This window comes from Lissotriton helveticus, chromosome 7, assembly GCF_964261635.1.
Source record: "Lissotriton helveticus chromosome 7, aLisHel1.1, whole genome shotgun sequence".
NCBI lineage: Eukaryota > Metazoa > Chordata > Amphibia > Caudata > Salamandridae > Lissotriton > Lissotriton helveticus.
Window position 1 is genome coordinate 1,309,222,817 of NC_136068.1, and position 144,179 is coordinate 1,309,366,995.

The following is a 144,179-nucleotide window of genomic DNA, read 5'->3' on the forward strand; positions in this document are numbered from 1 at the left end:
TTGCCTGATGGTGCTACTCTTATTCAGTATATTGACAATTTACTAGTCGCTGCAGATACTGAGGAGATTTGTAAAAAAACACGTTGTCGTTGTTGCGCCATTTGTCTGATTTGCGTCACAAAGTGTCTCTTTCAAAATTGAAATATTGTCGACAAGAAGTGACCTACTTAGGTCATCTCTTATCGAAGGAGGGAAGAAGATTGACCCCAGAAAGAATTCAGGCAATTGCAAAATTGAGTGTGCCAAAGACACAGAGAGAAGTGCGTGCTTTCTTGGGTATTACATCATATTGCAGACAATGGATACCAAATTTTTCTCTGCGGCCAAACCGCTAGTGGCATTGACCTGTAAAGATACGCCAAATCCCCTTCCGTGGTCTGAAGATTGTCAGACAAGTTTTTCTGAATTGCGTGATGCATTATGTTCGGCTCCTGTGTTGGGTACCCCCGACTACAGTAAGTCCTTTACACTGTATGTCCATGAGAAAGAAGGATGTGCATTGTCAGTGCTGACACAGTCTTTTGGGGACAAGCAACGTCCATGCGCGTATTTTTCGTCGACTTTGGATCCGGTAGCTAGAGCGTTGCCGAGTTGTTTGAGAGCCACAGCGGCAGCAGCTGTTTCTATTCGGCAGTCTGCTGGTTTAGTGATGAATAATACATTGATTGTAACGGTTCCACATGCAGTGGATACTTTGTTAAACAGGACCAAGACACAGCACTTAACTAGTGCTCGATTGTCAGGTTACGAGTTGACACTTTTAGCGAGCCATGTGCATATAAAGAGATGCAACACGTTGAATCCAGCTACGTTGTTGCCGATTGTAGCAGAGACAGATGTTTCTGAACAGCATGATTGTTTTCTCAGGACAGAAGAAGAAACGAAAGGGAGAGTAGATCTTAAGGACACTCCTCTTGTGAAGTGTGATGGTACCTTATGGGTGGATGGTTCATGCTTCAAGCTTCCGAATGGTGATACGACTGCGGCATATGCTGTTACGACTTTGCATACGATTGTTGAAGCTGCACGTATCCCACATAATTCAGCTCAAGCAGCAGAGTTGATTGCACTTACCAGAGCGTGTGTGTTGTCGAAAGGAATGAAATTAACCATATATACTGACAGCCAGTATGCGTTTGGTGTGGCTCATAGTTTTGGACGATTGTGAAAAGAGCGTGGGTTCCTGACTTTGCATGGAGCCAAGATTCAGCATGGTCAGTTGGTGAATGAGCTTCTCGAGTCACTTACCTTGCCATTACAAGTTGCGATTGTGAAATGTAGTGCACACAAGAAGGTTACTGATGATGTTGGTCGTGGCAATGCGTTTGCTGATGAAGTCGCAAAAGAAACAGCAAGGGATGTGATGAGTCGAATGTATGTTGCAGGCCCTGCAAGATGGGTTGGTGACGTTGGAATGTGTGAAGATACGATAGAGAGTGTGAAGTCTATTCAAGCTGAAGCTACAGAGAAAGAGTTGCGTGTGTGGAGAGAGACTACGGGTAAATTGGATGCAAATGGTTGTTGGGTTGAATTGTCAGAACATCAGCGATGGTTGTTACCCGATGCGTATGTGCTCGCAGTGGTTACAATGGCCCATGGAATGGCTCATATCAGTGTCAAAGTGATTTGTAAGTTGTTGGCTCCGGTATGGCAAAATGCTGGAATTCCTAAGTGTGCAGAGAATGTGGTCAAGAATTGCATGGTATGTCTGAAATACAATCCTGGTAGGGGAACCCCAACTCCAGCTGGTCATTTCGCGCCTCCAACGTATCCGTTCAAGGTTTTGCAGCTAGATTTCATCCACATGGAAAGGTGCAATAATTTGAAATACGTACTCGTTGTTGTTTGTGCCTTTTCAAGATGGGTAGAAGCATACCCCCTGAAAGATAACACTGCCTTATCCACAGCTAAAGCCCTTGTCAAAGAATTTTTCCCTAGGTTTGGTTTGCCGAGAATGGTCTTGAGTGATAATGGGAGTGAATTAGTGGGTCGAGTGATGAAGAAAGTATGTGAGGGGCTAGGAATCCAGCACAAATTCCACGCTGCAAATCACCCCCAATCAGCTGGACTAGTAGAATGCTACAATGGCACTCTAAAACTTAAACTGGCCAAGATACAAGCAAGCTCTGACCTAAAATGGCCCGATGCCTTACCACTAGCACTCCTATCGACAAGAATGACTGTGCATTCACGAGTGGGACTTAGTCCCTATGAAATTGTGCTCGGTCGCCCGGCCAACATATGGGGAGTGCCAAGGCCGACAAAATTCAGCGAGATTGAACACCCTGTACTGCTCGATTACTTGTATGATTTGACGGCTAAATTGCGTGTTTTACACCAACAGGTTCACGATACTCTGCCTCAGACATCTGAAGATCCAGGTCACATCATCGATCCTGGATCATGGGTCCTAGTTAAAAACTTCCAGCGGACAAAGAATGATCAGCCCCGTTGGACCGGCCCCTACCTAGTCCTGTTATCAACGAGATCCGCAGTGCGAGTCCAAGGAAAGAAGAACTGGATCCACGGCGCACACTGCAAGAGGGTCCCTTTGCCTCTGCCATACAACCGGTGGGTCCAGGAGGGTATTGCTGACTCTGAGACTGAGACTGTGCCTCGTTTTCTGCCTTTCAGCGATGCACGTGTAAAAGGAACAAGCTCTGAACGTGAAAGTGACAATCTTTTGCAAGAAGCTGTGCCACCGTAAATTTGATTGGACACTACTGAGCCTGCACTTTTGTTCCAAGACCAGACATTACCTGGAAAAAGCCGTTATAATCTGAGGTCGAGAACTATGGACAAATAAACTCCTTTTCTTTGCTATTTTTGAAAGTGAAAGTGCAGCTTTCTCATCTGAGAAACTTTTTTATTTTTGTTTTTCGAACCACCATCCGGGTTCAGCTGTAGGGTCGCGGGCGACAAGTCTTTGGAGTGCAAGCCGAAGACACAAGGTCGACGGTTCTGGTTGGTTCTTAGGCGTTTCCCTTGGACTGACAGGCACATTCCTTAGCACGGAACACCCTACCTCCGCGAGCAGCAAGGTTAGAGGATGGAGTTTCTCGAGATGGAGAGACATGCCAGAGAGATGAACTTTAAAACCAAAATGTGTATGATAATGGCTAGAAAACGTTTTCTGATATTATGCATTTTCATGTTGCTTTGTGTAATGATGTTTTTAATAGGATATGTTTTATTTTATTTTCGAGTGACATTTGCACCCACTGCACAGCCCATACCTCCTTCTACTGTTTCCTCGCATTGTTTTCACCCTCTACCTGAACATGAGTCCGTTAGAAGATTAGAGTTCGTCAATAACTCATTCGTTCAGCTTTTACACCAACACCAACTAGTAGTGAACACGACTAACTGTTGGGTGTGTGGTCTTATGCCTCATACTACTGATAAAGGTATCCCTTATCTGGTCCTGCCGTTCAGCTACAATGGTTCTGTGTGGGCATACAGAACAATGTTCATCTATGCTCGTGAAGTCCATCCCCTACGTTCTGTAAAAGATAATCCGAAGAATAGTGCTCTAGTTAAGGATATAGTAGATATGATTAGAGGAGCTACTTCCTATGAGACTATCCCGAGAGAAGAGACACTAGCATATATTGGATGGAACGTAACCGGATATGGAGTTAGTCAGAGTGAGAACCAGCGAGCAAAAAGAACCTCCCCGATTTGGGTCGTACCCCATCAGGGCCATCTATGTCTGCAAGGAAATGGCAAGAATCCGAGAGCTCAGCTAGGGAAGAGTATCTGTAATGAGACATACGTCTTTGCGTCCCAGACTTCCCCATCGTTCATAGCAGCTAAGGGTACCTATTTCATCTGCTACGATAAAGCATACACATGGTTGCCCCCTGATTTCTCGGGCACATGTTTTGTTTCGTTCCTGTTGCCTCCCACCTACACAGCTGTGGCAGATTACCACAAGACAAGGGTAGTTAGAGGTGTCTTCAGTAAGGAAGACACTGCGGGACAAGAATTGGGAGATTTCTTGAAGGGTTTTCTGCCGTTTTGGGGACCTATGGTGAACAGCAGGAACATAAGGCAATTGACAAGGGTGGTCGAGTCCACCGTAGTTGAAACTGCCAGTGCCCTTAGTAACTTGACTGCTGAGCTCCAGTCGGATCGTCTTATGACTCTTCAGAACAGGGTTGCGTTAGACGTCATACTTGAAGACAGAGGTGGGGTATGTAAAGTGATCCAATCAAGCTGCTGTGTTTTCATTCCAGATAACGCTCCGACAGTGTACCAGGCCATTTCCAAACTGCATAAGATCTCTGAATCCATTCATGTGGATAAAGGAGATTGGTCTTTGATGGGATGGTTCTGGAACTGTTATCTGCCTGGGGATGGAAGATTCTAATGATCATTGGGATGATCTTAGCCATTCTTTTCCTGTTCTGTCTTTGTGTACAGTGTGCTCCTACTATATGTGGCCTCTGTGCTACATCGTGTGTAAGGAAACCTGTATCGAGGGACGAGCTAAGTAATAGGATGATGCTACAGCAACATCTCAATGATTTTATGAATATAGACCTGGACTCAGATTAGCGTGAGTGTAGGTTAATTGCCTATGTAAGGGCAAAAGGAGGGTCTGTGGTACTGAAAATTCTGGACCCGCGTCATGAACATCGTCGTATCATGACGATTTTGGTATCAGCAGACCGAGAATGACAAGTATACTATATACAAGCATTTTCGTCATATTTGTGTGACGAGATCACCCTGAAATCAGAGATTCCGTCCTGAACCCTCGGGTTCCATTTTGTGCATGGCAGCCATTTTGTGGTTGCCCTCACATAGGCCGATGACTAAGGCCAAAACGAGTCTTAAGGACACGTACACCTTTGCTGACTTTTGTGTGACCTGCGCAAGCTGACTCCACTGCCCGAAGCCAAACCTGTTCGGCCAGTTCCTTTCCCAGTGGCCGCTCGAGATTAGGATCAAGGCACAGCATACCATAAAACCCTTCATTGCATACAACTATGCCTAATCTTACACACACCTGTCTCTGTTCTTTACTTTATGGCCTGCTTTACGAGGAGGAGGTGCCCGTTTTTATTAGGGATCCGTCCGATATCTGATGAGAAGTGTTGGGCCTTGCCGTGTAATTGATTGTGGGCTGGACAAACTGCAATGTGGGATTGTCATCATGACTCTGCTTTTTCTTTGTCGTGAAAATATGTGAATGGTCAACTGTAAAATAAGGAATGTTTGCCTGAAGCATAATATTTTGTATAAAAAGGGTTGACTAGCTTTGTAAGGTTGAGCAGTCTCCTGAGAATATACACCGTGTTGTACTTCTAGGATACCTGTTACTGGCTGCAGCCAATAAATTCGATCTTTGACTTCACCAAGAAGACTCTGTGTTTCTGTAGTCTGAGGCAGGAGAACTCAAAGTCTTTGGGTGTGTTCCCTGGCACCGCTGGGTTCTTAAAAACCCAGTACTTCATGTCCCTGAGTGATGTGGTGGTGTCCCCGAGTGATGTGGTGGTGTTCCTGAGTGATGTGGTGGTGTCCCTGAGTGATGTGGTGGTGTCCCCGAGTGATGTGGTGGTGTCCCAGAGTGATGTGGTAGTGTCCCTAAGTGATGTGGTGGTGTCCCTGAGTGATGTGGTGGTGTCCCTGAGTGATGTGGTGGTGTGCCCGAGTGATGTGGTGGTGTCCCTGAGTGAAGTATCCTCCTAATAGACCTGTAAACAAAACCCGTGTTATGTATATAACATTGATTAACAAAGCATGGGATGTGTTATGAAGAGAGACTAGTAGGCACAGATCAATACTGCAATGGTTTTCTTAGCCAAGAATGGAAGTATGTCTGCGAGATGAAGAGAGGGTGGTAAATTGGATGAGGAAGATGAATGAATAGGAGGCAGGAACAGTAAGCGTGGGAGAGGCGAGGGAGAGAGGAAAGAGGAGAAGGGGGCCGAGATCCAAGATCAGCGAGGGAGGAGGTTGGAGATAGGCTAAAATTCATAGGAGCAAAAGCATCAAGTAACAGAAGTGAGCCTGTATGGAAGAGAAGAGCCAGGGCAAACAATATGAAACAACAAGATTGAAATCGAGAGAGAGGGGAAGAAACAGAGGTAAGGAGAGAGAGAGCTGGATGAAGAACAGACCATGAAAACAACTAAATAAAGGCTCACGAGAGCGAGGCCAGCAAGTTCGGGAGCGCATTCCTTTGAAGTCTGATGGGGGGGCGGGGAAGCGGGGGAGCGGCTTCCTTTGAAGTCTGATGCCGAGGCACAGACAAATGGTGGTGCGCGATGTGCACGCGGGGGAGCGGCAGCCTTTGAAGTCTGATGCCGAGGCACAGACAAATGGTGGTACGCGATGTGCACGCGGGAGGGCGGGGGAGCGGCAGCCTTTGAAGTCTGATGCCGAGGCACAGACAAATGGTGGTGCGCGATGTGCACGCGGGGGTGCGGGGGTGCGGCAACATTTGAAGTCTGATGCAGAGGCACAGACAAATGGTGGTGTGTTATGTGGCTGGCGATAGTGTGCACACGCATAGATCATATGAACTGTATGCGATCCGCAGCCATTTTGGTGGACTTTTCTTTTCCGCTTACTATAATCTCGCCGGAGCAATACGCAAGCGTATTGGCTCAGGCGAGACCTAAAAACAACGCTGAAGCAAAGACAAGACTGGGTGTGAAGCGCCGGAAATTCCACAGTAGGGAAGATGGGGACACTGGACAACTCGTTGCCACTCAAAAGAAGTGGGACACAGCTACATTGTCAATAACTTTATTGCATCTGATCTACTCCGACTCCTGGCAGCAACTGACGATTCCCCTGCATTCCACATTCCGGGCAGGACCCACACAAGCTCCCACCCCTACCAACATTCCAGATCCCAAAAGCGAGTTCACAGGAGGAGGAGTGGCATGGGCACTACTTAGTGCGCATGAGGGTTTGGCCGGTGGTCTTGGGTCGGCCAAACCTTCATGAGCACTTAGCATTTCTCCACCCAGCTGTGTTGCACAGCCGGGCGGAGAACTGTCCCATGGCTCCTAGGCACTGCCTAAGCCACCAAACAGGCTGCTCAGACCAATCACAACGCTGCTGTCATGCTTGTGACAGCAGCATTGTGATTGACTTAGAGGAGCCTGGGAGCTTCCTGCTTTCGGGAATCAGGAGGAAGAAAAGACTGAGGAGAGGCGGCAGCCATAACCAGGTAAGTGTTTTTTTTTCTTCAACTAGACGTGATAGCCCTTTGGGGAGTGGGCATAGGAGGAAGCCTGTTTGGTAGGGCTGAAGGTATCACTTGTGCAGCAACAGCAAGTGCAGTTGCATAGAGGCCCAGGTGCATGAGGGGCCAAATAAACCTCAATTATGGCCCTGTCCACCCTTGGGGCATTGAACAAGATTGAGGCCCATGCTTTTATCAAAGAACAGAGGAGATCACCTGCTTTACAAGGCAGTAGCTGTCATTAGTGGAGCAGGCAAAGTGTCAAAGGGCCCAGGGGTGTGAGTGGCCAAATGTATCACAATCATTACTGTTTAACTTTCCGAAAGAGGCATAGGGCCTTTCTAGCACTGGAGCAGAGGAAATTGTTGCTGCAAAATGGGGTCAACAGTACAAGTTAAAAAAAAGTTCTAAAAGGGACACAGAGTCTGTTTCAGGATTAGAGAGATGGCCAGACATGGTGGTGCAGGGATGAACGAGGAAGAGGACATAGCCTGCTACTCAGGGCTGCACCTATCATTAGTGCAGCAGGTGCCCAGAGGCATAAGAGGCTCATAACAATCTAATTGTGTGGGCTAGTGTTTGTGTTCAATTTCTGTTTATGTTTGACAAATTAGCTCTTCTTAAATTCTCACATTTAGTGCAGATATGAGATACAAAAAAGTATCCCTGAAATTATCTCATAATTCCTGCCTCCTGTTCTTAGCCCTGCCACTCCGAATTCCCCTAGCCTAGCTTAAGGTTTTAGACGGGGGCCCAACTCCAAAATATTTTGCTTTAGGAGGCTCGATGCGAAAACTTTTGAAGACCTCCATTCAAAATGGATGAATAACCGATCGGCTTTAATGCATACCTGGATTTACCAATACTGTGGATGTCAGTAAATCTAGAATACCACAGTATTTCGTATGTTGCCTTGAGTGGCTCCTTAGAAATTGGACACACTGGGTGACATTGTGAAGTGTCTGAGTGGGGAAACACTGACATCTAGCATCTATGATAGTTCCTAATTTGGCCAGTAGCTCTGAAATAACCCAAATATAGAGTGTTCTCGTGAATCTTTTTTTCAGCTAAGGCGGGATTGGAATCTGAAATAATTCAGGCTAGGAGTGAGAAATAGTAAATTCTGCACAAGGTTCAATTTTTCCCAAGCTGCTTTACCCTTTTGTTTAGTAAAGAGCCACTCGGGGGAGGCTATTGGTGTCTGTCTTTCAAAGAAGTGAAGCCCTGAGCAGCCAGTGGCTGGTAGATTGTATCACATGTCCTTGCACTGTCAAAGAGAGCTTCAATTAAAAGCACGGATGCTGAGTGCTTAGTGGAAGGCTGGGCTTGCACAAGTGGCTAGTGGTGCAGGTGCCACACAGGCACACCAGCAGAGAGTGCAGTTATGCCTGGACCTTGATGGCGCTCCATCCCCTCTCCTTGTCCGTGTCAGATTCTTCCCCTGTTCTCTCCTACTCATGCGGAGCATGTGCTTCTCTTGTACTATCCTGCTCCCAGGACCCTGAGCTGCTGCCCGCATCCCTGGGACCTTTGCTTCTCCCTAGCGCCTGTGATGGCTGTTGTGGTTCTAGTTGTTATATACTGCATTCCTTTCCTATTGGTTGCTAGGTACGCGCACATCAGGGAATGTCAAGCATGTATAAAACTGACCTCAGAGACCAATACTGGTGACACACCGTGACTCTGCGCAGTCACCGCACCTCGCACAAGCTCTTTCACTTGTTGAATAAAATTCTTATATTCATTCCTTTCTTCTGGAATTTCTTCATATTCATTTCACTACAAATGGCGACGAGGACGGGACGAAAATAGATTAACGAGCTTGTGGATGAGTCGTTTTCCAGCAGCGTGTTCATTTCTTCAAGGCAAGTGATGAGATTCATTCTTTTTCAAGAGTAAATATTTTTGATCTAATTCATTCTTCGTTATTTTTGGGCATGCTGTAAAGCGGAATAGAGTTCTTCCGGCGTGAGGCAGTGTTCGACGAAAGGACATCTCGTGGAAACATTCGCACTCGCCAAGCCGATACAAGATTATTTTCAGGCAAGTTCAGAGCGCTTTTCATTCCAACAGAAATTTCATCTGTTTGATGGTACTTTTTCTTTCAACTTCTGTGTTCGCAGCGTTTGAGGTATTTGAGGTGAGGTGACGCGCGTCTAAGCTTCAGTCACAGTTGACGGTTATGTCAGTGCAACTGTCACCTGTCAACCGCCTCAGCTGTGCGGCAACCAGTGTCTCCGCTCACATGTCATTGCGTCTGTGACGTAGGCAACGCGACGCCATTTTGTGTGCCGAATTCGCATTGAAATGCACAGTCTCACCGTGACGCTTACTGGAACATCAAGGTACTGTCAGAGAATCGCATTTTTTTTGTTCTCTTTGGAATATAGCGAAGTCAATATTCAGTTTCACTTGATGCCACAGAAATTAAGAGTTCATTGTTTGAGAGTAAAACGATTAATGGTCGTTTCCAGTAAGATAAAACTCCTGTGTCAAATTCGTTGCTTCCCACATGAAATTGTAGGTCGCTTTCATTCATTTGTAAAGTCGCGATTGTGATTTTTTTTAAGCATGGGCGGATTTTGCGGATTCGCAATCCGCGAATTTGCGGATTGCGGAAATCCGCAAAATCCCCGAACTCTCGCGAATTTTGCGGATTTTTTGGGGGGTTTGTGTTCGCACGGGTTTCTGCAAGTTCGCGAGGGTTTTGTACAATTTCGCAAATTGCGAACTTACTTGTCGGGTCGCCAGTTTTGCGAACTTGTTGTTTCTACGTGCCCAGCCTGTTTGCAAGGCTTTCTTCATCACTGCCACCCTCTGTCACCACTAGCACTCTCTTTGTTCACCCATGCCACCCACTGGCTCACCCATGTCACCCTCTGTGTCATCATCACCGCACCCTCTGGTTCACCAGTGTACATTATTGGGGCAAAGCAAAGCACTGCCATCCTCTGTCAACACTGGCACTCTGGTACACCCATGCCACCCTCTGGCTGGCACACCCATGCCACCCTCGGTGTCATCACAGCACCCTCTGATTGACCAGTGAGTGTACATTATTGTGGCAAAGCAAAGCACACCTGCTAAGTGCTTTAAGTTTTGCAAACAACAACACCTGCCCTGCCCCAACTGACATTAATGAAGGCTGGCACCTGCTTGTCTGCTCCCTTTCCTTTTTGTTGCAATGTAATTTTTTTTTAACAGGATGCAATGGCATACTTTTAACTATTCTGTGACTGTCAGAGCAGGGTCACACAATAGTTGCAAGTAGGCAACCGGATTCTGGAGGGCCCCTTCAGGAAGCACTACAGGGAAATGGTTACAAATGATGAGCTCGAACTTTTGCACCTGCTCGTTGGTTTTGCTTTTGCAAAACTCGTTTTTCGGTAATTTCGCCCTATTCGCGAGGCGCGGCGTAGTGCGAAATCGACCGTGGAAGCCGCGAACTCGTGCGAGTTACCCCAAGGTTGAGTACGGGCGCCGCCATTTTGCTTGCGTGACGTATTTCCGTTTCCGCCCGCTATGTGTAATCTCGCGAAATGAGCGCCTAGCGAATGCAAGTTCGCACGAGTTCGCGAGAGAAATCGCGTGCGAACTTACTTACGCGCACGTGATCGGGCCGCCATCTTGTTTTTCATTCATTCCTATGTGTCTGGGTATGGTGTTTCTATCCTCTTTATATCTCTGCCATCCTTTGCTTGTTTTAATATTTTTTTGATCTATTTAACTTATTTTCTATCCCTCTAGTTTTCTAGGTCTATATTTTTGTGTTTTAGGCTACTTTTGTTTACTTTTCAACTACTTTTTTAAACTTTTATTTTCTTCTTCCCTAATCTTATTCTTTTTCATTTTGTCTCCTTGCTGCTAACACCTGCCCAGACCATGGTGAAGACAGCTGTGAAGCTGCCCAAGACGGCCCCCGCAGCCCGTGCCCGGCTCCCGTGTGGCCGTTTGAGGGCGGAAATGGTGGTGCCCAGGGAGATCTTCAGCCCTGAGGAGGTGGGCGCACTCGTTTTCTATGTACAGCGCCGCCTCCCCAGGACCATCGCGGCAGGCGGCAGGATCGCTGGAGGCTCCACCAACCGCCAGGAGCGACGGAAGCGGTGGGAGCAGGTGTGCCGGGCCCTGTTTCACATCTCGGGGGTCCAGCGCACCTACAACCAGGTGACCCACCGCTGGACCGATATCCTGGACCGGGAGCGCGACCTGCTCGACCTGCTGGGAGTGGAGGTCCCCGGGCTTGGTGAGTAGTATTAGCAATTTTTTCATCACTCACTACTCTGTTTTTTCTCCTGCTCTGTGTGTTATATTGCAAATGTTTGCTTTAACTTTTTTACAAAGAGCAATAATGCTGCCGATTACATTGATAGGAGAGGTAAATTAATATTTCAAAATCTTCTGTGCATTTCAGGTGAACTGCTCTCCTTCTCTGTGGCGGTGCCACTCCTTATTTGTTTTCTATTTTGTGTTCATTTAATTGGGCTGAGTAATGTATGAGTGTACTTTACAGAACTGCGTAATGCTAGACACAAAGGGGCAGATTTACAAGCCCCTTGCGCCACGTTTACGCTGCCTTACGTGGCGCATCCCTGCGACTCATTTACAACGTGATGCATCTAAGGAGATGCGCCACGTTAAGGCCTGTGCCTGCGCCACAATGGGTGCGTTCCCACGCAGGGGGGTGGGGGGGTGGGTGACGGTCAGGCAGCTGTGCGCCTCGCAAAAGTGCCTGCGTGAAATCTACAAGATTTAACGCAGGCACTTCCGCGACGCTGCTACGTCAATTCTTTATGCCTGCTTGCTTGAAGCAGGCGTAAGGACTGATGCGGTATGTTGAGTATTGGGCAACCCTGAGCATTGCTAGAGTTGCATCGCGCCTGCGACGCGACTCTAGAGATGCGCCCCTCTTTCGTCACGAGATGCGTCACGCATCTGCCTACCCTTGCGCCAGGGTTTGCCGCATTGTAATTGCAGCGCATCTGCCGTGACGCAAGGTTAGTTTTGCGTTACGCATTTGTTCTGGTGCACCTCTGAGTAGAGGCTCAGGTGCAGTTCTTCCTTTGTAGCCCTCTTTTTGGCTGAAATAGTTGGTTCTTGTTCTTTCTAAATGTTTGATTTGGTTGACAAGGACATCGACAAGCAGCAATCATCAATGTTTTCTGATCTTTCTTTCATGTTGTACGTTAGGTCTGCCCAGGGGCAAGCGGACGGAAAAAGAGGATGCTGTGGCTCCAAAGGAGGAGGATGCAGGCCAGGGCGGCGAGTGCTCCTTTGCTGGCCCCAGTAAGTTTTCATTTAAATATAGAGGACCTATTGTTGTCCAAGCGTTCCTAATTTAATTTTTTTGAAATAGTGTTTAGATAGGAGCAAAATCCATAATACTACTGTTGCAGGGACAATTCTCCACAAACCGAACTATGGACACCAAAAACCAGAGTAATAATATTTCAGAGTGGCGTGTTTGGCACACTGTATAAACCTGGTAGTGTCAGCGGCACGGACTCCTCCTTGCAAAAATTGCAAAACCTTTCGCTCAGTCACTCGAGTCTGGAGGACCAAAAACCACAGAGTCTATTCAAGTTTAAAAGCTTTATTAAAAGTAAAAGTAAACACATACATTAAAATAAAGTTAGCTGGAAATGGAAAAGTGCTTGGTGCTGAGTTGATGAGTAATGGAACACATTTCTTGTGGTCGAGCCGAGCTTTCACCTGGTTTGAAGTTGATGTTGCTCTTGTCCTTAGAAGTCCAGCTTCTGTCTGTTCAGAGAAAAATGGTGTGTGTTAAAATTAAGCAAGCATTCATCAATTCATCAAAAAAGTGCAGCAAGACAACAGCCTTCCCTGGAAGGAGGGACATTTTTACTTTAGACTAGAGTAGACAGTCAATTACTTTTTATGTTGTTTTCACATTCTTCATTCCTAGACCAAATACTAGTGAGTGGTGTAATCTAACATTCTTAAATCTACTTTGTAGGTGGAACATCTGGTGGTGGGGCCAGCTCGGATGTGGTAATAGTGATCGACTCCGAGTCCGAGGACCACTCTGGGGAGGAGGCGGCGCAAGAGGACCAAGAACAGACTGTGAGGAAGCAGACAGTGGTGGTGGCGGGTACAGGTAAGCTGGATCATGGTACTATCTGACTCTTAGATAGCATATGATGTGTATCTACAGAGAGTAGACGGTCACTGGATGAACTACGAACATACTATGAAATGTTTCCAGGGGGGGGGTGCAACATCATCACCATCTCCTGAGTTCTACTCCTGACATGATTGATAGTGTGGTTTGTGGCCAATGTGAATGTGATGAAGCACTTGCTAAAAAAAGAAAGACAGACACACAGAAATAAAAGTGAATAAGGACTAATATTAAAGTTAATGAATCATTGACTCATTTTCAGAACTCGCTGTCAGGGAAGCAGAGCTCGTCCTCAAACTCTGCAAATTGAGTCGGTAGTACTTCTGGTAACTGAGGAGAACTTTCCTCAGGTAGGTCGGTGTCCTCTTCTTCCTGCGTGCACTCTCGTACTTTGTAATCTGGTGGTATGAAGTGCTGGTTCCTCTTTATCATGGTGAGCCGCTCCACATTTGCGGGCAAGAGGCGGGACCTTTTGCAAGTCACAATGCCACCAGCAGAACTAAAAACACGTTCTGAAGACACGCTTGCGAGTGGGCAAGACAAGTAATTGATAGCCAGGTTGGTGAGCTCTCGCCATATGTTTCTTTTCCCATGCCAATACGCCAATGGGCCCTCAGGAATATTGACCGCTGTTGAGTCATCCAGATAGGCCTGCACCATTGAAAGAATGTCCTCCCGGATTCCTGTACTTTGCACTTCTGTGTCCTTTCTGGGACAAGGAAACCCTAGCTCACTTAGCCAATCCGCTTCAGACATATCGCCTGGGCCTGGTGCAGATGATACGGCCAGAATAAATAATGTTAAAATTAAAGAAAACAGTTGTATCATGCATGCACCCATAACTAAGCCTGGTAGTTTTCAATTCATGTGCAGAATTGTAATTTTTACAATTTCGCGAGTGCGAGATTGTTGCTGCGCGGGACGCGAGCAGTGCGAACACAGGCAAATTTTTTTTTTTTAAATCCGATTTTCGGGTAATCCGCGGGAGTTCGAGGCCCCCTGGGCATAATGAAAGCAATCAGAGCAGACTGGGTGGGCCTAGGGCACAAAGCACACTGCCTGACTTCAAAATGGCCGATTGACCCCATCTACATGGCCAGGACCTGCAGGACCATGCCTCAAAATGGCCTCCCACACATAGCCAGCCCCCAAACCCACCCCAAAAAGTCGAAAAACACACACAAAAATCACCACAAACAAACAACATCAACTTATCAACTTACTTGTAAATCAAATTTCGAATCAAAAAGTAATCCAAAAGGCCTCAAAGCCAAATCTCCAGCAGCATCCACAAAAAGTAATCCTTCCCAGTCAAGATCGAATTCAAAGTGGCCAGGAAATGGACTAAGCAATGGGAGGAGCTTGCTGGACAGGAAGAGGAAGTTGGAGACTGGGTCACTTCCTTCACCCCTCCCCAATTGTAATTTTTGTAATTTCGCGAGTGCGAGATTGTTGCTGCCCGCGCCGTGGCCCGCGAGCAGTGCGAACACAAGCAAAAAATCCGCAGCGCGCGGATTTGCGTATTTTGGCCACATCCGCGAGAGTTCGCGCATTGCGGATTTACCAAAAATCCAAAAAATCCGCGAGCGGAACGGATTTTGCGCCCATGCTTAATTTTTTTTTCTGGAAACTGAAAGAAAATTATAAAGTAAACAATCTATTGACATAGACATGAGAGTTGTTCTCAATTAGAGATTCTCATAGGAAGAACAGCTGAATCCAGAAGTATTTTGTGGTACTTTGAAACACGTTTCACTTCACGATCAGATGTGCATGCAGGTTATGTTAATTAGTTTCTTTCACTAAATATTCATTTTTATTCACTACATTGTTCATTGTATTTTTGAAAAGATATGTTTAAGTAAAAGCCATGTTGAATTAGCATTTAGGTCTGTCAGCAGCAAGTTAAGTTGAACAAGGGTCGCATTTCCAGCGCTTAGCAGAACAGAAGGTAAACTATTATATTTGTTTAGCATAGAAGTTGAAAACGGACGTGAACTCCTTATTATGAGTGAATTACGCTTCTTTTCTTATTAAACTGTCACATTCAAAGTGTATCTTTCTTCGTGTCAATTCGAAGTGAGAACATTTCAACTTTAAGGAACTGTTCAAGTACCGTTGGTACAGTATTATATATAGAGTGTTTCTATTCTATTTAATTCCAATTAATAGTCAAAATCCGGCATCACAATTGATATCAGAATTAAAAGAGAGTCAGGGGAAGAAAATCAAGTCATGTCCAGTGAAAGTATTTTCAATGCTCCAGCTCATTTTCTCGAAGTTCCAGGTAAACCGGTGATGAAATGGAAGATATGGTACAAGGCTTTCGAAAATTATTTGGTTGCGATTAATGGCAAGAAATATTACGCTGAACGAAAAAAAACTATTCTTTTTGGACTTTTAGGAGTTGCTGGCCATGAAATGTTTGAAAGCCTACCAGAATATGAACCTGTTCCGGGACAGTTTATTCCCCTTGATGAATTTCAGGAGGCTGTGAAAAGATTAGAAAAGCAATTTGATGAGGAAGAGAACATTATGGTGGGCAGACATCGTTTCGCGTTGAGGAAACAATTAGAGTCAGAAAATGTAGAAGAGTATATTGGTAGTTTAAGGGTGTTAGCCACTAAATGCGATTTTGGCGACATGGCAGATATGTACATCCGCGACCAATTTGTATTTCACTGTTTTGAGCGTAAAATTCAGGAGCGATTACTTGCCTGTAAAAAACCTACATTGTCTGAGGTGGTAGATATTGCCAAGGGCATCGAACATTCACTTGAAGGCAGAAAAGAATTGGCTAAAGTAAATGAAGCTTCATGTTCTAATGTTTCTTACGTAAACGACAGAAGGCGGAAAGAATTCAGTACTAACAAATCTTTCAGTTCTAACTATAATTCAAATTCTTCCCCTATTGTATGTTTTAGATGTGGTTCTCTTAACCATAAAGCCGATTGCGTAAGTTGTCCAGCAAGTAAGAAAAGATGTACAAGCTGCCAAAAGGTAGGACATTTTGCAAGCGTGTGTGGGAAATTCGACCAAAAATACAACGGTAGAACAAACATTAATGTGGTAGATGATTTTAAGGAGAATATGTCTTCCAACATTGTTCTAGCTCTATATGATGGCGACAGTCACACTAAGGGTCCAATAGGAGTTGCTAAGGTAGGCGAAGTTGAGCTCAACATCATGGCAGATTCGGGTTCGCCCTTTACAATAATTTCTGACAGCAAATATTTGAAGTATTGGCCTAATGTGGAGTTATTTCCATCAGACATTAATCCTACAGCATTCGGGGAATTTAAGATTAATATGTTCGGTTATTTTGAAGATATTCTGAGCATAAAAGGAAGAAGTATCATAACCAAAATTTATGTGGCAGTAAGGGGTAGAAACATAGTGGGGTGGAGAGATCTTGCCAAACTTAAGATAATCCTTAAAACCCGGGTCAGATGATCCCATTGTGTTAGATGATGGTTTCATTTCTCTTGTTTCTCCTCCATCAGAAACCAGTAACGAATTATCTACCATTTAAGTAAGTATGGAAAAAGATCTAACATCAGATATGGAGTAGGATATGTTTCATGCAGAGAATAAGTATGCATACCCACATAGTAGATGTCAGTGTTCATAGGTTATACCGTGCTGAGAATTAGTACAGCATTTCAGAAGTTCATAAAGAAAGTGATATCAAATGACAGTTTAATAAATAAATACATTTATAAATGTATAGTATTTAATGATGACTTTGTCCATCAGTCTAATGTATTCATTTCGAACATAGATGGTTCTATGCAAAGTGCTAAAATAGATTATTGTTGGAGAGGAAGACAACAGTTCATGGGATGCTTCCGTTTGAAAACATCTTGCACGTGACCCAAGAATTGAATGTTCCTAAGGGTGGCTATGCTGTAGACAAGATCTTCCTATGCTCATGTTTCCCCACCGAAGATACAGTGCTTGTCTAGAGAACTCTCCATTATATTCTCCATAATCCAAGAACTTATTGGAAGAATTAAAAGTTCCTCACGGACGTAATTTTACTGGTTGTGGCATCTAAGTCACCAGTTAAAGACATTATACGTGAAAGAAGCGTCATCATTTGTTTATATAATAGGGATGGATATTACTGTAATTTTGCCTCTAATATGTTGAATTAGTTTTCCTCAAATAGGTTGGGGGACACAACAAAAACCAGGCAGTTTTTAGTGATAACAGAGTTTTATTGTTCACACTTTTAGGAATGACCTCACTTATTAAGCTCAGCTGAATATAATCTGGTTTTTCTTATAATAACATCTTCCTTGTTACTCCTTAATCATTATGTTTCCCTGATGTGCTTAGAGGGGCGGAAGGAGCTTACAATTTTCATCATATATCCAATTTAACCATTGCATTTAAAGAGTATGAATTTATTTATTTATTTCTCCCATAAAAGGGAGATGTTGTGGTTCTAGTTGTTATATACTGCATTCCTTTCCTATTGGTTGCTAGGCACACGCACATCAGGGAATGTCAAGCATGTATAAAACTGACGTCAGAGACCAATACTGGTGACACACCGTGACTCTGCGCAGTCACCGCTCCTCGCACAAGCTCTTTCACTTGTTGAATAAAATTCTTATATTCATTCCTTTCTTCTGGAATTTCTTCATATTCATTTCACTACAATGGCTCTTACCCCTTTGTCCCTTTGAACCCTGTGAAGTGCAAAGACTCTGCCCACACTTGATTCTGCAGCGCCCATTTCTGATTATTGACACCACCACCCCCCCCCCCCCCACACACACACACACACACACATCCTCTGTACACCCACCTCCCCCAAACTGTCAGTCACGTAGTGAAAAGGTACTCACAAGCTTCAGTAACCTACCACACAGGTAAGAAATGGCTTGCAGCAGTACACGCATCACATCAAGGGGGGAATAAACATGCACATCTACCACCAGTGAGCTGCCTGCCAACGCCTGTGCGTCACATAGGCCTGCAACCACCTGCAGTATGCAAAAGAAAAATGATTGCTGTTGCCAATGCTTGCTTTAGGATTTTCTCGGTCATGAGGGAATCCGTTGCAGACAAGTAGAGGAGGAAGTTGGGGTGACCTAGGTGAGTAATTGAGGTGGGAGTAGAGAAAGACGGTTCTATGTATAACTGGCAGTGCACATTGAAGATTAGTTGAAAGAAAGAAGAGGATTGAGGGAAAAGTTTCAAATGATTAAAGGGCATTTGATATCGAGTCTCCCGCGGGAGCCCAGGAGAGCTCGTCTGTCAATCTCGCGCTATCCCTTTCAGGTTCTGTCGGTGGCTGGCTCTGACATCTGAAGACCGGGCCCTCTTGAACCCTTCATTCAAGGCTCTTGGGCAGAGGGCCTGAACGAGAGTTGGAAGAGAAGGCGCTGCACGGAGCGGGGGTGGCGGGAGAAGTCTGATCTAAGGGTCACGTGCTCTGTGGAGCAGACAGGGCTTTATTTCCATAGATCACTGCGATATCAAGAGACAGGAAGGTTTAAGAAGGGCGCCGCCTGTCAGCAGCCGGAAAGGATACACGACAGCTGCATAATGTCATTGTCAGTTGCGATTTCTGCCTTTCACACCTGCGTGACATTTAAAAAGGCGCCAGAAAAGAAAAACATACTCTTTCTTTTCGCACATAGACCAATAGAAGGAAAAAACACTTCTGAGATATAACTACTTCAAAGTGGATTAAAATATTCTCGCTTTAACCTCGCAGCATGGCTAACATTCGCTGATCCCCGGAGAGGAAGTATCAATTCACCAATACTTCGAAGATGCCTTGGTCTTCAGGCGAGACCATGCAACAGACATAGCCGGTTTACCTCCCAGTATCACTGCGTGATTCGGACTGGGGGCATTAGTATACTATGACCATTAGCCAGGAGAGAAGGTCTACACCTCACTCGGGCTAGTGTTGATTTGACATTTGCCCCTGATGAAGAAATGGAAACCTTTTCTGCAGATATTTAAGAAGAAAGCGGCGAGGAACGTCGGGTGCTCCATGGATGAGGAAGAATTAAGCAAGGCAAAAAAATATTACACCTATGTATGTGAGAAAATGTACTAATCAAAGGGGGGTCGGGGGGAATCGAATGTGTGCCTTTGAGCTTACCAGCAATCGATAGCTCAGTCTCGTAGTGCTGGAGTGTTAACAACTTTTCCCCAATTCATTCAATTAAGGTTAAATGACACTGCAAAATATTAAGACAGTTAAAATAGTGAGCTAGAAGGAGGGTTGCATTAAAAGATTACTTCGATTATTCCATATTATTTGAGTTTCATCCACATAGTTTGAAAACACAAACTCATAGGAACTATTAGGGTAGCTAAAGTATACAGCTACCATACACATTGTTCTGGGACTTGTTAGAACATAGTCCTTCTAAATTGTCTCAGATAAGGAGAAAGGCTATTTTTTTGACTTGTGCGTGCATACTTATGTTCTGGTATATGAAGACTCCAGCAGCAGCCATGATAACTAGGTGGCGAAGGGGAGGCTGGATGTTGAATGTGGAATGCAGCATGTATTGAACCTAGCAAAAGGGTTTATTTTTTGGTCAGTTTAAGGCACGTTTTAGAATCCACTTCTCTAACTCTAACCTTTTTGATCATCTGCACAAGAAATTAAATGACTGGATCTCCCATCATCCATCTGCACATGAAGTGACATCTCTGGGGTTTCCTCCAGCCACCTACAGAGGAAGAGACATCACTGGATTTCCCATTATCCATCTGCACAGGAACTGACATTACTGGTTTTCCTGTCAAAAACTGTCTTTATTTAATGGAGGCTGCAGCGCGGACACCTGTGCCTGGCCGCAGCCAGTTTCAGGACCCCTAGTCATTCTCCCACCCATCACACTCCCTGTTGCTACTCTATCACAAACCGCCACGCCTAAACCCCAGTCGCATCTCTTTGCACTGCTGCTCATACTGAAGGTATGTTCTCCTGTACCACCTGCTATTTCATATGCACCCTCCCTCACCCACCTCACACTCCCAACATACCTCACACACTCAACACACACAATCACATAGATCCAACCACCACTTCACTACAACCTTCTTTGTCCTACACATTCCTCAAAACTTGCTCCCTAACTAAATACAACCGTACCTGCTCTTCCAGACCAAAATATGTCTGCACCAGTCATCGCTGTGGTAATCCCCCCAGATACAAGATCGCAAGACAATACAGGACAAACAGACCCATAAGAGAAATCACCATCACCTTCAAAGAATCCATTCAATGCTCCACCACCTTGGAAAGCACCATCAGCAACGTGGAATACTTGACCATTAAACTCCTCATCACCACCAGCTACACCATAAGTCGCACTCTCTTCTACCATCATCCCTGACCACATGCCAACTTTGGCAGCACCATTGTGGACTTCATTGCCCCTCAAGCTCGCCACCCGGAAACACCACCAACTGATCCGCGCCACCAAGAAAAATACATACAAGGACCGGCTGGACAACAACGCACACAACTGCAAGGAACTCTTCAACATCGTGAAAGAGCTCTCCAACCCCAACGCCGGAAACAATGACATCACCCCGTCGCAAGACCTCTGCAACTCCCTCGCGTCCTACTTCCACAACAAGATCGCGGACATACACAACAGCTTCAGCAACCAACCAACGCAAGCCACAACCGCAACAACGCCACCCACCACCACCCTCCGCACCTGGACTCCGATCAGCACCGAAGACACCATCCGCACAATGAACTCCATCCATTCCGGATCTCCGACTGACCCCTGCCCTCACCACGTCTTCAACAAGGCCGACGCTGTCATCGCACCCCACCTGCGGGACATCATCAACACCTCCTTCGACACCGCCACCTTCCCGGAGAGCTGGAAGCACGCCGAACTCAGCGCTCTTCTCAAGAAACCCACAGCAGACCCCACCGACCTCAAGAACTACCGTCCCATCTCGCTCCTCCCGTTCCCGGCTAAAGTCATCGAGAAGACCGTCAACAAACAGCTGGCCGCCTTCCTCGAGACGAATGGATCCCTCGACCCCTCACAGTCTGGCTTCCGAGCGAACCACAGCACCGAGACCGCCCTCATCGCTGCCACCGATGACATACGAACTCTGATGGACAACGGAGAAACAGCGGCCCTCATCCTCCTGGACCTCTCCGCGGCTTTCGACACTGTCTGCCACCGCACCCTAGTACAGCGCCTCGGCAACATCGGAATCCAGGACAAGGCACTGGAATGGATCACCTCCTTCCTCGACGGAAGAACACAGAGAGTCCGCCTACCACCGTACAAGTCAGAGGCCACCAAAGTCATCTGCGGCGTCCCTCAAGGATCCTCACTGAGCCCCACCCTCTTCAACGTCTACATGAGCCCCCTCGCGGCCATCGCACGCCAACACAACCTCAACATAATCTTCTACGCCGACGACACCCAGCTGATCCTCTCCCTGACCAACGACCCCGCCACCGCCAGAGCCAACCTGCACGAAGGGATGAGAGAGGTAGCCGAATGGATGACGACCAGCCGCCTGAAACTGAACTCGGACAAGACGGAGGTCCTCATCCTGGGCTCCTCGCCCTCCGCCTGGGACGACTCCTGGTGGCCCCCCGCCCTGGGCACCGCACCCAAACCGACGGACCACGCACGCAACCTGGGCTTCATCCTGGACTCCTCCCTCTCCATGACCAGACAAGTAAACGCCGTCTCCTCGTCTTGCTTCAACATCCTGCGCATGCTACGTAAGATCTTCCGGTGGATCCCCACCGAGACGAGGAAGACGGTCACCCAGGCCCTCGTCACCAGCCGACTGGACTACGGCAACGCCCTCTACGCCGGAACCACCGCCAAGCTCCAGAAGAGACTCCAGCGGATCCAGAACGCCTCGGCCAGACTCATCCTCGACATCCCCAGACGCAGCCACATCTCCGGACACCTGAGAGATCTGCATTGGCTCCCGGTCAACAAGAGAATCACCTTCCGTCTCCTCACCCACGCGCACAAAGCCCTACACGACCAAGGCCCGAGCTACCTCAACAACCGGATCAACTTCTACACTCCCAAGCGCCTCCTCAGATCAACCAGCCACGCCCTCGCCGCCGTCCCCCGCATCCGAAGAGCGACAACAGGAGGAAGGTCCTTCTCCTACCTGGCCGCCAAGACCTGGAACTCACTCCCAACCGACCTGCGCCTGACCCAAGACCACCTCTCCTTCAGGAAGAAGCTCAAGACCTGGCTGTTCGAGCAGTAACGGCACCCCCCCCCCAACCCAGCGCCTTGAGACCCTACGGGTGAGTAGTGCGCTCTATAAATGACCTGATTGATTGATTGATTTGACCCTCAATTCCAACTCCTTCATCCTCAACAGCGACCTTAATTACCACCTGGAGGAACTCACCGATCCCAATATGACTAACCTTCTCAAAGGACTGCCCAACCTCAGGCTCAACCACTGAGTTGAAGGCACCACATATGTGGCCAGATACCTACTAGACCTCATCTTCACCAGATTCAGCAACATCATAGTAGACATACTTGCGCCAATCATCTAGTCCGACCACATTGTCATCAGCTTCAGCATACCCATCCCCCACCACCACAGAAACACCATCACCAAATCTTCACAACAGGACTGGAACAAGACTTTAGAAGTACATTAGTCTTCCAACTCCTAAACCACCAGCCTCGACACAACAACAACCTCTAAAACTTTTAACTAGCAGTGTGGGTCATTCGATGTCGCACTAGCGTGTCTTCGAGTTATGCTATGTTCGACCTATGCTCAACTTTTCGCAACACCACTGCTGAGAAGTCACAGAAAATACATTAGACAATCCAACAAATGTAAACGATCACATAATATTTCATCAATATAGCTCAATTTTCGATCATGTTGGAATAAATTACAACAAGCTACAATATTGAAGTATGTTCATTGTTAGACCTGGCACCTTGGCGGGGGTCTCCCTTCCACTTTTCTGTTACTGTGCCTCATGTGTTTTGCTGGTGTTAGCTGCTCAGAGCGCTGTGCCACTGCCAATCAGTGCCACAGTGCAAGTGCTCCCTGTATAAAATGTATATGTGATTGGATTCCATGATTGGCTTATTTGGTTAACTATCAGACCCCAGTAAAGTGCACGAGGAGTGCCCAGGGCTTGGAAATCCAAATGCTGCTAGTGGGCTTGCAGCACTGGTTGTGCCACCCACAGAAGCAGCCTTGTAAAATGTGTCTAAGGTCTGCCATTGCAGAACCTGCGTGCAGTCTGGTACTGTCATGCTGACTGGGCAAGTGCACCCACTTGCCAGTCCCTAAACCTTCCCTTTACTTCATGTGAGTCACCCCTATGGTAGGCCCAAGGGCAGGGTGAATTGTAAGTATAAGGTAGGACAAGCCCTGATGTGTGTCGCATATCCTAATAGTGAATTACAGCCATTTTCGTTTTTTCACTATTGCAGGGCTACCTGTTGTCATAGGCCAGAATGGGCTGTAGAATTGTTACATTCTATAATCCTAACAGACTCAGGGAACATGGTAGAAGTTTGAGTTTAGTATGCCTGAACTCAGAATAATAAAATACATCTTTTAGAAAGTTTATTTTAAGATTCTGTGTTTGCAAATACCACTTTTAGAAAGTAGGCATTTGCTTGTCTAACCATTTCAGCCCGCCTCTGCTAGGATGTGTATCTGCTGTCTGGGTTCTGTGAGTGACAGGGCTGGGTAATTCCAGAGGGTAAGGCTAGGTAGCCTGGTGGTGAATAGAGAGATTGACATCCAGATGGGTGGGAGGAGTGCACCTGGACTCTGAATAGGACTGTGTTCTTCCACCACAATGCTGACTCCACCCCCTGTGGAGTGTCTGATGTCTCTAGCCTGCTCCCTGAATGAGAAGTCAGAGTCATGTCAAGAGAGTGCTCTAGAACTGGTTTTGGCTGGGCACAGGCCCCTCTACCCCAGAGGAACAAAGGAATTAGGGGTATAAGTATTGGGACCCTGCTCCCTAGGAAATTAGATCCTGCTTTGACAAGAAGAAACCTCTGTCCAACGAGAAGGAACTGGGAAAGCTGTAAGGAGGAGTACTGTCCCTGACCTGGGGGATTGGCCTCCAGTGGTTGCCTTGCTGCTGAAGGAGAGGAGAAAGACTCAAAATACTTTATTTCCAACTTGTGCTTAAAGATCACCAAGGGCTTGTGAGTGAGCTTGCCCCCTGAACGAAGTCCCAGGACCAGTGGACTTCATCCGCCTCGCAATCTGCTGCTGGAAATGCTGTTTTCAGTATTTGCCGAGGCCGGGAGCTGTGTACGCCTCATACAACCAAATCGTGTCCAGCAATGCACCGTACCCCGCCTGTCCGCCTCAATCAACGCGACCAACAAACCGTAGATCGCACCGTGGCTAGCCGACCTCGCCGCGTACAAACGCTTTGCCTCATCGAGCCATCCTGGTTGGTACGACCCGCACACGACCGCCGAAGTTCCAAGCTGCCAATCGCATCTGAAAGGGGAGTACGCTCCGTACGTCCGCCTCACACCGCAGCCAAGACTGAACGCCGCGGCTCTCGCAGTACTTCTCATACGCCGCACCGAACAGCAACCGCACCGCACAAACCATCGTCCCCTCAAGCAACACGACCCTGGGCCCCCAACGAGCCGTAGCTCGCACCGTGAGAGAAGAACATCGCCGCATGCAACGCTTTGTTTTCACCGCATCGTCCGTGACGAACTCTTCAATCCAAGGTACTGTGTACGATTCGCCCTGCCTATTTGTACGCCTTGGACCGGAGCATCCGCAGCGCTTGTGAGACTCTTTTTGTAGGTATTTTCATCACCGTAAGGGCCAAACCAAGGAATACGAATCGCACAGAACTTTTAAGATACGCCTTAAACAAGAACTTCTTATTGCTAAACAGTATTGTGGTCATTTTTGTCGTAATGTAGTCTTGTGCTAAGTCTCTATATAAAAGTAACTATTTTTAATATAAATCTAGTGTGGTGTTCATTTGTGGTGTGTCACTTGGTTACTGTATGAGTTCACAAATGCTTAACCTATTTATGACCAAAGATTTTTATAAATTTGAAACTGTATTCGACAATGTTAGTCCAGTTGTTTTAAGAAAACTTTACCTCCAATGGAGACATGGCTCTTTACCGATCACAGCACTTACGAGTAAATGGCGTGTACCCACTTTGAAAAATTGCCCTGCTTGTACATCTGAGCTCGAAAACGAATTACAGATTGTGTTTTTTTGCCCTGCTTATCAGTTAGCCCGAAAGAAGTGGATTACTCCTATTTGTAAGAACTTGAAGAACAGGCGCTGTTTTCAAGCTTTTAGAATACTCAAAACTGATCCCTCTCCTCTAATTGTTTTTGCTGTATGCAAATTTTTAGCAGCCATGTGGAACATTAGAAGGAAAGCTGAGAATGCCACTGGAAATAGGATTCAGTGATAAATGGGTCGAGCATTTGGGTATATTGATTCATAGCCCCTGAGGTCAAGGGATTTTAAACGACTATATGTTTAACCATGTACACGGTTATGCTTTTTACTCTGATGATTTAACTCCACAAGACGAAATTATTAACTTTTTAATGGTTTTCTGTCTATTGTTTTAAATTGTAATTATTGATTAATTGTGAACTCTTTTATGACAACACTGTCGAAATAAAGATGATAATTAATGCTTAACCTATAACGTCTCTGAAATAAGTCTGGTCTGCTCGCGCCAAGCTACCTAGAGGCTGAGCAGGGGTTATTTCCAGAGGGTAATCCCCTTATCCTGTTAAGAGGAGAGGGTCCCTGCTTGTCACAAGTACCTACCTGTGCCAACCAGAGACCCCCAAATCTAACATTGGTGGTCAGCGGTGAGGATTCTGAATTTGCATTTGTGATTCATGTACAGTGATTGGTGAACACTACGTAGTGAAGTCAGACCATAACGCAACCACGTACGTTTGATTCTGGGTTTGCTAAGAAATCTCCATTTGTTTTGAAAGCCATGCCTGGTTCAGTCATTGTATAAAGGGCAGCATCTGGAGTCTCTGAAATTGAAGAAGTAGATTGGGAAGAGGAGAGACTAACAGCTACACCAAGGCCCAGCTGAGGGGCTTCTGCAAAAAGTTCAAAGTTCCCCTGGCTGGTTGTAGAAAGAAGCCAGACTACCACAAGGCGCTGAGGGCCTGGATGGAGTCAAGGAAAGACCCTGAGGATGTGATAGAAATTGAGTAGGCAGAAAGCATCAATGGTTTTGGCAGAGTCCTGTCGCCAGAGGAGATGGCAGACAGGAAGGAAACCCAAGCACATGAAATGGAGATGGCAACACTTAAATTGAATGGGCAACTGGAGCTGGAAAGCAAAAAGCTGTCTCTGGAAGAGAGAAGAATCCAAATGGAGCATGAAATGAAGTTGAGGTGTGATGTATTTACAATGGGTACTGTATCGATCCCCTTATTTCTGACCCTTGTCTGGTTAATAATTAACTAGCAGCCATTCAACGGCACAAAAACCCGTTATCTGATTAGCCATACAACGGCACAGAAGCCCGTTATCTGATTAGGTCATAGCGCATGCCATCTCATTAGGCAAGCACTATTTCTCCAGCCCCCTAATAGGCATACGGAGTTCTCAAAACAAATCAAACCTACAGCGACCTGGGAAATCCCCGCAGCCATTGTTTTGATTTAGCCGAGAACTTCAGTAAAGAATGTGCGAACGACCAGTTCTTATGACATCCTTATTGACGTATTTATGTCCATCCTTACGTCAATCTCGGCACCTTTCAGGTATAAATAATACCGACATTGCCTTAAGCAAACACACGGTGGTGGTGACAAGATTGGAGCAGCGAGACTTGCCGAGGAGCCCAGCTGACAGCGAAGCCCACAGACGCTGCCCCTCCCTTCCGACGCGCTGAGAGAGAGACGCTGCCTTTTCTCCTGCCGAGAAATCCAGCCTCCGGCGTTTCCAGCCGCCCTCGCAGGCAGCTGGGATATCAAGCCCTGAGATAGAGATACCAGCCCTCCAGCCTTCTAAATCCCAGGTACAGAACTGAATATCCCCTTGCAGAGAATTCTTGAAGCAGACCCTTGGCAAAGCAAACTTAACTTAAACTGCTACTTATCTACTCCCTCCCTCGTATTAGGCTTAGGTCAGGTACACTGGGGTAGGCGTAGTTAGAAGCACCAGTTGAGTACGATTAGTCAATGTATATATGTATGTATCTATTTTATCCATTTTAAAGTATCATATGGCTAAGAAACCATATCAATGCTTTTACAGTATTATTTTATAATTCTGCTTTTACTGTATGCACTGTACTTAACCTTAAGTATTGCAATAATAGCGATTAATTTCTCTTGTATGAGAAAAGAGACTGATCAATAAATAACACCTTTTTATTGAACACGCCCGTCTCTTCCTTTTCTCTACAATCTGGTGAAACTAAGAATGCACGTACTGACTGAGTAAAATAAGTTGTCTTTTGTTTTCACACGACTCTAGAGATATACTCTTGATTAGGGGAGAGCAAAGTTGTCATGTTCTATGGTTGTCAGAAACTAAATCCCTTCTTGTCTATCCAGGGAGGTTAAACTCCTCCTTGTCTATTCGAGAAAGTTTCTAGTGAACTCTGAGCTAGCTGGCAAACACATAACTTTAAGTCTAATATCGTCAGTAGAAGACCTAGTTAACCTCAGCCCTACGTCTATACTATTGAAGGTATTATTCCAATGCGCAGAGCCTATTGGGATAATAGGAACTACACTACATGGCGCCCAACTGTTTGGATAGGCGATAAATCTAACGTAAGACATTAGAGTAACTCAGTCGTGCTTTTTCAATCAGACCCCTTTTTCCCATAATACTCCAAAGACGTCTGGAGTGGGTGAAAGGTTATATCCGCCAAACTTCGTAGGAGGAGACTCCTATGTATGGTTCTTGGTTTATTCAACGTTGAAGGATACACTGTTCCAAAATATTGTGCATCTAATCTTTGTTTCCGTAGAAACCTGATCTGCAAATAAACAAAATAACCTTCCTGTCAGTAAAATGTCAGACAGTGAAGAAGGAAGGGAGACAGCTAGAGTAGCAGCTGAACTCCTAGCAGCTGACAATAGTCTCCTACTGCAAGACCCGGACGCAATACTAATCCCGGTCAACATAAGAAAAACTATAACTTTAAAACTTATAGAAAATGGGCTGACACCGAGAGGTGGTACAGTCATATTCGTAATTGAGGCACACGAATATCGGCAGACAGAGGTATTCTATTCATGGATAAACTTTCCAGCAGCAAACGCTGTAACAAAGGACTTCCACTATTACAAAAGAGAGGAACCTCCGAATGAGTACACTCCTTTCGAGGAGGTGGAAATACCACTCAAATACCAAGAGCACCTGCTCTTGTTTAATGGCGCCCTAAAACATAATAATCACATCACCAGGCTCGGTCCACTAGGTAGACCAGGAGCAACGTGGCCGGTCCTAGCCGGATACACACCACATCCAGACATTGAAGAAATGCCTGCACCAGATCTTTTAGCACAGCTAAAACAACTAATTAAAATACATAGACAATTAGTCCAATATGTAATGCGGACTTCAACAGTCCAACCAGCAATTAAAATTCCACAGCTGACCCCTCATCAGGGGAACACAAATAAAATTACACCACAGAACATACAGTCCTGTCTAGGTAAAGTACCCGCAAAACGGGAACAAATTCCATTCTGGTTAGCACAAAAAATCACTCAAATAGAGGCGGTGTTTCCGGATACCACCTCTGTTGAGAAACACAGGATTCTGACTATCTGTCTTCCAATGGGAATCGCACCACATGTGGAGGACTGTGACACTTGGGGTACAGTCTTTGCTTCTATTTACACAAAAACACATGGTGTTCCATCCATGTCAGTAATACCAGAAGTGCTAAAACAAATTCAAAATGAATACGGTCCAGAACCTGCTTTAACTCTTGGTATGAAATTACTAAAAGACTTCAAGCAGGTCTCGGCAATATTATTAGCCAATATAAAGGGAGAAGCAGCAAATGTGGCGATCCGCCAGAGGTTGAAAGAGACAAATATAGCAGACCAACCATTTGAAATTGCCAGAATCATAGAAAAATCTTATGAGGAACTAGGAAGAGATAGTTTGGGTGAAATACCGGTGAAACCCCAACTAATTGAAAGTCCTGAAAAGGTATTTATTAAAAATAATCTAAACACTCAAAAAAAGAGCTGGGATGGAAATAAACAATCCAATCCTAAAGAAAAAAGATTCCAGTCCAGAGGAAGGTCTCCTCGGCGGAGAGAAAGATCTCCGGACCAAGGACGCAAGTCTCCCCAGAGGGAGCCCTCTGTGAAAAAATACAACCTTAGAAATAGGGATAATATAAGAAAACCTGATAGATATCAAGATATTGATACATGTCCCTCTCAATCTTTTCAGACTTCCTCGCAGAAATCGGAATGAAGAGGACGATCAGAACACAGGGAAGAGCACGTCAAGTCCAAAGACAAGGAACCTGCTCATCAAAATAAAAAATTACAATTTCCAAAGAAGAAGGTAGCCAGTATCAAAGTAATCAAACATGCCGAGAATACTGAGGACACAGCTGAAAAACGGAGAATGGGCTCAGACAATGCTAGACAGCGCAGCAGAAGTGAGCATAGCTCGCAAGATCCTTATGAATCATCTGGAGACAGTGGACACGAATGAATACATTCAGGTGGAAACTGCAGATACCAGAGTTAGCAAACCTCATAAAATATATGAAATAACATTGCGTATAGAGGGGGATAAGACTAGGAAAATAAGGGGTCTATTTTGGGATAATCTCTCCAAGGGCTATGACATCCTTCTAGCTGAAAAAGACTGGCCACCAGAGTTTGTCAGGGAGTGCCCTCATGGCGAAGAAATAATTATGCCTGCCTTCTCAAATCATATTCCAATACATAAAAAATATACACTTGCAAGAAAGTGGGCAGTAGCCCAAGCTCCTGCATTATATAAAAACCATGTGGGATGGGATGAGGACTCTCCTCCTCACAAAATCCAGTTAAAATCACAACCTACTGCACAAAGGCAGTACCCAATTAAGCAAGAAGCTAAAAAAACAGGTAAAAGAGATCCTAGATCAACTTGAATACCAGGGGGTGATTGAAACTTGCACCTCACAAATGAACAATCCTTTGTTTCCTGTCTCCAAACCAGATAATTCATATCGTCTTGTTTTGGACTACAGACACTTGAACTCATGTTGCAAAACGTTTGCAGTGCAAAACTCACACAGTGCAGCACTAATGAATAACATAGTGCGCAAAAAATACAAAACAACATTACACATCTCTAATGGATTCTTTTGTCAAAATATAGCACCAGAGAGCAGATATTTGACCGCGTTCTCCATAAATGGCGCGCAAAAAAATGTCTGTTGTTTGCCCCAGGGGTTCAAGAACAGCCCAGGATTATTCTCAGCGAGAGTAACAGAGCTATTACAAATATATGATGATGAAGCATTATCTTATGTTGATGACATCTATCTAACAGATGATGACTTGGATACTCACTTGAAAAGAGTGAACACCATAATACTTGGGTTCGCAGCAGAGGGTTACAAATTCAACTTTAAAAAGTCAAGAATTGCCCATCTAACTGTCCTGTTTTTAGGATATGAATTATCAAGTGAAGGCAAAAGCCTGGCTGACAATTTCCTAGAGAAATGTGCTGTAATCCAAGCACCTAGAACACTAAAAAACTTACAATCAATTCTAGGTTTCCTAAATTTCGGAAGAACTTACATTATAAATTATGCAGAGAGAGTTAAACCTCTCTATGATCTAATAAAACCAGATTTAAAAAAAATCAATTGGACTCAAAAACACACAGAAATTTTGAGATCTTTACAAACAGGCATGTTAGTTAAAACAAAACTACAAACTCGCGACAACACACGCAATCTTGTGATTCGAGTCATCCCAGGAAGATGCGGATTCACATACCTGACCTCTAATGAGGGAGAAAAGGTACCAATAGCATACAAATCACACTTGTACACAGAAGCTGAAAAAACGTTCAGCATTAAGGAAAACATTGTTCATGCAGTTCAAACAGCTGTAGCAAAAGAAAAATACCAAGCTGACGGTAGACGTATTACAGTCAGAACAGCAGAATCAGCTTTTGAGGCATTAACAACCCCATGTAATTTACCGACTACGTCACTGAATCCAGAATGGATACAATGGGTAAATTCTATTGCTACAGACAAAGTGAAATACTATTTTGATCCAGAAATGAGAGAATTAAAACATCTAGAATATGAGAGAGAATGCCCTCTGCCAATCGACATTCTGCCTTTACGACAGTACGCCTGTGTAATCTATACAGACGGACATGCTCAACCCTCAGAATGGGGAGAGCAAGCATACAACGCCACATGCGAAATTATAAAAGACGTGTTGCGCGGAGGTAAACTGAGACCTCTATTTACGAAAACACACTCAGTGGAAAATAATTCAGAACAACAAACTGAAATTATAGCGTTAAAAATGGTGCTAGATAATGCCGATCGCGAATTCCCGACACTTATAGTGTGCGATTCGTATTACTGCGTCAAAACATACAATAACGATTTACAGAAATGGATTCAAAATGGTTACAAAGATGACACAGGTGCCACAATAAAGCAGAAAGCGCTTTGGGAACAAGTAGTTTTTTTACAGAAAGAACTACCAAAAACTCACGTGATACACTCACTGAGTCATCAGCGTGATGGCGTTCACGTTGCAGGAAATTCATTGGCTGAGACAGCCACAGCGGCAGCAACTAAATCGGCTTCCGTAGCTAGAAAAAAGCGTTCAGTAAAATACATTGACGGTGAAACAGTGCTGGCGGTAAAAACGTCATCAAAAGGCGACTGCTCAGCACTACCGATCAACTATCCACTCAATTATACATACATAATCGATGCAAACTCCGTTCCTTTTGCTCGAATCCCTGGAGTGGGGGATAGAGTAATTCCAAACATGAACAGGAGAGGCTTGTTAATAGCAGACGCACATATGGGTGAGGGTCTTAGACACCTTAAGCTTAAAGATTCTCTGGAAGAATTACAATCAGTGTACTGGTGGCCAGGCATGAGCCTGCATCATCACACCTTTGTAAAAAACTGCCCGGACTGCAACAGAGATCGCAGTGGCGACCGAGACGGTGTACTACCATGGCGTTTCGCTCCAGACTGGATCAACAATAAAAAATAAAACCCAGTATGAACAACGCGTCAAATTAACATGTAAAGGCTATTTTTCACTTATAATGTAGACCACAGCTCTCGGCTGACGTCTGAACTGGTATACAAAGATTTGCGAGTCTATAATGGCATATACGCTAGGAGCATGCTACGTCCTGACCGATATCTTTCCTTTAGCTCTCGAGCTTATGGGGGGTACCTGGCCGGAATGAGCATTGCATTGCGGGACTCTTCTCACTTCCTTCCTGAGGGAAACGGGATGGTGTAAAGAAAAAACCAAGACATAAAGTAATCTATAACAGCAAAGGTATTAGGTTCGGGAGCTGGGTGGGTCAAACATCTAATAAGTGTCCAACGTAGTCTAAACAATCTGCCAAGAAATTCTCTGAAAGGACTCAGTCCGTACGAACTATTGTTTGGGACTAGAATGTTAATCCAGGACTTAGATAGTCAAACTTCAGTGGTTAAAGGAAAATGCTTTGATATCAAAGATCGCTTGGCTATTTTACAGGACTTAAATGAAACAAGAAGAGACCTGAGCAACATAAAGTTGAAACAACAGCCAACAACCACTGAAGAGAAACCACCTGTCCCAGCAAGGCCTGTCTGGATTCCAAAAATCGGGGATCTGGTCAGAGAGAAGATCGCGGTAAAGAAGGAATTTGGGCCTTCTTACAGAAAAGCAGTTCCTGTCTTGTCTGTCAACGGGACAAGATCAGTAGTACTACCGCCCCTTGCTGGTAAAAAGGAGAACCGAGTTGTATCCATCGACCTGGTTAAACCACAATCATGTGGCCGATAACAAGTAGTAGGCCAAGTGGACTCCCAAGAAGTAGCAGAACACCAAAGTTTGCTACAAACACAGAGGTTCAAACTGAAAGACTAATCACATTTGAAAAATCTACAGTGAATCAACAAGGACTATGCAACAAAGCAATAGAACTTGAACCTCTTAAAACCCAAATCAAAACTTTTCATCAAGAAACACCAACCTACAATGAAGTAACAAAAGACTATGCTGATGAAACAAAACAAATTCCAAAAGCAAAAAGTAATCCAGAAGCAATTGGAACAATTGACAGAACGGCATCCGGCTACTTCATCAACTTCGATGATTTTTCTGAAGATCCAAGTGAACCAGAAGTACAGCCATCAACAAAAACTTTTAAAGACAAAGCAAAGGAACTTTCTCATCAACTCAAAGAAACCTATCTGATTTCTCCATGGACTGAAATTTGGGTGGCATTAGGTGCATTTGTCCTCATACTTTGGCTCATCATGGTACTATGCTTGGGACATTTCATTGAGGGAAAATATGCTAAAATGGACACAGCAAGCCAGAAAATCAACTTGGTCCTTAAACCACACACATCTTCACACGTCGAGAAAAGAGAACTTTCTACAGTGAACTTCACAGCCAATCCTATACCAGGCGGTGTAGCATGGGACAATACTGATTATGAAATCTATGGCCCGGTTGAAATCCTGAAGTATCCACACCAATTTAAGATCTCGTTAAGTGACTTTGTAAAACCAAGCACATTTGCTGATGATTGGGACTTTGAAAGTATTAATGATATGATGTCTGACCTAGTAATGTCTGCTAAATTTACAGAACATGATTATTTGCAGGGTTCGTCTAATTATGATCAGATGTTTTGCTACAACCACTATGGTAACCATTATCTACATAAATCTGCACAACCTAGAAATATTTTAAATTATAACCAATGGGAACATTGTGCTACTCCACCAAAAGGTAGTTCAAAAACACTTTATGATAAATATTCATATTTTTCAGGGTTTAACACAAGTAATGCAGAAACATTCTATTTCAAATTGTCAAATAGGACAGGTATGAAAACCATGCTTATAAACACAAAATTGATATATTCAGACTCGTTTTTTGAAAAAATGAATACATTTGGTTTTGATTTCTGGAACAATAACATTGAAACGAAAATGATCTGGGGCACAAAAGATTGGCAAGTACAAGGTATAGAATCATTGTTTAGAGCCTGCATGATCCCAGAACAAATTATATTTTTGAATGACACAATTCAACAGACTACCTGTCTTGGCCTAGCCAAAATCAAAGACTTAAATAAACCGTCTATTCCAAAGCCAACAACGGACAGTAATAGCACTACGGATGTTGAGATAGACGTAAACCTTATTTTAAACCAAAACAGAACACATCCTGATTGGAAACAATGGTTGATCTGGCCCACAGACACGAATAACTGTCAAGACAGATTCCTGAACATCCTGTGGATGTTTGGAGCCATTGAAGGCAGAGCTTTCCCACACTGTAAGTAGTTACAATCCCTGGATGTTGTCTTTGGGAGTATCTAGGGTCTGGCCTGGTCAATTTGAACCCCTGTAGTGATGTCTTTCTGACATAAACCAATGATTTTTTCAAAAAATTGAATTTAAATAACAGGTAAAAATAAATATACCTAACATATCTAAATAAGATTGATTTGTTGCTTAAATTGTGGAGCAAACAAAACAAGGTGGGCTGGTATTCTCTCTTTTTCTAAGGGATTGGTAGATACAGCGGGTGTGTAGCGGAGCTGGAATTGTAAAGGAGGGGTGAGTGCCGAAGCGTGAGAACTGTCTCGCGAAAAGGCCGCGCACCCATTGGTTGAGATTAGTTGAAACCGTGCACTTCATTGGTCGCACGAAAATAAAAGACGCACTTGGATTTGAAGTGATTTTGTAAACAAAGTCACTCGCAGAAATCGGATGAGGCATTCGTATAGACCTGCGACTAGACCTGATCCAAGACTGTTAGGGTTTGAGAACGATCAGTGGAAAGGTCATAAAACCGACATTATGTACGGAAATAAGAGAAAATTGTCCCTTGTAAATAAAGTGAAGAATTATTTCAAAAAAGACAAACCGATTAAAACTAGAGAAGGTGTTGTCATTCCGCCACCGAATACTCCCGCATCTTTCATGATGTTTGATAAAGGGTACCACTCGTGTGTATGGTTGGAAAACTGGGCGGAATACACAAAGGATGATGGAATTTTGGCTTTTCAGTTAGAAGGTACATTTAATGGCAGGATTCTATTTAATTTGAGAACCCGAATGAATGATTTACATCCCAGACCTAGATTAACGCAGTACGAAGCACTAGAGGAATGGGAGATAGAGGCTTTTGAGAGAGACAAGCCCCGCATGGATAAAGGTTTAACAAAATGGTATCCGAAACTAAAACAAGAAACCCGAGATAAAAAGATGAAACAGTGGAGACAGAATATGATTGTAGAAGGACTGTTTCCAATGATGCCAATGGGTGGTCCTCCGGCGGGGGAGAAGAAGACAGAAAAGTGCAAACATTGGGTGCCTATTGGGGAGTCGGATGATGAATTATTAGATGACATGCTTATGAGAAGTCTGCCTCCTTAAAATGACGGACCCAGACCCTCTAGTGTAGGGGATAATTCTCGAAGACCTCCTCCCCAGGATGAGGCCAGATCTGTAAGTATAGGAGAGGGTTGTCAAATACCTCCCTATAACGAGGGTTTAGGCCCCATGGGTACTCGAGATGTCGGTCAGAGAACACCATTTAGTGGGGAGTCAAGATACTCAAGAGAAAGAGACTTCTGCTTTAGACCTCCCTACGAAGGTGAGGCAAGACCCTCAATTTCAGGGATTCCGTTCTCAAGGCCTCCGTGTGAGGAAGAACCAAGATCGCTAGGCACAGGAAGTTTGTTCCCAAAACCTAATTATGGTGAAGGACCAAGTGAGACGCATCCCACTGCCCCGAGTTATGCTCCAACTTTGACCCCGCAGGTATTACATGAAAAATCCTTAGACAGGTTATTGGAGGAAAAGGAGCGAGAGGCCCTAGCTAAACAGAGAGCCAAGATAATTCAGAAAATCTCCCAGTTAAATACAAGCCCTGAAGCATTGACAATCCCGGTAACAATTGGACCAGTGGTTCCGTTGTATGGGGACCGACAAGGGAGTCCAAAAACTCCAGTTATTACCCCAGTTATAGCACAGCCGAGACCGGAGCCCTTAATAGTGGATGACCAGACAAGTGAATGCGAGTCTGAGGTCTCGCTAATGGATCTGCCCATTAGGGATACAGGGAAAAGATTACAGAAAATGCATAATCCTTTCAATACGAGAGAGATTCAAATGAATCGACTTGGGGTACCAAGAGTGTCACATTAGTGACTCCTGAAGAAATTGAAAGATGGAGTCGCGAATTAGAAAAACAAGCTCCTCAGACGAAACCTTTAGATATCTACAAACTGAGAGTAGAAATAGAAGAACTGATGGCAGGAAACGTAGGTTTAGATAGATTAAATACCTATTCTGAAGAAGAGCTGTTGTTTATAGTCAAGAGTCTTACTCGGAATGCCAGAGTGCTCCATGAGAAACTAACAGACACTGCAGCTAGTATGGGAATAGATATTTCAAAATCAAAACCATTGCAAAAACCGTACAGAGCAGATTTCTCAGACAAAGATTTGGAATACCTGAATGTGTCAGGAAAAAAGGCACAGGTCAAAGAATTATTGACAGTGCTGAAAAAATGGGGAGATGTAGAAAGATCGAAAGCCAGATGGGCCAAGAAGAAAGATGAGGCTAGATCCAAACAGACGACTCCTGAGTTCGTTCTAAAGGAAGCTGACAAACCAGAGCAGTTATACCCTATGCGCGAAGTGCCAGGTGGAAAATATCTGCACGTTCCCTGGTCCAGACAGGATATTGTGTCCTTTACCAATGACTTTCCAAAATTACGAGAAAAGCCTGTGGATTGGTACAGGCAGGTGGAAAGGTTTGTAAAAGTGCAAAAATGCCTATGGAAAGACCTGGATGGTTTTTTCGATATAGTGGTTCCTGTGGATTTATGGACCGAATGTAAGGTTGGCATTGGTTGGCCTAGTGAGAAATACCCGAGGGACTCTAACACGGGAGCTCCTTCCAATGAGGTAATGAAAAAATACGAACAGGTAATATTACACCTGAAGGGAAAGGTGCCTGCAAAGGAAACTGATTGGACCAAGATAGATAGGACCACGCAGGAAAGGGATGAGACTGTGCATTCCTTTTATGAAAGACTGTTACAGGTGTTTAAAACCTACAGTGGTATAGATAACATCGAGATGAAGGACATGACCCACTTCATTTACAGGTTTGTAAACGGTTTAAGACCCGAAATTTGCCAGTGGATAAAAGACAATAAAATTTGTTGGCAGTCTAGGAAAATAGATGAGGTTTTACGATACGCAAAATATTGCGAAGATGAGATGGCAGACAAGCGAAAGGCGCTGAAAGAGAAAGTTATGTGGGCACAGGTGAAGTTGGCAGAACAACAGGAAAAGCAATTGAATAAAATGAATAAGAATACCCAAAATCAAGGCTCTGGGGGTGGAGGGAAGCCCAAAGTAAAAATGAGCAGAGAAGAAGCTAAAAAGAAATTTCCCTGCCACCAGTGCGGAGAAATTGGGCACTGGAGAGACGAGTGTCCATATTTACAGCATGATAATACCCAAACCCCTGATTTAACTCCACAGACGCAGAATGAAAAACGAAGAAAGACCCAGCATCAGGTAAAGGCAAGTCAATTGCCCCGAGCGCCAAAACCAAATTATAAGGGAAAATCACTGCAGGGTGATGACATAGAGATCTGGGGAGGCAATGAGAATAGAAATGCAGCAACTTCGCAGTTTCTGTTGAGTGATACTTTTCTCTGTGACGACCAATACTGACGGGGCCTGAGAGGGGAGGACGAGGAGTGCGTGCTTGGTGCCTCCTTACCGGTAGACCAGTCAGGACCATACATTGAAGGAAAGGTTGATGGAAATGATGTCACCTTTCTATTGGACACTGGGGCTACCCGTTCTACTGTGAGAACAGCGGACGTTCCAAACCTACCCCTCTCGGGAGAAGCAATCCAAGTAGTGGGTGTGTCTAATCAATTGATTAGTACCCCAGTTACTGAGCCCATGGAGATCACAATAGGGAATTTCAAAGAAATGCATAGATTTGTAGTTTGTGATACCAGTCCAGTGAACTTACTGGGACTTGATTTGTTGTGCAAAATGAACTGTACCATCTTTTGCACACCAAAGGGTGTTGAAATTCAAACCCCAGACGAGGATGGCATATACAAATTAATGTTAATTAGACCAGACTCAGAAATTAAACAATTGACTATACAAGACTTACCCGAAGAACTCCAAAAGACAGTGAAACTGTAGACCCAATAAAAATAGCTATGAGAGAAAATGCAGTTTACCCCAATACCAAGCCCTACAAAATGAGTGCAGAAGTGAGAGCAGGAGTTGCCATTGAAATAAAAAGATTGCTAGAAGCAAACATTATACAAGAAGTGATGAGTAGTACGTGTAACTCACCCATAATTGGAATCAAGAAACCTAGTGGCAAGTACAGGGTAGTGCAGGACCTAAGAAAGGTAAACAAGATTGTTGTTCCATGTTGCCCTATTGTTCCAAACCCAGCAGTAATCCTGTATCAAATTCCCTGGGATGCTGAGTGGTTCACCGTGATAGACCTTTGTCACGCTTTCTTTTTGATCCCATTGCATCCAGACAGCAAATTTATTTTCTCATTTGCTTTCGACAGGCACGTGTTCGTTTGGAATCGCGTCCCTCAAGGGTACACGGAAAGTCTCTCTATCTTTAATAAGATTCTGAAAAAGTGCCTTGAATCTTTAGTCTTACCTGGAAAATCTGTTTTGGTGCAATATATAGACGACCTCTTGGTGGCGTCTAAGAGTCAGAGAGATTGTGTTGTTGACACCATTGCCTTACTGAATCTGTGGTAAATAAATAAATAATACCCTATTTTTGACTAGACTTATAGCATAACAGATAGCTCAATAAATAAGAGTCAAGATTCGAGGTAGTAGGAGTTTCTGCAGGTTTATTACAGCATAAGGACAGGATCAGGACAACCTGCATAGGAACAGAATGACAGGGCCCAGCAGGACAACTGGGGCCCAACAGGGGAAAAGAGGCCCAGCAGCTGCTGGGGCTTGGTCTGGGATGAGCGCGCTAACATTCAATAACAAAACACAGGCATATATACATAGCGCGAACACATAGTATTACATTGCAGTAGGCGTAGCAGTGGGTGGAGCAGAAGGCGTGACGCGTAGCAGTCGCGAAAGATAACAGTGAAAAGAGGTGTAACTGGGAGTATACATAGACATGTGATGCAAACGTAACAGAATATGTCATGAATGGGCGGAAACATAGGAGGGGGCTACCTAAGGAGCCGGGACCTCTAACATAATGGTGCGCGAAAACTGGCAATGACGTGTTACTAGGAGAAGCTGGGGGCTACGAACTCTGTGCTAGGAGCAGAGACTAGAGTCTGGAGGGTCGGAGCGACATGTACCTAAACCCTATCTGGTATCTGATGTTTAGGGAACATGTTGATATGAACTAGAAGTCATGAGGGGAGAGGCTAACTTGACTCTAAGACTGGACCATGCATTATTCTACATGTAGTGCGTGATGAAGAATACTAAATGACCATTAAATACAGTATTTCTCTAACATGGAGACGAGAAGGCTAGACAATGACGGAAACTATTGATACAGTTCAGTAGCTTAGGAATGCAGAAGAGGAGGACTGAACTGATAACTGGAACTATAACATACTTTTGGCAGACTCAGAGGCAGAGCCAAGCTGCACCGGGCACTGCAAGGCAGGAAGTAAGTGAAGGGTCGAGGATACAGGTGGGGGCTGTATCACTCCTCAGCGAGGCTTTCAGGAGACAGGAGCTGAATCTGTGGTCCGGGCCCTTTTGAGGCCTGGAAACGGGGACTTTATAATGGAATAACGTGCACACTATGAAACGTGGCAACATAACTTTGCCTAGGCCTGATATTCGTAGTATTCACGAGGACTGGAAAATGACATACTAGAGGTGGACACAACTGTAATTGCGTCATTAATCAGACATGGGGAATAACATATGCATATTGGTCATGCACACATAACATATGATGGATGAGGCGTAGGGACACAGAACATGGCAAAATTTACTTTTCCACATTCCCTCCTTGTCACTACGTTTCCATCAGGAAACATCAATTTTCATGATACCGTCTATCATTTCATACAGTACCATTTGCTCGTCTCGAATTGTCTTGGAACGGGATTTAGAACGGGGCTTGGGACTAGGAATACAAGAGGTAGCACACATGCCGCAAATCGCAGAGCCACATTGTATACAGAGGCAGCAGCTAAATATGATCGCTACTGCAATACCTAGAAAGGACAGGACTTTCCATCCCCATGCGGAAATTATATTCCAGAACCAACCGGACCATGTCCAGGTGCCTGGATCTTGATGTAACAGATGGGCAATTTTATGGAGTCTGGTTATAGCTGAATAAACAGACGGCGCGTTATTTGGAATGAAAATGCAGCAACTAGATCCGATGACTCTACAGGCCCCGCCCCTATCGGCCAGTATGACGTCAAGGACGAGACGATTTTGCAAAACGACAAATCTCATAGCAGATTGTTCTTCGGTTAGGTTACCTAGAGCAGAGGCAGTCTCATTAACTACAGCTTCAAGGGTTCTTGTTAACCTACGGATCAGTTTACTATTCTGGACAGGTCCTACAAAGAAGAAGAAACCTTTATTGAAATCTGTATACTGTTCTAGTGTAGTTTCAGTATAATCGACAATTGGGGACTCCCTTCTATGTCTAATGTGTACTAGATGTGTGTTTCTGTGATAATCAGATGGGGCTAGGAAAACAGGTGGCAGTAGGAAAGCAATGTAACAGGTTCCCTCCCAATCGAGGGGCAGACGGACATATGCAGTTTGACCACAAATAAAATAAGAATGACGTGAAGCTTTGAAAATAGATTTCCCACTGTCACTATACTTGATAACAGTAGTACATTCACTATGACCTATGTGTACAGAACCATAATTACGGACACATAATTCGCCTTTGACTGGTAGTACTGAAATAGCAGGTAAGTCTGGAGTAGTATCAGACTGAACATTCAGGACCATGAAATTCGACGAATAATTACCTAAATTATAAACTTCATTTTCTAGATCTAAACCTGTTCTGTGGGGGAAACCTTGCTTGTCTGGAAAACATGTACTGTTAAGAAAAGACATATCTGTTGAGGATGACGTTAACGTGGACCATGCTCCACACGAACCATTATGTGAGAATGGATAAGGAAACAGTGGCAGAACTCCCTTCGGTGTCTGGAAAGGGGGGAGTCGACCACACACCCAACAATTAGTGGCATTGCTGGTCTGGTGTGAATAATGTAACATACGGATAAATGTGTTGTTGCGCATAGCGAGGCGGTATGAATATTCGTGAGGAGGCAGATCACTAAACGTGTGCTCTACTGTAGCATTAGTAGACATATTTACATGAGGAACTGGTAAATACAGGAAAAATGCGTAGCTGGTGCAGGAAATCATTATGCTGAGAAACAATATGAAACTTAGAAAAACGATACATTGAAGTGAACTTCGACTGACTCTCTCACTATGGGGGTCTATTTTATACATGTCAGAAACAATCTAACCGTTTCACCTAGGGGAGGACTTATACAATCAAACTGACTGACTTATTTTACTAGACCTTAATTTGAGCTTATACTCCTGTTGCGGAGTTTTCTCTAACAAGGGAGGGGTTGTAATAATGTCTTGTGCGGGACAGTCCTTTAAAACAATGTTCTGGCAATCTTTCGAATCCTGGAAATCCTTGGAAATGTTCTTGGAGACTGATTTCAATCCATTGAAAAGTTTTACATGAGAAAGGTGGACCCACCCCTTCCTGCCTTCCAACTTGACGGCAGTACGGGTGGTCAAGAGGACCTGACGTGGCTCCTTCCAACGTGGTTCCAGCGGACTTGATCTGTCGAAATTTCTGACCATCACAAGGGAGCCTGGAACGATCTCGTGCGGTGCCACCTCGGTATTGTCTGGAAATGCGGCGGCAACCTGTGAACGACATGAGTTGAGGGCAGACATCAAGGAAGCTAGGTAATCTGTCAGCATATTACATGAAACATCGGTAATACTTCGGGGTCTAGGAGTACCCCACATGTTAGGGGGGCGGCCGAATACGACCTCATACGGGGACAGACCTGATCTGGAATGTGCGACCATACGCATATAAAACAAAGCGACTGGCAGAGCTACTAGCCAGTCTACACCTTTGTCTTTACAGACTTTTGCAATACGGATTTTCAGGGTCTGATTATGTCTCTCTACGAGACCAGCTGCTTCAGGATGGCGTACACAATGAAACTTCCACTGGTACCCTAACAACAGGGAAACGTGTTTCATGAGTTCAGATGAAAATGGCTGGCCGTTATCAGAATATACGACTCTAGGGAGTCCATATCTAGGGAAAAATTCACGAACCAACTGCTTGGCAGTGGTCGCGGCTGTGTAATCTGGGACTGGATATGCTTCTGTCCACCTGGACAAAGCGCATACAACTACAAGGACATACTTGAAACCTCGACATCGCTCCATTTGAATATAATCCATCTGGAGGACCTCAAAAGGGTGGTCAGGGGGCTGGAAACCACCTTGTTCCACCGGGACACTTTTACCTGGATTAAACTGACAACATATCATACAGGTACGGACTTTCTGCTTGGCTGCAGCTCGTAAATGCTTGTTGAACCAAATGTTCTGGATACTGTCTAACATAGCTTTTTCTCCTAAATGTGCTGGACTATGTGCGGTATTGATAATGACTTGAACCATAGAATCGGGGAGAAACCATGTGGCTCTACCCTTCGTTAACCATCCTTGATCTGTCTGGACCCCTCCTTGTTCGGACCATTTCTTGATTTCATCGGGAGTAGCATGTAACTGTATATCTATGACATCTTGTGTAGGGTCCTTAACTGTCATGCATGTAATCGGATCTGGAGTATGTGTCATGTTTACTGGAATGTCTGGAGTCTGTGCTGTAAGCTTGGCTGTGCGGTCTGCTAAATCATTACCCTGGGAAATAATGTCAGTGACTTTCGTATGTGCTTTGCATTTCATGATAGCAATAGATGTCGGTAAATGTATGGCATCTAACAGGGCTTGAATAAGGAGACCATGCTGAATCTTGGTTCCATGAGAAGTCATGAAACCTCTCTCCTGCCAGAGCACTCCGAAGTCGTGTACAACTCCGAATGCGTAACGTGAATCTGTGTAAACATTAACCTTCAGGTTCTTGGCATGTATACAGGCTTGTGTCAGAGCGACTAGCTCTGCTGCTTGAGCGGACAGGGTGTCAATACGGTGTGTCTCAATAACTTCAGTGTCAGTAGTCACTGCATACGCGGCGACTAGTTCTCCTGTACTAGTTCTCATACATGAACCATCCACATAAAGTGTCAGGTCAGGATCTGGTAACGGAATGTCTGTCAGGTCTTGTCTTGGCTTTGTCGTAATGTTAACTACTTCCACACAGTCATGTGGGTCTGGAATTGAATTAACTGATGGTAACAGTGTAGCAGGATTCAGAACGTTGCAGCGTCTAATTTCTATGTGTGGCTGAAACAGTGTCAATTCATAACCTGTTAAACGTGCAATTGTCAAGTGCTGAGTTTGTGTTCGGTTTAAAAGAACTTCTACTGAATGTGGAACTTGTACGGTCAGGGAATGCCCTAAAACTATGGAATCACTTTGTCTGATAGCTAGTGCTGTGGCTGCAACTGACTTGAGGCACGCAGGCAACGCCTGGGCGACTGGATCTAGTGTGCTCGAAAAATAAGCACAGGGCTTGTATTGTCCTGCTTGATCTTGTGTGAGAACAGACAATGCTGTACCTTCGCGTTCAGTAACAAAAAGTGTAAAAGGCTTACTGTAGTTCGGTGTAGCTAGAACTGGAGCTTGACATAGGGCTTTCTTTAACTCGTTAAAACTAAGTGTATGTTCAGATGTCCAAGGGAGGACAGTCGATACGGCTGCCTCCTGTGTCGTTAACTGTATCAGTGGCTTGGCTAGAAATGCATACTGGGGAATCCATTGTCTACAATAAGAAGTAAGGCCGATAAAGGCACGTACCTCCTTCTGGGTTCTGGGCTGGGGAAGACTCGCTATTAACTGGATACGGTCGGGTGTCAACTGCCTACCCCTCTTGGACAGCAAGTGTCCTAAGTATACCACTTGCTGGACACAGAATTGAAGCTTCGAAGGTGACACTTTGTGCCCCATCTCGGCTAGAAAATACAGAACTGTAAGTGATGCTCGCTCACAGGCACGTTCAGAACGGGCTGTGATCAGTAGATCATCGACATACTGGAGCAGGGCAGTGTCAGTTGGCATGTGAATGTTGTCTAGTTGTCTCTTAAGTGCTTGACTATAAATACTAGGACTTTCTGTGAAACCTTGAGGAGCGCGTGTAAACATATAGCTCCTTCCATTTAAACAGAATCCGAAAAGAAACTGACTGTCTGGATGAATTGGAACACTGAAAAATGCATTCTTGAGGTCTATGACAGTGAAAAACATGGCTTCGGAATCAATGGCTGTTAACAGGGAAGAGATGTCTGGAACAACTGGGTACTGAGGAATAATACATTTATTAAGCTCTCGTAAATCAATTACTAATCGATATACTGGGGGTGCATTCGGATCAGTACGTTTCATGACTGGAATGATCGGAGAATTACATACATTGGAGTCAGTTTCTACAACTACTCCTTGAGCCATGAGCTCGTCAATAATTTTGGATAAGGCTGCTACAGCCTCAGGTGGCAATCTGTACTGTCTGATTCGGGGTAACACTACACCTGGCTTGAGAGTCACACGATGGGGTGTGATTTGCATGTAACCTACATCAGTTGGACCTTGCGCCCATAAGTGCTGCGGAACATTAGACAATCTGGAATCAAAATCTCGTAATACATAGTGACCCTTAAAGTCACGTAGGAACAGACGTATTCCCTCTGGGGAACAGCATATAACTGCACCTAACTCTTTCAGTGTCTTAATACCTAATAGATTTTCTGGACATGACTTAGTAAGTAACAGATCAGTAGTACGGGACAATGGACCTACATCTAGAGTAACTGGCTTAGATATTTCATTAACGATGGGTTTTCCTGAAAATCCAAGGGAAACATTTCTTGAGCCTGAGAGCGGAGCCCCTGGAACTTCGGCGTGACTAATTGTGGTCCTACTTGCCCCTGTATCGATCAAAAACTTTCTGTCTTTCCCTAATACTTGACTGTGAACATAGGGACCTTCTTGATCTACAGGTATCTCGATGAGAGGCAAGCCTACCTCCCTCTCTAGGCTGTTTCATGAATATGGCTGGTACTCTGGATACTCGGACTGTGCATACTGGTACAACTGTGACGTAACGTGCTGTGTTGCAGCAATAGGCTGTGGTACTGTAACTGTCTGTTGTGCATTCTGTGGCTGAGGAATCTGTGAAACTTGTTCTTGTCTAGGCGGACGTGGTCTTTCTTTAGTCTTACCAGTAGCTATGTTGTGTTTCAGAACTGCACACTCGTTTATAAAATGACCTGGCTGTTTACAATAATTGCAGTTCCCTCTAACGGGAGCTGCAGGATGACTGGCTTGATTCGGACCCCTCTTCTGACTGTCTTGAGGAACAGATTGTGCAACTAGCACTTTCATTTTCGTGTCTTTCATACGTTTTCTCTCGTGTTCTTGCTCTTCTCTGATTCTATTCTGGTGGTACTGAAGCATCTGGAGCATCTGGGACGGAGTATTTGCTTGCCAGGTGCTTTCGACTTTCAAAACTCGATTTTTAATTTGTGGGCTTGAATTCTCGACTAATTTGGTGACGAAAAGATGAGGGTATGACTCACTACTTGTCTTGAGACCACTGTTAATACTGAAACATTTTTCAAATCTAGAATAAAAATCACTAATATCTTCATCCTGTTTCTGTTTACAGGCTGAGATTGCATCCCAGTCTTCTTTTCTCGTTGTCAATAATCTGGGTAAAACTTGAATCAATAATTCTGGTAATTCTTTACATTTATCTCCAAGACCGGTACCTGGTACTCGTGCCTTGTCTTCAGCTTCTAGAGCTGCCCAATCGATCTTTTTCTCTCCCACCTCCCATTCTTTTTCCTTTAACTTTTCATACACCCCTGCGGGTAACAGGACCTTTAACATTTTAATGATATCTGGGTAAGTGTATTCTCCCATACGGAGCATGTCTTTTAATTCTCTATGGAACCCTGCTGGATCTTTGTCATGATAGGGAATTAATTTCTTCATTTCAAGAAGTTCCATCTTTGATATTGGAGTGTATACAAACACTCGTTGCATTACGCCACCCGCCCCTTGGACTGGGTGGACTTCTCGTAACGGATTCTGTCTGTCTATGTAGAATGGTTTACTTTCTGGGGGTGAGACATGAACAAAATGCGGGTTCAGGAACGTTCTATACTTGTGGCGCTGTTCTAGAATGACACTAATTAAATCAGTACCTAGACCTCTCCATCTATACTGGAGTAACTCGTTCAGGATATCATGTAACGGACCTGGATCAGAGTGTTGACCCTCATACAGAGTAATGAGGTGCTGGATCATATACATACCCCCCAGTCGTTGCTCGGCTGGGGGCAGTTTCAGAAACATTTGTGCCACTATTTCGTCTGGAAAAGTGGTAGAATCAGTAATCCATCGGACTGCTGATCGGGCTAGTTCTTGTTCATGCATAGTACTTAATTCACTGTAACCGACTCGTGATTTCAGAATGTGGTCGGTAGCTTGAAATACTTGTTCTAGAGAACCTTGTTCTGGTGCTAGATGAAAAATAGACTTGGGTTCTAGACGTAAATGGCGATCTGGAAATCTAGATTTTCCTACATACGCTATTCTGGCGGGATTCTCGTCTTCCTCTTCAGGATCAGAGATACTTTCTTTCTCACTTACTTGTGCTGCTTTACGCTGTTCGTGTAACCTTACTATTTCTTTACGGATTTTCTTGTACATACTCTCCATGGCACTGACGGTCTTGTGCTTACCCTCGGCTATATTATCACTCCACCTTGTCAGGATTCTCATTTCGGCGGGATCTTTAGACGGGTAATCTTGTTCTCTTATTAGACAATTGATCAGGAACTTTAATATCATGAGCTGAATCTCGGCTTTCCTTTGAGACATAATCTCGCCAATACTTTCTGGATCATCCCCTGTACGGATGAAACGATATATTCTGTCTAGATCTTCTTTCATATTCGGCAAGGTGACTAGATACTCGGTCACTCTCCTTACACGTAAGGAATATAAAACCATAGTATATTCGCCTGGAACTGGATCATAGACACATTCGTTAAGGGCTTGCCTGATTTCTGTGACAGACTTATTACTTTTAGGAGTACGCTGTGATGCTTGAGCATGTAATTCGAGTGCTGATAAACGCTTGTGTGGCGGCGGGGTTTGAGGAGTAGCTCCTCCTGCGGCCCCTAAACTGGAGTCGTCTACTGAGGCTCTACGTCCTGGCAGAGTGGGAAGTGGAACTATAGGCGGGACCGGGGGTACCGTAACAGGTACTCCGGTGTCTGGAGGAACATGAATTACCTGGTTTACAGGGACTGGCGGAGCGCGAACAGGATTGGCATATTCGGGGACTGTGTCGTCCAAATAGGACGAAATAAAAATATCAGCTGCGGTCGGTTTGTGACGTAGCTTGGTCGGAACTAATGGTGGCGGGAAATTACTGGATGCCTCTGGGGTCGCTTTTGGTACACCTTCGGCAAGAAGAGGATACATACCCTTAATAAGGGCATGCCTCTGTCTGTCTGACTGTTCGGCTTTGACTTGTTCACCTATCTCGATTAATTCTCTTTCTTGGGCTCGTTCTTGGGATTCTCTACTTAATTCTGACTTTCTGACTTCCTTTTCCGTTCTTCTATGCGCTTCTTTACGCCATAACTCGATGGCATCTTTCTGTGACTGTCTGGCTTTCTTTTTCCATAATGCTTCTTCTACTCGCATGATACATTCGGCATCCCATGTACCCGATACGGGCCATCTATACTTTTCTTCTAACTGTTTGGTATACTCTACCCATAAATCTAGATACAATATGGCGCTTATGCCATGTTTCTGATACATAAAGTGACCTGGACTGTCCCTAGGCGGGACAGGAACCGCTTCCTCTAACAGACCCTTTCTAGTTTTTAACTGACGTAACTTGGAAAATATAGGCATGACTGAACTGTAATCTGGACACAATACAATACACAATAAAAAACACGAAATCACATCGCACTCATACCACAACAGTAAATTACATGAAGAACATTATAAATAACAGTTCGAACAGAATATTACCTGGAATACTGAGAACAGAAATAGAACAGATTTTCTCGAGAACGGAACAGACTAGAGTTACTGGATGCACTGCTGTAACAGTACGGAACATACCGGTCCCAAAAAAAAAAGGACGCATCAGGACCCGTATCCACCTAGGTGAACACTTCGTTTGTGAGTCTGGGCACCACCAACCCACGGACCAGGAGTCAATTTAGATTGGTCCTGTCTAGATACTACCCCAGCAATGGTACTCACCGGGCAGCACGGAACGGAAGGCCTCGGACTGGACTGGACTGCTACGACGACGGACGACGGACTTCAGTTACAGGTGGGCCTCCGGATACCTCGGACCTTGGACTCTCGGCTTGGGCTCTGGTCGGGACTCGCCGCGTTCCTCCACCGTCTCGTTCGGATGCTGGACCGCCTCCTCCGTCTCCTCCGTGGGCCTGAGGGATACTTGAGCAGAAATATCTGCCACTGCGCAGAAGAGTTCCGTCACGACTGCAGAGGGTCAGGGGGTCGGCGTGGCTTCACCGACGCGTGGGGAAAGGGCAAGTCCCTGTTCGGGCGCCATTATGTGGTAAATAAATAAATAATACCCTATTTTTGACTAGACTTATAGCATAACAGATAGCTCAATAAATAAGAGTCAAGATTCGAGGTAGTAGGAGTTTCTGCAGGTTTATTACAGCATAAGGACAGGATCAGGACAACCTGCATAGGAACAGAATGACAGGGCCCAGCAGGACAACTGGGGCCCAACAGGGGAAAAGAGGCCCAGCAGCTGCTGGGGCTTGGTCTGGGATGAGCGCGCTAACATTCAATAACAAAACACAGGCATATATACATAGCGCGAACACATAGTATTACATTGCAGTAGGCGTAGCAGTGGGTGGAGCAGAAGGCGTGACGCGTAGCAGTCGCGAAAGATAACAGTGAAAAGAGGTGTAACTGGGAGTATACATAGACATGTGATGCAAACGTAACAGAATATGTCATGAATGGGCGGAAACATAGGAGGGGGCTACCTAAGGAGCCGGGACCTCTAACATAATGGTGCGCGAAAACTGGCAATGACGTGTTACTAGGAGAAGCTGGGGGCTACGAACTCTGTGCTAGGAGCAGAGACTAGAGTCTGGAGGGTCGGAGCGACATGTACCTAAACCCTATCTGGTATCTGATGTTTAGGGAACATGTTGATATGAACTAGAAGTCATGAGGGGAGAGGCTAACTTGACTCTAAGACTGGACCATGCATTATTCTACATGTAGTGCGTGATGAAGAATACTAAATGACCATTAAATACAGTATTTCTCTAACATGGAGACGAGAAGGCTAGACAATGACGGAAACTATTGATACAGTTCAGTAGCTTAGGAATGCAGAAGAGGAGGACTGAACTGATAACTGGAACTATAACATACTTTTGGCAGACTCAGAGGCAGAGCCAAGCTGCACCGGGCACTGCAAGGCAGGAAGTAAGTGAAGGGTCGAGGATACAGGTGGGGGCTGTATCACTCCTCAGCGAGGCTTTCAGGAGACAGGAGCTGAATCTGTGGTCCGGGCCCTTTTGAGGCCTGGAAACGGGGACTTTATAATGGAATAACGTGCACACTATGAAACGTGGCAACATAACTTTGCCTAGGCCTGATATTCGTAGTATTCACGAGGACTGGAAAATGACATACTAGAGGTGGACACAACTGTAATTGCGTCATTAATCAGACATGGGGAATAACATATGCATATTGGTCATGCACACATAACATATGATGGATGAGGCGTAGGGACACAGAACATGGCAAAATTTACTTTTCCACAAATCACCTAGGTGAAAAAGGACATAAAGTATCCCCTGACAAATTGCAGTTCTGTACAAAGTCAGTAAAATATCTGGGACACCAGATAGAAAAAGGCATCAGAAAAGTCACTTCTGAGAGAGTCAGAATAATTCGGAACATGCAGTTACCCCGTACTCAGAAAGAAGTCAGAATGTTCCTTGGAGTTGTAGGTTATTGCAGGCAATGGATTGTGGGATTTGCAGTCCTAGCAAAGCCTTTGATAAAAATGACCAAGAAAGGAGCAAAGGACCCAGTGGAATGGGATGATGAAAGCTTGACGGCATTTACTAAATTACGAGAATGTCTGTGTACAGCCCCGGCTCTAGGAATGCCTGATTATTCCAAGGAGTTTGCCCTGTTCTGTGACACACGAGATAATTGTGCACTGTCAGTCTTAACTCAGGAGAATGGTTTGACTAGACGTCCAGTGGCATATTTTTCTGCCACTTTGGATCCAGTGGCTGCTGGATTACCTGGATGTCTGAAAGCAGTAGCTACAACTTGCACAAGTCTAGAACAGAGTGAATCCATTGTTATGGGACATCCTGTAACTGTGTATGTTCCACATGCAGTTGTAATTTTACTGACCAGAACTAAGACCCAGTATCTCACCCCTAGTCGGCTGACTAAATACGAGAGGATTCTCGTGGGTGCTGCAAATGTAGTCATTACTCGATGCAATATCCTGAATCCAGCTACCCTGCTCCCTGACTCAATGATTGCAGAAGCCAAGGGAGAGGACGAGCATGACTGCATTGACCTGACAGAATTCAGCACTAAACCACGCCCAGACATTAAGGAAATGCCTTTGCCTGTAGAAGATGAGGAGCTGTTCGTGGATGGCTCATGTATGAGACACGAACTTGTAGGCCTAAGTGCTGCTTATGCTGTAGTCTCTGTAGACGGCATTAAAGAAGCATCCTATTTATTTGGAGTGAAGTCTGCACAAGTAGCCGAATTGATTGCACTAACAAGAGCCTGTAAAATTGGGAAAAACAAAAGAATAACAGTATATACTGACAGACAGTACTGTTATGGGGTTGTGCATGACTTCGGCCAATTGTGGCTACAAAGGGAGTTTCTGACTTCTTCAGGTACTCCCATCTGAAATGGGAAGGTTGTACAAGATTTACTGGAGGCAATCCAATTACCAAAAGAATTGGCAGTGGTCAAATGTGCTGCTCATAAATCTGGCATTGACCATGTAACTTTGGGAAATCGATTTGCTGATGAAGTGGCCCAACATTGTGCCAAAAATTGCATGTCTGTAAATATCAAACTGGGGGGACCTGGAAACAGCTGCCAACTTATGGTGTTTGAGGAGGTGCCTACCTGGGAAGAGTTGAGAGATTGGCAGCATGCTGTGCCATCAAAAGAAAAGGAAAAATGGAGGAAACTTGGTTGTCGACAGAGAAGTGAGGATGGTGTCATTGTGGGCCCAAATGGTATGCCTGTGTTGCCTAGACATCTGCTTGCTTCAATGGCCAGGTTGATACATGGAAATTCACACATTGGTAGGGACGCCATGGTACTGGTTTTCAAACAAACATGGTACAATCCGAAGTTCAGGAAGGTAGCAGAGTCACTCTGCCAGAGGTGCTTGACATGTCAGCAGTTCAATGCTGGGAAAAGAACGGTAGTCGAATTGGGAAAAATTGGAAAATCAGGAGGTCCCTTTGTAAGAGTACAGATTGACTTCATCACACTGCCTCGTTGTGAGGGAATGAGATATGTCCTTGTCATTGTCTGCCTGTTTTCAAAATGGGTGGAAGCCTACCCTGCTAAAAAGAATGACGCCATAACTGTGGCCAAATTGTTACTACGAGAATTAATACCTAGGTTCGGGGTTCCAGTCACAATTGAATCAGATAGAGGCGGACATTTTCAGAATGAGATAATCGATCAGCTCTGTAAAGCATTCAAGATCACACAAGTGCTGCACGGTGCATATCGTCCAGAGGCTTCTGGAGTGGTGGGGCAAATAAATGGCACTATAAAATCGAGATTAGGAAAGATGTGTGAATCTACAGGCATGAACTGGATAAATGCCTTGCCTCTTGTTCTGATGGGACTCAGAAGTATTCCAGACCGAAAAACAGGTCTGAGCCCTCATGAAATCCTGATGGGAAGAGTATTGAGACAGGCATGGGTACCAGGATACAAACTGTTAAGCATTTCTGATGATTTGGTACTTGAGTACTGCAAGCAACTGGGTGACCAAGTGCGTTCTATCTCTCGCCAGATTGGGGAAGATGCCGTCGCCATTCCAACAACTCCAGTCCACAAATTGGTTCCTGGCGACTGGGTTGTACTCAAGAAACATACTCGTTCAAGTTGCCTTGCACCGAAGTGGGGAAAACAACGCCAAGTGATACTGGTGACCACGACAGCGGTGAAGTGTGCCGGCGTTCCAAAGTGGATCCATGCCAGCCATACACAGAAGGTGATTCCAGACGAGAAGAAGACTGACGCTGAAGGTTGCCCAGCTGAGGGGTCTCCAGACGATGGTCCTGAAGTAGCTGATGACGAACAACCAAGCACCAGTCGAGATGAGTGGATACCCATAATCGACCTGACTGACGACCCCATCAGAACAAGAAGTCAAACCTATACAGACAGAGAGTGGGATAGAGAGGAAGAGACAGGCACAGGCGAAGACAATCAGATAATCGAAATCCATGTTAAATCTGAAGACGAAGAAGGTCAGACAGGGACAGAACAAGTAATCGACACACCTCCACAAACTCCTGAGGTTGAAAAGGGACAGACAAGAACTGGTGTAAAAGTTCGAGCAGAAGAAAATCAAGGGATCGAAGTGCTTGAACAGGATCAGATAGAACTAGAAGAACGTGTTCAGGACCCAGAAATAGAAACACCCGAAAGCCAAAACCAGAATACACCTGAACAAGGCCAGCTTAGTAACCAGGCAGAAGAAATAGAAGCAAGACCTGGGAGTAGTCAGACAGGAAGGGAAGAAACAGAAGCAGAAGTGCCACAAACAAACGAGAATAAAAGAACATTAGAAGAAAACCAAACAACAGTGCCAGCTAAAAGACTCAAGAAAAAGAAACATATCGAACCAAGATATGAAAAACTTGAGGAAAGAAGGAAAAGTTCTCGTATAGCAGAGCAGGCTGGAGAAAGCTTCAAAAGAAGAAGTAATCGAATAAAAAGACTGAACGGAAAATACCAAGATCCTGAATGGACTTATCTGATATTGGAGGAGTTTGAGGATCTTGATATAACTGACGAAAGTGACGAAGAACAGATTGCTGATCAGTCTGCTGAAGAAGGCGAACCAACCTGAAGTTGCTCAGTGTAAGCTACCTCTGCAAAGTTACAAAGAGGGGTTGAAAACTTCTTCTGATCGAAAATGTCTGATTCAAGTGTGAATGGAAGGCCTAGACGCAGTTGTTGTAAAACATGCTGCAAAGTATGTATATGTAGTATAGCCCTAGTGTTAATCATTTGGTTACGACTAACAGTTTTTATTCCTTATATGGTGAGCAAAAATACTAATATTGACCCTACACAGACTGTGACCACTGACACTGAAGAACTGACAACACGAAGTGTAGAAAGACGTGAAAAAGCACTTAGACAAACCAAATCGGACTTAGAAGCACCAGTTGAGGAAGGACTACATTATCACGGAATTAAGAACCAGACTCATTTAAATGTATTCGCAAACTTGTTAGTGCGTTATGTAGAAACAATGGAAATAGAAGACTGCTATGTCTGCATGAAGCTACCTACTTCTGTAGCTGAAGGCGTGACTTATCATCACCTACCCCTGACTTATGGAATTTCCTGTAGTATTTTAGCTAGCTTATTCTACAAAAGAGGACCGTTACAGTACTACTATTCTAACTCTGACGTGATCTTTTCTGAACTTCCTATACGTGGAAACCTGAATCCTGTACATACTAAAAGTGACGTTAAGTTATATGGGAGAATACTTTCTGACTATAGGTACCATAGACTTAAATGACGCACACAGAGATAACTTGACCTGTTCATTACATGAACAAGAGAAAATGTTTCTAAACATGGCAGAGAAAAGAAGGGAGAGTTTCCAAAGAAAAGCAAATGATAAAAGACAGAAAACTCCTAAATGGGCTGAAAACATGGAAAGCACCTCAGAGGGCGGGAGTGGCCCTGCTTTGTTGCTGGATTTCGAGAAAAGGGGGAAACTCTGTCTTCACAGTGAAAAGACTAGTTATTATAATAACATTTTCATTGGTTCCAGTCAATGTGAACACAATTACAAGGTAATTGGAGGTTGGGGTTTCAAAAATGGGTCAGAACCTGTGTTTCCCGGAATTTATTATATATGTGGAAACAAGGCTTATTTCAAATTGCCGGATCACTGGTATGGAAGCTGCTACTTTGGCATTGTCTTCCCGAAAATATACCATGTGAATGAAATTGCTGGAAGCAATGAAAACACTAATGGCTTAGTGCGTAGTAAAAGAGAAAGCTTAGGTGAAATAATGGGTAGTATTTTTAGTGCACTGATACCTGGAGTGGGAGTGGTTCTGAACACACACAGAATTTGCAAATTGTCCACAATAGTGGATGTGTTGTCTACTGACACAGCTCATGGATTTCTGCTGGTCAATACCGAAATGGTTGCGATCAGATCAATGGTTTTACAGAACAGACTTGCTCTTGACACCTTATTAGCAAAAGAGGGCGGAGTCTGCCGGATGTTGAAAGTGCAACATTGTTGCACTTACATACCGGACAAAAGTGTGCAAATCCAAAAGTATGTAAGGAACATTACAAATTTGGAAAAAGAACTCAAACCACTGGAGGTTGATAGTGCCTGGAAGAGACTTACTGATGGTCTCTCCGCTGTAGCTCATTGGTTTGCTAATTTAGGTAAAGGTTTTTTGTTTAAGGTACAGATGCCAATTGGAGTGATAGGTTTCATCATATTCCTTATATTTGTCTGTTGCAAATGTCGCAAACACCAAAGGAAGTACACTGTGAATAAGAAAGGTGTGAAACAGAGTGTGGATGAGCTTGAATTGGAAGAAATGAATAATCAAATTTACAAAAGGGTGAAAATGTTTCACCCTAACAAAGATGTGAAAGAGAAAGTGAATCGGCTGTTGGAAGAGATCGAAATGCACAAAGTGTGAGAAAAGTTGGCATCTGGTTCCATTAGTTGTGATGATAGTAAATATCATCAAAGAGGGGATTGATGAAGCAAGATTTCACATATTACGTGACTTGCTTGAATTCATGAACCTCGAATAACTTATAATAATGTAACTCAACCTGTACGTTTTACTAATTTCCCTTATTTTTTATGTGCGTGTATCTTAGTGACGCTTGCCTATGTGTTTACTAATTCGAATAACCCTTGTTCCTAAAATGGCCGCCGCTTGGAGGGTTTTCTTCTGCGCATGCGTTAGTCACACTCACGTGACGTGACGTAGTCGCAGTTCTGGTGGGAATCTGTGCACATGCGTACTTGCTTCTAAAATGGATGTCTGTGTCATAACGTGGTGAAGCTTGTGCAGATGCTTTCGTGTTCTCGTCTGTTGCACTAATTATAATGCCATAGTATATTTTTCAATTTAAGGAGTATAAGTAGCTATTTATGGTATATAATGAATTCATTTATTTCTATGTTTTAATTTGTTTTCGCTTACTTTTCATGTACCGCGGTATTGAGGGTCTGATGCAATGCTCAAGACTCCATATTGAGATGATGTTCTGCGCAGACAGAATTCTGCCGGTGGCATTGACCAAGTGCCAACTGAAGGTCCCTGTCAAGACGTGCCTGGGAAGATGCACCTTCACCCAGCCGGAGAAACTAAATTGTACTACATTAGCAACAAATGTTATTTTCCATTGTATTCTGTCAAATCTATCGTGAGAACCCCAAACCTGCTAGGCGGTCTCAGAAAATGTAAATTTAGGCTTGTAGAAGTTTGTTCTGATTGGTGTGCTAACCTATCCTACTTGGGGACCAATCGAAATTGGGGAATCTGACACTTGCAACATTTGGGGGGTGGTACACTGACCCGAAAACAGTATAACTAGCCTAGGTTTAGCTAGAGAAATTGTCCGACTTGTCCGAATAGCTGACCTGTCACTGACCCAACGCACTCAATAGGTGATTGAATACAGAGCGCTGCGGAGCACTCTGTCGGAATTTGACCATAGACTCAAAGGTTTTACTAAACCTTAAGTGCTGGTGGAGCACTTTGCTGGGGAGTTCGCTAACCCAATCGGGGTTCTGACTGATAGCTGCAGAGAGGGTGGAGCGCAGGCGTTGCTTCCAAACTGCGGGTGCTGGTCGTTCCTTGGTGGTCCTGTCCTGATCCTAATCTGGTTTTCCTGTCCTGTCCTGGGTGTCCATTCTGCACCTGCTGTCCCATTGATGACTGTCCTCCTTGGGGTATTTCCTGTCCTTGACTGATCCGTGGACAGGGTTGGTCTTCACACCATTCTAGGTAAATATAATAGTGCTGAGAACTTTATACTGCACCTTCTATTTTTCTGTCTTTGCTTTAATAAAGACATACCTTTGCGCATAATTGATTTTCCATGCTTTTGCAACGCTACTGAATGAAAGTTCACATGTTATTGCTGTTATTTCTAGCATGTTCCTATGTTACCCTTCCTTTATGCACCTTTCTCCATATTGTTTATGCTGATCGAAGTAAAGTTGCTAGAAATTAGCGTGTTCCATTTTTGCATAGGATTTGTCAAACTTTATTCAACCGTTGTAGTGTTTCCCCGTAATAGAATTTCTAGTACGTGCATACAATTTGCCCTTTTTAGTTATCCATTCTCGAGTTCCATTCCTGAATTCTGATTAGCATATTCCCTGTTCTTATCTCCCATTAGTCTCATAAATGGTTGCCCTGATTTACTTTTTGTATGGTTATGTGATATTTGTTATCTTGATCATTGATTGTCTCTTGGTCGTGAACTGTTTGCTCTCAGAATGTGAAATTCAGATAAAGCTTTTAAAACTTCCTAGTAGTCTGTGGTTATTTGATGAATACAAAGAAATAAAATCGGTATTTGTATTTTGCCTGCCTTTCTTTTACAGCTAGCTCCCTGATCCATTGTGGTCATAGGTACCCGTAACGGTGGATTGGTAAGTCGGGTACACTAGAAATAAAATAGGAAGGAATCAGGGTTACTGGTAGTAGTGTTGTAAGGTCACCTGATTAATGTATATGGTGAATTGAAGTTTATGGGCCCGAAACGTATATGATAAAATTGTTGGTTGGGTGACCTGCGATCTCTATCAGTAATTTTCTGGTAGCAGAGGTGATGGTTAGGGACTAGTTAAAGTTAGGTAGGACTAGTTAAGATAGATAGGTTGGATGCTGCTAAATTTTATTGCTGCTAAAAAGGTAAACATTTTTGTGAATTGATCACTCACGTGAAATGCTTTGCTTTGAAAAATTATGAAATGTTTTAAACTGTTTTTCTTATTGATATACTGATATATGTATTAACCCACTTGTGAGTAAAGTGTTTTATGTTTGTTGGGAATCCCCGGGGAATTGAATAGCGAGTGGTGAAGAGAATCCACTGCGCTTTAAGGTCACTTACTCTAGGAAAATTGGTGCAGGTTAGGCAGAACTGGAAGCACTAATTAGGGTTTTCTGAATGAATAGTTGAATAAATGATAGCAACGAGTTCGCTGGCAAAACTTCTATTGTGATATAACCTAGTAAGGGTCGCACCGGAAGGAGTAGCAGGTTCATCGGAGCTTGGGTGATAGCAAAGGGGTTCGCTGGTGAAACTTTAGGCTCTGTATATATCCCGAAAAGAAGTGGATGAGTCAAAGAAGTAGCAGGTTCCCTAATGCTTGAGTGAAGGGTAGGCAGAAGAAATCTATCCGTAGTGTGTGAAAAGTAAATGGAAGTAGTTTACTTGCAGTGAAACAAATCTTTACTGTCTAGACACTTGAGTACAGTGGCGAATGTGTTTATGTTGTTAAATAACTAAAGCACTTGCACTTTAAAAAGAGAAATCAAGTTTCCGTTACCTTGTGAAGGAGGGAGTCAGTTGCGAAGCTGCTCTGACGTCACTCTGTGCCGCGCTGGGATTGGTAGATACAGCGGGTGTGTAGCGGAGCTGGAATTGTAAAGGAGGGGTGAGTGCCGAAGCGTGAGAACTGTCTCGCGAAAAGGCCGCGCACCCATTGGTTGAGATTAGTTGAAACCGTGCACTTCATTGGTCGCACGAAAATAAAAGACGCACTTGGATTTGAAGTGATTTTGTAAACAAAGTCACTCGCAGAAATCGTATGAGGCATTCGTATAGACCTGCGACTAGACCTGATCCAAGACTGTTAGGGTTTGAGAACGATCAGTGGAAAGGTCATAAAACCGACATTATGTACGGAAATAAGAGAAAATTGTCCCTTGTAAATAAAGTGAAGAATTATTTAAAAAAAGACAAACCGATTAAAACTAGAGAAGGTTATGTCATTCCGCCACCGAATACTCCCGCATCTTTCATGATGTTTGATAAAGGGTACCACTCGTGTGTATGGTTGGAAAACTGGGCGGAATACACAAAGGATGATGGAATTTTGGCTTTTCCGTTAGAAGGTACATTTAATGGCAGGATTCTATTTAATTTCAGAACCCGAATGAATGATTTACATCCCAGACCTAGATTAACGCAGTACGAAGCACTAGAGGAATGGGAGATAGAGGCTTTTGAGAGAGACAAGCCCCGCATGGATAAAGGTTTAACAAAAATGGTATCCGAAACTAAAACAAGAAAGCCGAGATAAAAAGATGAAACAGTGGAGACAGAATATGATTGTAGAAGGACTGTTTCCAATGATGCCAATGGGTGGTCCTCCGGCGGGGGAGAAGAAGACAGAAAAGTGCAAACATTGGGTGCCTATTGGGGAGTCGGATGATGAATTATTAGATGACATGTTTATGAGAAGTCTGCCTCCTTATAATGACGGACCCAGACCCTCTAGTGTAGGGGATAATTCTCGAAGACCTCCTCCCCAGGATGAGGCCAGATCTGTAAGTATAGGAGAGGGTTGTCAAATACCTCCCTATAACGAGGGTTTAGGCCCCATGGGTGCTCGAGATGTCGGTCAGAGAACACCATTTAGTGGGGAGTCAAGATACTCAAGAGAAAGAGACTTCTGCTTTAGACCTCCCTACGAAGGTGAGGCAAGACCCTCAATTTCAGGGATTCCGTTCTCAAGGCCTCCGTGTGAGGAAGAACCAAGATCCCTAGGCACAGGAAGTTTGTTCCCAAAACCTAATTATGGTGAAGGACCAAGTGAGACGCATCCCACTGCCCCGAGTTATGCTCCAACTTTGACCCCGCAGGTATTACATGAAAAATCCTTAGACAGGTTATTGGAGGAAAAGGAGCGAGAGGCCCTAGCTAAACAGAGAGCCGAGATAATTCAGAAAATCTCCCAGTTAAATACAAGCCCTGAAGCATTGACAATCCCGGTAACAATTGGACCAGTGGTTCCGTTGTATGGGGACCGACAAGGGAGTCCAAAAACTCCAGTTATTACCCCAGTTATAGCACAGCCGAGACCGGAGCCCTTAATAGTGGATGACCAGACAAGTGAATGCGAGTCTGAGGTCTCGCTAATGGATCTGCCCATTAGGGATACAGGGAAAAGATTACAGAAAATGCATAATCCTTTCAATACGAGAGAGATTCAAATGGAATCGACTTCGAGTACCAAGAGTGTCACATTAGTGACTCCTGAAGAAATTGAAAGATGGAGTCGCGAATTAGAAAAACAAGCTTCTCAGACGAAACCTTTAGATATCTACAAACTGAGAGTAGAAATAGAAGAACTGATGGCAGGAAACGTAGGTTTAGATAGATTAAATACCTATTCTGAAGAAGAGCTGTTGTTTATAGTCAAGAGTCTTACTCGGAATGCCAGAGTGCTCCATGAGAAACTAACAGACACTGCAGCTAGTATGGGAATAGATATTTCAAAATCAAAACCATTGCAAAAACCGTACAGAGCAGATTTCTCAGACAAAGATTTGGAATACCTGAATGTGTCAGGAAAAAAGGCACAGGTCAAAGAATTATTGACAGTGCTGAAAAAATGGGGAGATGTAGAAAGATGGAAAGCCAGATGGGCCAAGAAGAAAGATGAGGCTAGATCCAAACAGACGACTCCTGAGTTCGTTCTAAAGGAAGCTGACAAACCAGAGCAGTTATACCCTATGCGCGAAGTGCCAGGTGGAAAATATGTGCATGTTCCCTGGTCCAGACAGGATATTGTGTCCTTTACCAATGACTTTCCAAAATTACGAGAAAAGCCTGTGGATTGGTACAGGCAGGTGGAAAGGTTTGTAAAAGTGCAAAAATGCCTATGGAAAGACCTGGATGGTTTTTTCGATATAGTGGTTCCTGTGGATTTATGGACCGAAGGTAAGGTTGCCATTGGTTGGCCTAGTGAGGAATACCCGAGGGACTCTAACACGGGAGCTCCTTCCAATGAGGTAATGAAAAAATACGAACAGGTAATATTACACCTGAAGGGAAAGGTGCCTGCAAAGGAAACTGATTGGACCAAGATAGATAGGACCACGCAGGAAAGGGATGAGACTGTGCATTCCTTTTATGAAAGACAGGTGTTTAAAACCTACAGTGGTATAGATAACATCGAGATGAAGGACATGACCCACTTCATTTACAGGTTTGTAAACGGTTTAAGACCCGAAATTTGCCAGTGGATAAAAGACAATAAAATTTGTTGGCAGTCTAGGAAAATAGATGAGGTTTTACGATACGCAAAATATTGCGAAGATGAGATGGCAGACAAGCGAAAGGCGCTGAAAGAGAAAGTTATGTGGGCACAGGTGAAGTTGGCAGAACAACAGGAAAAGCAATTGAATAAAATGAATAAGAATACCCAAAATTAAGGCTCTGGGGGTGAAGGGAAGCCCAAAGTAAAAATGAGCAGAGAAGAAGCTAAAAAGAAATTTCCCTGCCACCAGTGCGGAGAAATTGGGCACTGGAGAGACGAGTGTCCATATTTACAGCATGATAATACCCAAACCCCTGATTTAACTCCACAGACGCAGAATGAAAAACAAAGAAAGACCCAGCATCAGGTAAAGGCAAGTCAATTGCCCCGAGCGCCAAAACCAAATTATAAGGGAAAATCACCGCAGGGTGATGACATAGAGATCTGGGGAGGCAATGAGAATAAAAATGCAGCAACTTCGCAGTTTCTGTTGAGTGATACTTTTCTCTGTGACGACCAATACTGACGGGGCCTGAGAGGGGAGGATGAGGAGTGCGTGCTTGGCGCCTCCTTACCGGTAGACCAGTCAGGACCATACATTGAAGGAAAGGTTGATGGAAATGATGTCACCTTTCTATTGGACACTGGGGCTACCCGTTCTACTGTGAGAACAGCGGACGTTCCAAACCTACCCCTCTCGGGAGAAGCAATCCAAGCAGTGGGTGTGTCTAATCAATTGATTAGTACCCCAGTTACTGAGCCCATGGAGATCACAATAGGGAATTTCAAAGAAATGCATAGATTTGTAGTTTGTGATACCAGTCCAGTGAACTTACTGGGACGTGATTTGTTGTGCAAAATGAACTGTACCATCTTTTGCACACCAAAGGGCGTCGAAATTCAAACCCCAGACGAGGATGGCATATACAAATTAATGTTAATTAGACCAGACTCAGAAATTAAACAATTGACTATACAAGACTTACCCGAAGAACTCCAAAAGACAGTGAAACCAGAAGTATGGGACTTTACTGGAAAGGATGTAGGATTAATGGCAAATGTAGACCCAATAAAAATAGCTATGAGAGAAAATGCAGTTTACCCCAATACCAAGCCCTACAAAATGAGTGCAGAAGTGAGAGCAGGAGTTGCCATTGAAATAAAAAGATTGCTAGAAGCAAACATTATACAAGAAGTGATGAGTAGTCCGTGTAACTCACCCATAATTGGAATCAAGAAACCTAGTGGCAAGTACAGGGTAGTGCAGGACCTAAGAAAGGTAAACAAGATTGTTGTTCCATGTTGCCCTATTGTTCCAAACCCAGCAGTAATCCTGTATCAAATTCCCTGGGATGCTAAGTGGTTCACCGTGATAGACCTTTGTCACGCTTTCTTTTCGATCCCATTGCATCCAGACAGCAAATTTATTTTCTCATTTGCTTTCGACAGGCACGTGTTCGTTTGGAATCGCGTCCCTCAAGGGTACACGGAAAGTCCCTCTATCTTTAATAAGATTCTGAAAAAGTGCCTTGAATCTTTAGTCTTACCTGGAAAATCTGTTTTGGTGCAATATATAGACGACCTCTTGGTGGCGTCTAAGAGTCAGAGAGATTGTGTTGTTGACACCATTGCCTTACTGAATCACCTAGGTGAAAAAGGACATAAAGTATCCCCTGACAAATTGCAGTTCTGTACAAAGTCAGTAAAATATCTGGGACACCAGATAGAAAAAGGCATCAGAAAAGTCACTTCTGAGAGAGTCAGAATAATTCGGAACATGCAGTTACCCCGTACTCAGAAAGAAGTCAGAATGTTCCTTGGAGTTGTAGGTTATTGCAGGCAATGGATTGTGGGATTTGCAGTCCTAGCAAAGCCTTTGATAAAAATGACCCAGAAAGGAGCAAAGGACCCAGTGGAATGGGATGATGAAAGCTTGACGGCATTTACTAAATTACGAGAATGTCTGTGTACAGCCCCGGCTCTAGGAATGCCTGATTATTCCAAGGAGTTTGCCCTGTTCTGTGACACACGAGATAATTGTGCACTGTCAGTCTTAACTCAGGAGAATGGTTTGACTAGACGTCCAGTGGCATATTTTTCTGCCACTTTGGATCCAGTGGCTGCTGGATTACCTGGATGTCTGAAAGCAGTAGCTACAACTTGCACAAGTCTAGAACAGAGTGAATCCATTGTTATGGGACATCCTGTAACTGTGTATGTTCCACATGCAGTTGTAATTTTACTGACCAGAACTAAGACCCAGTATCTCACCCCTAGTCGGCTGACTAAATACGAGAGGATTCTCGTGGGTGCTGCAAATGTAGTCATTACTCGATGCAATATCCTGAATCCAGCTACCCTGCTCCCTGACTCAATGATTGCAGAAGCCAAGGGAGAGGACGAGCATGACTGCATTGACCTGACAGAATTCAGCACTAAACCACGCCCAGACATTAAGGAAATGCCTTTGCCTGTAGAAGATGAGGAGCTGTTCGTGGATGGCTCATGTATGAGACACGAACTTGTAGGCCTAAGTGCTGCTTATGCTGTAGTCTCTGTGGACGGCATTAAAGAAGCATCCTATTTATTTGGAGTGAAATCTGCACAAGTAGCCGAATTGATTGCACTAACAAGAGCCTGTAAAATTGGGAAAAACAAAAGAATAACAGTATATACTGACAGACAGTACTGTTATGGGGTTGTGCATGACTTCGGCCGATTGTGGCTACAAAGGGAGTTTCTGACTTCTTCAGGCACTCCCATCTGAAATGGGAAGGTTGTACAAGATTTACTGGAGGCAATCCAATTACCAAAAGAATTGGCAGTGGTCAAATGTGCTGCTCATAAATCTGGCATTGACCATGTAACTTTGGGAAATCGATTTGCTGATGAAGTGGCCCAACATTGTGCCAAAAATTGCATGTCTGTAAATATCAAACTGGGGGGACCTGGAAACAGCTGCCAACTTATGGTGTTTGAGGAGGTGCCTACCTGGGAAGAGTTGAGAGATTGGCAGCATGCTGTGCCATCAAAAGAAAAGGAAAAATGGAGGAAACTTGGTTGTCGACAGAGAAGTGAGGATGGTGTCATTGTGGGCCCAAATGGTATGCCTGTGTTGCCTAGACATCTGCTTGCTTCAATGGCCAGGTTGATACATGGAAATTCACACATTGGTAGGGACGCCATGGTACTGGTTTTCAAACAAACATGGTACAATCCGAAGTTCAGGAAGGTAGTAGAGTCACTCTGCCAGAGGTGCTTGACATGTCAGCAGTTCAATGCTGGGAAAAGAACGGTAGTCGAATTGGGAAAAATTGGAAAATCAGGAGGTCCCTTTGTAAGAGTACAGATTGACTTCATCACACTGCCTCGTTGTGAGGGAATGAGATATGTCCTTGTCATTGTCTGCCTGTTTTCAAAATGGGTGGAAGCCTACCCTGCTAAAAAGAATGACGCCATAACTGTGGCCAAATTGTTACTACGAGAATTAATACCTAGGTTCGGGGTTCCAGTCACAATTGAATCAGATAGAGGCGGACATTTTCAGAATGAGATAATCGATCAGCTCTGTAAAGCATTCAAGATCACACAAGTGCTGCACTGTGCATATCGGCCAGAGGCTTCTGGAGTGGTGGGGCAAATAAATGGCACTATAAAATCGAGATTAGGAAAGATGTGTGAATCTACAGGCATGAACTGGATAAATGCCTTGCCTCTTGTTCTGATGGGACTCAGAAGTATTCCAGACCGAAAAACAGGTCTGAGCCCTCATGAAATCCTGATGGGAAGGGTATTGAGACAGGCATGGGTACCAGGATACAAACTGTTAAGCATTTCTGATGATTTGGTACTTGAGTACTGCAAGCAACTGGGTGACCAAGTGCGTTCTATCTCTCGCCAGATTGGGGAAGATGCCGTCGCCATTCCAACAACTCCAGTCCACAAATTGGTTCCTGGCGACTGGGTTGTACTCAAGAAACATACTCGTTCAAGTTGCCTTGCACCGAAGTGGGGAAAACAACGCCAAGTGATACTGGTGACCACGACAGCGGTGAAGTGTGCCGGCGTTCCAAAGTGGATCCATGCCAGCCATACACAGAAGGTGATTCCAGACGAGAAGAAGACTGACGCTGAAGGTTGCCCAGCTGAGGGGTCTCCAGACGATGGTCCTGAAGTAGCTGATGACGAACAACCAAGCACCAGTCGAGATGAGTGGATACCCATAATCGACCTGACTGACGACCCCATCAGAACAAGAAGTCAAACCTATACAGACAGAGAGTGGGATAGAGAGGAAGAGACAGGCACAGGCGAAGACAATCAGATTATCGAAATCCATGTTAAATCTGAAGACGAAGAAGGTCAGACAGGGACAGAACAAGTAATCGACACACCTCCACAAACTCCTGAGGTTGAAAAGGGACAGACAAGAACTGGTGTAAAAGTTCGAGCAGAAGAAAATCAAGGGATCGAAGTGTTTGAACAGGATCAGATAGAACTAGAAGAACGTGTTCAGGACCCAGAAATAGAAACACCCGAAAGCCAAAACCAGAATACACCTGAACAAGGCCAGCTTAGTAACCAGGCACAAGAAATAGAAGCAAGACCTGGGAGTAGTCAGACAGGAAGGGAAGAAACAGAAGCAGAAGTGCCACAAACAAACGAGAATAAAAGAACATTAGAAGAAAACCAAACAACAGTGCCAGCTAAAAGACTCAAGAAAAAGAAACATATCGAACCAAGATATGAAAAACTTGAGGAAAGAAGGAAAAGTTCTCGTATAGCAGAGCAGGCTGGAGAAAGCTCCAAAAGAAGAAGTAATCGAATAAAAAGACTGAATGAAAAATACCAAGATCCTGAATGGACTTATCTGATATTGGAGGAGTTTGAGGATCTTGATATAACTGACGAAAGTGACGAAGAACAGATTGCTGATCAGTCTGCTGAAGAAGGCGAACCAACCTGAAGTTGCTCAGTGTAAGCTACCTGTGCAAAGTTACAAAGAGGGGTTGAAAACTTCTTCTGATTGAAAATGTCTGATTCAAGTGTGAATGGAAGGCCTAGACGCAGTTGTTGTAAAACATGCTGCAAAGTATGTATATGTAGTATAGCCCTAGTGTTAATCATTTGGTTACCACTAACAGTTTTTATTCCTTATATGGTGAGCAAAAATACTAATATTGACCCTACACAGACTGTGACCACTGACACTGAAGAACTGACAACACGAAGTGTAGAAAGACGTGAAAAAGCACTTAGACAAACCAAATCGGACTTAGAAGCACCAGTTGAGGAAGGACTACATTATCACGGAATTAAGAACCAGACTCATTTAAATGTATTCGCAAACTTGTTAGTGCGTTATGTAGAAACAATGGAAATAGAAGACTGCTATGTCTGCATGAAGCTACCTACTTCTGTAGCTGAAGGCGTGACTTATCATCAGCTACCCCTGACTTATGGAATTTCCTGTAGTATTTTAGCTAGCTTATTCTACAAAAGAGGACCGTTACAGTACTACTATTCTAACTCTGACGTGATCTTTTCTGAACTTCCTATACGTGGAAACCTGAATCCTGTACAAACTAAAAGTGACGTTAAGTTATATGGGAGAATACTTTCTGACTATAGGTACCATAGACTTAAATGACGCACACAGAGATAACTTGACCTGTTCATTACATGAACAAGAGAAAATGTTTCTAAACATGGCAGAGAAAAGAAGGGAGAGTTTCCAAAGAAAAGCAAATGATAAAAGACAGAAAACTCCTAAATGGGCTGAAAACATGGAAAGCACCTCAGAGGGCGGGAGTGGCCCTGCTTTGTTGCTGGATTTCGAGAAAAGGGGGAAACTCTGTCTTCACCGTGAAAAGACTAGTTATTATAATAACATTTTCATTGGTTCCAGTCAATGTGAACACAATTACAAGGTAATTGGAGGTTGGGGTTTCAAAAATGGGTGAGAACCTGTGTTTCCCGGAATTTATTATATATGTGGAAACAAGGCTTATTTCAAATTGCCGGATCACTGGTATGGAAGCTGTTACTTTGGCATTGTCTTCCCGAAAATATACCATGTGAATGAAATTGCTGGAAGCAATGAAAACACTAATGGCTTAGTGCGTAGTAAAAGAGAAAGCTTAGGTGAAATAATGGGTAGTATTTTTAGTGCACTGATACCTGGAGTGGGAGTGGTTCTGAACACACACAGAATTTGCAAATTGTCCACAATAGTGGATGTGTTGTCTACTGACACAGCTCATGGATTTCTGCTGGTCAATACCGAAATGGTTGCGATCAGATCAATGGTTTTACAGAACAGACTTGTTCTTGACACCTTATTAGCAAAAGAGGGCGGAGTCTGCCGGATGTTGAAAGCGCAACATTGTTGCACTTACATACCGGACAAAAGTGTGCAAATCCAAAAGTATGTAAGGAACATTACAAATTTGGAAAAAGAACTCAAACCACTGGAGGTTGATAGTGCCTGGAAGAGACTTACTGATGGTCTCTCCGCTGTAGCTCATTGGTTTGCTAATTTAGGTAAAGGTTTTTTGTTTAAGGTACAGATGCCAATTGGAGTGATAGGTTTCATCATATTCCTTATATTTGTCTGTTGCAAATGTCGCAAACACCAAAGGAAGTACACTGTGAATAAGAAAGGTGTGAAACAGAGTGTGGATGAGCTTGAATTGGAAGAAATGAATAATCAAATTTACAAAAGGGTGAAAATGTTTCACCCTAACAAAGATGTGAAAGAGAAAGTGAATCGGCTGTTGGAAGAGATCGAAATGCACAAAGTGTGAGAAAAGTTGGCATCTGGTTCCATTAGTTGTGATGATAGTAAATATCATCAAAGAGGGGATTGATGAAGCAAGATTTCACATATTACGTGACTTGCTTGAATTCATGAACCTCGAATAACTTATAATAATGTAACTCAACCTGTACGTTTTACTAATTTCCCTTATTTTTTATGTGCGTGTATCTTAGTGACGCTTGCCTATGTGTTTACTAATTCGAATAACCCTTGTTCCTAAAATGGCCGCCGCTTGGAGGGTTTTCTTCTGCGCATGCGTTAGTCACACTCACGTGACGTGACGTAGTCGCAGTTCTGGTGGGAATCTGTGCACATGCGTACTTGCTTCTAAAATGGATGTCTGTGTCATAACGTGGTGAAGCTTGTGCAGATGCTTTCGTGTTCTCGTCTGTTGCACTAATTATAATGCCATAGTATATTTTTCAATTTAAGGAGTATAAAGTAGCTATTCATGGTATATAATGAATTCATTTATTTCTATGTTTTAATTTGTTTTCACTTACTTTTCATGTACCGCGGTATTGAGGGTCTGATGCAATGCTCAAGACTCCATATTGAGATGATGTTCTGCGCAGACAGAATTCTGCCGGTGGCATTGACCAAGTGCCAACTGAAGGTCCCTGTCAAGACGTGCCTGGGAAGATGCACCTTCACCCAGCCGGAGAAACTAAATTGTACTACATTAGCAACAAATGTTATTTTCCATTGTATTCTGTCAAATCTATCGTGAGAACCCCAAACCTGCTAGGCGGTCTCAGAAAATGTTAATTCAGGCTTGTAGAAGTTTGTTCTGATTGGTGTGCTAACCTATCCTACTTGGGGACCAATCGAAATTGGGGAATCTGACACTTGCAACATTTGGGGGGTGGTACACTGACCCGAAAACAGTATAACTAGCCTAGGTTTAGCTAGAGAAATTGTCCGACTTGTCCGAATAGCTGGCCTGTCACTGACCCAACGCACTCAATAGGTGATTGAATACAGAGCGCTGCGGAGCACTCTGTCGGAATTTGACCATAGACTCAAAGGTTTTACTAAACCTTAAGTGCTGGTGGAGCACTTTGCTGGGGAGTTCGCTAACCCAATCGGGGTTCTGACTGATAGCTGCAGAGAGGGTGGAGCGCAGGCGTTGCTTCCAAACTGCGGGTGCTGGTCGTTCCTTGGTGGTCCTGTCCTGATCCTAATCTGGTTTTCCTGTCCTGTCCTGGGTGTCCATTCTGCACCTGCTGTCCCATTGATGACTGTCCTCCTTGGGGTATTTCCTGTCCTTGACTGATCCGTGGACAGGGTTGGTCTTCACACCATTCTAGGTAAATATAATAGTGCTGAGAACTTTATACTGCACCTTCTATTTTTCTGTCTTTGCTTTAATAAAGACATACCTTTGCGCATAATTGATTTTCCATGCTTTTGCAACGCTACTGAATGAAAGTTCACATGTTATTGCTGTTATTTCTAGCATGTTCCTATGTTACCCTTCCTTTATGCACCTTTCTCCATATTGTTTATGCTGATCGAAGTAAAGTTGCTAGAAATTAGCGTGTTCCATTTTTGCATAGGATTTGTCAAACTTTATTCAACCGTTGTAGTGTTTCCCCGTAATAGAATTTCTAGTACGTGCATACAATTTGCCCTTTTTAGTTATCCATTCTCGAGTTCCATTCCTGAATTCTGATTAGCATATTCCCTGTTCTTATCTCCCATTAGTCTCATAAATGGTTGCCCTGATTTACTTTTTGTATGGTTATGTGATATTTGTTATCTTGATCATTGATTGTCTCTTGGTCGTGAACTGTTTGCTCTCAGAATGTGAAATTTAGATAAAGCTTTTAAAACTCCCCAGTAGTCTGTGGTTATTTGATGAATACAAAGAAATAAAATCGGTATTTGTATTTTGCCTGCCTTTCTTTTACAGCTAGCTCCCTGATCCATTGTGGTCATAGGTACCCGTAACGGTGGATTGGTAAGTCGGGTACACTAGAAATAAAATAGGAAGGAATCAGGGTTACTGGTAGTAGTGTTGTAAGGTCACCTGATTAATGTATATGGTGAATTGAAGTTTATGGGCCCGAAACGTATATGATAAAATTGTTGGTTGGGTGACCTGCGATCTCTATCAGTAATTTTCTGGTAGCAGAGGTGATGGTTAGGGACTAGTTAAAGTTAGGTAGGACTAGTTAAGATAGATAGGTTGGATGCTGCTAAATTTTATTGCTGCTAAAAAGGTAAACATTTTTGTGAATTGATCACTCACGTGAAATGCTTTGCTTTGAAAAATTATGAAATGTTTCAAACTGTTTTTCTTATTGATATACTGATATATGTATTAACCCACTTGTGAGTAAAGTGTTTTATGTTTGTTGGGAATCCCCGGGGAATTGAATAGCGAGTGGTGAAGAGAATCCACTGCGCTTTAAGGTCACTTACTCTAGGAAAATTGGTGCAGGTTAGGCAGAACTGGAAGCACTAATTAGGGTTTTCTGAATGAATAGTTGAATAAATGATAGCAACGAGTTCGCTGGCAAAACGTCTATTGTGATATAACCTAGTAAGGGTCGCACCGGAAGGAGTAGCAAGTTCATCGGAGCTTGGGTGATAGCAAAGGGGTTCGCTGGTGAAACTTTAGGCTCTGTATATATCCCGAAAAGAAGTGGATGAGTCAAAGAAGTAGCAGGTTCCCTAATGCTTGAGTGAAGGGTAGGCAGAAGAAATCTATCCGTAGTGTGTGAAAAGTAAATGGAAGTAGTTTACTTGCAGTGAAACAAATCTTTACTGTCTAGACACTTGAGTACAGTGGCGAATGTGTTTATGTTGTTAAATAACTAAAGCACTTGCACTTTAAAAAGAGAAATCAAGTTTCCGTTACCTTGTGAAGGAGGGAGTCAGTTGCGTAGCTGCTCTGACGTCACTCTGTGCCGCGCTGGGATTGGTAGATACAGCGGGTGTGTAGCGGAGCTGGAATTGTAAAGGAGGGGTGAGTGCCGAAGCGTGAGAACTGTCTCGCGAAAAGGCCGCGCACCCATTGGTTGAGATTAGTTGAAACCGTGCACTTCATTGGTCGCACGAAAATAAAAGACGCACTTGGATTTGACGTGATTTTGTAAACAAAGTCACTCGCAGAAATCGTATGAGGCATTCGTATAGACCTGCGACTAGACCTGATCCAAGACTGTTAGGGTTTGAGAACGATCAGTGGAAAGGTCATAAAACCGACATTATGTACGGAAATAAGAGAAAATTGTCCCTTGTAAATAAAGTGAAGAATTATTTCAAAAAAGACAAACCGATTAAAACTAGAGAAGGTGTTGTCATTCCGCCACCGAATACTCCCGCATCTTTCATGATGTTTGATAAAGGGTACCACTCGTGTGTATGGTTGGAAAACTGGGCGGAATACACAAAGGATGATGGAATTTTGGCTTTTCCGTTAGAAGGTACATTTAATGGCAGGATTCTATTTAATTTCAGAACCCGAATGAATGATTTACATCCCAGACCTAGATTAACGCAGTACGAAGCACTAGAGGAATGGGAGATAGAGGCTTTTGAGAGAGACAAGCCCCGCATGGATAAAGGTTTAACAAAAATGGTATCCGAAACTAAAACAAGAAAGCCGAGATAAAAAGATGAAACAGTGGAGACAGAATATGATTGTAGAAGGACTGTTTCCAATGATGCCAATGGGTGGTCCTCCGGCGGGGGAGAAGAAGACAGAAAAGTGCAAACATTGGGTGCCTATTGGGGAGTCGGATGATGAATTATTAGATGACATGTTTATGAGAAGTCTGCCTCCTTATAATGACGGACCCAGACCCTCTAGTGTAGGGGATAATTCTCGAAGACCTCCTCCCCAGGATGAGGCCAGATCTGTAAGTATAGGAGAGGGTTGTCAAATACCTCCCTATAACGAGGGTTTAGGCCCCATGGGTGCTCGAGATGTCGGTCAGAGAACACCATTTAGTGGGGAGTCAAGATACTCAAGAGAAAGAGACTTCTGCTTTAGACCTCCCTACGAAGGTGAGGCAAGACCCTCAATTTCAGGGATTCCGTTCTCAAGGCCTCCGTGTGAGGAAGAACCAAGATCCCTAGGCACAGGAAGTTTGTTCCCAAAACCTAATTATGGTGAAGGACCAAGTGAGACGCATCCCACTGCCCCGAGTTATGCTCCAACTTTGACCCCGCAGGTATTACATGAAAAATCCTTAGACAGGTTATTGGAGGAAAAGGAGCGAGAGGCCCTAGCTAAACAGAGAGCCGAGATAATTCAGAAAATCTCCCAGTTAAATACAAGCCCTGAAGCATTGACAATCCCGGTAACAATTGGACCAGTGGTTCCGTTGTATGGGGACCGACAAGGGAGTCCAAAAACTCCAGTTATTACCCCAGTTATAGCACAGCCGAGACCGGAGCCCTTAATAGTGGATGACCAGACAAGTGAATGCGAGTCTGAGGTCTCGCTAATGGATCTGCCCATTAGGGATACAGGGAAAAGATTACAGAAAAGGCATAATCCTTTCAATACGAGAGAGATTCAAATGGAATCGACTTCGAGTACCAAGAGTGTCACATTAGTGACTCCTGAAGAAATTGAAAGATGGAGTCGCGAATTAGAAAAACAAGCTTCTCAGACGAAACCTTTAGATATCTACAAACTGAGAGTAGAAATAGAAGAACTGATGGCAGGAAACGTAGGTTTAGATAGATTAAATACCTATTCTGAAGAAGAGCTGTTGTTTATAGTCAAGAGTCTTACTCGGAATGCCAGAGTGCTCCATGAGAAACTAACAGACACTGCAGCTAGTATGGGAATAGATATTTCAAAATCAAAACCATTGCAAAAACCGTACAGAGCAGATTTCTCAGACAAAGATTTGGAATACCTGAATGTGTCAGGAAAAAAGGCACAGGTCAAAGAATTATTGACAGTGCTGAAAAAATGGGGAGATGTAGAAAGATGGAAAGCCAGATGGGCCAAGAAGAAAGATGAGGCTAGATCCAAACAGACGACTCCTGAGTTCGTTCTAAAGGAAGCTGACAAACCAGAGCAGTTATACCCTATGCGCGAAGTGCCAGGTGGAAAATATGTGCACGTTCCCTGGTCCAGACAGGATATTGTGTCCTTTACCAATGACTTTCCAAAGTTACGAGAAAAGCCTGTGGATTGGTACAGGCAGGTGGAAAGGTTTGTAAAAGTGCAAAAATGCCTATGGAAAGACCTGGATGGTTTTTTCGATATAGTGGTTCCTGTGGATTTATGGACCGAAGGTAAGGTTGCCATTGGTTGGCCTAGTGAGGAATACCCGAGGGACTCTAACACGGGAGCTCCTTCCAATGAGGTAATGAAAAAATACGAACAGGTAATATTACACCTGAAGGGAAAGGTGCCTGCAAAGGAAACTGATTGGACCAAGATAGATAGGACCACACAGGAAAGGGATGAGACTGTGCATTCCTTTTATGAAAGACTGTTACAGGTGTTTAAAACCTACAGTGGTATAGATAACATCGAGATGAAGGACATGACCCACTTCATTTACAGGTTTGTAAACGGTTTAAGACCCGAAATTTGCCAGTGGATAAAAGACAATAAAATTTGTTGGCAGTCTAGGAAAATAGATGAGGTTTTACGATACGCAAAATATTGCGAAGATGAGATGGCAGACAAGCGAAAGGCGCTGAAAGAGAAAGTTATGTGGGCACAGGTGAAGTTGGCAGAACAACAGGAAAAGCAATTGAATAAAATGAATAAGAATACCCAAAATTAAGGCTCTGGGGGTGGAGGGAAGCCCAAAGTAAAAATGAGCAGAGAAGAAGCTAAAAAGAAATTTCCCTGCCACCAGTGCGGAGAAATTGGGCACTGGAGAGACGAGTGTCCATATTTACAGCATGATAATACCCAAACCCCTGATTTAACTCCACAGACGCAGAATGAAAAACAAAGAAAGACCCAGCATCAGGTAAAGGCAAGTCAATTGCCCCGATCGCCAAAACCAAATTATAAGGGAAAATCACCGCAGGGTGATGACATAGAGATCTGGGGAGGCAATGAGAATAAAAATGCAGCAACTTCGCAGTTTCTGTTGAGTGATACTTTTCTCTGTGACGACCAATACTGACGGGGCCTGAGAGGGGAGGATGAGGAGTGCGTGCTTGGTGCCTCCTTACCGGTAGACCAGTCAGGACCATACATTGAAGGAAAGGTTGATGGAAATGATGTCACCTTTCTATTGGACACTGGGGCTACCCGTTCTACTGTGAGAACAGCGGACGTTCCAAACCTACCCCTCTCGGGAGAAGCAATCCAAGCAGTGGGTGTGTCTAATCAATTGATTAGTACCCCAGTTACTGAGCCCATGGAGATCACAATAGGGAATTTCAAAGAAATGCATAGATTTGTAGTTTGTGATACCAGTCCAGTGAACTTACTGGGACGTGATTTGTTGTGCAAAATGAACTGTACCATCTTTTGCACACCAAAGGGCGTCGAAATTCAAACCCCGACGAGGATGGCATATACAAATTAATGTTAATTAGACCAGACTCAGAAATTAAACAATTGACTATACAAGACTTACCCGAAGAACTCCAAAAGACAGTGAAACCAGAAGTATGGGACTTTACTGGAAAGGATGTAGGATTAATGGCAAATGTAGACCCAATAAAAATAGCTATGAGAGAAAATGCAGTTTACCCCAATACCAAGCCCTACAAAATGAGTGCAGAAGTGAGAGCAGGAGTTGCCATTGAAATAAAAAGATTGCTAGAAGCAAACATTATACAAGAAGTGATGAGTAGTCCGTGTAACTCACCCATAATTGGAATCAAGAAACCTAGTGGCAAGTACAGGGTAGTGCAGGACCTAAGAAAGGTAAACAAGATTGTTGTTCCATGTTGCCCTATTGTTCCAAACCCAGCAGTAATCCTGTATCAAATTCCCTGGGATGCTAAGTGGTTCACCGTGATAGACCTTTGTCACGCTTTCTTTTCGATCCCATTGCATCCAGACAGCAAATTTATTTTCTCATTTGCTTTCGACAGGCACGTGTTCGTTTGGAATCGCGTCCCTCAAGGGTACACGGAAAGTCCCTCTATCTTTAATAAGATTCTGAAAAAGTGCCTTGAATCTTTAGTCTTACCTGGAAAATCTGTTTTGGTGCAATATATAGACGACCTCTTGGTGGCGTCTAAGAGTCAGAGAGATTGTGTTGTTGACACCATTGCCTTACTGAATCACCTAGGTGAAAAAGGACGTAAAGTATCCCCTGACAAATTGCAGTTCTGTACAGAGTCAGTAAAATATCTGGGACACCAGATAGAAAAAGGCATCAGAAAAGTCACTTCTGAGAGAGTCAGAATAATTCGGAACATGCAGTTACCCCGTACTCAGAAAGAAGTCAGAATGTTCCTTGGAGTTGTAGGTTATTGCAGGCAATGGATTGTGGGATTTGCAGTCCTAGCAAAGCCTTTGATAAAAATGACCAAGAAAGGAGCAAAGGACCCAGTGGAATGGGATGATGAAAGCTTGACGGCATTTACTAAATTACGAGAATGTCTGTGTACAGCCCCGGCTCTAGGAATGCCTGATTATTCCAAGGAGTTTGCCCTGTTCTGTGACACACGAGATAATTGTGCACTGTCAGTCTTAACTCAGGAGAATGGTTTGACTAGACGTCCAGTGGCATATTTTTCTGCCACTTTGGATCCAGTGGCTGCTGGATTACCTGGATGTCTGAAAGCAGTAGCTACAACTTGCACAAGTCTAGAACAGAGTGAATCCATTGTTATGGGACATCCTGTAACTGTGTATGTTCCACATGCAGTTGTAATTTTACTGACCAGAACTAAGACCCAGTATCTCACCCCTAGTCGGCTGACTAAATACGAGAGGATTCTTGTGGGTGCTGCAAATGTAGTCATTACTCGATGCAATATCCTGAATCCAGCTACCCTGCTCCCTGACTCAATGATTGCAGAAGCCAAGGGAGAGGACGAGCATGACTGCATTGACCTGACAGAATTCAGCACTAAACCACGCCCAGACATTAAGGAAATGCCTTTGCCTGTAGAAGATGAGGAGCTGTTCGTGGATGGCTCATGTATGAGACTCGAACTTGTATGCCTAAGTGCTGCTTATGCTGTAGTCTCTGTAGACGGCATTAAAGAAGCATCCTATTTATTTGGAGTGAAGTCTGCACAAGTAGCCGAATTGATTGCACTAACAAGAGCCTGTAAAATTGGGAAAAACAAAAGAATAACAGTATATACTGACAGTCAGTACTGTTATGGGGTTGTGCATGACTTCGGCCAATTGTGGCTACAAAGGGAGTTTCTGACTTCTTCAGATACTCCCATCTGAAATGGGAAGGTTGTACAAGATTTACTGGAGGCAATCCAATTACAAAAAGAATTGGCAGTGGTCAAATGTGCTGCTCATAAATCTGGCATTGACCATGTAACTTTGGGAAATCGATTTGCTGATGAAGTGGCCCAACATTGTGCCAAAAATTGCATGTCTGTAAATATCAAACTGGGGGGGCCTGGAAACAGCTGCCAACTTATGGTGTTTGAGGAGATGCCTACCTGGGAAGAGTTGAGAGATTGGCAGCATGCTGTGCCATCAAAAGAAAAGGAAAAATGGAGGAAACTTGGTTGTCGACAGAGAAGTGAGGATGGTGTCATTGTGGGCCCAAATGGTATGCCTGTGTTGCCTAGACATCTGCTTGCTTCAATGGCCAGGTTGATACATGGAAATTCACACATTGGTAGGGACGCCATGGTACTGGTTTTCAAACAAACATGGTACAATCCGAAGTTCAGGAAGGTAGCAGAGTCACTCTGCCAGAGGTGCTTGACATGTCAGCAGTTCAATGCTGGGAAAAGAACGGTAGTCGAATTGGGAAAAATTGGAAAATCAGGAGGTCCCTTTGTAAGAGTACAGATTGACTTCATCACACTGCCTCGTTGTGAGGGAATGAGATATGTCCTTGTCATTGTCTGCCTGTTTTCAAAATGGGTGGAAGCCTACCCTGCTAAAAAGAATGACGCCATAACTGTGGCCAAACTGTTACTACGAGAATTAATACCTAGGTTCGGGGTTCCAGTCACAATTGAATCAGATAGAGGCGGACATTTTCAGAATGAGATAATCGATCAGCTCTGTAAAGCATTCAAGATCACACAAGTGCTGCACTGTGCATATCGTCCAGAGGCTTCTGGAGTGGTGGGGCAAATAAATGGCACTATAAAATCGAGATTAGGAAAGATGTGTGTATCTACAGGCATGAACTGGATAAATGCCTTGCCTCTTGTTCTGATGGGACTCAGAAGTATTCCAGACCGAAAAACAGGCCTGAGCCCTCATGAAATCCTGATGGGAAGAGTATTGAGACAGGCATGGGTACCAGGATACAAACTGTTAAGCATTTCTGATGATTTGGTACTTGAGTACTGCAAGCAACTGGGTGACCAAGTGCGTTCTATCTCTCGCCAGATTGGGGAAGATGCCGTCGCCATTCCAACAACTCCAGTCCACAAATTGGTTCCTGGCGACTGGGTTGTACTCAAGAAACATACTCGTTCAAGTTGCCTTGCACCGAAGTGGGGAAAACAACGCCAAGTGATACTGGTGACCACGACAGCGGTGAAGTGTGCCGGCATTCCAAAGTGGATCCATGCCAGCCATACACAGAAGGTGATTCCAGACGAGAAGAAGACTGACGCTGAAGGTTGCCCAGCTGAGGGGTCTCCAGACGATGGTCCTGAAGTAGCTGATGACGAACAACCAAGCACCAGTCGAGATGAGTGGATACCCATAATCGACCTGACTGACGACCCCATCAGAACAAGAAGTCAAACCTATGCAGACAGAGAGTGGGATAGAGAGGAAGAGACAGGCACAGGCGAAGACAATCAGATAATCGAAATCCATGTTAAATCTGAAGACGAAGAAGGTCAGACAGGGACAGAACAAGTAATCGACACACCTCCACAAACTCCTGAGGTTGAAAAGGGACAGACAAGAACTGGTGTAAAAGTTCGAGCAGAAGAAAATCAAGGGATCGAAGTGCTTGAACAGGATCAGATAGAACTAGAAGAACGTGTTCAGGACCCAGAAATAGAAACACCCGAAAGCCAAAACCAGAATACACCTGAACAAGGCCAGCTTAGTAACCAGGCAGAAGAAATAGAAGCAAGACCTGGGAGTAGTCAGACAGGAAGGGAAGAAACAGAAGCAGAAGTGCCACAAACAAACGAGAATAAAAGAACATTAGAAGAAAACCAAACAACAGTGCCAGCTAAAAGACTCAAGAAAAAGAAACATATCGAACCAAGATATGAAAAACTTGAGGAAAGAAGGAAAAGTTCTCGTATAGCAGAGCAGGCTGGAGAAAGCTTCAAAAGAAGAAGTAATCGAATAAAAAGACTGAACGGAAAATACCAAGATCCTGAATGGACTTATCTGATATTGGAGGAGTTTGAGGATCTTGATATAACTGACGAAAGTGACGAAGAACAGATTGCTGATCAGTCTGCTGAAGAAGGCGAACCAACCTGAAGTTGCTCAGTGTAAGCTACCTCTGCAAAGTTACAAAGAGGGGTTGAAAACTTCTTCTGATCGAAAATGTCTGATTCAAGTGTGAATGGAAGGCCTAGACGCAGTTGTTGTAAAACATGCTGCAAAGTATGTATATGTAGTATAGCCCTAGTGTTAATCATTTGGTTACGACTAACAGTTTTTATTCCTTATATGGTGAGCAAAAATACTAATATTGACCCTACACAGACTGTGACCACTGACACTGAAGAACTGACAACACGAAGTGTAGAAAGACGTGAAAAAGCACTTAGACAAACCAAATCGGACTTAGAAGCACCAGTTGAGGAAGGACTACATTATCACGGAATTAAGAACCAGACTCATTTAAATGTATTCGCAAACTTGTTAGTGCGTTATGTAGAAACAATGGAAATAGAAGACTGCTATGTCTGCATGAAGCTACCTACTTCTTTAGCTGAAGGCGTGACTTATCATCACCTACCCCTGACTTATGGAATTTCCTGTAGTATTTTAGCTAGCTTATTCTACAAAAGAGGACCGTTACAGTACTACTATTCTAACTCTGACGTGATCTTTTCTGAACTTCCTATACGTGGAAACCTGAATCCTGTACATACTAAAAGTGACGTTAAGTTATATGGGAGAATACTTTCTGACTATAGGTACCATAGACTTAAATGACGCACACAGAGATAACTTGACCTGTTCATTACATGAACAAGAGAAAATGTTTCTAAACATGGCAGAGAAAAGAAGGGAGAGTTTCCAAAGAAAAGCAAATGATAAAAGACAGAAAACTCCTAAATGGGCTGAAAACATGGAAAGCACCTCAGAGGGCGGGAGTGGCCCTGCTTTGTTGCTGGATTTCGAGAAAAGGGGGAAACTCTGTCTTCACCGTGAAAAGACTAGTTATTATAATAACATTTTCATTGGTTCCAGTCAATGTGAACACAATTACAAGGTAATTGGAGGTTGGGGTTTCAAAAATGGGTCAGAACCTGTGTTTCCCGGAATTTATTATATATGTGGAAACAAGGCTTATTTCAAATTGCCGGATCACTGGTATGGAAGCTGCTACTTTGGCATTGTCTTCCCGAAAATATACCATGTGAATGAAATTGCTGGAAGCAATGAAAACACTAATGGCTTAGTGCGTAGTAAAAGAGAAAGCGTAGGTGAAATAATGGGTAGTATTTTTAGTGCACTGATACCTGGAGTGGGAGTGGTTCTGAACACACACAGAATTTGCAAATTGTCCACAATAGTGGATGTGTTGTCTACTGACACAGCTCATGGATTTCTGCTGGTCAATACCGAAATGGTTGCGATCAGATCAATGGTTTTACAGAACAGACTTGCTCTTGACACCTTATTAGCAAAAGAGGGCGGAGTCTGCCGGATGTTGAAAGCGCAACATTGTTGCACTTACATACCGGACAAAAGTGTGCAAATCCAAAAGTATGTAAGGAACATTACAAATTTGGAAAAAGAACTCAAACCACTGGAGGTTGATAGTGCCTGGAAGAGACTTACTGATGGTCTCTCCGCTGTAGCTCATTGGTTTGCTAATTTAGGTAAAAGTTTTTTGTTTAATGTACAGATGCCAATTGGAGTGATAGGTTTCATCATATTCCTTATATTTGTCTGTTGCAAATGTCGCAAACACCAAAGGAAGTACACTGTGAATAGGAAAGGTGTGAAACGGAGTGTGGATGAGCTTGAATTGGAAGAAATGAATAATCAAATTTACAAAAGGGTGAAAATGTTTCACCCTAACAAAGATGTGAAAGAGAAAGTGAATCGGCTGTTGGAAGAGATCGAAATGCACAAAGTGTGAGAAAAGTTGGCATCTGGTTCCATTAGTTGTGATGATAGTAAATATCATCAAAGAGGGGATTGATGAAGCAAGATTTCACATATTACGTGACTTGCTTGAATTCATGAACCTCGAATAACTTATAATAATGTAACTCAACCTGTACGTTTTACTAATTTCCCTTATTTTTTATGTGCGTGTATCTTAGTGACGCTTGCCTATGTGTTTACTAATTCGAATAACCCTTGTTCCTAAAATGGCCGCCGCTTGGAGGGTTTTCTTCTGCGCATGCGTTAGTCACACTCACGTGACGTGACGTAGTCGCAGTTCTGGTGGGAATCTGTGCACATGCGTACTTGCTTCTAAAATGGATGTCTGTGTCATAACGTGGTGAAGCTTGTGCAGATGATTTCGTGTTCTCGTCTGTTGCACTAATTATAATGCCATAGTATATTTTTCAATTTAAGGAGTATAAAGTAGCTATTCATGGTATATAATGAATTCATTTATTTCTATGTTTTAATTTGTTTTCGCTTACTTTTCATGTACCGCGGTATTGAGGGTCTGATGCAATGCTCAAGACTCCATATTGAGATGATGTTCTGCGCAGACAGTATTCTGCTGGTGGCATTGACCAAGTGCCAACTGAAGGTCCCTGTCAAGACGTGCCTGGGAAGATGCACCTTCACCCAGCCGGAGAAACTAAATTGTACTACATTAGCAACAAATGTTATTTTCCATTGTATTCTGTCAAATCTATCGTGAGAACCCCAAACCTGCTAGGCGGTCTCAGAAAATGTTAATTTAGGCTTGTAGAAGTTTGTTCTGATTGGTGTGCTAACCTATCCTACTTGGGGACCAATCGAAATTGGGGATTCTGACACTTGCAACATTTGGGGGGTGGTACACTGACCCGAAAACAGTATAACTAGCCTAGGTTTAGCTAGAGAAATTGTCCGACTTGTCCGAATAGCTGACCTGTCACTGATCCAACGCACTCAATAGGTGATTGAATACAGAGCGCTGCGGAGCACTCTGTCCGAATTTGACCATAGACTCAAAGGTTTTACTAAACCTTAAGTGCTGGCGGAGCACTTTGCTGGGGAGTTCGCTAACCCAATCGGGGTTCTGACTGATAGCTGCAGAGAGGGTGGAGCGCAGGCGTTGCTTCCAAACTGCGGGTGCTGGTCGTTCCTTGGTGGTCCTGTCCTGATCCTAATCTTGTTTTCCTGTCCTGTCCTGGGTGTCCATTCTGCACCTGCTGTCCCATTGATGACTGTCCTCCTTGGGGTATTTCCTGTCCTTGACTGATCCGTGGCCAGGGTTGGTCTTCACACCATTCTAGGTAAATATAATAGTGCTGAGAACTCTATACTGCACCTTCTATTTTTCTGTCTTTGCTTTAATAAAGACATACCTTTGTGCATAATGGATTTTCCATGCTTTTGCAATGCTACTGAATGAAAGTTCACACGTTATTGCTGTTATTTCTAGCATGTTCCTATGTTACCCTTCCTTTATGCACCTTTCTCCATATTGTTTATGCTGATCGAAGTAAAGTTGCTAGAAATTAGCGTGTTCCATTTTCCCCCTACCTATAGATTGCATATGATTTGTCAAACTTTATTCAACCGTTGTAGTGTTTCCCCGTAATAGAATTTCTAGTACGTGCATACAATTTGCCCTTTTTAGTTATCCATTCTCGAGTTCCATTCCTGAATTCTGATTACCATATTCCCTGTTCTTATCTCCCATTAGTCTCATAAATGGTTGCCCTGATTTACTTTTTGTATGGTTATGTGATCTTTGTTATCTTGATCATTGATTGTCTCTTGGTCGTGAACTGTTTGCTCTCAGAATCTGAAATTTAGATAAAGCTTTTAAAACTTCCAAGTAGTCTGTGGTTATTTGATGAATACAAAGAAATAAAATCGGTATTTGTATTTTGCCTGCCTTTCTTTTACAGCTAGCTCCCTGATCCATTGTGGTCATAGGTACCCGTAACGGTGGATTGGTAAGTCGGGTACACTAGAAATAAAACAGGAAGGAATCAGGGTTACTGGTAGTAGTGTTGTAAGGTCACCTGATTAATGTATATGGTGAATTGAAGTTTATGGGCCCGAAACGTATATGATAAAATTGTTGGTTGGGTGACCTGCGATCTCTAATATATATATATATATATATATATATATATATATATATATATATATATATATATATATATATATATAAGAACAATCTCCAAATCTCTCGCCAGGAGCCCAATCACTGGATGCCATGCGCAGACAAAGAGAGGAGACCCAAGGTGCAGGTGAGCAGTAGTTTTATTCAGTAACGTGGAGGGCCCACCTCGACATAACGTTTCGGCCTACACAGAGGCCTTGATCACATGACGCTTGAGGGAGGGAAGGCAGAATTTAAAGTGCAAGTGCAATGTGCCTGAACCCATGATTGGTTGCCTATATCACATGGTTACGATGTAAAATGATAGACATAGAAGTTACATCACTGGGCTGTAAAGTGCATACCGGGATAATCCCCATCAACAATATATAATATATGTATTACATTATCAAAAGACCTCCATGTGCAAAACAATCAATATTTGTGCAAATAAGCATATCTCGATAAAAGTTTGTTGCCTATGTACATATATATACACACTCGAAATCAATAGTGTACATTCACACAGAATTAAGTTTTGTTCTGTGAAGGAATGAATATTATGGCAAGTGTAATACATTCAATCCACAATAAATATACAGTAAATGAATTTCATAAATATGTACAAATTAGATAAATTGAACATACTAAGTTTAAAAAGTATGAATACAATTATACCAATAATATGGAAAACACCTTGAGGTGCCAAGAGAAAAGTATCATTTGCACATAAGGTCGTAATTCTAATGTTGATTTTGGAGGAGATAATAGCTGGTTAAATACCTTATCGCAGCCCCCAAACTTTAAACAGGGTTCAGTCTAAAGTTGCCTAGCAAGCCTATACATCAAACATGCGATGGTGCAACCAACCATGACAGTGAAACAAAATGATTGATTACATATCATTGTTTTTTTATATTTGTTCTTTATCATTTCCTATTTATATATGTACAAACCATAGCCTAATCCTAGACTAGGATAAAATTGATTGTGTCATCAGCTTAGCTACTCAGATATAAGTTGATTAATGTATAGCCATATTTGATTTAAGTTTTCAGATTTTCTAATTTATACCAGTACAGTATCTGCTAGGAGTAAAGCCAATAAAAAGAAGAAAGATACCACAGACAGGGAGCAAAAATCCATAGAACATCTTAGCCAGTGTGTCATGTAGGGGGATTTTACAGGCAAGTATAAAGATCTTCCGTGGAATTGAGACCCCCTGGGGCTTTACTGTCCAATTCCAAAATATACCTTGTTTCCAATTTTCTTAACAACCCCTCTCTGTCACCTCCTCTTCTCAAGGGACCAACCGAGTCAACGGCATAGTATTTCAAAAGAGCACTGTTGTTGTTGTGACTCTCTTTGAAATGGCGTGCTACTGGATATGCAGCGTCATTGGTATTAATGGCCCGTATGTGCTGGAGTATCCTCTTGTGTACCTGCAGTTTGGTGCTACCAACATATCGCAGGCCACAAGGACACTCCAGCACATATACCACATGGTCATTTTTACAAGTCAATTGTTTACTGATCTTGCGTGTGCTAGTTGAGAAGGGAACCATGTATTCCGTTTTATTGACGCCATGGAGGCAGGCTTTACAGCTTGAACATTTTCTGAAGCCTTTACTTTTGTCCAGCCAGTTATTGCGAGTTACCACCTCAGGACTTGGCTTTACTAAAGCGTCCTGCATAGAATATGCTTTTCTAAAGGTGATTAAGGGTTTGGCCGGCATTTTCCCTCCAATAATGGGGTCGCATTTAATGAGATCCCAATACTTGGTAACGATTTTCCTGAGCACGCCATGCTGCCTATTGTAGGCCCAGATCAGTCTCACTGGCTGTGTTTTGATTTCCGTTGAAATGGGTTTTTGCTTTCGTTCCAGTATCTGATTCCGGGGCAAAGCATTAGCCTTACAGATTGCCCTATCAATCTCAGTTCTCTTGTAACCCCTAGCCAGGAACCTGATCTTACTCGCATCCTGTGCTAGGTTGCACTGTACATCAGTGCTGCATAACCTCCTCATCCGCAGCATCTCCCCATAAGGTATGCTGCGAATGAGGTGGGCAGGATGGTGACTCTGGGCATGAAGCACAGTGTTACCTGCTGTGGGCTTCCTGAAGAGCTTGGTCTGTAATTTCCCCTGGCAAGACTCAATAGTGATGTCTAAGAAATGTACCTGGTCCTGGCTAATATCTGATGTAAAGGTCAGATTAAAGTTGTTACAATTGAGAGTGTTAATGAATTGCTCAGCCTCTAGCCGAGTGCCACTCCAAATCAGAAACACATCGTCGATATAACGATACCAACGAACAATCGACCTGGCCGCAATGTCAGAGTGTTCACCATAGAGAACCTGCCTCTCCCAGTAGCCCATATGCAAATAGGCATAACTGGGAGAGAAACAGGCCCCCATGGCAACACCCCTGACTTGCTGGTAATACCTGTTGTTCAACATAAAAAAGTTATGGTTCAAACAAAAAGTAATCATGGATATAAACATACGATTGTGTTCAGCCATCAACAGTGGTCTCTGACCCAAATAGAAATCCACAGCTCTAATACCATCTAAATGAATGATGCTGGTGTATAAGGATGTAATATCCAGTGTAATTAACCACCAGCTTGGATCCCACTCTATGTCTTCAATTTTTCGAAGGAAATCATTCGAGTCCTGAACAAAAGATGGTAGATTTTGCACATGTTCTTGCAAGAATTAATCGACATAGACAGTTGTTTTTTCCAGTAACCCCCCACATGCTGCAATAATGGGTCTTCCCGGGGGCTTAACCGGATTTTTATGAATCTTGGGGATCAGGTATAGAACTGGCATAACGGGGTGGTCATTTTTCAAAAATTTCAATTCATCCATACTGATGAGTCCAAATGACCGCCATCCCATTAGTAAAGAATAGAAGTCAACTTGGGCTTTCTTTACCACATGAATGTCACAGTGTCTATAGCAGTCTGAGTTGTTTAGTTGTGAGAGGGCTTCTTCCAAATATAGTTTTCTCGGCCATAAAACTATATTGCCTCCCTTATCGGCCTGCCTGACAATGATGTTGTCATTTTGCTGAATCTTGCTTATAGGTTTTTGGTATTGGTCGTTCTGTTGGTATTGGTGTTGTTTGGTTTTTAACACTTTGGAGTAAAGCCCCTTGATCTCTTTGGTAGCCTGCTCGTGGAAAATGTCTATATTGTCATAAAGCAACACAGGGGTGTAAGTAGATCGTGCTTTGAAGTTAGTGAGGCCCCCCACATTGCTGTTGGATTGTGCAGAAGAACTCTGTGATCCTTCATGATCTGAATCAAGTGTTTCCATATCGTTCAGTAATGGGGCATCTCTTGCCAAGAGCCCTTGGCTGTAGGGTGAGGGACGTGTACAATTTGCCTTGATTTTGTTGCCTGCAAACTGTTTTTGTAATTTCAACTTACGAACAAACTTATATAAGTCTATTCTGGTGCTTGCGTAATTGAAATCGCTAGGAGGACAGAACGTCAGACCCTTCGATAGGATATTTAGTTCAGATGTAGAGAACACAGTGTCAGTGAGATTAAGAACAGAAGGGGCCACCTCTAATATATCACTTACTTCTTGTTCCATCGCCTGTTGTAATTTTTCTTTTTTGTTGCTTTTGTTCCTTGAGTTGGCCCTTCGGCGTTGGTAACGTTTGGCGTTGCGGATTTTGTTTTTGCAGAAGAAGTGGTCCTGGGGCGTAGAGTGTCGCGCCTGTCTTTTCGTAGACATTCCAGTTCCTGGGCCAGTGTCAGTTTGGTAAACCCCAACCCAGATTCATTGTGTGAACTGGTGGAATCTGTATCACTGTTGATACTGGAACTGAGATTAGATTCAGAAGTGTGGTCAACTAACATTGAACCCTTCGTCTGATTGGATGTAGATGGTTGAGAAGGGGAAACGGGCTTGAAGGTTTTGCCAGCTTTTATGATGTCATACTTTTTGGCAAATGTGAAAATTCGTCCCTCAGCATAGTCCATTTTGTCCCTTTGGAACTTAAAGGTTTTCCTTTTCCGGATTTTATCCTCCTCTTTCTGTAAGCGTGCCATCATATCGCTTCTCAGTTTGATACATTCGGCTGTTTCCTCACTGCCCAAGGCTTCAATTTCAGCATTAAGTTCGTCAATCTTTACCTGGGTCTTCACGCGGTCACTGTCCGCAAATTGTAGCAATATTTGTACCAAACGTCGTGAAGAGTCTAAGTTACACTCTGCCCAGGCCTTGAGCATATCCGGGTCGGGATCTTCATAAGTGGGGGCCAGCATCACTCGTAGCCCCCTTGGGATCCTATTGACCTCCAGATAGCGGCTCAGGGAGCGGTGCTCCCACCACTTTGATTGTTCGCGCCGCATTAACTTCTCTAATCTTTTAAACTTGTCACGGATATTCGCATTATCATCATCCGATGTTTGTTGCAAAGCCGACACTGACGCCTCCCCCGCCGGGGAGTCATCAAAAGCATTCAGGGCTAGCTGTTCCCTCCCACGGATCGCATCCGCCGACATGGCCCTTCCCAGGTGTACTACACGCACAGTGCGTGCTCACAGTCAAAGAATAGCGTTTTGGTCAAATACTTTCCGCTATTTGACTAGGCACTTACTTCCTCACCAGACTTGTCTTTAGTCGTGCAGGCTGCTCGAAACAGGCTTCCGGTGCACTAGGAGACAGCCGTCCCCACGCGCCTCAACCAGCTCGTTTTGCCGACACAGTAAGCAGTATCCGGGGGCTGGAGCAATTTCTCCCCAACGGGAGAACCAAAACGACTTCTGGGTCACCAGAGGTCTCGGCTTCCTGTTGCTCCGCCGCTTGTGAAGGAAGGGGTCATCCAAAACCGGAGAAGCACACAACCGGTTGTAGAGATAAGAACAATCTCCAAATCTCTCGCCAGGAGCCCAATCACTGGATACCATGCGCAGACAAAGAGAGGAGACCCAAGGTGCAGGTGAGCAGTAGTTTTATTCAGTAACGTGGAGGGCCCACCTCGACATAACGTTTCGGCCTACACAGAGGCCTTGATCACATGACGCTTGAGGGAGGGAAGGCAGAATTTAAAGTGCAAGTGCAATGTGCCTGAACCCATGATTGGTTGCCTATATCACATGGTTACGATGTAAAATGATAGACATAGAAGTTACATCACTGGGCTGTAAAGTGCATACCGGGATAATCCCCATCAACAATATATAATATATGTATTACATTATCAAAAGACCTCCATGTGCAAAACAATCAATATTTGTGCAAATAAGCATATCTCGATAAAAGTTTGTTGCCTATGTACATATATATACACACTCGAAATCCATAGTGTAAATTCACACAGAATTAAGTTTTGTTCTGTGAAGGAATGAATATTATGGCAAGTGCAATACATTCAATCCACAATAAATATACAGTAAATGAATTTCATGAATATGTACAAATTAGATAAATTGAACATACTAAGTTTAAAAAGTATGAATACAATTATACCAATAATATGGAAAACACCTTGAGGTGCCAAGAGAAAAGTATCATTTGCACATAAGGTCGTAATTCTAATGTTGATTTTGGAGGAGATAATAGCTGATTAATGTATATGGTGAATTGAAGTTTATGGGCCCGAAATGTATATGATAAAATTGTTGGTTGGGTGACCTGCGATCTCTATTATATATATATATATATATATATATATTACCTACTGGCGGTCGCCAGTAGGTATATATAGTTAGGATTTTTTCTCTATGGGTTTTTTGAAAATTCTATGTCTAATAACTTTGGCGTTTGTGGACGGAATTGGCTGAAATTTTCAGGAAAATGGCACATTTTGTTTCTGAGCAGCCCTTGAAAATTTGGGGGGGGTTCGTCCAGTGGGGGCCGAGAAAAAAGGGGGGTCCCAAAACGTGTTTTTAACATTGAGTTTTCCATAGGGCGGTTGGCCTCACTTTTAGCCCGAACGGCTGAATGGATTTGCACGAAACTTGGCAAAATTGTAGGGACTGGTAGCCCGATGTGCCTTTTGTAGGTCTCAATATATGTGCTCCAGTGGATTTTGAGAAATTAACGTTTAAAAAAAGATATATATCTGTAACAGCGGACCGGGTAGCGGCCCAGGACGCGTACTTGTCGCGCAACGGAGCTTTGTGAAGCGAAGCTGATTGGTTCTCCGGCGTCTGTCAACATTCCAAACAGTCCGTAGCGGCCGCCATCTTGTCTCTCGGTAGGATCGAGAGACAAGAGGAGGCCGAAGCGAAGGGGCAAATGACCATAAGGGGGCATAGTACATTGTCGCTCACCCCCTAGGTTTGATGTGGAGGTTTTAAAAGGGCCCCGCGGGGCAAAAAAAAATAAAAATAATAATAATCGAACAGCTGAATGGATTTGCACGAAAGTTGGCAAAATTGTAGGGACTGGTAGCCCGATGTGCCTTTGCTAGATCTCAATATATGTGCTCCAGTGGATTTTGAGAAATTAACGTTCAAAAAAAGATATATATCTGTAACAGCGCACCGCTTCGCGTACTTTTCGCGTTACGGAGCTTTGCGAAGCGAAGCTGATTGGCTCTCCGGCGTCTGTAAACATTCCAAACAGTCCGTAGCGGCCGCCATCTTGTCTCTCGGTAGGATCAAGAGACAAGAGGAGGCCAAAGCGAAGGGGCAAATGACCATAAGGGGGAATAGTAGATCGTCGGTGACCCCCTACGTTTGATGTGGAGGTTTTAAAAGGGCCCCGCGGGGCAAAAAAAATAATAATAATAATAATCGAACAGGTGAATGGATTTGCACGAAACTTGGCAAAATTGTAGGGATTGGTAGCCCGATGTGCCTTTGCTAGGTCTCAATATATGTGCTCTAGTGGATTTTGAGAAATTAACGTTCAAAAAAGATATATATCTGTAACAGCGCTCCGCTTCTCGTACTTTTCGCGTTACGGAGGTTTGCGAAGCTGATTGGTTTTTCGGCGTCTGTAAACATTCCAAACAGTCCGTAGCGGCCGCCATCTTGTCTCTCGGTAGGATCGAGAGACAAGAGGAGGCCAAAGCGAAGGGGCAAATGACCATAAGGGGGCATAGTAGATCCTCCCTGACCCCCTAGGTTTGATGTGGAGGCTTTGAAAGGGTCTCGCAGGGCAAAAAAAAAATATACCGTTTTTTTAGTTTTTTTGCGTGGAGTGCGCCCGGTTCGCGAACCGGGAAGCGGTCTGGGGAGCGTACTTTCTTGAAAATTAGTGAAAAAAGTTAGAGTAAAATAATAATTGTGAGTGATCAGATGTAGGGTAGCTCTGAGAAGAGCTTTTGGGTTTATGGTACATTTAGGTACTTATAAGTAGGTACCAATGCACAGTCTTAAATTCAGAGTGAAAACTCTGTTGCCCTCATCTGAGAAGTGAACTCCATCTGCTCTGTAGATATCTTGCATGTAGTAACGCAAGTTATTGTTGTACAGGGAGCCCATTCCATGGTCTCTCATGTAAGCTGAAACAGATTTGTTTACATGCTTCCTCGATTTCTCAATTTGTGGACAAAATTGGTTCGACCACCTCCATTTCTGTCTTTGGCATATATTTGAATATACCAAGGCAGTCTGAGGAAAAAGTGCCATCAATTGCTCAAAGGTGTCCTTTAAAAGCATTTCCAGACCTACCCCAGTCAAAGTGCCCAAATCATTACCTCCACAGTGCACAATTAACAGGTCAGGTTTTGGCAAATGCATAAAGGTTTTCACCAATGGTATCAATTGGTGACATTTTAATCCTCTGTGGCCAAACCACTTAATTTCCACATCTTGTAAATTGAGGTTAGGTAAATTCCTGTTTTCAGCGTACCTTTGAGCCCAATAGATGTAGCTATGTCCAACAATCCAGACAGAAAACATGGCGAGAGAAGGTTCTCCTGCAGTCAGATGAAGTGTGGCAATGAAATGGCAGTTGAAAAAATGAGAGTGTAAAATGAAAAAAACTGAGGAGTTTCTGTGTTAATGAAGCAGTAAGAGTGATTGGTGGATTTTGATTGCTGAAAACAGAAAGTTAGTGTGCATGGATGAGTTCGTTGAAAGATGTATTTTGAGTGGCGAAGAAAAAATCATTAAATGAAAGAATGCTCTGGATATGCAGGTGCACTGAGAGTTCAGAGTTCAATTGCAACATTGTTGTGTGAGAGGTCTTGCAAGAGGTGGTTGCTATGCAGAAAAAGCAGAGAGGGGGCAGAGGGGGGAAGGGTTTTGCTTTGAAAAAAAGTGAGGGAAGAGTTTTGATTGGGTGACATGAGAGATCTGTGTGAGGAATTACAGCATTTCTGTGCTTTTGATAGCTGCAGACTCTGGAGTGCATACCTTTTGCTCTGCTGAAGACAAATTGGTGTGTTTCTGAGACTGTTTTGAAACTCAAAGTATTTGCTAAGGTGAGAAAAAATTTCTTTAATTTAGATAGAAAATAGTGTGCTTTAAGGAGAAAATTATGAAGAAAGTTGTGTTTTTCAAATGTTGCTTTGTCTCAAGTGTTTCACAAATAGATTTTGTTTCTTTGAGAAATTGTAATTGGAGAAAATGTGAAGTATTAGTACTGACAGGGCTTTTATGTGCATAGGAGCTGTGGAGTGTTTTCAAATTATGACTTGTAAATCGTTTTTGAGAAAAAGCAATGGTTTTAATATTGATGAGAAGGACATAATGGTGTCTGCTTCTTTATAAGGTAATTGAGAGTCTCTGATGTTATTTTTCCCATTTCAATGTAAGAAGTTTGTCTGTGGAGCAAATTGCTTGTAAATATGCTCGCACCTGTGCATGGCAAATTTAGATTTTGAATGTTTCCGTTACATAGGCATGTTAAAGGTGACTGAAACATGCTGCAAAGGCAATCAAAAAATGCTTTTATGTGTCTTAAGGACATTTTAAGTCATTTCCCCATGTGCAGTGTTTTCAAATTATGAGTTGAAAATCGTTTTTGAGGTAAAGGAATGTTTTCAAAATTTATGTGCGCCATATGACCCCAAATTTTTTTTTCAGGGGTGCAGCAGGGTGTTCTTGAGACACCCCTGCACCGTCGGAAAAATTCGTAATTTGCGATGAGGTAATTGCTAATCGCAAATTGCACCTTCATTCCTATGGGCCTCCTGCTGCATGGAAATGAATGGGTAATCTTGCTGAAATGCAAAGTCGAATCTGTATTTAAAAGGGTCTGCACCTCTGTACGGGTGTTCGCTATGTGAAGCACGAAAGTTTCACGGGCCGAACTCAAGGCCACCTCTCTCTGAGACAAAAGAGCTCTTATTCTTGCCATGCCGTTGAAATGTGCTCCCAAGGTTGGTATTTGTGGCCAGATTGAAAACTCCCTATGTTCATGTGTGGGAGGAAATAGAACATTTCTGCAGCAAATAACCCGTTCATTTACTGTTACGATAAAATGAATACTTTTAATTAACCCAGAACAATCTTCATTATTGAGCATCAAATAACTACCATTTTCCAAGAACTTGAACGTGGGGATGATAGCAGGAACTGGCGTGCCTTGCAACACGCAAGCCATATTTGGTCGGTGTTTGTTGCATGAACCGTGTAACTGTATGTGCCTACACATTAGTGAATGATCTGGCGTCTCAGTGCATTCCTCTCCATTCAGATAAAGGTCTTGATCATCTTTGAAAATCTGTATGTGTATGGAAGCGACCAGACCTCATGAAGAAAACCACTACCTAAAGGTTAATAACGACCTATTGGTATATATTTCATACAATTTGAAAACTTATATAAAGCAAAAGGCAGCGTTATTAAACCGTGGATAAGGCACGTTGCCAAAGCAGTGAACCTTTTGGATTTATACTGGAAATGTTAAAGGAAGAATTACGGAGTAGGGCCTGTAAATCTTTAATGGACAACGAGTAAAATTACTCCAACCATCATATTCCTCTAACTCCGGGATAGTAGGGGTGTTTAATTTTTTAGAAGTAGCCAATCCAAAGCATTTGGTCTGGGAAATTGTTTCATTCACAAAGAACATATGATTTGGGATGAGACATGCACGGTGGAAAGCCTCAGTGCCTTGTACCTGCCAGGTTCGTGAACCCCAAACTGATGTAGATCCTGGATATTTTTACACTGTGTTACGTTAGCATGGGCTCATTACTGGTTTAAACGCCATTTTTCCTTTTTTGTAACTTCTGCACACGATACTTAGTTGTTGCTTTAGCTTTCAGCCTACCTGCGTCAAGATCTATGCCTGCTTCAAGCAGGCGCAGGGTTTTGATGTAGCTTTGTCCTATCTGATTGTAAATGCGGCACACCGTGGGTGGCAGAGCAGCGGTGCACGTTAACTGGTGCATCCCTGGGGATGTGCTAGTTAATATAAATCTGCCCCTTTACATTTAATTATGTGCAGGGGACACAGAGTAGGTGAGGTTTATCCAAGGTTAAGAAGAGATGAGTCCTGTTCAGTGAAAAATTGGAGATAGGCTTCAGTATATTATATACTTAAGTAGTGTGTTAAGTTTTTGATGACTGTTATTAATTTACTGTTGGGTAATAGTGGTTAATAACATTTTTTATTATATTTTACCACAGATTCAACTGCAGATTATTTCAAGATTTTAGGATGCCTAGCAAAGAAAGAGTAAGAAAGGCTGCAAAACGTCAAAGACAGCAGGACCATGGAAGAATGCAGCAGTCCTCTAACAAAAAGATTTGTCAAGTCACCAAGAAAGCACCGGGTAAGAGTCGAAAAACAGTCATAAGAAATATGTGTAGTAAAAAAAATATTACTACAGAAAATGTTTCAGTCCAGAAAAGGAGACAGAATTCAAATGGTAAGGAAAGGCCAATGAGAAATGTTACTGCTAGAGTAAGAGATAACTCTATGCATGAAAGTAGAAGGAAACAAGAGTTTAGGGATATTCGTAAACGAATGTTCCGCAACAGGATAATTGGGAATTTGTTAAAAACAATTAAGAAAGGTCAGCAGAAAGTGGTTTTTTTATAAGAGAAAAAAAATTGTTGAGAAAGTTATTGATCAGGCATTTGAAATTAAACGTAAGTTATTTATTTTGACAATCAATAGAATTCGGAAGCTAAACAAGGTAATTTATGATTTCAAAAGAAATAGTAGATGGAAGAGAATAGTTAATCGTAGTAATTTTTGTGAAGTTTTTTCTGGAGAATGGATGCATAGTTCAAGCTCTGAGGCATTTTTTAATGAGGAGAGTTATTTCCAGGATAATGATTTGGTGCATGCAGTTGACACCAGTGGTCGAGCTTATGAATTGAAAGATGGTTGTCCAGTTGAAAAAGAAAAACTTGTGACAACAGAGATAGAAGAGGTGTTAGGTAATGAGGTTTTAGGGAGACGTCCTAAGGGTCCTGTGTACACCTGGAAGTGTAGTAGTATTTGCAGTGTACGACAGGATTCCATCAATTTGCTTTGTGATTTTATACGGTCATTTAGTAAGAACAGTTTGAAGCAGAAAATGAAGTTGTTGCAAGAATTAGATCCTTGCAGAGTGAGAGAAGTGATAGGTTTGCATGGTCATTCACTGGCTTGTCTTTCCAGGAGAGTATGCCAGAGTGTTTTTCATCATTTCAGGATGCTAGCAGTGCATCATAATAAAGTGAGGAAATTAGTTAGAATGTTGTATTATGCTAAGAGTCCAGCAATTATGCTTAAACAATTATGCGCTGCTCTTTTGCATGGTTCTGAAATAGATGTGAAGAATATATGTGAAGAAATTGAGTTTTGTTACTTTGGAAGTAAAGAGGAGAATGTTGAAATTGACCAAGAAGAAGAGAGTAATGTGGAAGATAGTGTACAGGTTTCCAGTACAGATAATTTCCAGAGGGAAATTGCGACGTTTGAGGTGAAATCAAGTGAGAGGCCAAATTTCACTTGTGTGTGTTGTCGACGCACTTATTATAAGAATCAGACTAAGTTAGTGGATTTATATGGAAAAAGTGAAAGGGAAAATAATAGTGAATGGAAGGATTTTACAACATACTTGATGGTAGAAAATTGTTTTGATTTGGGATTGGATCAACGTGTGTGTACTTATTGTTGTAACAAATTAAATCAAAACCAGATGCCTGCTAGAGCAGTTCATAATAATCTGGAATTGGTTGAGATTCCTTCTGAATTGAAGGATTTAAATACTTATGAATCTATTTTGATTCAAAGTATCCATCCCTTTCAGGCTATTGTAAGAATGGAGCCAAAGACAGGGAAATTGCCTCCATCAGATTTACAGAGAGGATTAAAGGGAAGAGTTGTTTATTTGCCTCTAGATTTGAAGAAAAACATTAACACAATTGGAGTAGAAAAAGTGGAAGAGGAACCTCTTGTTATCTTAGTTAATGGGGTTCCGACAAAGAATAAGAAAATATGGCAAGATTTAGTAGATGTTAGGAAAGTCAAAAGGGCAACATTGTATTTGAAAAAATATAATAAGTACTATAAAAATGTATATGTTGCAGAAGAGGAAGTAAGTGAGGAAGAGGATAACGATTTGTGTGCTGGTCAAATTGAGAAAGTAGAACCCTGTACTAGTGAAGAAATATATGAACATTATAGTGTTCATCCTTTGCATTCCAAGGAAGTCATGGGGAATGCTATTGAGTTGTTTCAAATGAAACAAGCGAAAGGGAGTCTCATTAGTGTTTGGGAGGAAAGTTTGGAAGCTCGGTGTTTCCCACAGCTTTTTCCAACAGGTCAGGGAGGAAGATATGATGAGCGACCTCATCAAATTCCTGCTTCTGAATACCGGACTTTGCGATTGTATGCAGGAGATCCTAGGTTTCGACAATGCATTCCTTATTTGTTTCATCTCCTGTTTGAAAGCGATCTGTCTGGACTGTCATATGCAGTGAACCACATCTTGAAAAGTGGTATACACATGCAAAACATCTCGGCAAGTGACTTTATGGATAAAGTCAATGTCCAAGACAGTATTTTGGATTCTCACCTGATTAATCTCATGGCGTGTCAGCGTGGTACTAATGAGTACTGGTACCGTCGTCATGGTGATTTAAAATGTATGCTAAGGAACTTAGGAACTCCCACATGGTTCCTCACTTTGAGCTGTGCTGAGTATGGCTGGGAAGACTTACTTGAATTTCTACGAGAGGCAAATGCTAACGTAGAAAACATCGAATTCAAGACACCCGGAGAACTGTGCTCTTTGGATCCAGTCAATGTATGTAGGTACTTCAATCATAGATTTGAAGGTATGATGTCTTTCATCATGAATAAGAAGAATCCACCTCTTGGAGAGGTGTTGGATTTCTTCTGGAGGAAGGAGTACCAAGCAAGAGGTGCTCCTCATATACATATGTTGCTGTGGATCAAGGATGCACCTAAATTTGGAACGGATGCAGAAGACTCAGTGATGAGTTTCATAGAACAGTATTCTACGTGTGCTGTTCCAAACGCAAAGGAGAAAAAAAGCCTACGAGAAAAAGTTCTACGTTTCCAAAGCCATCGATGTGGAAAGTACTGTCGTCGTAAATTCCGGAACAAAGACAAGTTCTCCACCAAATGTCGTTTCGGCTTTCCACGACCGGTGATTTCTAAAGGAAGAGTGAACAGTTTGATGTCTTCGCTGCGACATAATGTGATGAAGAAATCACCTAAAAACACATACAATTTGAAGAGGAACGAAGAGTCTAAGTACATTAACGACTACAACCCGGTGATTTTGTCCATGTGGAATGCTAACATGGATATACAGTTTGTGGCTGATAACTGTATAGCTGTGGCTCGGTATGTGACATCTTACATCACCAAAAAAGAGAAGACAGAATTGAAGGATATGTGGGAGGACATTTCCCATGAAAAGAGCCTCAGCAAGAAGTTGTACAGTTTCAGTCTGAAGATGTTGTCGCATCGAGAAATCGGAGCTTACGAATGTTCTGACCGGTTGTCTTCAGCAAGTCTCTATGCCAAGTCCAGGAGTATCGTTTGGGCGAGTGTTGGTCTTGCTGCAACGCGTAATCGAGTTCTGAAACCTGTGCGGGAAATTGAGTATTTGGCGGAAAAGGAGCCAAACAGTACCGACATTTTGAAGAGCAACATGTTGGATACATATTATCCAAATCGAAGCAGTCACCTCGAGAATGTTTGTCTGTATGAGGTTCTGCAAAATTACATATTCAAGAGGAACATCAAAGAAGATACTGAGAAAGGAGTGTATGCTGTAATAGGAAGTGAGGGATGTCTGGTCAAGCAAAGAAAATGCCACTTGATAAACCATCGAAAATTGAGTGGTGAATCTCCTGAAAAAAAGGAGTTTTTCTATTTAGCACTTTTGCAACTTTTTAAGCCTTGGCGTGCAGAAGAGGAACTGCTTGGAGATTTCCTTTGTTACGAAGACTCATTCAATGCTGCCAAGGAGACCATAGAATGTCCTGCTTTTCCCAAATATGTAGAAATGTTAAATGTGGAAATTGAGCAGGAAGCAACGATTGCAGCCGAGATTGCCAGAGACAGTTCTCAGGACAGTCAGAGTTCTGCTTCATTGAGTCAGGATCCACTAGGAGGACCTCTTATCGAAAATGAAGCTGCCACTGCTATGAATGAAGTGGAAAGAGCCATGGCACATGCTCAGGAGGATGCGGTTAACTTAGAAGAGTTGGAAAGACAACTCAACGTTGAGCAGAGGAAAATATATGACGAACTTACCATGCAAATTGATCATGGATTAAGTCATGACAAGAAAGAGTGCTCATGTACGTCGTTGAAGCCTGTCCGACTGTACGTGAGTGGAGAAGCGGGAACTGGAAAAAGTTTCCTTATTAAAGCAATTTCATGTTATTTGCAGGAAAGGACAGAGTCATCGCTGTCTTGTGTTGTCACCGCTCCAACTGGACTGGCAGCACATAACATTAAAGGGATTACTTTACATCGTTTACTGATGCTGCCAGTGGAGCATGACAACAAATTAGAATATCACAAGCTATCTGGAGATGCTTGTTTTGAAGTTTCAAGAGTCTTGAGGAAAATGAAACTTCTTATCATTGACGAAGTAAGCATGGTTTCCAATGTCATGCTTGCCTTTGTGCATTTGAGAATGCAAGAAGTTCTCAAAACAGAGTATGATGTGTTATTTGGTGGCAAACACATCATTGTTTTCGGAGATCTTCTGCAGCTGACACCAGTGAAAGGGCAACCTGTGTTCAAAATGCTCACGCATGAAGATACCAGGAAGTGCTTAGGGAGTATTGGCAACGTCAATATATGGTTAAACTTCAATTATGCTGAACTGCATGAAAATATGCGTCAGGCAAAGGATGAAGTTTACAAGACTATTCTACAAGATGTTAGAATTGGAAAAGTGACCGAGCATGGGAAAGAAGCTTTACATGCACGATTACTGACAAATTTATATCCAGACGAAGATGTTGTGCCTGAGAATATTTTTCAGAAAGTTACTGAGAAAAAATCTGGAATATGTTTGATGCCAACTCTTGCAGAATGTGCCAAATTCAACAACAAAATGTTGCATTTAGAAAAGCAAGAGATTGTGAAATTGGAAGCTATTGACAGAGTAGAGCATATGGGATCAACAATTATTTTGTCTGAGAATCTGAAAACAAAATTGGATTCATTAGAGAAGAGTATATCTAAAACTGCGGGTTTTGAAAAGACTCTGAATGTGTGCTTGAACTGCCGTATAATTTTAAGAAGGAATTTACATGTTGAAAGAGGTCTGGTAAATGGATCAATGGGTAATGTTGTTGATTTTGTGAAATACAGAAATAGAGATGGAATTGAATTTTTAAAAATTAAATTTGATGGCATTGAGGAAGTACAGCTAATTGCTCGTTGTTCTGCTAGATTTTTGCTTGTAAAAGACTTATATGTTCGTCGTAAGCAGTTTCCTGTTTGCTTGGCATATGCGGTGACAATCCATAAATCGCAAGGTTTAAGTGTAGACTGTGCATTGGTGAATATTGGCAGTTCTGTGTTCAAGGAGGGTATGGCATATGTGGCATTGTCACGAGTTAGGACTTTATCGGGATTGTACTTGATTGAGTGTGATGTCACAAACATTTGTGCGGATCTAGATTGTGTTAAGGAATACAATAGGTTGAGAAGAGAGTATGCGCCACATTTGCCTCAGTATCCTTTGTTTGAGAAACGTGTGGTAGGCCGGAAACGAAGAAATGTGACCAATACTGGGGAGGTTGTAGCAAAAAGACGAAAAGTCGATGAACCTGAAATTATAAGCAGAAACAAAAAGTATTCTGTTGAAGATGTTGTTGGTTTTCAATTTGAAAACAGTTCTGGTGTCAACTGCTATGCTAATGTAGTGATTAATGTTTTGTTTTCTCTACAAAATGTAAAAGAAGAGATTGTGGTCAATTCTGATCAAAGATTTTGCAGTTTGTTAAATTCTGTGTTAGAGAAATGTAGCACTGATAGAACAAACATAGAAAGTGTGTCTGAAATTCGAAATCTGTTAGACAGATGTTCAGGCCAAACACAATTCTCTCAAAATAGTCAGCAAGATTGTCAGGAGTTTTTAATGTATATGCTTGATGTATTGTATGCTGAAGGTGTAGATGTAGATCATCTGTTTGGGCTTTCTTATCAATGGCAGCATGACTGCGAGAACTGTAGGGTATCAAGTAGTACTAGTGTAGACTCAGAAAGATTTATATATTTAACTTTGCCAGACAGTAAATCAGTCTCTTTTAATAAGCTAGTAAAAGCAGCTGATCACAATATGGAGTGTAGGCAATGTAAATCTGAAATGATGTCCACATTATTTATACGAACATATGGCCAGTATGTCATTTTAATGTTCCAACGATGTAGGCCTGATGGAACAAAATTGACAACTTTAATTAAAAATGTTGTGGCTTCACAGTTGTCAATATCAGGAAGGACTTTTGTAACTGTAGCAATTATATATCATGATGGTTCTTCAATAACATCAGGACATTATACAGCTTATTTAAAGTGTAGAAATGGCTGGTCATTCTGCAATGATTCTGTTTTAATTTTCAAAAAAAAATTGCCATATGACCTTAAAAACTCTTACCTGGTGTTTTTAAAACCAAAATTTTAGGGAAAGAATCTCGGGATGTGCTCTGAGGAATTTCAAGAAGTTCTCATGGCTCCTACACTATTTGGCCTTGAAGATAAGTGTAGTACAGAGACATAACTTTTTACCATAACACTGGACGTTATTGAGAAATATGTGCACTTTGAATGAGTTCAGAAAAAGTATTTCTTTTTATAAGCTAATTGAAGCAGCGAATCAAAACATGGAGTAGAGGGAATGTAAGTCTGCAATGCTGTCTACTGTTTTACATTGCTTTGTGATTAAAAGTGATGTAGAGAATTAAATAATTGTACTAGTCATAAAGGTAGTGTAAGTCTGCTTCATAGTAAGCAGTATCAGTGTGATAGGAAATGTAGAACATGATTGAGCAAGAAGGGGAAGATATTACTAGTCTAGGATTGTGTAAATGATCTTCAACATTTTAATTCTGAAAGTTGTGGAAATGCGAAAAGACGGAATTGGCTAACAAGAAATCCAAGAGTTATACATGGCTCTGACAAGATTTGGCCTTGTGGAATCTTGTGGTAGAGAGCAAGAAGTCATTTATTGTATGTAACATGTTTTTGAAAACGATGGAGGTTTTCTTTCAGAAAGTGGCGGGTTGAAAGTAATAACAGCACAACAGAGTGTAAGCTGTTCATAGGACATCCTTGGCCGTCATGGAAAGTAAGTTAACTTTAAGGAGTTCTGAATTCTGATTTCTAATGTTGTATGGGTTTTTTAAACACAATCATTTTGATTGTGTTTTTTTTTCCCCGCTGTTATATGATGAATACCTTCAAGTCACTGTTTTAGTGAAATTTGATACATTCTGAGAACAGCAAAAATAAACCATTTAACATGTATAATTAATTCTGTTCTGTTTGCATTTATGATGTACATGTAGAACTGTGTAGGAGGCATGGAGAAGGTGAGGCTTCTGTAAGTGTCAAAGTTGTTGCATACAGTGCTCATATTCTACGTAGTCTTTTATATTTCATTACTTTCACTGTTTCTGACTGATCTAAAAAATTTTTTTTAAAAAGAACAGTAAGTATAAGGGAAGGAAACAGACAGTTATGTTAAAAGAAACACAGCTATAGGGAATAAACTAGGGATACTGTTACCCGCAATCCTCTGCTGATGATGTCACTGAGCATGTCATGAATGATGTAATATGTGACATCATCAGCAGTGGATTACGGGTAATAGTATCTCTAGTTTACTCCCTTATAGCTGTCTTTCTTTTAACATAAGTGTCTGTTTCCTTCCCTTATACTTACTGTTCTTTTTTTTAAAAAAAAATTTTGGGTTCGCTTCCGGTTCGCGTACCGGGGAGCGAACTGGGAAGCGAACTAAGAGAAATAGAGGTTGGCACAGTTGCAAATATTGTACCAATTTTTTAATAACGGGGAGGTAGTTCTGAAAAGAACTTTTTTTTAAATTGTTTTTGTTGTTTTATATTTTTTTTATTATTTTTCTGAACATTTTTTTACTTTTTTTGAATTTTTCTGAACAGTTTTATATTTTTTTTGTTTTTTCTTCGGAGGGGGCAACGAAAACGATTCATTGTAAAGGGCTCAACAGGAGCAAGAAAACAAAAAAAAAGAATTTATTGTTTGGGGAGTTTCGGACAAACATGAGCATGATTGTCAATAGCTCTGTTGATCAGAGTGATGCTACTTTCTGCGTAGCAAATGAATCCACTGCAATGTACGCAGACTTGTTTTACTTCACGAAATCTCGTTTGTATATTTGGCACCATCTCCCTGCCCTCTGGTCCCGTTACTTCCGGTACAACAGATCTTCTGGCCATAATAGGGAGATTATCTAGGTCGTCCTGTTCCTCTTCTTCCTCTTCTTGCTGAATTATAACTTTAGCAGGTGGTCCACTCTTCCTTGGATGTGGTGGAGGTGGTGGGGAAGCACCAGCTGAAGCTAGTAAAGAAGCCATTGCTCACTGGTAACAAAGGGTCTTTCTCTCACAATGATGAAAGTCAGAGTGAGGAAAGAAGGAGGGATTTTCACCATTTGGGAAAAAAAATAGTTCTCAACCAATGAAAAGTGTTCATTTTAGATCATATGACCTAGTCTTACATCATTAGGAAACCGAAAGTGAAATGAACCAATGAAAAGTGTTATTACCAAGTCACATGACCTGCTGTGTGTATGTTACGCGCTTTGCAGGGCCTCCCGGTTTGCTTCCAGAAACCTGTGCTTTGCGACTCGGTAAGCGTACGAGTTCGCTAACGTAGCACGTCATATGACGTATCACGCGACAACGCGAAACGTCATGCGGACGGGAGGCGTCACGATGTTGTTTTCTAACGCGGCAGTTGCGGTAAAGAAACGTTTACCGGCTCGCGGTCTATTTCGCGGCATCAAGGTCAGCTAACGGTAAGCTTCCCGATTCGCGAAGCGGGAACGAAGAAAAAAGAAATATTAAAAAAAAAAGTTATTAATAAATATATAAAATATATTTTTGGATTTAAAGAAGAATACATTTTACAGCTACAGATATTAGCTGTTAAAAAACCAATGAAATTCACTGAAAAAACCATAGGTTATAGACCATATATAGTTAGGAATTAGCATTTACAAAACCTTGAAAATTCACTGAAAAAACCATAGGTTATAGACCATATATAGTTAGGAATTAGCATTTAAAAAACCTTATTTTACTCACACAAAACCATTGAAATTCCATATATAGTTAGTTGCACTAACTATATATCGCGCACCCGCAATCCACTGCTGATGATGTCACATATTACATCATTCATGACATGGTCAGTGACATCACTGATGACATCACTGATGACAACATCCAGTGATTATGTGTTTCTGTAAAGTTTAAATATGTTTTACATATTGAAGAATGAGTGGATGTATAAGTGTCTGAATGAAGGTTTTAGTAGGTGCGTGATTGACTGTATGAGTGAGTGATTAAATGCGTCTTACTGAATGCACGGGTTAGTGACTAAACTGTCTGAAAGTGTGCATCAGTATGTCTGTTGTTGTGCAAGCTGCTGCATGTGTTGATCAGTAGCTATATAAGTAGCTATATGGGTTATTGATTGGTTGCACAAGTATTTGTATGGGAGACTGAGTGTGTGTATGGCTGGCTGGGAGGTGTGTGACTCTGTGCAGATCAATGTGTACTTGTATCAGTGATTCTATAAGAGAGTAACTATGTGTTAGTATATGTTTCAAAAATGTAAGGTGTTCTGTGTTTAACTGTATAGATGAGAAAATGGAAGTGTGATTGATTCTTTTCAGGACTGACTAGGTGTGTGAGTAACTCCATGGATGAGTGGCAGAGTGTGAGTGTCTGTATAGGTGTATGAGTGCATATGATAGTGTTGTAAAGATGAGTGATTGTATGTATGAATGATTGTATGAGTGAATGTGTGTGTAGACATAGGAATCAGTGAGTGCGTATGTAGTAACTAGTATTGGTGTGTCAATGGTTTCAAAAATGATACTCTCTATTTAACACTGGGTGTAACGGAGGTTATATTACAGTGTGAGGAGATGCATTGTATTATCACATGAATGATATCATCAGTGATGTGATCATTGATGTCAAGTGAGATGTCATCAGTGATGTCATTTGAGATGTCATCAGTGATGTCATCAGTGATGTCATTTGAGATGTCATCAGTGATGTCATCAGTGATGTCACTGACCATGTCATGAATGATGTAATATGTGACATCATCAGCAGTGGATTGCGGGTGCGAGATATATAGTTAGTGCAACTAACTATATATGGAATTTCAATGGTTTTGTGTGAGTAAAATAAGGTTTTTTAAATGCTAATTCCTAACTATATATGGTCTATAACCTATGGTTTTTTCAGTGAATTTTCAAGGTTTTGTAAATGCTAATTCCTAACTATATATGGTCTATAACCTATGGTTTTTTCAGTGAATATATATATATATATATATATATATATATATATATATATAATATATATCTGCGATATATATAAGCCTTCAGGTTATCCCACATGCATTCTGCCGAGTCGTGAACGCCGACAACACTGAGAATCAGTGTCCAATGGCTCAGGTTCCCTTTGAGTGGGGGGGGTTCTCTGGTACTCTTCAAGTAGCTGTGAGAAATGCCATGCCTGTAGACTGTTTGTTGGGGAATGATTTGGAGAGCTCCCCTTGGGAAAAGGTAGAGAAGAGTGCTCACCTAAGGATGGTAGATCTGCCTGACTGGGCGTGCGTGACCATGGCAGCCAGTAGGAATGCTCAAGAGGTCCTGGAGCCTGAGGGAGAGGCCCAGGGACCGGACTTAGAGAGAAGACGCAGGAGGCACGAGAAACTGGCACCTGTAGTTCCCATGGTCCAGGAGGAAGGAGACCTTGAGGGAGATGCCCTGGAACCTACAGGGGAACAGATAGCTGAACTGGGGGACCTGCCTGAGCTGACCCATTGGCAGCAGGGAGGAGGCCACTCCAGGGAGGAATTCTGCAGAGGGCGGAAAGAGTGTCCTTCTCTTGTGGGTCTGCGGCAGCAGGCTGCAGACCAGGCCAACGGTGATCAGTCTGTATCACATCTCATTTACTGGGAGAACGACCTCCTGTATTCAGAGCCTAAGGTTGCTGAACCTGGGTCAGCCCGTGTGCTGGTGGTACCCCAGAGCTTTAGAGCCTTCCTACTGGGGCTGGCTCACGATGTGCCATTGGCAAGGCATTTGGGGCAGGACAAGACCTTTGAAAGGCTTGTCACCCACTTTTATTGGCCCTCAAATGCGCAGGAGCTCAGATGTTCACTGCAGGGCTTGCCAGACTTCCCAGGCAAGTGGAAATAGTGGGAGGAAGCAGAAGGCTCCTCTCCAACCATTCCCTGTGGTCAGTACCCCTTTCCAGCGAGTGGGGAGTGACATTGTGGGGCCACTGGACCCCAGGACAGCCATGGGCAACATGTTTATCCTGGTCCTGTTAGACCATGCCACCCGGTACCCGGAAGCCATCCCTCTGAGGACAGTGATGGCCCCCGTGGTGGGTCGCGCACTGATGGGAACTTTTTTCCAGAGTGGGAATCCCTCTAGAGGTGGTGTCTGACCGGGGTACCAATTTCATATCCAAGTATATGAAATCCCTTTGGCAAGAGTGTGGTGTAACCTGCAAGTTCACCACAACTTACCACCCCCAAGGAAATGGGTTGGTTGAGAGATTCAACCGTACCCTCAAAGGCATGATAATGGGTCTGGAAGAACCCATGAGGCGTAAGTGGGACATCCCCTTACCATGCCTTCTCTTTGCTTACCGTGAGGTGCCGCAGAAGTCTCTAGGGTTCACCCCCTTTGAGCTCCTGTATGGCCACCCAGTGAGAGGACCTCTAAGTCTGGTCAAAGAAGGCTGGGAGAAATCTCCCAGGAAACCTCCCCAGAGTGTATATAGCTACATGCTGGCCTTCAGGAACCAGACTAGGCGTTTCAGAGCACTTGCTGAGGCAAATCTGGAAGCCAGCCAGGAGGAGATGAAGCGGTGGTACGACCAGAATGCCACTCTGGTAGAGCTTCAGCCTGGTCAGAAGGTGTGGGTCTTGGCCCCCGTGGAGCCTTGTGTGCTCCAGGACAAGTGGACCGGCCCCTTTGAGGTGGTGGAGCGCAAGAGTCCTGTTACCTATTTGGTGGACTTGCGGTCTCCCAGGAACCCCTTGCGGGTCCTGCATGTCAACCACCTTAAGCCCCACTTGGAGAGGTCCGAAGTGGGCATGCTCTTGGCAACAGATGCTGGAATGGAAGAGGAGACTGAGCCTCTTTCTGACCTCCTGGCAGCCACAGAGCAAGAAGGGTCAGTGGATGCAGTTAACCTCTCTCCCACCCTGACCCCTGAGCAAGAGAATGACTGCCGCCAGTTGCTGGGACAGTTTTCTGATCTGTTCTCCCTGGTTCCTAATGTCACACATCGTTGCGTCCATGATGTGGATACAGGAGACAGCTTACCTATGAAGCACAAGGCTTACCGGGTGACTGACAGGGTCAGGGCTTGCATCAAAGAGGAGGTCTCAAAGATGCTTGCCCTTGGGGTGATTGAGTCCTCTAGCAGTCTTTGGGCCAGCCCAGTGGTCTTGGTCCCGAAGGCTGCAGCGCCGGGTGCCACACCCGAACTCCGGTTCTGTGTGGACTACACAGGACTCAATTCGGTCACGAAGACCGACGCGCACCCCATCCCCAGAGTTGATGAGCTAATCGATCGGTTAGGGGCTGCACAGTACCTCAGCACATTTGACTTAACGTCTGGGTACTGGCAGATTGCCTTGACTGATGGGGCAAAAGAGAGGTCAGCATTCTCCACACCAGATGGGCATTTCCAGTTCCGGGTTATGCCATTTGGGATGAAGAATGCCCCTGCCACTTTTTAGAGTTTGGTCAACCAGGTGTTGGTTGGGCTGGATGAGTTCAGTGCCGCCTACCTGGATGACATCGCAGTGTTCAGTGTCACATGGGAAGAACATCTGCGCCACCTCTGGGAAGTGTTGTTGGCACTGCGGAAGGCAGGCCTCGCGATCAAGGCGAGCAAGTGCCAGATCGGGCAGGGTTCTGTGGTGTACTTGGGACACCAGGTTGGGAGTGGCCAGGTGGCGTCCCTTCAGCTCAAAATTGAAACCATCCTGGCTTGGGAACCCCCCAAAACCCAAACAGAGGTGAGGGCCTTCTTAGGACTCACCGGGTACTACAGGAGGTTTGGCAAGGGGTATGGCAACATTGTTGCACCCATGACAGAGCTGACTTCCAAGAAGCAGCCAAAGAAAGTGATTTGGACTGACACCTGTCAAAAAGCTTTTGAGACCCTGAAAACTGCCATGTGCATGGCGCCCGTGCTCCTGGCACCCAACTTCTCCAAAGAGTTCCTTGTGCAGACAGACGCTTCAGAGCATGGTGTAGGGGCTGTTCTCTCACAGATGACTGAGGAGGGCTTTGACCAACCTGTAGCCTTCATTAGAAGGGGGTTACTTCCACGGGAACAGAGGTGGAGTGCAATCGAGCGTGAGGCTTTTGCTGTGGTCTGGGCACTGAAGAAGCTAAGGCCCTACCTGTTTGGGACTCACTTCCGGGTTCAGACAGACCACAGGCCCCTCAGATGGTTGATGCAGATGAGGGGTGAGAATCCAAAGCTGTTGAGGTGGTCCATTTCCGTACAGGGTATGGATTTCACGGTGGAACATCCCCCTGGCACAGATCACACCAAGGCTGACGGTCTGGCTAGATTTTTCCGCCTTAGTGATGAGAACTCCCTGGGGTAGGGTAGTTCTCCCCACATTTCAGCTGGAGGGGACACGTGTTAGACCTGGCACCTTGGCGTGGGTCTCCCTTCCACTTTTCTGTTACTGTGCCTCATGTTTTGCTGGTGTTAGCTGCTCAGAGCGCTGTGCCACTGCCAATCAGTGCCACAGTGCAAGTGTTCCCTGTATAAAATGTATATGTGATTGGATTCCATGATTGGCTTATTTTGTTTACTATCTGACCCCAGTAAAGTGCACCAGGAGTGCCCAGGGCTTGTAAATCCAAATGCTGCTAGTGGGCTTGCAGCACTGGTTGTGCCACCCACAGAAGCAGCCTTGTAAAATGTGTCTAAGGTCTGCCGTTGCAGAACCTGCTTGCAGTCTGGTACTGTCATGCTGACTGGGCAAGTGCACCCACTAGCCAGTCCCTAAACAATCCCTTTGCTTCATGTGAGTCACCCCTATGGTAGGCCCAAGGGCAGGGTGCATTATAAGTATAAGGTAGGAGAAGCCCTGATGTGTGTGGCATGTCTAATAGTGAATTACAGCCATTTTCGTTTTTCACTTTTGCAAGGCTACCTGTTCTCATAGGCCAGAATGGGATGTTAGAATTGTTACATTCTATGATCCTAACAGACTCAGGGAACATGGTAGAAGTTCGAGTTTAGTATGCCTGAACTCAGAATAATAAAATACATCTTTTAGTAAAGTTTATTTTAATATTCTGTGTTTGCAAATACCACTTTTAGAAAGTAGGTATTTGCTTGCCTAACCATTTCAGCCCGCCTCTGCTAGGATGTGTATTTGCTGTCTGGGTTCTGTGAGTGTCAGGGCTGGGGAATTCCAGAGGGCAGGGCTAGGTAGCCTGGTGGTGAATAGAAAGATTGACATCCAGATGGGTGGGAGGAGTGTACCTGGACTCTGAATAGGACTGTGTTCTTCCACCACAATGCTGGCTCCACCCCCTGTGGAGTGTCTGATGTCTCTAGCCTGCTCCCTGAATGAGAAGTCAGAGTCATGTCAAGAGAGTGCTCTAGAACTGGTTTTGGCTGGGCACAGGCCCCTCTACCCTAGAGGAACAAAGGAATTAGGGGTATAAGTATTGGGACCCTGCTTCCAAGAAATTAGATCCTGCTTTGACAAGAAGAAACCTCTGCTCGACGAGAAGGAACTGGGAAAGCGGTAAGGAGGAGTAACGTCCCTGACCTGGGGGATTGGCCTGCAGTGGTTGCCTTGCTGCTGAAGGAGAGGAGAAAGACTAAAAATACTTTATTTCCATCTTGTGCTTAAAGATCTACAAGGGCTTGTGAGTGAGCTTGCCCCCTGAACGAAGTCCCAGGACCAGTGGACTTCATCCGCCTCGCAATCCTCTGCTGGAAACGCTGTTTTCAGTATTTGCCGGGAGCTGTGTATGCCTCGTACAAACAAATCGTGTCCAGCAATGCACAATACCCCGCCTGTCCGCCTCAATCAACGCGACCAATGAACCGTAGATCGCACCGTGACTGGCTGACCTCGCCGCATAGAAACACTTTGCCTCATCGAGCCATCCCCGCCGAAGTTCCAAGCTGCCGATCGCATCTGAAAGGGGAGTACGCTCCGTACGTCCGCCTCGCACCGCAGCCCAGACTGAACGCCACGGCTCCCGCAGTACGGGTCGTACGCCGCAACGAACAGCAACCGCACCGCACAAAGCACCATACCCTCAAGCAATGCGACCCTGGGCCCCCAACGAGCCATAGCTCGCACCGTGAGAGAAGGACATCGCCGCGTGCAACCCTTTTTTTCACCGCATCGTCCGTGACAAACTTTTCAATCCAAGGTACTGTGTACGATTCGCCCTGCCTATTTGTACGCCTCGGACCGGAGCGTCCACAGCGCTTGTGAGACTCTTTTTGTAGGTATTTTCATCACCGTAAGGGCCGAACCAAGGAATATGAATCGCACAGAACTTTTAAGATACGCCTTAAACAAGAACTTCTTATTGCTAAACAGTATTGTGGTAATTTTTGTCGTTATGTGGTCTTGTGCTAAGTATCTATATAAAAGTAACTATTTTTGATATAAATGGAGTGTGGTGTCCATTTGTGGTGTGTCTCTTGGTTACTGTATGAGTTCACAAATTCTTAACCTATAACGTCTCTGAAATAAGTCTGGTCTGCTCGCGGCAACCTACGTAGAGGGTGAGCAGGGGTTATTTCCAGAGGGTAATTCCCTTATCCTGACTAGAGGAGAGGGTCCTTGTTGTCACAAGTACCTACCTGTGCCAACCAGAGACCCCCAAATCTAACTTCCATTATCAGAGTTCATTTGAATTCCTCAGGAATCTTGCACATGTATTCAAATCCACCTTTATTGAAGTATTTGGCTAAACACAATTACACATCAGCCCAGCTAACGTGTTTCATCCCTGATGTCTTCATCCGGGTTAAAGGAGTAATGAAATGGATAATGTCTGACCGGTGAAGTGAGATGTGACTGATACAATTTGTTGGAGTGTGAAGGTTTTAAGATTGGATAAGCTAATAGTGGTTGTTAAATTCTTCCTCTCAAGCCAAGTAATGAGGTCTTGTTTGGGGCACTTTACTAGAGCCTGGGTCACTAAGTCTAGTAAGGCTACCTTAAACTTTGCATTCCTAGGAGGTAGTCTATAGATCAGGAAAAAGGAACAAGCAAAGTCTGGGATCGATTGAAATCTTACCAGCTACTGCTCCTGGAGAAGGCTACCATGTGAGATGCTTGTAAATATTTTTGGTGGATGACTGCTAGGCCATCTCCAACCTTGCATATGCGACTATTGTTGATAATTCTGAATTCAGGTGGTATTTCTTTGTGCCATTGATTTCTCGCCGAGCCACATTTTTTGTGATGAAAGTGAGATCTAGGGCCTATTCTCATAGTAGGGATCCTCCCTGTCCGTCTTGTCCTGGTCCCGTCCCTGGATTATTTTCCTTTGCTCTATCCCCTGCTTAGTCTGGCCTTCAGCGCTGAGACGCCTCTTTGCCGAGGCAGCCATGCGCTCTACAAATATTTTAATCTAATCTAATCTATGTTGTGATGAATGTTGTAGCCTGGGCAGGGGGAGGGGTGCGTTCTGCTCTTGGGCTAGAGGGAGAGGTGAGGTGGCTGATTTTCTTGAGTCCATTGGTGATATAGGCATTGGCATGTGGGAAGCTGTTTTGTGATGGCCACCAAATAAGTGTGGGTGACACTGAGCATGGTTTTACCCCATACAGGATGTAAAGTTTGATGAGATGTTGGTGTTGAGAGTGAATCTGAACAATATGGTATTTGTGGGCAGCAAATGTATGAGCCTACTCAGCTTCCTGCTGCATAGCTAATCTTGGATCTGCGCTTTCTTCTTGTTGTTTGCAAAGACTTGGAATTCAGAATCTAGTTTTAGATAAGTGTTTGATGTCCAGTTTTGTGCAAATATAAAGCAAGAGACTTTCAGGTACAGTTGCAAGTCACTGACAGCATTTCATTTTTATTTCAGTGAATATGGCTATAAACAGTTACATGCAGAGGTGGAAGATGAAGAATACAGAATGAATCCGTGGGTGGTTCCATCGGTGTCTGATAGCTTTTGCGATCTTGATGTGCCCCTCTGGTTGAGTTGATTAAAATTTGATAGATATGAGGTGAACCACCAAAGTATTGTGTGATGAGAATCCCTGGATGTGTTTCAGGAACTAACAACGGTTGAGGTGTTGAAGGTAGAGTTCACTTTTATGAAGTATCCTGAAGAACAGCAAATTAGTTTCTAAAATTCAATGTTATAATGTCAGTAATATAACAACCATCACTGAAAGTGTACTGGATCAAGTATTCCTATTTAGGTCTCGCTACGAACGCAGCGCATGCTTCGCTGGCGAGACTCTATTGCTGCCGCTTTGGTGCTGGAAGGAAGACTGGAGGTGGCACGCGCGGACAGAAGATGTGCTCTCCATACGCGTGCACATCTCCGGTCCGCGCGTGCCAACTCCTCTCTCCCTTCAGCTGAGAAATCGGCGGCACAGCGCACTCATCGCGCACTTTCACTTTCCCTCCCTCCCCTTCAAGAACCCGGACATTCCACAGCCACGGCTTGTCTTTTCTACTATGTCAATCGCCGAGAACATTTGAGCAGGGGGGAGAGCTGCTTCGTGAAAGTTGAAGCAGTTTCCCGTTTTATCGCCAACCGCGGCCTTCATCACGAGTAGGGTTGACTCGGAGACTAAGGCCTACATGCAAGGCTTCTACAAGCTTATCTGCCTGAAACCGAGTCTCTGCTGCGGGGTGCCAAGGTTGAACAAGCTGACATAATATTTCTAGCAGAAAAAGCATATTTTATACATGGCACCCGGCTGACAACTCAAAGCCATGTCTACATTTTGTTCTTTAAAGATGGCTTCTAATATGGTCTGACACAACACTACATGAACATTAGTGGGTAATGAGGTAAGCCAGTGCATAGGGCCACAGGGCAGCTTTAAAAAGCACTGACGAACCGGCCTAAATGCACGTGTCAAGTGCGTGTACACAGTGATGTTTAGCGATTGCTCTGAGTGTCTCATGATTGAGTTTAAGGGGTGTATGGTTAGGACTGAGCTTGGAGTAACAGGGACCATCCTATTGGTCAAAGGGTTTGATTGCTAGCTGTCAGTATTTTTCTTTTCATTAAGGAGGGTGTGGGGTAACGGCCAGAGCTGCCGACTTTGGAGCTGGGGAACCAGGTTCGAGTTTCGGCATGGCTCAGCATCTTGTCATTCTGGGCAAATTACTTAGGGCCATATGTATCAACACCCTCATTTGCGATTCTCAAATAGCTATTTTTTAGAAATCGCTATTCGAGAATTGCAAAAAGGGATGTATATAAAAAAATCGCAATTTTTTAGCGATTTCTTAATATTCCTTAATTGCGATTAGCAAATTGCGAATTCGCAATTAAGGAATACTTTCCCATTCATTTCTATGGGCCAGGAGGCCCATGGGAATGAATGGGAAGTTATTCTCAATTTGCGATTCGCAATTTGAGAATCGCAAATTGAGAATAATTTCAAGGGTGCAAGGGTGTCATAAGAACACCCTGATGCACCCCTGAAATCGACATGTGTGCGCATATGACGCACATACATGCCCTAAGGGCATGTCTGTGCATCACATGGCACCTTCACAAACGGCAAAAAGTGCATTTGTGAAAGAAATCGCAAATTACCACCAACTTCAAGTTGGTGGTAATTTGCGATTTCTTAATGAGAAATCGCAGAACTTGGGTGCTTCATACATAGCATTTAAGGAATCGCAATTTGCGATTCCTTAAATGCTGATGCAAAATTAAGAAATCGCAAATGTTGCGATTCCTTAATTTTGCAATGCAATTTCAATCATACATCGCATTTTCCGAATTTTTAGGCGCAAACGCTGCTTTTTTGCAAATCGCAGCATTTGCGACTAAAAAAACGGATGATACATATGCCCCTTAATCTCCCCATGCCTACCATAAAGTTAATGTGTCCTTGTGTAAGGTAACTGGTGCTCATGTAAAGGGCTCTGATACCTTCGGGGAGTTCGTGCTATACAAAACTGCAAAAAAAAAGGAGTAGGGTAAAAAAGGGCTGGTTTTAATCCTGGTGCCCAACATGCACTCATTTGGGACACATCACTGTCCTAGTTTTCAAAGTGTGGCAAGGCAGGTGGAGTAAGACAAGAGCACAGGCAGGTGCTAGCCATCCTGGACTAGTTTAAGGGATGCAGCCCATTTCCCAGCAGCCTGTGCGGTAGGCAACCAATGAGAGAGCATCTTACTCATGCTTGTGCTGCCCGGTAGTTAGGCAGCTGCAGCACGGGTGGACATCTGGGAATGTGAGATGCAGAAACAGGGGGACTGTCACTGTCCCATCACCTCGTGGACAGCTATAATTACATGCAGACCGAAAGAAAGTGCTTGTGTCGACTCCTCAGTTTTAAGCACATCTGTTGAAACCAAAGGAGTAGAGGGCACTTACAATGTGCAATATTTGTCACAAATCATCCGGGTAAGTAAGATGAGGAAAAGTGATATAAGGAAAGGCTCGCATAATTTCCCATCTTTGCTGCAATGACTTAATTAGCGTAAGACACCGAGGTACAAAGATGATGCTATCTGAAGATGAAGTTGGGAATTGTATCAAAGTAACTGCCCGGAAAATGATGATCGATTCTACCCCATGTTCTTCTAAGCACCTACAACATTCAGTTAGGATCTACGAATTTGCTCCAATTTATCATGAATCCAGCAGTGTTGTTTTGCAGAAGCAAAAATTAACTTTTGTACTTCTCTCTAGAGCCAACATTAACTTTTGCAACAACAAAACATAACCATCCAAAACAGAATTAAACAGAGCAACATGACACAACCTTACAATATAGAACTTAATGGAGCTTAATTTCAAGTTCTCACCACTGTGGTATTTTTGGTAATTTGGCACCTGGTTTCTGGTGTCTGGTGTCAGATATACCAAGAACTTGCAATGCAATAGGTCTCGCAGTTACGAGAGTGTCAGCTATTGGCATTGTAAATAACAATGCCTTTTATTTATCTTTTTAAAAAAAACAAAAATAAAGGGCATTATTATTTGCAATGTCAATAGCTCAAACTTGCGTAAATGCAGGACCTATTGCATTGCAAATGCTTGTTATTATAGTTCTCAAAGATTCTAATTCCAGTGGACTCAATGCCCATAGTTGATGTGAAAAGGAAACGGTGAAGTCCATTTATACACAGAACCAGCAATATAATGGTAACATTGTCAAAAGATGTAATCAAAGACTGGTTAAGAGACAATGGGCCAGATGCATCAAGCATCCATTTTGCGATTCCTTATTAGCGAAAAATAAGGAATCGCTAATAAGGAATAGCAAAATGGAATGCATCAAGCAATCACTACAAAAATAGCGATTCCTTAGAATTCCTTAATTGCGACTCGCAAATTGCGAGTCGCAATTAATGAATACCTCCCCATTCATTCCTATGGGCCTAGAGGCCCATAGGAATGAATGGGAAGACAATCTCAATTTGCGAATCGCAATTAGCGATTCGCAAATTGAGATTGCGAGTTCAAGGGTGCAGGGGTGTCCAAAGGACACCCTGTTGCACCCCTGATTTTGATCTGTGCACATATGTTGCGCACACACATGCCATTAGGGCATGTGTGTGCGCAACATGAAACTTTGAAATATGCACAAAAGTGCATTTTTCAAAGTTTTTGCAAATTACCATGAAGTTGTACTTCGTGGTAATTTGCTTGCCCTATTAGCGAATTCGCTATTTTTGAAACTTTCATGCATTGCATTTAAGGAATCTCAATTTGAGATTCCTTAAATGCAAACAATCGCAATTTAGAGAATTCTCTATTTGCAATTTTTACATTTGGGATGATGCATCCCAAATGCAAAAATACCGGTCGCAAAGGGGCAGATTCTGAGAATCTGCCCCTTTGCGACCGGTTTTTAGCTTGATGCATCTGGCCCAATGTTTAGTTCTGAGATCAGACGCATACAGTTGAGGACTTTTAAAGGAGATAATGCTGCCCACACGTTTTTGTGTAAGTGCTTTTTTCAAGTATTCAATGTTGTAGGCTCGAATCGTCATAAAGGATGATATTTACAGGAATGGACAAATCAATTTCAAATTGAAGTAACTGTCAGGTGAAGTGAAGACGTTGGAATCAGATGTCCAAATGGGTCATAGAAATATGTATTGTCCCAAAGCATATGGACAGACTTTCATAACAAAGTCATAACCGTATTGGTTCACCATTAAGTTTCCAAGGAATTTGCCAACATTATTATGATGGATTCTAGAAACTAATTTGGTGTGCTCCAGGCTACTTCATAATTACATTTAGGGTGGTGTGCAACCACACCTGGTTTGCATTCTATAGTTAGCATGGGTGTGGCCTTTTATAGCATCCTTAAGAACACTGTTCCTTTCTTAATATACGTATTTCTCTTTCTTTACTGCCTTACATTTCATAGGATGTGCGTTAATAAAACCAACTGCTACCATTTCTAAAGCTGGCAGAGATCACTATTGTTGATGACAAGGAGAGAGTAATTTACAAGTTGGATGGCTACAGTCTAGAAGCTAGTGAGCCCTAAAGTATAAACAGTAAGCAAGCAGGAGGTAATTTATCTTTCTTTCAATGTGCAATGAATCTGTGGCTGGGAAGGTTGTTGAAATTAAGAGCTGTTTTCTTCAGAAGTGCTAGACTCTACCCATCTGGCCTATTTAGCCCACTCGTCTTCCATCTCTCTGAATAATCTTTCACAAACAGGTGCCAATCATTTACCAACTCAGAAATATTTCAGGGTGGAAGCCTTTGCAACCAAACGTCCCTGAAGGCAGTTCCTTTTTGTAGGAACTGGGGTCGCCAGTTCCCCGGGGGTAGCCTGGCACGAGTAGGTAGGCACCCGAAAGCCTAGGTGTTAAGTGACTACACAGCACACGCAACCACTGAGACAATAAAAATGCACGCAATGACTGACGCCACTCCAGTGAGTTTGATTAAAAATCAAATAACTTTTATCTAAGCTCAAGGTTCAGGAGTGGAAATTCACAGTATCAATTACTCATCAAGGCATTTCATCAGAGGGGAGTAAAGGGAGCAGTTCAATAGTCAGAATAACATATCTAAATAACACATTTCATTAAAGGAGTAGCATTTCATTACTTCACAATAAAACATTTCATTCGTGGGAAGTAGACTTCCTAGTAATCACTTTGCGCCGAGATAGGCACTTCCTTACGCCAGGGTGAACATCTCCTTAACCAGGAAGAAACATTTCATTAGGCATTAAATAACAAAGCACCCATGGAAAGTGAGCATCTCATTACGCACGAACAACCAGCTCATCAGGCAAGGATGAGCGTATCCTGCAGCAAGAGTCCACAGGTCATCAGGTAATTAACCTGTTCAGTAGACAAATCAATTAACTTATCACCAAGCAAGGGTGAACATTTCAGTAAACTCCTTGGCAGGAACAACCTAGACATTAGATAGGAATGAAAGCTTTTCATCAGGTGAGAATAAGAACATTTCGTTAGGGTGAAAACCACACATCACCTGCTGCATGAATAAGCAGAGCAGCACCCCTATTAATCAAGAACATTTCATGGTGTAAAACGAAACCATTCATCATCAATGCAGCATCTTGCAATAATCCTGTCAGGAAAGAAATATCGTTTCTTTACAACGCAGTAAACATTTCAGTAGGGTAAACCAACCCTTTCATTAGCCAACCATCTTAACAAGACTTCAAAGCCATTCCCTAAGGCAGTAAGCAACAGTGCCTGCAGTAACATGAACACCTCATCACGTTAGAAATCAGCATAGCCTTAAACATATAAAACTTGGCTTAGGCATATGAATCTTTTCCTTGGCAGAAGCAAAACATTTCTTTAGGTAAGATAGACAGGCCAATGCAAATCAGGCCGGCATCAACATTTCATTAGGCCAGAATAAAACACTTCACTGGGCATCAGGCATGAAGAATAACGTTCCCTTAACCAGGAGCCAACAGGGCCTTAAGCTGACTTATTCAGCAAATGCAGACATTCCATTCTGTAAGTAACCCCTCTAGTAGGCAAATCATATCATTAGGCATAGGTAAGGCATTGACCCTGCAGGGTATTTCCCTCGTGGAACTCAGCTTCGGTTAAGAGGCAAACTGGCCAAAACAATCTCACAGTCAGGGACTACTTCCTCCGCAGACCAGTCACTCAAGAAGGAATTTAGGGTTCTTACCCAGTCCCTAGGGGCTACTGTAAATAATTAGGGCCAACGGGGCCCAGTTACCAGTTTTCCACAGAGAGGACGATCTCAGGGCCAGCAGGGCCCAACTTCAACTTTCCCCGGGGGAGGGGCGAACTCGGGGCCTTCTGCCCACCTCCCCGAGGTTTACCTCATTCTCTTCGGCCTCTCGGGAACCTTGCGTAGGCTCAGGGCGATGCGGGAGGGCTTGTGCCTCATCTGGAGCCCTCCGGCGCTTTTGGTGGCAGGTGGGGAAGGGCTCGGACCCTCTCGGAGCCCTCCCCGATGTCTCAGGGCTGTTCCCGGGCCTGCTGTGGGTTCCACGGCCCGGGAACCAATCAGGAGGCGGGACCCGGGGGGTGTCAGCGGTAGCCAATGGCTGCGCAGCAAAGGGGCAGGGGCGCGGCTGATGACGTGCCGGGCGCCCCCGTCACGTGAGGCAGGTTGGCTGGCTTCCAAGGCCTAGCGCGGCCTTCTTGCTGATCGCGGCGGCCTCCCCAAGGCTCCGGGGGCCGCTGCGGGGTCTCCACACAACTGGGCCGGTCTGCGGCAATGACTTGGGGCCCTCAGGCGCACTGGATGGCAGCGCCTCCTCCGATCGCCCTCCTAGGCCGGGCGCGGTCCGCGGCAATCCGGCGGTGGCCCTCTCTCGACACTGGGGGCCACCGGGGGCAAGGACAGGAGCAGGAAGGCTCCGGGGGCTCCCGCAGTGTAGCGGTAAGCAGGACAGCCGCTCACCAGGCAGTGCGGTGCGGGACACTGATGTTGCCTCGGGGCTCTTGGCAGGGGAAGCGCTTTTAAAGGTACAACGATTCCGGCAGACTACAGCGCTTCGTGGGCATAGCGCTGCAGGGCAGGAACAAGGCGGTCAGCACTTCTGACGGGGGGGGCAATTACAACAGCGCTCAGCAGATCGGCAGTCCCCCAGCACTACTCAGGTAGCCCAATTTACTTCAAGTTTCGGCAGGGTAGGCCACACGACAGTGGCAGGATGTTAGACCCGTCTGCTTCTGAGAGTCCCCTCACCACTATGATTTCTTTTGTTCCCCTGTACCTCCCAAAATTTGTCGCTTTTCTTTGTCTACCAGGACTTTTTGTGTGTTGTTTCATGGGGCTAGATGTTCCTTGACGCCCGGTTGCTCACCAGGTTTGGCACCTATGTACAAGATGTCTGGTGAAACCTGTGGCATTATGAACTGGGGTTGGCAACCTAAGATGGTGGACATCATTTTCCCTCATGTGAGTGACTCCCATTGGAGCCTCCGTGAACCCTGGCCTTTTGAGGTTTTGGCGCCCTTTTATTTGGCGCACATTCCTGACAGGAATTCCTTTAGTTCCCTTAGGTACACAAAATGGCTGCTCTAGAACCACAGTACGGTGGCTCTAAGTGTCCAAAATACCCCTCAAAGTGCCATGTCATTGTCACAGCCAGAGAAGGTTCTAGAACCTTCTGGCTCGTGCCAGCACCCCAGGGCACTGGCTATATAAGGTCCAGTCCCTGAAGGCCATTTTAGATTAGATTAGATTCCTGATTTGACCTTAGCAGAAGAAGGAGATTCCTGACTTGACACCAGATTGACACCTGCCCTGTTGACCCCTGAGGCGGCTGGTAGCGCAGGCAGTAGAGTGGCTAAGGCTCCTAGCGTTGACCCTGACTGGCGTTCCAGTCAGCTGCGTGTGTAACGACCTAGCGCCTACAGCGCCTACCCAGCGAGTGCCTCAATTGCCCCAAAGACTTTGGCCGAGTCGTGTGCCTCCCCGCCCCCCCCCGGTGGTGAATCGTGACTGATTTCACGAGTCGCGAGGCGAGAGCAAGTTCGCCGCGACCGCGATCCCTGAAGTGCCCCCCTTCGTGACAGGCGCCTCTAGTGAGGAGCTCGGACGTCTCCGAGCCCCATCAGCGTAGAGCGCTTCCTGCGCGTATTGAAGGTGAGGTGGTGCGCCGGGGCGGGGAAAGGCCGGCCTTCCTTGGGCGGGACTAGCGTCTCTGCCCCTCCTCTGTGACCCGGGAGTTGTAGCTGTGGGCGGGAACCACCCCGAAGAAGGAAGTCGGAGGGAGGTCCACGGAGCCCCTGGGAACCCCGTCGCTGACGAGAGGAGAACTGTGCCCGACTACATCGTTCCCCGATTGCAGCCGTTGTGAGGTGGGGTGCAGCGTTGGGAAGGAACTGTGAGCCGGCATTGCTTAGAACAGCGCAAAGGTTGTGCGACTCTGCCGGCAGCCCGTTCGTCAGTCTACAGACTTTGAACTGGTGCGGCCCGAGTACTAACAGTGTCTGGAAGCCCCTAAGCGCACATTGACTCCACCGGAAACAGAGGTCTTCCCCCGGTGGCAGCCGAAAGCGAAATGAAGTGTTCACTGTGTTTCCTTGCCTTTTAGATTCACGCGCATACACCCTGGTTGGTCCCAAAAGAGTCCCAAAAGTAATTCGGTACTCAGAGGAAAACCTGTATGCCCTAATCAGCACAAACTGTAAGAGTAATCTATCCTTATTGAAACATTTGGCAAATGCAATGTCTTTGAAGTAATTAATTGGTGGCAGCGATACCAGAACATACAAGTGTTTGATAAGCCAAAACGAACCAGTATTGATTCTGTGTGCAAATGTAATAGTTAACCTATTTATTCCATATATTGAACAATATTTATTCGTGATATTTATACTATTTATTGATGCTATTTATTGACCAATGTTTATTTGTGAAATCTATCCTATTTATTAATGCTACTTATTTGTGACATTATTTATGATATTTATTCTTGAACTGAGTCCCCGAAATTGATACTGAAGGAAATGTATTTGTGCTTTTAAAATCGAACTTTCCCTCACAAATTTTTATATAAAGGAATCGTATTTTTCTATAGCAGTGGTGTGGTGTCCTTCTTTTTAGTGTGGTTGTACAAGGGGTTATTATTGGGTCAAAGCCGGCTTAACACGAAAGCCTTCACTTGCCTTGTCACTTGAGCCAAGCTACCCCCTTTGTGCTGGGCTTGCCCCGCGCAGGTCCAACACAGGACAATTAACAGTCCGGGCAATTCACAGTTCTAGCGCTTAGAAGGGAGCGCCTAACAGCAATTCAGGCAGTTTAGTCAAGGGGGAGCTAGGCAGGACAGGGCCATGTAGCAGAGTCCGGTACCTGGTTGATCCCCAGCAGTCCTGTGGTAAATAAGTTCTCTTCTTGGCGCTTGATGGTCCTTGCGCCCTTGTAAATAGCAGTTTCTTGTTTCTTGTTACTTGAAGGGGGGTTGAGCTGAGGGCTGGAGGCAGGATTCCTCTGCAGGTCACTGTAGATGGTCCCTGGGTTCCCCTTCCGTCGGGCCAGATCAGTGGGTTAGCTCAGGGTACCTCACTCAACTTAAGAAGCAGCACCTAAGTCCTGTCACTCCCAGTGGCATAAGTCCCTGACTAGGCCCTACCGCCTAAATCGCCTGCGTGGGTCCCCCAGGTCAGTGATGCCCCAACTGACTGGAAAGTTTACCTCCCTTTCTTTTTATAGGCCCAGGTCAGGTGACCACCCTCTAAGGCGGCAAAACTAGACACCGCCCCTATTCTAGAAGGTGCCAGGAGCTTCCCTACTCTAACTGTGGGCAGGCAGGGCAGCTGGAATGGCAACAATGTTTGGGATCCCTGCCAGCTCCTGGCAACTAGAATGCGCCTTAACAAGACCACACTGCAGTAACAGGGGCCTATGGCAGCCATGTTGAGGGCAGAGGGCACCTGCACCTAGCATTGATTTTAACATGACCCAGGGCATTTTAACCTCACAGGGCCTATACAACTACATTACAATGGGGGACTTCCAGAATTAGGGGAAGCAAAAAGCGAAAAATTTCTGTGAAAAGGGCCAAGTCCAACACAACTCCCCCCCAGCCAAAAGCCAGGGTAGACCAATCATCACCTTGATGGACTTCCCTGCTTGGGGCGGAAAAAGGTGGACGCAGGCCCGTAACTTCAGTGGCATCTGCCAGCTCTTCACCATTCAAACCACCCCACTGGTGTTCCCCAGTGGGATGTGGCCAGGACTAGCCTCTAGACAGTCCAAAAGTCTCTGACCCTAGCTCTCTCACAGAGTGGGGGGCAGTAGCCCCAGGCCCGTAGTACCATTTAACCACTCTCCTTCTCCTCCTTGCAGCTCCAAACTGCCACTGGTCATCCCACCTGGAGTCCCAACCCTCAGGCTGACCAGCCACCAGGGGCGAGGCTCTCCTTCCCCTACCTCTCCTTCTGGGGTTCCACCCTTTCCTCCTAAGCGGGACACCCTCAGAACACCACTCTCTCCCCAACCTAGAGTCTAGACCCTTAGGTTGAACTGGTGACAGGGGCGAGTCCTCCCTCCCCCTGCACCCCCTCCCAGAGTTCCGCACCCTCCTAACTGGAGTAGTACCCCTGACAGTCAAATCCGGGGGGACTCTGATTACCGATGTCCCACCCGCCAGGTCCGGCAAACCCTCAACCTGGCCACCCAACCCGGGATCTGCGCCCTGTGGCTGAGCCAGTGACAGAGGAGAGTCCTTCTTCCCTCCGCACCCCCTCTCAGAGTTCCGCACCCTCCCACCGGGAGAAGTACCCCTGGAAGTCAAACTGGTAGGGACCTTGGTTACAGGTACCCCACCCTCCAGTTCAGGCAACTCCTGAACCTGAAACCCCAGTCCAGGATCTAAACCCTGCAACTGGTCAGAACCCCAAACCTCTGGAGCCCCGGTTACTGATGCTCCGGGTTCTCCTGACACGAGGGGATCCCTTTTACTGGAAGGCACAACAGGACAGCCTAGGCTCCCAACCTGGGGTCCCCTTATGGAACTCTCCAGGCCCTGTGACTGCGGTTGGGGCACCTCGGGACACCGCCCCGTCTCACTCCCTCCTGTAGATGGGATGTGAGGCCCTACAACACTATCACTATCCTGGGACCTAGCTGGGCTACTTCTCACCTCTCCCGCCTCGCTGGGTCGGAAGATCCCTGCACCACTCCCTTCAGGATCACTCCCCCAAACCTCGGGTACGCTGCCACCATTAGAATTTCTTGGCGCACCTAATTGTAAGGCTCTCAGCTCCAACTCTTTAAGATGAAGCTCGTGCGCCAGCTTCTTCTCTTCCAATGCTAATTTCTCTTTTTCCATTGCGAACTCCCTATCTTCCTTTTCTCTCTCCCTCTCGTGCTTTAGCTTGGCAAGCTCCAATCTCAATCGCCTCTCCTCCCTCCTGTCCTCATACACCTCGGATGATGCACTCCTCCTAGATACACTACTGCCTGTCTCGGAACGTCTTCCTGGCGACACATTTCCACTCATCACAGTGTTCAGTAGGTCTAGTCCTTCTGGAGCACCCGCCTCCCCTTGTGTGACCTGCCCCTCCTGTTACCCATCCCCTCTCCTCTCTGGGTGGGCCCTTACCCCTGCCCTCAAAGCGGTACGGAGCTTCTCCTTCGCGGCTCTCCGCCCAACCGGCACCCCCATCCCCTGACAAAATTCCCATGGCTGTGCCCCTGTGTACTCTTCCAGGTTGGCCAGCTGGAACTCCATTTTGCCAGGGGGGACCCAGATAAACTCAAGGAAAGATGCTAGGATGTGGGTAACAATTCTGGGTCAAACAGGTCTTTACACACTTTACAGGCTAGACAGTGGGGGGCAATTACTTATGCTTGCAGGCACGATAGGTGGCCAGTCTAATTGCGGCGCACTCCGTCTCACTGGAGGGTGCTGTATAGTCACAGGTCCTGAATCCCACCGCTGCCACCAATGTAAAAACTGGGGTCGACAGTTCCCCGGGGGTAGCCTGGCATGAGCAGGTAGGCACCCGAAAGCCTAGGTGTTAAGTGACTACACAGCACACGCAACCAGCGAGACAATAAAAATGCACGCAATGACTGACGCCACGCCAGTGAGTTTAATTAAAAATCAAATAACTTTTATCTAAGCTCAAGGTTCAGGAGTGGAAAATCACAGTATCAATTACTCATCAAAGCATTTCATCAGAGGGGAGTAAAGGGAGCAGTTCAATAGTCAGAATAACATATCTCAAGAACACATTTCATTAAGGGAGTAGCATTTCAAAACTTCACAATAAAACATTTCATTCGTGGGAAATAGACTTCCCAGTAATCACTTTGCGCGGATATAGGCACTTCCTTACGCCAGGGTGAACATTTCCTTAACCAGGAAGAAACATTTCATTAGGCATTAAATAAGAAAGCACCCATCGAAAGTTAGCATCTCATTACGCATGAACAACCAGCTCATCAGGCAAGGATGAGCGTATCCTGCAGCAAGAGTCCACAGGTCATCAGGTAAGTAACCTGTTCAGTAGACAAATCAATTAACTTCTCACCAAGCAAGGGTGAACATTTCTCCTTGGCAGGAATAACCTGGACATTAGATAGGAATGAAAACTTTTCATCAGGTGAGAATAAGAACATTTTGTTAGAGTGAAAACCACACATTACCTGCTGCATGATGTGTTTGTTTGTTTTTCTGCCGCCACTTCCTGGTCCCGCCGGACACGCCCACCTGGGCAGGCCACGCCCCCTTATTTAGGTATTTAAACGCGCGCTGAATACGAGCGCGGTGTTGACAAAAGACTCCTGAGGCGGAAAGCCGGGAGCAACTCTCTCGTATTTTAAAAATTATTGTGATTATTTGCTTTTGCTTTTAACTTTCACTTACTTACTGGGCACTTCTCTCGGCAGTCACTAAACGCTAACAGGCATCCCCGCACAGCCGAATTAACGCTGGACGGGTGTTTGTTTGTTTTTCTGCCGCCACTTCCTGGTCCCGCCGGACACGCCCACCTGGGCAGGCCACGCCCCCTTATTTAGGTATTTAAACGCGCGCTGAATACGAGCGCGGTGTTGACAGAAGACTCCTGAGGCGGAAAGCCGGGAGCAACTCTCTCGTATTTTAAAAATTATTGTGATTATTTGCTTTTGCTTTTAACTTTCACTTACTTACTGGGCACTTCTCTCGGCAGTCACTAAACGCTAACAGGCATCCCCGCACAGCCGAATTAACGCTGGACGGGTGTTTGTTTGTTTTTCTGCCGCCACTTCCTGGTCCCGCCGGACACGCCCACCTGGGCAGGCCACGCCCCCTTATTTAGGTATTTAAACGCGCGCTGAATACGAGCGCGGTGTTGACAGAAGACTCCTGAGGCGGAAAGCCGGGAGCAACTCTCTCGTATTTTAAAAATTATTGTGATTATTTGCTTTTGCTTTTAACTTTCACTTACTTACTGGGCACTTCTCTCGGCAGTCACTAAACGCTAACAGGCATCCCCGCACAGCCAAATTAACGCTGGACGGGTGTTTGTTTGTTTTTCTGCCGCCACTTCCTGGTCCCGCCGGACACGCCCACTTGGGCAGGCCACGCCCCCTTCTAATCAGATTCCCCACTCCATAAAGATGGTCACTGGCGGGAAGCGCAGCGGACGGGCGCAGCGGGCGCGACGATGGCGCGCCGAAGGCGCGCCTAAGGCAAGCCCGTCTGCGCCCGTCCGCGCCAGACCGAGCCAGGAGCCAGGCCCGGGGGCCCAGCTGAGGATTTCGTATTCCAGAGACTCCCTATGTCATCTTAAATTGCCCGCTCTGCCGTTATGCTCCCAATCATTGAGAGGAGAATCCTGCTTCACTCACTGCTCCCACTGTCCCTTCAAACTCACCCCGTCTATAAACGAGGATCACCTTAAAATGTGTATCAAAATGGGTCTGATTAACTGCAGGTCTATGCCCAAACACGCTCACGAAATAATCTACTCATTGAGGAACACCAATTAGAAATTCTGTTTCTTACGGAAACATGGCTTGCGCCTGACTCGGATGCAGATATAGTACAGGCACTACCCCACGGGTTCCTGATACAACACCTGAACCGCCCTAAGGGCAGGGGAGGAGGAATTGCTGTTATGTTTAAGGAGCCCATTTCATGTAGACTTGTCGACAGCCCTCTGTCGGACTGTGAAAACATGCATTTTACCATCCAAATATCCCCTGGCATCTCTCTCTCAGGAGTTCTTATATACCGCCCACCAGGAGCCATGGGGCAATTCCATAACTCTCTTTTGGAATGCTCCTTGGCTTTGGCCAGTACACTGCCCAACCTTCTAGTCTTAGGGGACTTTAATGTCCACTTTGATAATAACAAAGATGACATAGCCACAGATCTGATTTCAGATCTAGCAGCCCATCAACTGCATTTACAAAATCACGCCGCCACACACAATCATGGGCATTTGCTTGACCCCATCTTTTGCAATTTTCCTGATCTTGTGGTAGGTGCACCGATCCCTGTGCCATGGTCTGACCATCTGTTCATTCCGTTCAGGTGGCAAATTCAGGCCTCTCCTCCTTCCATCCAAGCATCTAGCAAACCTTCCCGCCCATGGGCGAAAATCGATGTCGACAAATGGAAACAAGTATTAGAGGACACTAGGCCGCAACCCGAAATGAATCCTCTTCTTGCAGACGAGGCTTTCACGTCCTGGATTGTAAACTCCTTGGACACAGTTCTCCCCAAAAAACAATATCGGAAACCAAGGAACAAAGCCACCTCTCCGTGGTTTTCTCACGAGATCCGCCTCTTAAAGAAAACTTGTAAGAGGGCGGAAAGAGTATGGAGGAAAGATTTTGACCCCAACAGTAAAAATGACTATAAACGGACTATTCTCATTTACAAAAAGGCTATAAAATCTGCTCAAATATCGTTTTTCACGGCAAAAATTAGCGAGGCCTCTTGTGCGTCCAGAGAAACCTTCCAAATTATGAAAAAACTTGTAAAAATCCCAGATCCAACTGCCATGCACAATCTCTCGGACAATCACTGTAACGAGTTAGCTACGTTCTTTGACTCGAAAATTCAAAATATCCTTCAACATCTCCCCCCTCTTCTTCCTGCGGATTCCCCATCCCCTCACTCACTGCAGTGCCAGAGCTCTGACACAGAACTTATTGAGTTCACTCCCATCAGTGAGGCAACCTTAGGGCCCATTCTTCAAGCACTTAAAAGCGGATCCCCGCATGATCCTGCTCCAGTCAGACATCTGAAACAGGTTGCGTCCACCGTTCTAGCACCAATGATGAATCTAATAAACACCTCCATTGAAAGTGGATTGGTTCCCGCAAGTTGGAAGAAGGCTGTGGTCAAAGCCTTAATCAAAAAACCCAACCTTGACCCTGGCAATTTGGCCAATTTCAGGCCGATCTCCCTTCTCCCAGGCATCAGTAAGCTGGCTGAAAAATTCATCAATGGACAGCTTTCAAATTATTTGGAAGCCAATGCATTATTAAAATCATCCCAGACTGGATTCCGCCCGGGCCAGGGCACCAAAACAGCGTTGGTGGCGGTAGTCGAAGAGGCTAGGAAGATCATTGATACAGGAGGATCAGTGGCAGTGATCCTCCTGGACCTCAGCGCGGCATTCGACACCGTCAACCACATCATCCTGGCAAAACGGCTTGAAGACCTTGGTATTTCTGGGACTGCCCTTTCTTGGCTCAAATCCTATCTCCATAACCGCTCTTTTCAGGTAGCAGAAGGCGACTTTATCTCTAGAGAGACCCCGATACGTTGCGGAGTGCCACAGGGCTCATCACTGAGCCCAACGCTCTTCAACGTGTATATGTCGCCTCTTGAAAAAATTGTCATCCCGTATGGTATCAAACTTCTGACCTACGCGGATGACACTCAGCTAGTTGTCTCCCTCAGTCGGCAAGACAATCCTGCTATCGATTTACACTCATGCCTGAAAGACATCGTGAGCTGGATGAACTCCTCTCATCTAAAACTCAATGGGGAAAAAACGGAGATAATGGTGATGGGCAACCAGTCCCATTTTCGTCCGGAGTCTCTCTGGCCCCCGTGTATGGGCCCTCCTCCAATCCCCAAAACGGACATTAAAAGTTTGGGGATTTGGTTAGACAATAAACTCACCCTAAATACCCAGGCAAAAAAAACGGTGGGAATCTGCTTTGGCCTACTACGTACTATTCTGAAGATTCTCCCTCTGCTTCCTTTCCAGTCAAGAAAACTCCTCTTACAAGCCCTCATCCTTTCTAGACTGGATTATGGAAATGCCCTATATGTTGGTGCACCAAAGAAAGTCACAGCCAGGCTGCAGGTTGTGCAAAATGCCGCCGCTCGGATCCTTACGGGCACCAAAAATCGTTGCTCAGCTAGACCTGCGATTAGAGCACTTCATTGGTTGCCCGTGGAGCAAAGGGTACAATTTAAAACTCTGTGCCTAACTCACAAAATCCTCCATGGAAAAGCCCCACCTATCCTTAAGGACCTGGTTGTTCCCTACACCACGACTAGAACACTCCGATCCTCTCACACGCACCTTGCCCAAATTCCCAGGATCAAGAAAACACGCTCTGGAGGTCGGCGGTTTTCCCTTCATGCATCCAAGATGTGGAACGCTCTTCCATTGGACCTTCGTGCCCAACCCAACCTGCTGTCCTTTCGTAAGTCTTTGAAGACCTGGCTGTTCCCTTAATCCTCTTTGCTCCCGCAGACCCCTTCAGATTTTCTGTCAGCACTGGGACGCTCACGGGCAGCCATGCGCTCTAAAAATCCACTAAAAAAAAAAAAATAAGCAGAGCAGCACCCCTATTAATCAAGGACATTTCATGGGGTAAAACGAAACCATTCATCATCAATGCAGCACCTTGCAATAATCCTGTCAGGAAATAAATATTGTTTCTTTACACCGCAGTAAACATTTCAGTAGGGTAAACCAACCCTTTCATTACGCAACCATGTTAACAAGACTTCAAAGGCATTCCCTAAGGCAGTAAGCAACAGTGCCTGCAGTAACATGAACACCTCATCACTTTAGAAATCAGCATAGCCTTAAGCATATAAAACTTGGCTTAGGCATATGAATCTTTTCCTGGGCAGAAGCAAAACATTTCTTTAGGTAAGATAGACAGGCCAATGCAAATCAGGCCGGCATCAACATTTCATTAGGCCAGAATAAAACACTTCACTGGGCATCAGGCGGGAAGAATAACGTTCCCTTAACCAGGAGCCAACAGGGCATTAAGCTGACTTATTCAGCAAAGGCAGACATTCCATTCTGTAAGTAACCCCTCTAGTAGGCAAATCATATCATTAGGCATAGGTAAGGCATTGACCCCGCAGGGTATTTCCCTCGTGGAACACAGCTTCGGTTAAGAGGCAAACTGGCCAAAACAATCTCACAGTCAGGGACTACTTCCTCCGCAGACCAGTCACTCAAGGAGGAATTTAGGGTTCTTACCCAGTCCCCTAGGGGCTACTGTAAATAATTAGGGCCAACGGGGCCCAGTTACCAGTTTTCCACAGAGAGGGCGATCTCAGGGCCAGCAGGGCCCAACTTCAACTTTCCCCCGGGGAGGGGCGAACTCGGGCCTTCTGCCCACCTCCCCGGGGTTTACCTCATTCTCTTCGGCCTCTCGGGGCCCTTGCGTAGGCTCAGGGTGATGCGGGAGGGCTTGTGCCTCTTCTGGAGCCCTCTGGCGCGTCTGGCAGGTGGAGGGCTCGGACCCTCTCGGAGCCCTCCCCGATGTCGCAGGGCTGTTCCCGGGCCTGCCGTGGGTTTCACGGCCTGGGAACCAATCAGGAGGCGTTACCCGGGGGGGTGTCGGCGGCAGCCAATGGCTGCACGGCAAAGGGGCGGGGGCGCGGCCGATGACGTGCCGGGCGCCCCAGTCACGTGAGGTGGGTGGGCTGGCTTCCAAGGCCTAGCGCGGCCTTCTTGCTGATCGCGGCGGCCTCCCCAAGGCTCCGGGGGCCGCCGCGGGGTCTCCACACAACCGGGCAGGTCTGCGGCAATGACTTGGGGCCCTCAGGCGCACTGGATGTCAGCGCCTCCTCTGATCGCCCTCCTAGGCCGGGCGCGGTCCGCGGCAATCCGGCAGCGGCCCTTTCTCGACACTGGGGGCCACCGGGGGCAGAGGACGGGAGCAGGAAGACTCCGGGGGCTCCCGCAGTGTAGCGGTAAGCAGGACAGCGGCTCCCCAGGCAGTGCGGCGCGGGACACTGATATCGCCTCGGGGCTCTTGGCAGGGGAAGCGCTTTTAAAGGCACAACGATTCCGGCAGACTACAGCGCTTCGTGGGCATAGCGCTGCAGGGCAGGAACAAGGCGGTCAGCACTTCTGACGGGGGGGGCAATTACAACAGCGCTCAGCAGATCGGCAGTCCCCCAGCACTACTCAGGTTGCCCAATTTACTTCAAGTTTCGGCAGGGTAGGCCACACGACAGTGGCAGGACAATTAACAGTCCGGGCAATTCACAGTTCTAGCGCTTAGAAGGGAGCGCCTAACAGCAATTCAGGCAGTTTAGTCAAGGGGGAGCTAGGCAGGACAGGGCCATGTAGCAGAGTCCGGTACCTGGTTGATCCCCAGCAGTCCTGTGGTAAATAAATTCTCTTCTTGGCGCTTGATGGTCCTTGCGCCCTTGTAAATAGCAGTTTCTTGTTTCTTGTTACTTGAAGGGGGGTTGAGCTGAGGGCTGTAGGCAGGTTTCCTCTGCAGGTCACTGTAGATGGTCCCTGGGTTCCCCTCCCGCCGGGCCAGATCAGTGGGTTAGCTCAGGGTACCTCACTCAACTTAAGAGGCAGCACTTAAGTCCTGTCACTCCCAGTGGCATAAGTCCCTGACTAGGCCCTACCGCCTAAATCTCCTGCGTGGGTCCCCCAGGTCAGTGATGCCCCAACTGACTGGAAAGTTTCCCTCCCTTTCTTTTTATAGGCCCAGGTCAGATGACCACCCTCTAAGGCGGCAAAACTAGGCTCCGCCCCTATTCTAGAAGGTGCCAGGAGCTTCCCTACTCTAACTGTGGGCAGGCAAGGCAGGCTGGGATGGCAACAATGTTTGGGGTCCCTGCCAGCTCCTGGCAACTAGAATGCGCCTTAACAAGACCACACAGCAGTAACAGGGGCCTATGGCAGCCATGTTGAGGGCAGAGGGCACCTGCACCTAGCATTGATTTTAACATGACCCAGGGCATTTTAACCTCACAGGGCCTATACAACTACATTACAATGGGGGACTTCCAGAATTAGGGGAAGCAAAAAGCAAAACATTTCAGTGAAAAGGGCCAAGTCCAACACTTTTTACATCCCTTAAGTCAACCCATGAACCTAGGAAATCTGAACTTCTCACTTCTATGACTGATTCCATCTGATTAGGGGTCTCATATTATAATAAGTTCATTGAAGGAACCCTAGCAATGTTCAGAATGTTCTTACATTGTGCATCACTAAAGTAAATGCACCACAACAACAAATGATTAAAGTGCTTGCACCTTCACAAATGAAAACCTCTGCTCCTTGCAAAGCTTCAAATGGGTCTTTGATAAAATACTTGAGTGAGTTGAACTTGTTGATGTGCATAACAAAATCAATATTACACATGTTCATCTGGACCCTGATACACCTGCTAGACAGTCACATGTAAATGTGTAGACATTTTAATTTTTGTTTCATGATACATAATTTTGGTCATGGTTACCATTATCTGTTGGGTGAGATAGCCCCTCTACATAATAAATCAAGACTAGTCCTTTACATTTCTATAAAAGGACCCAACGCCACAGCCTTATTGAACAGCCGGGAAACACACAATCCAAGCAGCAGTCTTGGAAAATAATTTTATGATAAGTCAAATGTGGTGATTTTAGTATGGCACCATATGATGGTGGACTAGTGCTTTGCAAATATTGACTTTTCATGAGGACAATGCCACACTCATGCTAGAAAAAATAACTGGTGTGAGATTACTTTAATAGCAGTAAGATATCTTTTATATCGCTGAGACCACTAGCTCGCCCACTAACTAAGATTCTGTTATTCATCACTAAGGTCGGACTTAAATACAGGGACACAACATCTGGACACACATGAGCTACACAAACTACATTTAAATTTAAACAAGTCTATAAACCCACCAGTAACATACAAGCAGTGACACCCCACCTCACTTGTGGTGTCTGCCTATGGTAAAGTATAGGGAAAAGTTAAAAAAATGCATTTGACAAAGAAACATTTAGTAAACATATATTTACATTAAATGTAAATGAATGTTATATATTTATTTTAAATGTAGTATAAAAAATGCTACAGAAATAGTAATTTAGGACCTGATTAGGATGTCGGTGGGACCACCACCGACAGATCATCGGTGAGAGTCCCACCAACATCCAGCTGAGCATTCCGACCGCCGCATTATTATGCGGTCAGTCAGACCGCTGTTATATTCTATGTTTCATGTTTTAATGTGTTCTTCCCAGTTACATGTAACCTTGCTTAGATACTCACTCACAGATGACACTGTCTTTATGATGTCACTGCATCTGGTCAAAGGTGGAATGTTATGTTTCAAGACTGTGGGTCAACTCAACTGACCAGGAGATTGATGTGACCTGTAGATGATGGGCTGTGTAGTGCTTTCTACAAATAAATTCAAGTTGAAACTTCACCCTGTTTCCTGAGATTACTACAAAATTTGGTGACGAGGACTCTACACAGCTGAACCCACGCATCAAATATTTCAAATTCAAAATTTTTTTTTTTGAAGATTTATCATCTGCTGTCACATACTCAACCATCAACTTCTTCAACTCTAACTTTTGATTTGTACATCATCTTGGATTATTTGAAGACATGCACATCCATTGGACACTTCAAGATAAGTCACTTTATTATATTATATTTTCATGACTTATTAATCATCTATATACTCTTTCTGCCGTCGTTTCTTAATTCAGTTCGTTTCGGAAACCGGCATGACAAAAGAGTATTTATCATTGTGAGCACACTAGTTGTGTACACTTTCTTTGGCAAGTACTTTCTGTGTCAAACGTCGCAAGAGAGAACTATTCAGCTATCCTCTGACCAGCGCAAGTGTGCCACAGATTTATATTTCTGCTACAGCGGCTGTTGGCGTTTTCCGTTTCTCGTTTAACAACGTTTGCTTTTATCCAATTATTTGCCGAACTTTACCCCATAACTTTGTGGATATTTTTTATATCAAAAGACTTCTTCTGCTAGAACTTCACAAGCGCTTCAATTTAAAGATTTAAAAAAATGCTTACTTGACTGTTGTGACTTCACGCAAGCTGGGTCTTACTCGCGCATCGATCTGCTACGTATGAGTGGCCGTGAGATTTGAGTGTTTCAACACTCGCGCATGGTCTGATTTTGCGAACCACAAGCTCAGAGATTACGTTGCCAATCACTTATTCAACCACTAGCGCAGGGGTAACATTGCCAACCACGTATCTTTTGTTCAACATTGCCTTTTGACTCAAGGGCATGCTCTTTGTACCGCCAACCTGCCAACCTGCCAATTGTGTATCTTTGTACTGTCAACCTGCCAACCACGTACTTGATCTTATTATTACTCGAAACAACGACGTCATAATACCCATCCAGCAGGAAAGGCATTTCGGTTTCAATAATTGGATACTACAACGTCATAATGGTTGTCTGACAAATACATTCCAATTAGTCCACAAGGAAGTTCTATGACATAGCGTCTGACAAACACATTCCAATTAGTCCACAAGGAAGTTCTATGACAATAGACTATTATTCTTCAGAAAACTATTATTTTCTGCTTATCTAGTTGTTTTTTGCAATTTCTCTTGCAGGTATTTACCATAAGTGGACTACGGTGATCCACACACCAAATCTTTATCTACTTTATTGTACTGCAGTATTTTTTATTTTGTTTTTATGCTATACTCTATGCTGTGTTTTACAGATTTCTATGTGTATTTGCGTATTAGTTATTTACATAGTTACAAGTGTATATATATAGTTATTTACATAATTACAAGTGAATATATATTATATATATACATATCTAATTACTGTAAATTCAAGTGTAGCTTTACCATTTTAAGTCTTTTGAACGGCAAATTTATTTATCTAACATGTCTTCTATGCAATCCATTAATGCTCCTCTTTCTTTTCTGGGAACTCCAGGAGATCCTCCTGTGAAATGGGATATTTGGTTTGATGCGTTTGAGACCTATCTTGGTGCTATTGGAGCTATCAGATATCGCCCAGAAAGAAAAAAAATTCTATTATTACACTCTTTGGGATTTGAAGGGAGATCGATTTTCAAACACTTACCTGACCTTCCGGAGAATGGTGATTTAATAGATGAATATCAAAGCACTGTTGCTAAACTTAAAATACGTTTTGATAAACAACCCAATCTAATTGTCCTCAGACATAAGTTCTTCAAGAGAAAACAGTCAGAAAATGAGGATGTTGATACTTATATTTCTGTCCTTAGAAAATTAGCTTCTGTCTGTCTTTTCGAAGATTTTACTGAACAGCTTATTCGGGACCGATTTGTTGGTCATTGCAAAGACAAACAAATTAGACAGAAACTACTTTCCATGGACAACCCTTTACTTGATGAAATCATGAAGGTAGCAAAGAGTATTGAGACCTCACACATTTCTCTAAAGGAACTTGAGGACAAACCAGTTGAAAGTGTCAATTTTGTAGGTTCCTTGAAGAAATCAAAAAACAAAACTATGAGAAATGGGAACAATAGTTCTTCTAAATCCAAGTATGATAATTCCATACCCAGCAATGTTTGTTTACGATGTGGTAGTCCCACTCATGGTAAGGGGTCAAAATGTCCAGCTTTGAATTCTATGTGCAACTATTGCAAAAAAGTTGGACACTTTGCCCCAGTGTGCCTTAAAAAGAAGTACCAGAAGAAGACTATAGCCTGTGTCTTAGAATCTGATGATGATTCAGAAGGAGAAATTGTCTCTGTTGTCTAAGATCACACTGATTCTAACATGTCTTCTATACCACTTACTGGAGACCCATCATCTTGTGTCGATCCTATAGTAGAAATACTTGTTGGTGATAAAAAACTTAATCTACTTGTGGATTCAGGTGCCAGAATCACCATGATAACACAAAAACTGTTTCAAGAAACATGGGGTGAGAGAGAATTATTTCCTCCTGATAGATCACCAGTTTCTTATGAAGGAAGAAAAGTTGAACTATTGGGATTTCTTGAGGATTTCTTAGTATTTAAGGGCAGGAGAATAAGGGGGAAAGTCTATGTAGCGGTCAAAGGTCTAAATAGTCTAGGTTGGTTTCACCAGGGGTTATTTGGTAGGCAATTAAACCCTTGTGCCAAAGAACAAGTCATGTTAGTCACTTTTGAGGGGGAAAGTACCAAGTGGATCAATGAATTTCCATCTGTCTTCAACAATGAATTGGGAAAAATTGTTGGATTCAAATATAAAATTATTGTTAAGGATGGAGCAACTCCTATCAAACATAAACTCAGGAGTGTTCCTTTCAGCATTAGGGAAGACCTCAACAAAGAACTCTCTTCTTTATGTGAGAAGGGAATAATAGAGCCTACTGATTCTTCCCTATGGTTGTCTCCCCTGGTTGTTGCCCGCAAACGGGATGGCAAACTGAGAGTGTGTGTAGATCTCAGATTTCTGAACAAAGAGATCTGGGTTGATTCTCACCCGTTACCTAAAATTACAGATCTATTTACCAGCATCAAAGGCGCTAAAATCTTCTCCAAGTTAGACTTGGATAGCGCCTATCATCAGATAGAACTTCATCCTGACTCACGCTCTTTGACAGCTTTTGTGTCTCCTCTTGGAACCTTCCGCTACAAGAGGATGCCGTTTGGACTGGCCTCTGCGGCGTCGGTGTTCCAGAGGGTTATGCAGAACATGTTGAGGAATGTAGAGGGAGTTCTTGTGTTTCAAGATGATGTTTTAATCTATGCTAAAGATGATGAGACACATGACTACATTATCAGAAAGGTTTTAGAATTGTTTTAAAAAAATGGTGTTGTACTAAAAACCGAGAAATGTAAGTTTTCTTGCAATGAAATAGAGTACCTTGGTCATCTACTATCTCAAGAGGGGATCAAGCCCAGGCTAGGTTTGATAGATGCTATCATGAATGCTCCGGTATCTAAAGATAAAACTGGAGTTAAATCTTTGTTGGGATTGTTGGAATACTACTCAAGATTTGTTCCCAGCTATGCATCTATGGTTAGACCTATAAGTAATCTGCTTAAGACTTCCATTAAATTTCCATGGTCTCCGGAATGTGATCGTGCATTTGTGGTTGTCAAAGATGCATTAAAAAAAAGTGATGCCCTTACGCCATTTGATCCTGACTTACCATGCTTCATAACTGTGGATGCTAGCAAAGTTGGCTTAGGAGCAATTCTTACACAACGGTCTGGTAATCAGGAAAACACAGTTGCATTTGCATCTAGGGTTCTTAGGAGTGCTGAAACTCAATGCTCTGTAATTGAAAAAGAATTACTAGCTTGTTTGTGGGCTATTGATAAGTATCGGCTGTATGTTTGGGGAAGACATTTTAGTTTAGTCACAGATCACAAACCTCTTGTTTCTATATTGTCTTCTGGTCCCAGCAAATGTTGCACACCAAGAATAACTAGAATGGTCAGTAAGCTGCTTCAATATCAATTTGAAATTACACATATAGCAGGTGGTAGGAACACTAGGGCTGATTTGTTGTCACGCTATCCTCAGAGTGGTGATCTTAGTGAAGGGACGAGTTTCCAGGATTTAAATGATTAGGATAATGAAGATTGCTTTGTGGCGTCTGTAGACATTCCTATCTTAGCTGTTGGGACAGAAGAAGATTGGAGGGCTGCTTTTCTGGAAGATAAGGTTTTACAAGAAGTTTGTATGTTTGTCAAAAATGGTTGGCCGAAAGAGAAATATTTGTCTTTTGAATTACAGCCTTACTGGAAGATTGAGTCTGAAATATCAATCGAGGATGGGTTACTTATGAAATGCGATAAGTTAATTCCACCCCATTCCCTTAGATCTGCTATGATCAAGGAATCTCATGAAGGACATTTAGGGATTTCTCTTACCATCTGGCGTGCCCGTCAAGATTTTTGGTGGCCTAGTATGGACAATGAGATCAGGACTACTGTTGAAAATTGTCCGGTGTGTTGTTCTTCAGAGAAAACACTCAAAGTTGTTGTTCTGCCTTTATCTCCTATTGAATGTCCATCTGGGCTGTGGGTCAAGGTAGGCTGGACATCATGGGTCCATTTGAGGTTTTGCCGTTGGGGATGAGGTTTATTTTTGTTTTGATGGACTACACATCCAAGTGGCCGGAAATCAAGGTAGTCGGAGAGGCTAGTTCCTCTAGTGTTATCAAGTTTCTCAAGGAGGTGTTTTTAAGGGAAGGGTTTCCTCAGTTTCATGTGTCGAACAATGGTACTCAGTTTTTGAGTGGTGAATTTCAACTTTTTCTCAAAAACAGTGGTGTCAAGCATCTTAAAAGCTCCTTATATTACCCACATACCAATGGTCTCGTGGAGAGAATAAATAGTGTTGTTGGTGAATGTATCAAGTGGGCTGTCAAAGGCAGGCATGATGTTTTTGCATCTCTTGAGAGTATGTTATGAGCCATGCCTCATTCATCCACCAAGGTTTCTCCGTTTGAGGTTTTAAGGGGAAGAAAGGCCAATACTAGTTTTCAACCTGGATGGATGTGCAAGTGGTTTGATTCGCTTGTTAATGTAGAATCACTTATGGAAACTGTAAAGACCAATGTTGATGCAACACAAGAAAAAGAAAAGAAATGGTTTGACAAAAATAAAAGGTGTAAAAACTGTTTCTTTGGGTGTTGGTGATTTTGTTCGAATCAAGAGTTCTGTACATATAAAAAAAGGAATTTCTAAATTTGGTTAACCTATCAAGGTCATCAGAATTGGGAATAACGCTGTTCAAGTAAAAGGAGAGTGTTGGTGGAATCTTTCCAAAATAGTTCAAGCTAAATCTTGTTCTTCTTATGAAAGTCAAAATTCAAGTGAACAGTTTCTTGAACAAAGGAGGCAGAGTTCTAGGATTTCCATCACTCCTCGAAGATTTCGCGAGTAAAGGAAAAAGTATTATTATTTTTTGAAAGTCAAAATTCAAGTGAACAGTTTCTTGAACAAAGGAGGAAGAGTTCTAGGATTTCCATCACTCCTCGAAGATTTCGTGAGTAAAGGAAAAAGTATTATTATGTTTTTATGCTCTTTAATTTTATTTTTGTATATTGAAGGAGAAGATATGTATGTTTTAGTTTCTCAATTTGGTTTCATTTCATTAGTTTGAAGAAAGAGAGGTATGTTATATTCTATGTTTCATGTTTTAATGTGTTCTTCCCAGTTACATGTAACCTTGCTTAGATACTCACTCACAGATGACACTGTCTTTATGATGTCACTGCATCTGGTCAAAGGTGGAATGTTATGTTTCAAGACTGTGGGTTAACTGACCAGGAGATTGATGTGACCTGCAGATGATGAGCTGTGTAGTGCTTTCTACAAATAAATTCAAGTTGGAACTTCACCCTGTTTACTGAGATTACTACAACCGCATTGGTCGGAGGAACCGACTGACAATTTCTGATGGTCTCAAGGTGGCCATCGGACCCTCGGTCAGATCGTAGTCCCTACAATAGGGGCGGTGCATGCTCAGGCACTGCTGTAGGGATTATGATGCCCACTTCCAACAGCCTTTCCATGCCAGCCCGACCACCATAGAAAGGCTGTCTTAAAGAGACTTTGAGGGCACTTAGCAGGACCCCCATCTCCCCTGGGCCTCCGCTATGAGGTCCGGTGCCCCCCAAATATCCCTGTCCCATGTGCCATGCACTATGTGGTGCCTGGCACACAGGGCAGGGATGTTTGTAAACATGCCTTTTGCCATTGAGAATTGTGCTGTGGCCTGACTTGTGCTGCACCCTTTTTCGGGCTGTAGCACAAGCCTCAATGGCAAAAGGCATGTGTCCGACCGCCTACACGGCGGTTGGATCGTAAGTTGGCAGGTGGACTGATGACTACCTATTGGCCGGTCCTGCTACCACAGCGATGGCAGTCAGATATAATCAGCAGCTTAATTTTGAACTCAATCTTTATTGAATGTAAATACACTAATTGAAATAAAAATTCATTGTCTAAAGTTTAAATAGAAAAGAATTAGTCACTCTCAAAGTCAAAGAAAAATACATTTTTTGTATTCATTTTTTTAAGTTAAATAATTTTTATTAAAAATACAAGTGAAATCAAGGCTTAATATTTAAGAATATACTTCAAATCATGACAATTAAGCCATGTAAGTAAGTTAATGTCGAGTAAATAAAAGAAAAGTTTTTTTATATAGAGGGAAAAAGAAAGAAAAGAAAGAAGAAGAGAAGGGATACAAGAAAAATTCAAAGAGAAAAACAGAGGACAGAAAATATCTCTAAATCTAGTAACACTTAAAAATATATCAAATAATCACAATAATAATACTTATACAAGATTAAAACCTATAATATAACTTGAATAACAACTTGAATAATATATAAACATAAACCAGTGCATTATAAAAAGGAAGACACAGCTTGAAAAGATAAAGGTGAGTACTAAAAGGTCTATTTTAAATAAGAGGTAGCAGGAGACCAAAAATTGTTAAGTTTGAATGCAAGGAAGGTTGCCTGAAGATGATATTTATCCAATGTATGATTATGACACATTAAATTCCTTAATTTTTGCATTGGTATAGCTTCTTTTGTTTATAAGTAGTATACAATTACCTGTAAAGCTATAGAAATGAGAAAATCAATCAATTCTCCAAGTCACTTATCATACAACCACATAAATTATAAGCGTTCCAAAAACAATTTGTGTAAGGAAAATGGTGAAACAACATGTGCACTATCATAAATGTTAAACCAAACAGATTTTTAAAAATGTAATATTTTAGGACATAAAAGAACTAGTGCACATGTGAACCATCTGAATCATTGCACCGCCAAGAAGTCTGTTGACCAGCAAGCATACATTTTGAAATGTTTTCCTGTGTATAATATAATCTATTATAAAAGAAAGGTAAGGTTTGAGGTAGAGCGAGCAGTGGAATATATTTGTAAACATATTTTGTCCCATAACTCCAGGGGCCAATTACAAAGCAAATCGGATCTCCATATAAGTTCAATTTCACTTTTTAGCTATAATTAGAGGTGGGGCACCCACTATTTTATAAATAATAGAGGCCTTGCTATAAAAATTAGGTCCTATTGAAGTATCTCTGCTATTAGTTGTATCTAGTGGTAGTTGCAAAAAATGTGATGGAAACAAAGACACTTTTCCATGTATAATATGAAATTTGCTACATTGTGTGATTGGTAGGTTGAATTTATAAGAGACTTCAGAGAAGGAAAGTAGACTATGCAGTAGCTGTGAACTCATAATTATCCCTTTATCCACCCAATATTTAAAATGAATCGTGCAGCTATTCTTTGTAATATGTTTGTTATTCCATATTGGAGTAGAACTAAAACGAAGAAATGAGAGAGGGTTGGGACTTATGAATGCTTTAAAAAGGAGCAAGTGTTTGAAATTACAGGAGTTAGGGCTAGATGTAGGTAAATTTGTTTTACCGATTCATAAATACCGAATTTTACCGATTCGGTATTCATGAATCGGTAAATCTAATGTAGGTAATTATTCGGTAAAAAATACCGAATCGGTAGGATTCGGTATTTACCGATTCTGTAATCACCGAATCGGTATTTGTCATTGAATCCTATGGGCCTTGAAGCGCATAGGATTCAATGGCAAATACCAATTCTGTAATTACCGAATCGGTAAAATTACCGAATTGCCAAGGGGGACAGGGTGTCACTTTGACACCCTGTTGCACCCCTGTTTCTGGCTTGTGTGCCATGTGGCCACATGGCACAGGTGTACATGCACAGATGTGCATGTACACAGGTATTCGTTATTTACCACCAAATAGTATTTGGTGGTAAATAACGAATCGGTAAGTGCCTGTGGCACTGTTTTAAGTGCCACCTACATCTGTATTTACCAATTCGGTAAATTTACCGATTCGGTATTTTACAGAATCTGTAAATTTACCGAATCGGTAAATATACCGATTCTGTAAATATAAGGCCCCCTACATGTCAAACACCAAATACCGGTCAGTAACGGCCGAAATCGGCCGTTACCGACCGGTATTTGGTGTCCTATATCTGGCCCTTAGTCAAGACTTTGGAGGGGATGATATAAATAAAATATGTGAGTATATGAATGGATACATAAAAGCACAGTCCAAACCATTCCATATTTTCAGTGAAGGAGAGCTGGAAGAAAGAAAACTTTCAAAAGCCTTATGTTAATGGAAAAAGCTAGGAAAATTAACAGCACTGCTCAATTTTGAGCAAGAGAGATGTATGATTTTTTTACCCTTCGATATTTTTTTAAATGTATGTTATCAGTACGAGAGAAGACTTTGTTCGTAATTTTAACTGGAAACATCATAGGGAAAAAATGTATTAAGGGAAGAAGCATAATTTTAATGGTGTCCAATATACCCCACCTTGAGAGATACAATGGAGCCATTTTTGAGTTTATTCATTAAGTTTGTCCACTAAATTGTTAATATTGATCCTAAGAGTATCTTGGAGTAGTAAATGCCTAGAACTTTAAGTTGAGAAGAATTCCAGAACAAACCTGAACTGTTGTATTGAGCCATCACACAGTATTTGTTAAGCGGTAAGTCCTTTGACTTACTAACATTCTGTTTATATTTAGAGACTTAAGAATATGTTTGTAACTTGTTGATATTGATAAAAAATTATGCTAATGCTCATAATGGTACGCTCGCATACACAAACTAAATTGCATCGCTATTGTCAGTCGCCCGTCGTGAACTCTCCGTCAACCCAGACTCAAAAATATGTTTTTAGGCAGGTTCTGCAACCTAGGCCCATGGTACCTGATTGACAGGCCACAGATGGGGTGACACATAGACGGCAGACCAACGCCCAAACAGGAAACTCAGTTCCATCCCTCAGATAAGTGCAGGAACACCACAAAGGTCCAGGGAAATTGTCCCAATAAAGCACAAATGGCCAGAGGGTTGTGCGCATTCCTAAAGCTCCATAAAGTCAGATACCACATCAAACACACAGTCAATCAGAACACAACACACAAGTACAAGCAGTGATCACATGCCCCTCATGCCAAACATCTCTACACATTACACACTGGCCCACATTATGTCCCCACAAAGTCAAGGCCCACCTGCATTTGTTATCAGGAACAATTTACACATGACTCTACAGATAAGGCCTGCATTCTTTTATCAAACAAGGATTGACAGCTGTACTTTTATTGCACCCAAAAATTGCATAAGAACCACTGAGATTGATTGAACATTGAGACAGTCTTGTGACCCGTTTCTGTAAATTGTAGTCCGGGACACAGTGTTTAATTATACCAACTGTTCCTGTTTTGCCTAACGCCTCTTGTCTTTTGTTTTTTCAAGGTAAATTCATATTTAAGCAGCATACTCATGAAAAAAAGCTGAGAGAGATCATACTGGGGACCTGCGCAATATGAGAATGTCAACAGCATTATTTGATGTGCTAATCTTTAAGCTAAAATCCAGAAAAAGATAAGGAAGACTTAATTTGACACAAGAAAGGATCCAAGGCTAAGATAAAAAGAAGAGGAGAAAGGGGGCAACCCTGCCTAATACCACTTTTGAGAGAAAAATAAGAAGATTGCATACCTTTGACATATATGGAGCAAAGGGGGAGGAGTACAATAGGAAAACTAAATCAATGAATTTAGGGCCGAAACCATGCCTTTGTAACACCTTTTGTAAAAATCTCCAATTAATCATATTGAATACTTTCTCAGCACCCAAGGACATTGCTATCAAAGAATGGTGTAATTTATTTGTTTTGTGAATGATATTAAGGAAAGTGCATGAATTATCAGATATAGTGTCTCCTTTTACAAAACCTATTTGTGCAAGGCTAATAATATCTGGTAAAATAATTCTAAACGGAGAGCTAGTTCTTTTGCAAAAATGTTACAATCAGTGTTTATAAGAGAGATTGGCGTGTAATTTGGACATAATATGTAATACTTTCCTGGTTTTGGGATAGGGCAAATCCATGCCAGGAATTAGAGGATGAAAAAGAGGAAAATAACCGAAATAAGAAGGGGAATAACAAATCCGAAAATTGCAAGTAAAATTCTACTGTGACACCATCAGGCCCAAGTGAATTACCAGTAGGTAATTTCTTAAGTGCACACAGAAGTTTTTTGATGGTTAGGTCTCGATCTTAGGAGAAAAAGTCAGGAGGAATGTAAGCTTCCTTATTTAATATAGAAAAGTAGTTGTCTAATACACTGTTTAAGGGAGGATTAGCATATGTGTTTAGGTTGATATGGTAGTGAACACAGCAATTTAAAATCTCTGAGTCTTTGTAAGCTGCCAACCTCTGTGAATTAATGATAGATTTGATAGTAGTCTTCTCTTAGTTAAAATTTATATAATTTACTAGAAGAGTGCTAGACTTATTTCTGCCACCATAGAATTTAGCATTAACTTATAGCAAATAGCCGGCCGTGGTGTAACGAAACTTGAGGGGGCCACCCTGCAAAGTACATGGAGAAGGCCCCCTATTCTCCAGATCAGGCAGGAGCTCTCTGGCCAGGGGCCCGTGCACAGTGCTGAAGGGGTGCCCCCACTAGGCGGGGCCATTTTTATGCCACTAAGCGTAGCAACATCTAATTTTCTACATAGGGACTCCAGTCAGCACTCTTTAATTATATTCAGCATTTCTTTGTCTATTGAACTACAATTTTCTTTCCTTTAACACACTTCTGAATTCACTCTAATTTAGAAGATACCATCCTCTTTAAATCTGTCTTCATTCTCAAAAATGCTTGACTATGACCACCCACCATGAAGTCATTCCCCATCCTTCGTTTATTTCAACGGGGTCAGCCTCCAAAACTTGCTCTTGATGACTCATAAAGTTGTTGGGTTTATATAACAGGTAGTCGGTTTTCCTCTAGCTGCATCTTCATCGGAACATGTGTACTCGTTACCTGTAATAACACATTGTTGGACCCGGCCCTTGGGGCAGGTTCACCCCGAGACTTTTTTTTTGCTTTTTCCTAGCCTGTTTCTGGAACCTGGGTTGGTGATTTTAGGCCTCTGCGCACTTTTTCACTGTGGTACAGTGTAAAGTGCGTGTGCTCTCTGTGTATGTGTGGTGAGTGACCTGCCCTCCCATAGGAATGAATGGGGAACATGTATGCCCATGGTAGTTCCTGATGTGTGGGGAGTGCAGGGTCGAGTTTGATATGTGCGAACTCGTGAGAATGAATGCTGCGTAATGGTGTATGCGGCATGGTTGTGTCTAGTCTAGAAGCGCCACTTTTAGAAGTTGGCATATTTGTGTAGTGAGTCTGCTGGCACGTGATTGGCTGGTGAGCCTGGCCCAGGAGTGCCTGGGCCTGCTTGTGGATTGACTGTCTGGTTTGAGTGTGACAGGGTCTGCAGAGCCCCCATATGGTTGTCTGAGTCACCTCCTTAAACTTTACCCCGACAAGACGGAGCTTGTTCTTGTCGGAGGCCCATCCAATCCTTGGAACTCCTCCTTTTGGCCCCTTTCCCTTGGCCCCTCTCCTTGCCCCGCGGACAAGGTGAAAAGTCTGTGAGTTTATATTTCCCATGATCTTTCAATGAAGCATCAGGTTACTGCCACTGTCTCTTCCTGTTTTTTCCAGCTAAGGAAGCTCCGGAAAATAGCCCATTTTCTGACCACCGAAGCCCTCACTTTGGCACTGTTGGCATTAGTCATCTCTCGGATTGACTATGCCAACGCCCTATATGCAGGCATCCCACAATATCAAATTAAAAGATTACAGTTGGTACAGAATCAGGCAGCCCGCCTGATTTATCACCAACCCAAACATCACCACGTCCGCCCCCTGCTTAAAGACCTCCATTGGCTCCCTGTATCGGAGCGCTGCAATTTCAAACTAGGTTGCCTGACCTATAAATCTCTGGCTGGCATTGGCCTTTCTTTTATCTCCTCTCTTTTATATCCTTATGTCCCCTCCAGGCACCTCCGATCCTCTAACCATGCGCTTCTTCAGATTCCTAGGTTTAAGCGCAAAAAACATGGAGGTCTCAGATTTTCCTTCCTGGCTTCCTCATTTTGGAACTCACTCCCATTAGAACTCAGACTCTCTCCCTCCTACCCTCACTTTAGGTCTCTTCTCAAAACTCACCTCTTCCGCTGTATTTACACATAGGCACTTTGTCCTTTCCTGTTGTGCCTCTCCCCCCAGCGCCAAGAAACCGTCCGGTGTTAGTTGCGCTCTACAATAATTTTTTATATTACATTTACATTACATTACATTACATTACAGCCCGTGGATGAAAGGCAGCATCTGCTGCCAGGGAAGTGGGAGGAGATTAGCACCTGATAGT